General features: G+C 39.3%; 7 protein-coding genes across 9 annotated transcripts in view; 4 read left to right on the top strand and 3 right to left on the bottom strand.

Annotated features, from left to right (window-relative positions):
- The window catches only part of id3 (inhibitor of DNA binding 3), a 2,480-nt gene extending 1,732 nt beyond the window's left edge, over positions 1-748 (top strand). The window contains exon 3 of the mRNA XM_061696174.1: positions 4-748. The gene's annotated coding sequence lies outside the window, so the exon portion shown is untranslated. The remainder of the gene's footprint in view (positions 1-3) is intronic.
- A 6,795-nt stretch (positions 749-7,543) lies between these two features.
- On the top strand, positions 7,544-22,192 carry e2f2 (E2F transcription factor 2). Its single transcript, XM_061696322.1, has 7 exons — positions 7,544-8,160; positions 15,996-16,086; positions 16,155-16,374; positions 17,479-17,640; positions 18,077-18,191; positions 19,651-19,816; positions 20,203-22,192. Exons 1-7 carry the CDS (start codon positions 7,912-7,914, stop codon positions 20,466-20,468), a joined length of 1,269 nt encoding a protein of 422 aa, XP_061552306.1. The 5' UTR covers positions 7,544-7,911; the 3' UTR covers positions 20,469-22,192.
- Positions 22,193-28,605: 6,413 nt separating this feature from the next.
- Positions 28,606-68,863, top strand: asap3 (ArfGAP with SH3 domain, ankyrin repeat and PH domain 3). Of its 2 annotated transcripts, none has more exons than XM_061695438.1 (26): positions 28,606-28,927; positions 37,376-37,448; positions 40,055-40,200; positions 41,456-41,530; positions 42,413-42,462; positions 43,024-43,141; positions 45,674-45,759; positions 45,946-46,021; positions 48,908-48,994; positions 49,564-49,673; positions 50,064-50,133; positions 50,284-50,371; positions 52,190-52,238; positions 53,401-53,567; positions 54,826-54,959; positions 56,544-56,635; positions 56,713-56,893; positions 59,095-59,180; positions 59,468-59,583; positions 59,662-59,729; positions 60,541-60,648; positions 61,833-62,046; positions 62,809-63,082; positions 64,088-64,295; positions 64,944-65,071; positions 65,267-68,863. In XM_061695438.1, the coding sequence occupies exons 1-26, from the start codon at positions 28,802-28,804 to the stop codon at positions 65,277-65,279; spliced, it is 2,943 nt and encodes a 980-aa protein (XP_061551422.1). In that variant the 5' UTR covers positions 28,606-28,801; the 3' UTR covers positions 65,280-68,863. The 2 variants fall into 2 exon arrangements, with proteins under 2 accessions (XP_061551422.1, XP_061551421.1); XM_061695437.1 differs by having other exon boundaries at positions 64,944-65,075; positions 65,267-68,862.
- LOC133412354 (TMF-regulated nuclear protein 1-like) lies at positions 68,001-73,973 on the bottom strand. Its single transcript, XM_061695439.1, has one exon. The coding sequence runs from the start codon at positions 73,926-73,928 to the stop codon at positions 73,341-73,343; it is 588 nt and encodes a 195-aa protein (XP_061551423.1). The 5' UTR covers positions 73,929-73,973; the 3' UTR covers positions 68,001-73,340.
- A 2,571-nt stretch (positions 73,974-76,544) lies between these two features.
- On the top strand, positions 76,545-86,337 carry LOC133412846 (kelch domain-containing protein 1-like). 2 transcript variants are annotated; one of them, XM_061696531.1, is made up of 14 exons: positions 76,545-76,631; positions 76,887-76,980; positions 78,201-78,271; positions 78,636-78,753; positions 79,797-79,909; positions 80,002-80,089; positions 80,941-81,099; positions 81,245-81,303; positions 81,377-81,486; positions 83,567-83,639; positions 83,725-83,809; positions 85,460-85,512; positions 85,969-86,000; positions 86,086-86,337. In XM_061696531.1, exons 2-14 carry the CDS (start codon positions 76,900-76,902, stop codon positions 86,190-86,192), a joined length of 1,149 nt encoding a protein of 382 aa, XP_061552515.1. In that variant the 5' UTR covers positions 76,545-76,631; positions 76,887-76,899; the 3' UTR covers positions 86,193-86,337. The 2 variants fall into 2 exon arrangements, with proteins under 2 accessions (XP_061552515.1, XP_061552514.1); XM_061696530.1 differs by having other exon boundaries at positions 85,969-86,337.
- A 781-nt stretch (positions 86,338-87,118) lies between these two features.
- Positions 87,119-92,130, bottom strand: LOC133412847 (uncharacterized). The gene is made up of 3 exons (XM_061696532.1): positions 91,482-92,130; positions 89,092-89,147; positions 87,119-87,876 (listed from the first exon to the last, which is right to left on the bottom strand). The coding sequence occupies exons 1-3, from the start codon at positions 91,980-91,982 to the stop codon at positions 87,780-87,782; spliced, it is 654 nt and encodes a 217-aa protein (XP_061552516.1). The 5' UTR covers positions 91,983-92,130; the 3' UTR covers positions 87,119-87,779.
- Positions 92,131-112,347: 20,217 nt separating this feature from the next.
- Positions 112,348-119,060, bottom strand: LOC133412913 (protein TUNAR-like). The gene is made up of 2 exons (XM_061696674.1): positions 118,875-119,060; positions 112,348-112,984 (listed from the first exon to the last, which is right to left on the bottom strand). Exons 1-2 carry the CDS (start codon positions 118,902-118,904, stop codon positions 112,799-112,801), a joined length of 216 nt encoding a protein of 71 aa, XP_061552658.1. The 5' UTR covers positions 118,905-119,060; the 3' UTR covers positions 112,348-112,798.
- Positions 119,061-144,179: the final 25,119 nt, after the last annotated feature.

The raw sequence follows: 144,179 nt of genomic DNA, 5'->3' as shown, positions 1-144,179 counted from the left end.
CAGGTGCAGGGAAACTCATGTCTCCACTTCACTGCAGGCAAGAAGAGCACAAGAGTGGGTTGGGGTGGGGAGGGGAGGGGATTGGGGGGGGGGGGGTGCAACAAAGGGTGGGATAGGTATGCAGACGAGATGGAAAGCGCTGACTGTTTTTCTGCTCGTTCCGTCCGGGATGGACACATCAACACACCAAAGCTTCATCAGGCCTCCATTTTGGACCCTTTCCTACACTGCACCTTCAAATATTTGCATTCCAGCCAGCTCCACCCTCTTCACCCCTGTTTGTTTTCTAATCAACGTGCAACCAGTGTACATATCTTAGGTGTGTATGTGAGTAATTGTTTTTTCTTTTGTTTTTATGATTATCACAATCCAGAAACTCTATAATAGAGTTACTTGTAAGCTGTCTGTGGGGATTGTTGTTATTTCCACGGACGAGATTCCACTGAGTTTCATAAACTCGTTATTGTAAAGCTTGTTTGTAAATTCGGTTATGTCATGAAATAAACACAATTTTAAACAAACTAAGCAGGATGGTTTGATGCATGTGGTGTGAAGTTATAGAACATTGTGAACACCACAGGATGTGTATGGGTGGAAAATCAATCGAGGGGGGTTGCAGCTGTGGGTTTCCTGTGCATTTATTAATATTTTCCTATGTGTGCTGTCATTTTTGACTGAAATTGATTGATGTTTTATGCGTTGACTAATCTATTACAGCATATTTGGCATAAAGGTTGGAGCAGCATGATTTTTATTGAATCTTGTAGTTTAATTGGTTGGGTTTATTACACTTTTAATATTCACAGCAGTATATTTGCATAAATTGGCAAGACAAGAAAAACAAATGTAGAATGCACTGTTGTACTGGAGTCCCAATGAATGTAGCTTTCCTAATAAAAAAAAAAGTGAAAATGATAGCCCATGTGAAAGCAAAAGCTTACGGTCCCCGCTGCAATGTGCACAATAATGTGGGCACTGCTGGTAGGAGTCATTACGTCAGCAAAATCACTCATCTGACTAGCATGTTCTGAAGTATGCATTTGACAAACTACTTAGGAGATAAAAACACGTGTAACGTTTTTATGGCATTGTAGGCTTACCCCCCCTCCCTGGCGGCATAACGTGGAATTACTCACTGCCCAACTTGCCTCCTGTTTTAAAGACTGAATAAATTCAAAATGTAAAATTGTGATTTATTATAAATTCTTATCTCCCCGGTCAAAAAAAGCGTTGAAAATGCTAAACAAAATGAGTCCCTGTCTTGGCAGAATAGTTGGGTAATACCGCCATCTAGTGGTACAAAGCAGCTATTTACTCCATTCTTTATACCACAGTGCGACCAATTAGTGTGCTCCACTCTATATGTGTCGTACTACATACATACTCTATCTACTGTGCAGTATTTGCACGAAGGCATCAGTCATGTTAGTTAACCACAATGATGAAACCAAAGTAAGAGTATAAAAAGATATCAAACACAGTATGCCAAATTATACCACAAGATGGCAGTGTTGGAGGAAGAGACTACCACTCAGTCTTGTCACACAGAATTTCACTCACCAAAAAACATCAAACTTTTGGGATTAAAAGGAAGAATAAATGGCACATTAACCCAATCGGCATTAGTAAAAATTATGATGTAATTAATAAACCAAGAGGTGTACAAACAATTTTCACACTTGAGAACTTGCAAACTCACTCACAGCACAAGAGTCGAGATTCAAACCCCAAACCTCAGGACTGTGAGGCTAACGTGCTAACCACTGGTACACTGTGCTGCTGCTGCTAGCCATTCCATCATTCGTATGTATTTTATTTTCTAGCATTAATGTTTACCATGTATAGTGGTTGTATTTTTTTGTATGGAAGTGAATCGTACGAGCTATAGCCAGAAGAAACATGGTAATAAAAAGAAAACTATAAAGAAAATGTGAAAATTATGTGACACAGACTCACTTTTTTTTTAAATTCACTTTTGTACTGTACATTGCTTTAGTACATCTCAGTTGTATTTAACTTTTAAGTACCATACATTTGAATTTAATCTGTGAGAACTGTTTTGAAACGTTTACATAGGTGCCATTTTATTTAACGTTTATGTGCAATGCATTTTAATTGAATCATTATTTAAAGGGTAAGTTAGCAATTTTCAAAAACAAAAAAACTAAGTGATACTTGATAAATATGATCTGTGGAGAGAGAAAAAACAGCCCTCGCTGCGGTCATTTGCATATCAAATTAGAGGCAAGAGATGGGGTCAGAAATTGAAATAGTTGTTTTTTTATGTTGTTGTTAATGGTCAAACCGTGCATAATGTTACAATGGCTTGTCATATTGAAGGTCCCATATTTTGGCTATTTAGACTTCCATTGAGTGACTCTCTAACATGGACGTAGTATAAAAGTGTCAATGTCATTTCCAAAAACACCTTGGTATCGTCACACGAGTGTCCAGAAAAGTACCCTCTGACAGCTACTTCTGTTTGACCGAGTGTTGTATCTGCTTTGTTTATATTTGGCTAAGACCCCCCGCTTTCCTGTGATTGGTTGCCTCCATGTGGAAGACCCACTTGTGAGAGCACACGTATTTGTTATGTTGACACCGCTGACTCGGGAGCGAAGAGGTAGGCGGAAATCTTCGCTAGTGCCGTAGATAAGCTCGAGAAATTGGAATGACCTGATTTCAACCCTGATTTCGGCAGAAAAACGACCAGAACTAAGGAATGCGTGGACGATTTTAATTCATATTTCACATGTTTACTGAGGCACCATAGAGACAATATTACATCCCAAATACTAGCAAAAGTTGGTTTGGTAAACTATGCCACCATTAAAAAAAAGTAAGAATGAGCTTCTACCTTGCTTTTGATGAACACTTTGTCCTGCTATGCTACTGTATTTCAACATTGGTCATTTTGGTGGTACTTGGAGAGCTAAGAGCTGTTTAGTGTCATCCATCTGTCTCAAATATTGTACCCGCTACTTTTTTTAAAAATATATTTTTATTTTTTTGTCCTGTTCGGCTGTTAGGTCAAGCAGAATGGAAAATCTGTATCCTTTTTATGCCGGAACAGTTTTACGGTGTCACGGTGGAGTTTTTAAGCTTCCACTGTGGTATTATAATTGAGGTTTATTGAGAATCAGACTTGATCAGTCGAACAGAACAAAGTTTCTCGAAGGGAGAGAGAAACAAAGACAAAAGACAAAGCACTAATTGTAAATAGGATGAGAGAAGTAAATCATTACATTATTGACAACAATGAAACATTAAATATGAGTGTTGCATGGGGCTGTAGTGCTACACCCTGTGAGGGAAGGACAGGAGAAGAAGCATGCAGGACAAGGGTTGTGAATGCGGCTGTACAACTCAAGTGTGGTGGCATTAATTATGTAAATTATAAAAGTCTGCAGGACGAGAGTATAAGTGAGGGGATACACAAGCGATTTGCATATTCATGAGTTATTTGTTGCAGTAAGTGCAGTGACCCCACACCCAGTGAAAGAGTCCTAGGGGTGTGTACCTGCGGATACATACAAGTAAATTGATACCGTTTTACATGCACAAAGACTGTCAGAAGTGTCCTGTAATTGCTGTGGCCACACCGTGGCGGCTGAGGACCCCACCCAATCAATCGAGGGGCGGGATCAGGCCCAGGGGTCCACCCGAGAGCGGCCCGGCGGACGGGACACGTCCCACACCGAGGGACCCGGGGCGGTCCGCCGGCCCCACCGAGGCACCCCGACAACCGGCCACCCAGTGGGGGCCGCAGGGACCCAATGCCACCCCCCCAGCCAACCACCCCACAACACCCACCGCCCCCCACCCCTCCCCCTCCACCCCCAGGAGATCCAGACGCCCCCACCCGCTAATGACTGGGGCTCATTTACCCGAATGACAAATTCAGACCAAATGGTCAACTTGAGATTTTTTCCTGCATCCTGTTATGATAGACATGTCCACCAATTATTATTATTATTTGTATTTTTTTTGTCGATTGTTGACAGTCGTAGGAGGCAATATTTCTTTACCTTTCCAGGGGGCACTACTAAGTGAGTTTTAGGGGGTTGTGTTGATGAGCCGTAAAATACATACACTAAGATACACTCAGGTGCAAACATTGGGAAGTTTTGGGGATTGTTGTTGCCTCCCAAACAGGTGATTCTTGTTTTCGAAAGAATAATAATTAAAGCGATTCCTAAAGAAATGATGATGTCACGTGATATGTGCTTCTCACCGTGACAATAGACCCTGGAGGGGAGTTGCCAATGGATGGCGGTGGTAGGTGGGGGTCAAGTCATATGGCCTAGTGTGTGTGTATGTGTGAGTGTGTGTGTGTGTGTGTTGGGGGAGGGGGCTGTTTTCTCTCGATATCTCCTCTGAGCCAATAAGCAAGAGTGCTGCGACTTGATGAATCCAATTATCACACACAAACTATCCTCCTGCCAATGGCCACAAAAGCCTTTGTGTGTACATGCTGACCCTTTTTCCCCGAGCCATACATACGCATATGAAGTCTAATGGAGTCTGTGAGGCAATATGCAGTGTTTCCTGCATTTTGGAACATGTTCTCTTTGTGTTTGTTCGGTCATTATTGCTATTGTGCATTGCATTTTAGTGGCTACACACAACTCCAGTGGAGAATATTTAATAAAAGGTATTCAATATTAGCATGACACAGGAGTATAGTCATGTGACTAGTTGGAAATCATCTAATTTACTAAATAAAATATGCAGGATTAGAACTGTCATAGGATGAGAACTGTCATTGAAACCTATGGTTGGTTTGTTATTAACAGTGCGCTTCTTACACATACCGTATAGTTTGCAATTAATTATTTGCATCATACAATTGCATTTTAATTTTGTTTAATATTGTTATTTATCATCATCATTTATTATTTAGTTATTTCAAATTATTTTTATTTTTAGTCTTGAATTATTTCATTTACTTTTATATATTGGTAAAAGGACTCATACGCCTACAAATTATAATTATAATAAATTATTTTTCACTTATTTTTTTTAAACCATAAATCTCTTGGTTTCCATTTATATTTTCTATAGAATGGTTGGCTGGATATACATATTATACATATATTTTGTACTATGTATTTAGTTTTACTCACATATTTTTAATTTTATTTTAATTTAATATCAACATCATTTTCAGCATTTCAAATATCCATCTGCGGTTAAGGAGCATGTTTGGTCAAAATAAATTTAATGATTAACCTGAGTTAATACATGAATGATGCAATATTTTTTGTGATTATTTATGAGTTAACGATTTAACTTTGACAGCCCCTAATATATTTTAAGTTCCAGAAATAGTTGTAAAACTATATTTGTTCATGCTCAACTGTTGTTAGCTGTCTGCGCCCCCCACCCCCACCCTCCAAAATGGGTCTGCGACACACTTTTTTTCTTTTATTTGAATAAAATTACTTCATCAAGGACTGAGGATGTAAACTAACACTTGCGTAACATTTCCTACTTCTGTTATATAATGCACAATTTCCCTACTGTAATGGAAAAAAATATCTGTATGGTAGAATACTATTGTATTGATAACGTCCGTGCGAGCCTGGAAATGTTACTTTTTTTAAACAATGGATGGATACTCCAACCCCAATTCCAATGAAGTTGGGACAACAGAATATATAAAAACAGAATACAATGATTTGAAAATCATGTTCAACCTATATTTAATTGAATAAACTACAAAGACAAGATATTTAATGTTCAAACTGACAAACTTGATTGTTTTTAGCAAATAATCATTAACTTGGAATTTTATGACTGAAACACGTTCCAAAAAAGCTGGGACAGGGTCATGTTTACCACTGTGTTACATCACCTTTTCTTTTAACAACATTCAATAAACATTTGGGAACTGAGGACACTAATTGTTGAAGCTTTAGAGGTGGAATTCTTTCCCATTGTTGCTTGATGTACAGCTTCAGCTGTTCAACAGTCCGGGGTCTCCGTTGTCGTATTTTACGCTTCATAATGCGCCACACATTTTAAATGGGAGACAGGTCTGAACTGCAGGCAGGCCAGTCTAGTACCCGCACTCTTTTACTACAAAGCCACGTAACACGTGCAGAATGTTGTTTGGCATTGTCTTGCTGAAATAAGCAGGGACGTCCATGAAAAAGACGTTGCTTGGATGGCAGCATATGTTTCTCCAACACCTGTATGTACCTTTCAGCGTTAATGGTGCCTTCACAGATCTGTAAGTTACCCATGCCATTGGCACTAACACAGGCCCATGCCATCACAGATGCTGGCTTTTTAACTTTGCGTCCATAACAGTCCAGATAGTTATTTTCCTCTTTTGCCCAGAGGACACGACGTCCACAATTTTCCAAAACAATTTGAAATGTGGACTCGTCGCACCACAAAACACTTTTCCACTTTGCCTCAATCCATCTTAGATGAGTTCGGGCCCAGAGAAGCCGGCGGCGTTTCTGGGTGTTGTTGATAAATGGCTTTTGCTTTGCATAGTAGAGTTTCAAGTTGCACTTACAGATGTAGCACCGAACTGTATTTACTGACATTGGTTTTCTGAAGTCTTCCTGATCCCATGTGGTGATATCCTTTCCACATTGATGTCAGTTTTTGATGCAGTGGCGCCTAAGGGATCAAAGGTCACGAGCATTCAATGTTGGTTTTCGGCCTTGCCGCTTACATGCAGTGATTTCTACAGATTCTCTGAACCTTTTGATTATATTATGGACCGTAGATGATGAAATCCCTAAATTCCTTGCAATTGTACGTTGAGGAACTTTGTCCATAAACTGTTCGACTATTTTCTCACGCACGTGTTCACAAAGAGATGAACCTCACCCCATCTTTGCTTGTGAATGATTGAGCAATTCAGGGAAGCTTCTTTTATACCCAATCATGGCACCCACCTGCAATTAGCCTGTTCACCTGTGGGATGTTCCAAACAAGTGTTTGATGAGCATTCCTCAACTTTTTTTCCACCTGTCCCAGCTTTTTTGCAACGTGTTGCAGCCATAAAATTCTAAGTTAATGATTATTTGCTAAAAACAATAAAGTTTGTCAGTTTGAACATTAAATATCTTGTCTTTGTAGTGTATTCAATTAAATATAAGTTGAACATGATTTTCAAATCATTGTATTCTGTTTTTATTTATGTTTAACACAACGTCCCAACTTCATTGGAATTTGGGTTGTAAATCTATGCTGATCATATTTTTCCTAATAGTATTCAAACTATCACTTTTGTTCCGTTTCCAGCACTACAAGAACAATGTGTCCTCAAAGGAAATAAAAAGGGGCTACTGTCTCTTTAAGCGCAACCGAGCCCCTCCCCCTGCTCTCCGGCCCCACTTTCGTGTCTCCTCAACTGTATTATGCAAATGAGGGCGAGCCGAGCGTGCCGCCGGCCAATCAGCGTCGAGCTCCAACCGCGGGAGATCTAAATTTCGCGCGACGAACTTTGGCGCTAAAACGTTGAATGGAGAAGAAGCGAGGCAGCCTGCCTGCTGACTTTGGGGCGGACTGGGTCACACACACACAAACACACGACGGGGAGAAGAAAAAAAAAAAAAGCAAGCCGGAAGCACAATTTCGCGAACCCTCGGTGGTCTTTCTGTGCGACCTTCTGGACTTTTGAACATACTTTGGTCAGCTTTTTTTTTTTTTTTTTTTTTTTTTTTCTTTCTTTTTTTGTGGCTTGTTGTGAGGCGAATTTGTGTGCACATTTTAACAGGCTTCGTTCACGTTTTAGGTGACGTCACCACTCGGAACCGATGTCTTGTTGTTTCTTGCATGCATACTTTAGACGCCATTTAGACTTATAGAACTCGTATAAAGCCTAAATCGACTTTTTAATTTTTTTAAAAATTATTTTTGTTTTAATCCGGGTCCTCTTCGGATACAATGATGCGCCTGCCCAAAGGCGTCACTCAGGCGTCGGGACTTCCGTGCAGCCAGTCCAAGATGAAGCTCCTGGCCGGCGAATTGTTCAGCAGCGGCCTGTCCAGCCCGCCCCTGAGCACGGTACCGGTGGGCTACTTCAGCCAGATCTGCCCCAACACCGCCGTGGTGGAACAAAGAGCCCACAGCCTCTACTCGACCCCCCACGGACCCGACCAGAAGCCCATCCGATCGTCCACCGGACGGCTGCCGGTAAGGAATCGAACAACGAACCCTCTGTGTGTGGGTGGAATAATGTTGCACTGGTATGCATGTTTGAATTGGTGTTGACGTGCGAAGACACAATAGAGACAAACATTTGAGAGGGCTGCATACTGGCCAAATTATTACAGTATAGTATATGAGAAAATGGGGATCGATACTATGATAACAGTCTTCAGATACAGGACAGATATCAATATCAGAAAAGTTATTGTTATTTATTTATTGGTGTTGGGGGGATCAATAATGAACTATAGAGACCATTATACCAGGACAACAAATCATTATTATTTATAGGAACGTTATTAGTATTGGTGTGCGTTTGATAAATACGACCGATTTCCATGTTTGGATTCTTGAAAAGTTACTAAAAGACAGTGTCTCATCATTATTGGATGGATAGAGATAGACAGTGACGACTATGATACCAACCTTCCCGATATGTGACATAATATGAATATTTTAAGTTTGAATTAAATTATTATTATTTATTTTTTTACTTGTGTGTGTTGCACTGTTATTGAAAAGTTCTAAAAAGAGAAAATGTCTCCATTAGTTTTGATCAGAAAGATATATCAATACTGTCATATAACATATCAATATCTGAAAATTTTAAACTGTTACATGCTGCTCTCTTCATGATACAGCACAAAATATCAATATTTACTGACTAACTAACTACTCGGTGCCACTACCTATAGTTGATAAATAGGTGTTCCTATTTCGTCTGTGTTTTGTATTTTACTGTGTAATGAGCTCAAAACAGCTTCCATTATGAACCCAAACTTTGATCTGTCGCCTTTAGAGTGACATTTTGTTTTGTTTTGTAATACTCTATGGGATTTATTCTGTTATTGCTGTTGCCTTGCCATGACAAGTTGTTACTCTTAAAAACTATTATTCTTGGTTGAAACATGCCATGACATAATGGCATTATCATTACGTCTGTAATTTTAAATATGTATGTATGTATTATGTGGTATCGGTGAGTTTTCAAATGTACTGTAAGTACTTGTACTCTTACTCGGTCTGAAAAAAAGTTGTATCAGTGTATCCTGAGTATTTGATACTGGTATCGGCGATACCAGACTTGGTATCATATCAGCGAGGAAATATCTGGCATCAGCCATCAACTAGTCTCCATTTGTTATTACTTTTCATCCTTTTTTTTTTAGTGATGACACTGGTGTAACAGCTCACACAGGCAGACCTGTCTGCCTGTGTAACCTGTTCACCTCAGGAGGGAAGGGGCAGGTTCCAAAGGTCATAATGGACAACTGGAGTCTCAGACAAGCACAACTCAAGCGGGAAATAAATTCCAATGTGAGCTGTGTTTCCCCCGTACCAGCTGTTGTTTGTCATATTGGCCCAAAGCTAAAAAGGTTAAGGGGGTGACATCGTAGTTAGCTCCAAATCTCATGCTGACCCACCCCTCGCCCTCGGGCTTGTCCTCCCTAGTAGCCGCCCCAAGAGGATTAGTACAGCGAGGGGGCCACCTGCCCTCAGAGACGATGCATTTAGGTCGTCCACGTATGATGCGACCAGCAAATAAATGTTTATTTTTATGGATTATGACTGCATATTTCATTGTTTTTATAATTACATGGTAAACCAAATTATAATTATTATCTGTGGTCCATGGGCGGCAAGTTGCACACCCCGGTAGTAGCGTGCTGATAGTCTTTATTGTACTGTCATCATAAGTGTGCGACCAGCTGCTGATAAGGACGCAATAGACTTGGAGTGTTTTCACACTGATAGTGGTCTTCGCTTCCCTCCCACACGTGTGTCTTTGCGTATATACGGTACGTAGCATGCTATAGTATGTGTCCAATGTCATATTGCTAAGCTGAGAGCGAGCGCAAAATGTTATTAAACCTGATTTTACCAAAAAAAGATGAAATGGTATGAAAATGGCATCACGGTTATTGTGAACAAAGCGGTCATGGATGGTTGTCAATATATTGTGCAAAATGGCTGAATATTTATAAAACAAAGTTTCTCTCTGCCGTGATTACTTTGCTAGTGGTTACGTTGGATTGGTGAAACAGTCACGTGACAGCGCCTGAGCCACAAATGTCTCTGATAAAACAAATAAAAGTAGAAAGCAGAATGCAGCTCGATGTGATAGAGTAAAAGTAATATTTAGAAGCGATAATTAAATTTGATAATTGATTAATCCTTTAGAGATGTTGTTTAACGTAAAATTATCCAACTCCTCAGAATATTGGTCTCTGTGGTAAAGCAAAGAGATGATGGCTGGATTTTTATTTTGTATCTTACAAACATACATTTGTAATATTTTGAGGAAAAATGATGCCTTTTATTATTTTTAGGTTGTAATCATACAAGAAAACTGTTTTAATATTGTGAGAAAAGTATGTTTAGTTTTTTTGAAGGTGTAATCTTGTGCAAATTATAAAAATTGCAAGAGAAAAAAAAATTCAGTTTCAATTTTTCTTTTATGTGACATGAGGCATACAAGTGCACCATTTTCCACTGCTGTAATTGTTGCAACATTGGCCGTTGTTCAATTCCTCTTTGGCTTGATGTCCTCATGTGACACGGCGGCTTGACTACAGTGCTCAGAACTTTGCAGGAGCCATATTTAACTGAACACCAAGTTGGAAAGTAAAATGGGTTTTTCAGCCAAGCTGTATAAAGTAAAAGGATGTTGTAGAGTTTAGTGTGTCAATGAGCTTGTAAAAGAAAAGTAACTAAGAAAGAAAGTGTGACTAAGGCTCCTTTTAATCACTTTCACTGGAGTAAAAGCCAATCAATCAGTGTCCTGTTGATTGTGGTGCCAATGTATATATATATATATATATAAATATATATATATATATATATAAAAAAGTCTTCCTTGCAAATTCCGACACATTCTTTTTCACTTTCACATTTGACACTTTGTGCTCCCTACTTTAAATTGAATGGAACAGACACGTAACAGTCGCTGTTTACCGCATAACAGAAAGGTTACGCTCCGTTTGTGTCGTACGCATAAGCAACCAGCGCATTCAACTGTCAATTCAAAGCGCTTTCGTCTCGGGAGGTCAAAGCATGGTTGTTTGCGGTGCTTGGAACCGCAGTGTGGGACCCCTGTCCAACCCCCAAGACAGGCCGTCGCCTCATGTTTTGACAATGGTCACGACTGTATGTGTTTACACTGAAAAACGCCTTCGAGCAGACCTGGACTGATAGATCTAAAAGGTTTTTCGGGGGCGTTTGCATGTAGTCAAGCCCTGCCAAAGCGAAATACAAGCTCAAAACGGCAGATCCACCCAACTCATTATGAAAGAAAACACATTGACAATGTCTTTGGCAATACAGCTATTGTTGTCCTTAGACTATAACTACAAGGGTGTGGTAGCCAGGTGGGGGTTTGTGTACTAAAGAGTAGTTCTTTTGCGGACGTTCTGTAACTTGCCCTTGGCTCGGATGGAATCTGGGGTAATACACAAGCCTGACAGGAAAGGCTTGGTGCCGGCACTGGCAATTATTTTTTTTTTTTCACACAACGCCAGAGATTCCACGACTACAGTGACAATCAGGCGGACAGATGACTTCAGGTTGTGACGTGATGTTGCTTGGGTGTAACCGCGTGAGCAGGCTGGTTGAGGTCGCGGCAAAACATGAGTGTCACCACACAAACTACATATTGGCTAACTTCCCCTTCTAGTTGTCATTTTAAAAAAAATACTGTAGGACTCAAAATATCTTAAACTATTTTTGATATAATGAGCCCATATCACCCTCTCATAAAGGTAATGTTTAATGAAGGCGAAGTCTTAAATTTAATTGAAGTGGCTTCATTAAACCTGCAGAGACCTTGCATTCAGTATATAAAAAATAGATATCCTGTCTCTTGACTGGCAGCTCCATTCATGTCATCCTTTTAATATACTCACTATCTCTTCTGAACACTCTCTGAACTGTTCCGAGTTCTCACTGCAGATCCGAAAGTCATCTGCCAACATCATGGTCCATGGGGCTTCCAGTCAAATGTCATCTGTCAGCCTGTCCATCACTATTGCAAACAGGACGGGATTCAGAGTTGATCCCTGATGCACTCCCATCTACAGATGAAATTCCTCTGTCACGCCCACAACACACTTCACTGTGGTCGTATAGCACACTTTATGATCGTACAGCTCTCCTACATATCCTGTATTATTCTCACATACTTCTCGGCGGCACGGTGGCCGACTGGTTAGAGCGTCAGCCTCACAGTTCTGAGGACCCAGGTTCAATCCCCGGCCCCGCCTGTGTGGAGTTTGCATGTTCTCCCCGTGCCTGCGTGGGTTTGCTCCGGGCACCCCGGTTTCCTCCCGCATCCCCAAAATATGCATGTTCAGGGGATTCATCCACCGTCCCTGTCGTCTCCTCCGGCATCCCCAGGGTTGGAACGCAATTACGCTGCAACAACCGGCTGCTGATGCACCCGTGCAGACTGATAAAAAGAGTCCTTTGAACTTACTTAATTTGAACTCAGCAATTGTGAGGGCAATAGGCGGCATAAATGATCGCCTTGATCAATTAATAGGTGTCCTCACAAATATCAGTGGTTCATTAAATACACTGGTTAACAAATGAATTCTGAGTCCCTGCTTCAATTACATTGTGGAAATCATCATCGGCGCTAATTGTACATGTCTCTTTATGTGGAGATTTATGAGAACAGTTTCCCAGCATCACCTCTAAGTGTCGCCAAAGCACCAAAACCTGTAGAAACGTGCGTACGCCAGCCATGAAGTTGGCGTGAGGCACTGCACATTTCCACGCTCATGTCACTCTTGATACATCTGACCTTTGCCGTGAAAAAGAACGTACGCCACGTTTTTGTGCGTACGCACTTTTTGTACATGAGGCGCCAGGTGTCTTAGTTTGAACACATGTAAATGGATTATACAGATAAGAGGAATAAGAAATAAGAGATGAAGAAGAACATAGACTCTGGTGTATATATATATAAATTGTATGTCATGGTACCTTTGTGTGTTGATAATGTGAGTAAAAAGAAATACACAACTGCTACTTTAGAATACCACACGTAATCAACTGAAATTGTGACAGGACAACTGAAATTATATTTTATTAAACCATTGCTCTTTACACAACGTTCCTGCCCCGGCTTTGGGACAGGAACGGGGCCGGCCGGAAAGGAGCCGAGAAGGGCGGAGCCGAGCGGGTTACGGGGCTTGAAATTTAGCGCTTGCCGAACGGCTCGCTAGGCAGCTGCCTCCATCGCGGCTTCGTGACTGGAGTGCGGCTGGCTATGTAATAAATGTAATTGTGATGTATAAAATATAAAATTTACAAGGCAAAATATAATGGTTTTATTGCAATCTCGTGGTTTAGTGGGATAATATTTGGTTTCCATGGCTAAATATAGTGAAAGCCTGCTATTCGTGGGCGATAGCGAACAATAGGCCTGTCGCGAATAGCAAAACTATGTAAGTACAGTAATTTACGGAGAAGATGCCAGCAGAAAACGACTGCTTTGACCTGGCCATAAAAACAGCAAATAGGTTTGTTTTTCAGCAAATAACAGAGAATAGGTTTAAAAACAAATCTGCCAGATTTGCAAATGCCGAAATGTGAATATGCAGGGGTTCATTAAATAGCGTTTTCTAGGCAAAAAAAATAGTGTTGTTAAAGCAAAGTAGTGTTCTTTTCATCTAATCAGAACGACACGTACAATTAAGGTGTATCTTTTTAGTTATCGTTAGCTAATTTAGCATTTTTTGTTACATTGTTCACAACTTTAGCAAAGCTTTTACATTTCAGTCTGTACGTTAGTACATAGTGTGAATACTTTAGCCACCTGTGCGTATACTGCACCCTTTTATTTCTTTTTTTGCTCTTAAAGGTCTTTTAAGGCACTATTATGATTAGGTGTTTATCAAAGGAGATGTTAGCAGTCAGCATTTTCTTTTGAATAAACATTTTGTCCTTTATGTGCTTGTGCGTGTTCAATATTTTTTCTACATTAGCCCACACGCTTACTATACATTCCGTACAGCTCCAGATGTCGCCGGCTAACAGGTGGACGTGGCGCACATTAGCGTGCTAGCACAATGGCGGCTTTCACTCTCCAACACGTCTCACCACATTTCGCGTCCCGGAGATTGCCAGCTGTCTAGGATAATTAGCAACAACAAGTAGCTTCTCGGGCATTGGAGAAGAGTGTAGACTTGCCAAGTTTTTACAGAGGAGGAAGATTGAACGCCATAAGGATGGTAAATGTCTTTCGGTGTCTCCGCCTCCAGTCTGTGTGGTGTGGTCCAAGAAGCCCAAATTGACTGTTGCGTGGAATTGTTTGTTGCCCCAGAGCGTCATTTTGGCCTTCTATCAAAGAATGTTCCAAGCACACTTTCAAGGCTAGCGTCAACGTTCAAAGTTTAATGCCAACTCGTAACCTGTCATGCAGGTTTGAAAGCTAAGGCAGTGTTTCCTAACCTTTAACGGGCCAGCTGGCACCCGTTTTATATTTAGAGAAATGTCTCGACACAACATCTAACAAAAATGTCACAAATAATATGAATAATGATGATCTCGCCTCAAGCTATTTACAAATTGATTTACAGTGTGTAGTCTGCCTGCCTTTTTCCTCGCAGGAACTGTCGGATGCACAGATTTATTTTTCCTTCTGCCATCTAACGGAAGAGCATTTAATTGTTAGGGTTTAATTGTGCTGCCGACATAGATGAATAAATACATTATATTTATAATTAATATTCTTTTTTTTTCAGGTGGCAGAAAAACACTTTTTCTATGAGATAAGGGCATATGGCCTGACTAAACAAAGCTCCTCCCTTCACTTTAATATAATCCCTCCCTGGGCACCAATATGCCACAAGGTGGCACCAAAGCACTATTTTGACGTTAGATATGGCTTTAGCCATAGGACAAATATATCAATGAGATTTTTTTTTCTTTTTTTGCAAATAATTGAGGATAGGTTCCCCCCAAAAGCAGCACATACCTGTAGTCAATTTGTGAATGCCTTGTATTCTTTCAAAGCATAACTGTTTTTTCCCCTAACACTGCAAATGTATTCTCGTAACCTTGCAACTTTAATCTAAGAAAAAGCTAATTTTATCTGACAAAATTTCTCAACATATAATGACCTTATTCTGAAATATTTTTTTCCTGTGATGTTATGCCTTTTTTGGGGGGGCAAAAATCAAACTTCTCTCTGAGTCTTACAACCTTTTTATTTTCTAAACGTTCAATTTTTTGTGACAATGTAACTTTATTCTTGAAAAATGTTCTTAATTTAATTTATTTTTTTGTAAGAATATGACTTTTCTCTTAAACATTAAGACTTATTTTGTTGTAATGAGTACAACTTCATTTTTGGGGGAAAAAACTTTTATTCCTGGTAATCTTATGACATTTTTATATCATTACAAATTTATCATCAAAAATCTATAAAGTGCTTTACAGCTGTTCTGTTCAGCTGTTTTTTTTTTTTTTGAGGATTTCTGACTTTATGCAGGCAGTGTGTTGACAGATGATGATTACACCCCCTTCCACCTCCTTGTCCCAGCAGCCCCTCTTGAATTGAATTGCTTGCAAAAGTGTGATTGGATGCTTTTTTCCTGCACTTGAGAGCTGTTGGCACATTTATGACAGGGCTCTTTTGCCTTGCATTGTGGCACACTTTTATGATTTACTTCAGAACTTGCGCTTATTCAACGTCAATGGGTTTTGTTATGCAGGAAGGCTGTTAATAAACAGTGCGCCGCAGGCTTGAAGGGGCCTACTTTTGTCCTTTATATTTTTATGTGTAACTTAAAACGCATCATCTCTTCTTTCTGTAGGCTAAAAGGAAGTTGGATCTTGAAGACCCAGTTTTCCTCCCTGAGTTCCGCACCCCAAAAGGCAAAGGCGGCATTGCGGCAAGTCCAAGAAGTAAGAACACAAAATAAAAAAGGAACATTTTTATTGTAGGGTACTAGAGTTTTTTTAATGCCTTTTAGCCCCGAAGTCGCCGGGTGAGCGGACGAGGTACGACACCTCGCTGGGCCTGCTGACCAAGAAATTTGTGGGCCTCATCGCCGAGTCCCCCGATGGCGTCCTGGACCTGAACTGGGCCACGGAGGTGCTGGAGGTCCAAAAGAGGAGGATCTACGACATCACCAATGTCCTCGAAGGAGTCCAGCTCATCCGGAAAAAGTCAAAGAACAACATCCAGTGGCTGTAAGTACAAGGAAGAAAACCCCTGTCATTTTGATAGTTTGACCCGGAGTGGCTATAGACCAGGGGTCTTAGATGGCGGCAAAACGTTTTTCAATGGATCAAAAGTCCATTTATCGAAGTTGGTCTGGCGACATCAGATATACTGTAATATTCAAAATAGTGTCATAAACACCAAAACAGATATATCAGGATGCGGTGAAGAAATTAATTCTTTTCAAATGTACCAATTTCAAACCATTAAAACTTCCAGATATTCAAAAAAATTCTGCACATTCAAGCCGGTATTTTTCCACATTCCCAAAATTCTCAGTTTTCCCAAAATTCAAAATTTTCCACCAAAAAAAATTATGAAAATAATGTGTAGCTTTTCTTCTCTCTGGGAAATAGTGAAACTCCATTAGAATTACAGGGCGTCGCCGCCCCCTGCTGTTTAGGAGTCTGTTGATCCCGCAATCCGAACCATTCAAAATTAAAGCACGTCATTTTTCTTTGTTTTTTTTCCTCCCGTTACAATCTGGCCACTCACTTAAAAACTTCAAGCTTGTATTTCTCACATTTCAATTTGAAATGGTTTGGCTCATTGAGGACATTTTGGGAACTATTTTTCACATATCTCAGAATACTGAAATTTCCACTATTTGACTTTTTCCACTCCAACATTCCCAAATTAATGTGGACATTTTACATGTCGACCTCCTCCTTCCACATTTCTCAACTGATTCAAGACATTCTAACTTTAATCTGTTCACCTCATTCAGGATATGTAGCGATTTATAGCGTTCCCACATTTTCACAATAAAATTCCCAAAATAAGAGATATTTTTACACCTTTACCTTCTCCTCTCACATTTTTTCGTCTCACATTCTAAATTTGAACAATTCAGTGAATTCCTACAGCATTTCATTCCTGCGCCTCAGCATTCACAAGCAATTTCTACAGAAATTATATTCTTCAGTTAGCGTGTTTTGTTCTGACTGATGATTTCAATGCAGCATGTTTTTTTGTTCCCCCCCCCAATTTCCCATGGTGCAACGGTATTTTGAAGTAGAAACCGTATTTTCTTTGGAAGAGAAAACAAACACTCGGTTGTGTTCTTCTCGCAGGGTTGGAGATGTGTTCGAAGGCGGCGCCAGCGGAGGAGAGAAGGCCCGAGCGTTGCGCAAAGATCTCGGAGACTTGGAGCGAGCCGAGCGATCGCTGGACGAGCTCATCCACTCCATCAGCGCGCAACTCAAACAGCTCACAGAGCACAAAGACAGCCAAAGATATCCTTTATATCACTGATGTCAAACTTAAGGCGTGGGGGCCAGATCCGGCCCGCGAAGTCATTTTATGTGGCCCACGAATGCAAATCATGTGCGTCAACGTCATCTTTCTTGCAAGCTTTATTTTGTTTTTTTGTTTTGGTTTTTTTGGTCAACAAACTACTTTTTAAAATACATTGAACAATAGTTGAAAAAGTTGTTTTCCTTGAGTTTGGATTTCAAAACAAGTTAGCCATCTTTTTTTTTTTTGTGTCAGCTATATGGTTTCACAGTCAAAATGACCCTCGACAGGATGCAATTATTACAGTGTAGCCCGTGACAAAAATGAGGCTTTATTCTTTATGTAATAACGAACACATCCTTCTCTGGGCGCTGTTATGTTTTACATCCATCTTCTTTTTTGGCTACCGTTCCCTCCTTAACCCATCACTTTCACGCTGGGCTATGTGACATACCAGGACATCCGCTCCATCGGCAGCCTCCGAGAGCAGACTGTGATCGCCGTTAACGCCCCCTCTGAGACCAAGCTGGAGGTGCCAGACACGGAGGGGGTGAGGACGCGTCTTTTATTCGACTCTTTTGACTTTGCGCTCTTCTTGTTTCTCACCTCATTCAGCTTCCACGACACTCCATTGTGTCTAAACGCCTGCCGCTCACTGTCTGACCGTGACTTTCCTTTTGGGTCTGTAGTTTATCGAATTTATATCATTTTAAACTCATCTTACAGTATTTCCCTTAAGGTCCCATATTTTAGCTATTTCGTGCTCAATAGATTGTCTCTCTAACATGGATGTAGTTTAAAAGTGTCAAAAAACACCTTGGTTTTGGACGACACGGTGAACGACTGATTACCTCATCTGCCTCACAGTTCTGGGGACCGGAGTGCGAATCCCGGCCCCGCCTGTGTGAAGTTTGCATGTTCTCCCCGTGCCTGCGTGGGTTTTCTCCGCGCACTCCGGTTTCCTCCCACATCCCAAAAACATGCATGGTAGGTTGACTGACGAAATTGCCCGTAGGTGTGAATGTGAGTTCGAATGGTTGTTTTTTTCCTATGTGCCTTGCGATTGGCTGGCGACCGGTTCAGGGTGTACCCCGTCTCCCGCCCAAAGATAGCTGGGATAGGCTCCAGCAGCCTGCGACCCGAGTGTGGATAAGCGGTAAAGAAAATGGATGGATGGATGGTTTTGTCATATGAGTGTTCAGATAAGGCCCCTCTGACAGCTACAGCTTTTTGACCCAGTTTTATATCTATTTTGTCCATATTTGGCTAAGACCGCCCCCTTTCCTCTGATTGGTTGCCTCCGTGTAGCAGATCCACTTTTGAGAGCAAACGTTTGTTCTGTTGACAGTGCTGGCTTGGAAACGGAGAGGTAGGCAGTGATGTTCACGAGTCACGTAGATAAGATCGAGCAATTCGAATGACTTGATTTCAGGCCTCTCAGCAGATAAACGTCTGGAACTCAGGAATGCACGGACGATTTTAATTCATATTTCACATGTTTTACTGAGGCACCATAGACCCAATATCACATCCTAAATACTAGAAAAAGTTGGTCCGGTAAAATATGGCACCTTTAAAACGGATGACGTGATTTTGAGAGAAAAAATGCAGTGGAAGTGCCCGTGTTAATGCACTTGCGTCAAAGACTCTCCGTAACTTCCACTAACCACCCAGGCTAAACTTAGCTCCTCCCCGACATACAAAGATGTTAGCGTATCAGTTGAGATGTATCGCTTCAACATGCAAATCTATGGAAAACTAGGGGCTGCGAAAAATCGAGGTTCCACTGTACTTCCTTGACACCTACTACTACTTTCCCATTACCTCGAGCTTTTGCGACATCTTTTGGCATTCTAGACAGTTACAGAAAATTCTAGACAGTTACAGAAAAAACACAAAACAACGCCAATAGGTTATCTCAGGCTGAACATTCACATTCTTCCATCTCATCAAAATGAATCTTTAAAACAATATCAATCAATGACTAGCAGTGTTTTTCTTATTGTCAGGGCTCGTTGCAGATCTATCTGAAGAGTAAGAATGGTCCCGTAGAAGTGTACCTGTGTCCAGAGGAGGGACTCGAAGACGCCAGTCCGGTTAAAAGCTCAGTCACACCAGAAAGGCCCACTGCAACACCAGCAAGCCTCAGCAGCGTCAAAGAAGAGCTTGTTGAAGGTATGCTTGGACTTTATTCTGGTTTATGGTTTTAAACAAGGGTTCAGGTTTCAAATTAGGATTGGAAGCCAAGGTTAGCGTTTCAAATTAGGGTTGGAAGCCTGGATTGGGGTTTCAAACGAGGGTTATGGTTTCAAAGCTGGTTTAGGTTTTCAAACAACGGTTAGGGTTTCAAATTAAGGTTTTGTAGCGTGGTTGTGGAGTTGATGCATCAATAATAATTCTCTATCTACATTATACCAAATAAATACACACTGGTGCCTTGACATCCGAGTATAAATCCGAGTAACCAATCTCGCAATATTTTAGCTTCCAATATATTATATTGTCACATTTCCCATGAAATATTTAGGAAATGTTTTTCACCCCCCCCCAAACAAATGCAGAGAGCGTGTCCACAGCGGCCGCTCCGACCTCTTCCTCGTCTTCCTCCTCTCTGCTGGATGTGGCGCGTCTGCTGGGTTTGCCCCCCAGCTTGTTGCAGATGACCGAGGACCAACTACCCGGCGCGTCCGACCCCAGCGGAGGCGGCGGTGCCCCCTTCGTCAGTTTCTCCCCCCATCTGGACCACAGTGACTACCTGTGGAGCCTGGAGGACGGCGAGGGCGTGTCTGACTTCTTCGACACGTACGACCTCAACGATCTCTTGTAGAGGTGACGGAACATTTTGAAAATATTACAGTATGAAGCCATGTATGCCCCTGAAGCGGGGGCGGGGAGAACCTAATCCAAACCTGCTCTGTATTTCAAAGGATTCTGTCTTCACCCCTGTTCCACCCTCCCAAAATGTGTTGTGGAGATTACTTGATTAGTTTGTGGTGGAGTCCTGCTAAAAATCAAGCAAACTGCTATGAAAAGAAATGTATGACTCGTACATTACACGCACAGGCCAGAACATTAAGTACACATCTAACAAACTAACATCTGGGAAACCGTTTCAGATTTTCAAATCATCCGTGGCCATAGTACATTTCCATCAAATATTGTTATTGAATATCATGAGCATTTGTGGGTTGTTGGTGCTTTTTATTATAGTTCCTCTGAAGTTTTAAAAACAAAATGAAAATTTAACAATAAAATGAAGAATGGCAGTGAACTCAATTGTTCGTAAAATACATAATAATAAGGTAGCTATACTTATTTCTGATTGTACTTGACATTTTAATTGAGTAATTAATAATTGAATAATTTGGTGCCAAATTATAAGTAAAGCCAAATAAGAGAAATTGTGACTAAAAATGTATTTATTTTTAAAAAAAGAATATATAATTATATTTTTCAATGCGCTGCAGAATTACAAACGAATGCTAATTAATAGAAAAGGGCATGAAATAAATGTTTCTGATTGTATTCCCATTTTATTTTGAATCAATTATTTCACATTTGAATTCATTGATATATTAAACATCTGGTAAAATTGGTTTTATATTTTATTTAATTTTGGCATAGAAATATCTCCTCAAAGTATCCCGATCAGCCATTAGACCTAATTGACAAAACAGAGCAGACAGTTGTTATAGCACATTTAACTCAGGAATTACGTCTCGCTCTTTGCTTTGCCCCAAAAGTCTTGCCAGCCTTTGTCCTGCAGGGGGCAGCATTGTTTTTCGTCAGCTTTAATTGCCCATTGTAAAGCTTTACAGGTTTGAATCACTGGAAAGGAAGTATGCCAAGCCATAATACAGCACTGAACACACACACACACACACACTCACAGAAAAAAAAGCTCATCTTCAGTCATTTGTTTGCAATGTGAAGTATTTTCAACTAGTTTTTGGAGGGTGCTTAAGTCGAAATAATATCAATAATAAGGAGGATTCTTGATTATTTGGAAGCTTTTCCAAATTAGCCTCAATTTTATGTGGACGTAGTAATGCACAATTACTACTGTGTTTCTGAGGATGTCATGTTATGCTCCTTTGTGCTCAAATGTGTGCGGGGGTTTCCTGCACCATTTGTAGATGTAATATTTGAATAGATGGCTATTGTTTGGACTTTTAGAGATAACCTAAGTGTCCTGTCCTAACAAAACTTGAAAGTGTGTCTTTGGGTGTGATTTTTGTTGTTTTGTTTTGTTTTTTGCTTTTTTTGTTTGTTTGTTTTTCCCCAGCATGGGAAATAGGTCTTATACAGTGTGTGCCTGAGTGGTTTTATTTCCATTTCTTTTACTATGTATAGATTCTGAGAATTTGTAGTAATTTCAATCAGCATTTATTTTTTATCTTCCTGGTATTTGTACATATAGATGATTTTTGTATTTATACCTATTTTTGCTGATTTGTTTTCATACAGGCATTTTTTTTTGTATGACATCCAGCACTTAATGTTTTTTGTAATATTGTGTTTGTTTGTTAAAAACGTGGAAATAAATAAATATTGAAGCCATTATGTCTTGCAGTTGAAGTTGCCAAACATGATCTAAGTAAGTGCGAAAAGACTCTTGATCGAATGAGGTGTGACATTTAGAGAAAAGGACCGAGGCTGAACTGTGAACCCACTCGGCTAGACGCACATCGGCCGTGCGTTGTTCTCAGCAACTTTGTAGCTTTGGAAACATGCTGACAAAAGGCGGAGAGTGCCCCAAAAGGTCAGGGGTCACTGGAGGAAGGATTTAGGAGTGTATTTAGTAAGTACAAATGATGAGCAGACAAGAATATCAAGATATTATTAGACTTGTACTGTACCTGCATATTTCAATTGTGTGTTTGTTCGTATTTGAGCAGACTACTTCCTGGTTCTCAAGTAATGACTAAATTTGTGGGTTGATAGCATTTTTGATACAGGCGGCATTAAAAGCCAAGATGTAAAAAAACTGGGGGGGTCTCTAAAAGCCATATTTGTGTTTGTCAGCTAACAGGCTACCTCTGGTCAATGGATGATGACTAAACTGCTGGAATTGGGTAAAAAAGTAAAAACACAAAAAGTGAAAAACGAAGTTTGAAAAGTATTTATGCTTGTTTGTCTGTCAGGCTACTTCCTGTTTCACTGAAAATGACATAGCAATGTGACTAAAACTTGCAAACATCAAATGTCATTGGATAGAGGTTTGCAACACGAATGAAATGGGCTCTAGTTTGTAAGAATCGGAAGAGGATGAAGGATTTTTATGCCACTTTTTATGTTTCAAATTGGCCTAAATTTACTTGTCTAGAAATCACTCTAAGCCATTGGGAAAACTTGTGACCAAAACCTTGACTCTTCGGTAGAGAAATGCCAATATGTTAGTCGAAGAGGCCATTTGCTGATTTTTCAAAGGCAGCGACCGCTCGAGACTTCTTATTCTGGGCCACACCGAGAGCAAGCGAATTGTCAGATATATGTCACACAGGGAGCGCTAAGTATTATTTGAGGTGGGACTTGGTGTAAAAGGCTTAAGTACAGCTGCTCTTATTTGAGGTTTTTAAGGTCACATGTACATGGAATCTCACTTGAACTGTTTAGATATTGATTGTTCTTTGTGAATGAGTTCAACATTCTCCCTGAGTCAGTGACAATAAACGTAAAGTCAGTTTGTCAAAATGTGTTCCTTATATGAAAATGTGTTTCTGGAGTAGTTAAAAGATGAAACATAGAAATACATGCACCATACCATGTGGTAGAAAACATTTATTATAGACAATTTCAAAATACCAGTCACCCTTAGAAACTGCATCAACTGCCAGACAAATTTAAATTAAAGAAAAAACAATTTATAATACTAGCATTCATTTGACACAAGATGGCATCTTGGAAATGGAAACAATTGTTGAGACCGAATAGGACACAGCCAACAGGGGGCGATGGGTGATGACCTGGTGGTATTCAAGTGTCAGCCCAATTCCTCAGGCCATTGCCTTACCCCTTCATCTTGGCCCTCCAAACAGAAGGCTTAGGGGAAAGGGGGTAAACGAAGGGGAAGGGGTAGAATTGAAAGTGGTCTTAATATTACCACAATGCAGTAAATCCTGCATATTCGCAGCTCGGCATTCTCAAAATTTGCTGTTGTTGTGCTCAGGCCAAAGCACTGTCGAATATAAAAATATTGCTTTGGTGCCATCTAATGGCTGTACTAGGTAATGACAGACTGGCCAGTGAAGAAGGACTGACCAGTCAGTCCTTCTTCACATATGACGTTATGATTGACATGCAGACGACCAATGACTTAGAAAGTCTCCACGTATAAGTCCACAGATTGTCATGAAACCCATCACGCTGCATTTGTGGCTCACAAACAGGTTAGACAACTATAAACGGTCTGTTGGGTTGACTTCTTGTCCCCATGCACCACCCAACTCTGCTGTCTGCTGAGTCATGGAATCACAGACTTTTTGAAAACAGTCCAACATAGGTTTTGACAGACCGTTCTTTTATTTTTTTTATTTTTTTTATTTATTTATTTATTTTTTATACAGACTTCATTATCTTGTTTTGGAGCGCTAAATAAAAATTATTCAAACTTGCTCTTTGCCCATTTCCTCCCATTCTCAGTCATGCATGTTGGCCAAAAAAGAGGTGCCGCATTACTGTAAGCCCGGGTCTCCTCCTGCCTTGACGCCGCTCGTAAATTGATAGCAGGACCTGCCGGAGCTGAGTCAACAAGGGGGAATGAGGAGAAGGAAGGGGTGGGGGGGGGACATGGTCGTCCTCTGGGCTGCTGGGAACTCCGCTAATCTTTCAGGAAGATCTCTGCTGGCCTAGACCAGCGGTTCTCAAACTGTTTGCACTAAGTACCACCATGATGACCAACTTAAAAAAACAATAGTGTGGTAGGCTCAAGTGTTCATCAAAAATGAGGCAGATGTTCGTGACACTCCATTACAAATGAATCATGCTACCAATGTAGCAGCCAAGGCTAACGTCGGCTCATTTTTAATGCTAATGCTAGCTTAGTTTTGCTAGCGCTGGCCTTTAGTTCTCTGTGACCATTTATCACGACTTTGCACTTTCATAATCGCATGCCATGATGAATGGCCACATTTGAGAATGTCTCCCGCGACCTTAGTGAGGGGAGACTCAAGGAGGGATCAGGGAAGTGAGGCGATATTCAAATATGGCTAGCTAGCAAACTTACCCTTGAATTCAGTGATTCTTTAGCGTAGCACTAGAGGGAGCCCACATACTACTTGCATATAACACTTTGAGAATCCCCGCCTTTAGCAAATGGCAATCACCGCTTCAAGTGAAAAGGAGATACTGATTGTGTAATTAGTAGCAGGTACTCTAACTAGGGAACTTGACGTTCATCAGGAAAAGGCATGACATGTTTGACCTTTTCCTCCCTTCCACTAATTTATTCAAATCCCGTCTTCTTTCTTTTGCATGTTCACACTGGTGATCTATTCTTGGAATACTGCCTACATATATGTGTTCACTGTTGACACGTGTAGAAACCTCAGCCGATACGGCTTTGGTTCTCAGGACATCTTACAGAAGCAGGTCCCGTGAGTCAGAACTGAACTGGGCAAATAGGCTTTTATATTTTCTACCCTGTCTACCTAGAACGATGCAGAGAAGGACTTGTAATTGACACATCTCATCACTGCGGGGATTGAAAATGATTATAAGAGTCATAAAAATACAATTAGGTTCAATTGGATCTTGTGACTGCACTGTGTAAACATGTACCAGTAATCCCGCTCTTGTTTTTCTGTCGTCCGTGTGATCATATTTTATCTAGGTCTTGTGTGTTTAGTGTAACCATTTTGATTTTGTGAGGCTGTCTTGGCCAGGTCATTCTTGGAAGAAAGCTTTTTTTTTTCTTTTTCTACCTGGTTAAATAAAGCATATTGACACTCGTGAGCTCGCCTGTATTCTGATGCTTGGCCAGAGCAGACCAGTTCGTTGGGTTTCACAAAAGCTTTCAGGCTTTTGAAAGCTGGAAGGGTGCACAAAAGCAGGGCCTCTTTACAAGGGGCCGCAAAGAAATTGAAGGTTTTTTTTTTTCTTTCTTCGGGACATTGCGAGACTTGCATGACGACAACCCCGCACAGGCATGATGTATGCTGTCCGCATAATGCACCCACATTATACAGACAAAAGTATGCAGACAACACTCGTAATGAATTGATTAATCAATCAGTGGTTGGGCTGAAGCCAATCAGAACCTTTCATCTTACCAAGGCATTTTGGACAAATGTATGTTTCCGATTCCGTGGGAACAGTTTGGGGAAAGACACTTGCAAGGTCCATAAAGGAAAGAGTTTGGTGTGGAAGAACTTGACCCCATCAAACACTTTTGGCATCAATGACCTTGAAACTCATGACCATGACATTATTATTTTTTTTAAACCAATGAATGGCTAACGTGGCTGACTAATCACCATACTGCATGTCATGACTGACATGTAGACTGACCAAAGAAAAGTAGAAATACAGAGTACAAAATCCCTGTTTTTGGTTGCAATTCGCAAGGATTCTCTTCCTTGTACAGTAAGTGAGTGTTAATAATAAATAGAGTGTGAGTGTTTTGCACGTCATAATAAAGCACGTGGCCGTCATGAGGCATGTTTGTGTTGGCCCACATATTAGGCGGGTGTGTAAACAAATACAATGGCGCACATGCAGTGGCCTTCATTGCCAAGTGAAGGAAAAGAGGTACAAGAAGGAGTTTGTCCATTCATGTATGAACAGAGCACCAGTGTCATTTTTTCTTCTTCTCTTGTTGGGTCAGGCTAGGAATCCTTGTGTGTGTGTTGAAGGGTTCTCGCAACTAAATGAAACTCCTCCGCTCACTTCAACATGGTTTCTTGGCACCGATGCCACAAGATGGAGATAAAGCACTATTTCTGTCTAATTGAAGCACCTCAACTCACTTCAACGTAGTTCCTCGGCACCAAGATGCCAGAAGATGGTGGCATTGCACTATTTTTGTCGAAAACGAAGCACCTCAATTCACGTCAATGTAGTTCCTCGGCACCAAGATTCTACAAGATGGCGCCAACGTAACAGACAATAGGTGAATTCACGAATGCCGAACCGCGACTGTGTCGTACTACCATTCTAAATTGCACAGCCCATTTCTGGTAGTCATTAAAGTAACAATATATAAGTTTATGGTAGTCGTTGTGTGGTAAAATGACATATTTTGTTTTATGGTAAAAACCCCAAAATGAAGCTGTAAAGTTTGACACCGCCCCCTCAATACAACCACCCATCTGCACAATGTTGAGTGCAATGTCGAGTATCAGTGTCTCCCCCAGGGCAAACGTCCTGTGTTTGAACACCGCGCAGCATGCGGGTGTTATGTTCTCCACACCTCTCCACTACTTTGCTCTTTTAGTTGTTTTTTTTCTTCCTTTCATGGCATCAGACTATCCCTGGAGGAGGTCAAGAAGGAGAAGAAGACAAGAAGAAGAGGCGCCAGGACAAAACATGCAATTTATTTCCGAGTGACTGATTACAGAGGCGGGCCTCGTTCGTCTTCTCCAGCGTTCACGCCTCGCTGGAGGTAAGATTATACAGCACCATAAGGCCATTGAATGAAAGAGCAATGACCTAGGGTGAATACATAAGTAGCACCCTTAAACATAATTATTAGGGTGCGTTATAAACTAAATAAAGCGACACTAAATTACATGTTTGACACAGTTTCACTTAAGGGTTAGTCCCTAAGATAAACACTATTGAAGAATGCAGTCTGTGATTTTGGGTCCTCAACAAGGTTAGTAAAATATTAAATCTGGCTTTCAGTCTCAAGCTGTTCAGTTCTACGACACTGCAAACAACAACTTGGCTTACATTAGAATATTGTGCATTGTGAGCATAATGTGTCGACCAAGGTTATCATAAAACGAGAATTTTGTTTTTTTTAAATGACATTTTACGTTTATAAAACTAACCAAACTATAATTACAGCGAAAATGTCCTTAGTTTTCGTCTTTGTCATTAAATTTTATACATGAGCTTTCGGCGTTAATGTTAAATGTAATTATTTCAGCTACATAATCGATACGGAAGGACGGTCTAACAGTCATTCGGGAATTGTAGTTCACTTACTGTGTCGTCTACAAATGACGCCATCAGGCAGGGGCGTTGTATTGACTGCTCGCCAGACTGACGACTTACTTATTACTAACATTATTATTATTATTATTATTATTATTTTTAGGGAGTTGTACAGGTTATAGGTCACATTAATGGTGTAAAGTGGTTTGGAAGTGATTTAACTCGTCATTTTTTAATATCACAAAAAGCATTTGAACAGGGGTATGTGAACTTTAAAATACTGTCCTTGCTTCTAGTTTTCAAATTTTTTCAGACGTAATGGAGTGTGTCACTGAAACCAACACAACGCTGTTGCTCATATGATCAGAAAAACACATTAGTATTATATTAGTTTTTGTTTGTATAGCTAGGTTTGTTCTTCGCCAGTTAGCATAGCAGATTAGCAGCTAATACAGCTAGCATGCACGCAACATTAGCATTGATTTGCAACCCTGTAACTGCAGAGTAATACTTGAGTTCAATCAGTATTGACATAAATTTCAACTTTATTTAATCGTAAAGGATTTATTCGGCACTATTTTGGAAATAGGTTGTCTACCACATATTTACAAAAGGCAGATTTGTATGGGAGCCTTGCGTCAAATTAGGTTTACTTAATATTTTGTCTGATGCTGAGCGTACAGCCGCGTTACCATGGAAACCACACACGCACGCTAGTATTCGATGGCGTCTGCTTTGTAGATGAGAGGTGAGAAATGGGCTCGTAAACTTGGAGTGCCATAAAAACATTCCCACGTGACGATTGCGTTGGCTCCCTCCCCCGTTCTCCCTCCTCTTCCTCGTCCTTTCAGTCAGTGTGGCGCACAATAGCGTCAGAGTCACACACTCTCCCCTCTCAGCTCGATCGAGGACACTTTTCGTTTCTTTTTTTTTTTGGGGGGGGGGGACACTTTTACTCTCTGGCTTCCAGTGGGAATTAACTGCGTGCGCCCAAGCTTTGCGTCGTTTGCCACAACGCGGTGATTTTATATTTTGCTGAGTTTGAAAACCTTGGAGGCAAACATGCCGGAGAGGATCAGCATTTCGGACTTTGTGGTTCTGACCAATGAGGATCTGTCGTCGCCGGCCACGTCCACCTTTCAGGCCAAAATGAACGACTGCAGGAGCACCGTGTCCGCCGTGGAGGAGGTGAGTGACCTCGGCCCAGGGAGAGCCTGAGAGGAGGTGTTTACCTGCGGCGTGCCTTGTGTTTGACTTCCGTGCAGTATTCACCTTTAGACTGGCCTACTTATTGCTTATCCCCCCAAATGTGCTCTAATACAGTGATTCCCAACCACTGTGCCGTGAGAGCTCAATTATTAAATTTAACTTAATTAGTCAGAATATTATTTATTTACAAAAAATAATGTCTCTTTGTTCACCTATCTACGCCAGTGACATATAAAGACAGACAGAACAAATACATGCTCTTTTATTAGATGGCACTAAGTGTATAATTGACTTGTGTATCCACCTTTAGTGACATTTTTGTTTGTTGGTGTGCCGTGAGATTTTCCAAATGTAAAATATCTGCCTTGGCTCAATAAAGGTTGGGAATCACTGCTCTAATGTGCCACATTGGGCGCATTATTGGGCTCCAAAGTCATTGTTTTGGTAGCTTTTCCAGTGTTAAAAATAGTGGAACAGTAAAAATCCAGTGTCAAATTTACACCCTTAAATGTAATGTATATGACAGTAGATTTACTTTTCAAGAGAAGGCAGGTACAATTTTATTTTTCAACACCCTCACAAAGGGTCTACAATAGCATGTATGATTCAAAAATACATTGTTTACAAAAGTGTATATATTTACTAGTCATTGAGTTCTTGAACTGGATTTCAATTTTTCACCAACAAGAATGTGAGGTTCTATGATGACTAAATTGTCTTCAGTGTTCACAAAACCTGCACCTTAGGTTCATTAAAGGCTGTTGTTTACAAGAAGACATATATTCAAATTCATTGAGGAGTTGAAATGGCTTTCGATTCTTGCAAACAAAAATGTTAAGTTCACTGACGACTACATTGTCTTTGATTTTGAGGCTAAATTATTCACAAAAACATTTATTGTACAGGCATTGAGGACTTAAATTCACTGACATCGTTGCTTGTGAGGTTTACAAACCTGCATGTTGTGTTCATTGAAGATGAAATTGTTTACAAAAAGATATATATTTAAAGTCAGTGAGGACTTCAAATATTTTTTCACCGATGATTAAATTGTATTTGTATACAAAACCTACATTTCAGGTTCTTTCAAGAGTCTAAATAATAATAAAAAAAGATCTAGAGTGATTGAGGACTTGACATGGTCAAGAAATTAACTGACAACTACATTGTATTGGATGTGTAGAAAACCTGCATGCTAGGCTCATTAAATACTTTAAATTGTTTACAAAAAGATGTATTTTAGGGTAACTGATTACTTGAAATGGTCTTCAATGTTTACAAACATCCGTGTTCGGATCATTGAACGACTTAAGCCGATTAAAGTGTTTACAAAAACATTGGTTAGTTTTTTTTAAAGACTCAATTAGCTCCTCCAATGTTTGCAAAACATTAGGTTAGGTTCATTGCAGGCTAAATTGTTTGCCAAATGTATTGAATACTTAGAGCCGTGAAGGACTTGACCAGTGTATACAAACAAGAAGTTAACCGGCAACCAATTGTCTTTGATGTTTACGAAATCTGAAGTTCATTAAATACTATATTGTGTACTAAATGATGTATTTTAGGGTATTTGAGGATTTGAAATATAATGGGCTGCACTGTTTAGAAACATGTACTCTATGCACAGTTCTTTCAAAGATGTTAAATTGATTTAAATATTTACAAAAAGACGCATGTCTTGAAGGATTCTATTGAAGATTCAGTTGATTCTAATGCATAGGTCAAACTCAAGGCCCGGGGGCCAGAGCCGGTCCGCCACATCATTTTATGTGGCCTGCGAAAACAAACCATCCATCCATTTTCTGAGCCGCTTCTCCTCACAAGGGTCGCGGGCGTGCTGGAGCCTATCCCAGCTATCATCGGGCAGGAGGCGGGGTACACCCTGAACTGGTAGCCAGCCAATCGCAGGGCACATAGAAACAAACAACCATTTGCACTCACAGTCATGCCTACGGGCAATTTAGAGTCTCCAATTCATGCATGTTTTTGGGATGTGGGAGGAAACCAGAGCGCCCGGAGAAAACCCATGCAGGCACGGGGAGAACATGCCAACTCCACACAGGCGGGGCCGGGGATTGAACCCGGGTCCTCAGAACTGTGAGGCTGACGCTCTACCGTGCCGCAAAACAAACCATGTCTGTCAAATTCCATGATTCTTGCTAAAATCTGTACCAACATTTCAAATTGTCCTAGGTAAAAAATAATTAGGTTGACATATTTTAAGCATTTTTTTTTATAACCAAAATGCTCTTTACAGTAACAATAGTTGAACAAACTACTATTCTTGACATCTGCTTTCAAAACTTGTTTTCCATCAATTTGTTGTCTGTATGTAGTACTATGATGAGGCAATGAAACATTTATGTGGAAACCGAAACTACAATGTGGCCCGTGACAAAAAGTTTGACACCCCTGTTCTAATGTTTACTTACATAATGTTCATTGAAGACTACGTTTTCTTTGATGTTTATAATAATCTTTGAGTAACTGAGGGCTTTCAATCGTCTTCCATTTTTACTAACATGTTAGGTTCACAGCAGCAGTCTGTACGATCGGTTAGCACATCTGCCTCAAAGGTCCAAGGTTCTGGGTTTGAGTCTCGGCTTCAGCCTCCCTGTGTGGAGGCGGCATGTTCTCCCTGTGGCTTCGAGGGTTTTCTTGGGTACTCTTGAAAACATACATGTCAGGTTTATTGAAGTGTCTAAACTGTCTATAAAATGATGTATTTTACTATAGTCAAGGACTAGAAATGGTCTTGAATGTTTATAAACAATTATGTTTGGTTAATTGAAGACAAAGTCACGTCCGATTGAAAATGCTCCACTTTAATGATGCCCAAAAGATAAATTTTAGGGTATTTGAGGACTCAACCACTTTGAAGAAGCGATACTGTCTTTGGCGTTAGTTTTATTGACGACTCAAAATTGACATGATCACAAAAACATTTGTTAGCATAATCAATTTATCAAGCATTTATCAACAATTATGTTAGATTAATTGAAGACAAGTAAATTCATGGCTGATTGAAAATGTGCCACTGTCTTTGATGGTGCCCTAAAAAATATTTTAGGGTAATTAAGGACTCAAAATCTCCAATAGTCTTAGTATTTACAAAAACCACGCTAAACTGTCTATGTGGTTGCCAAATTACATATTTTAAGTCCATTGAGAAATTAAAATAGTCAATATTTACACAAACGTGATATTCACAGAACACTAAATTGCCTTCGTTTACAAAAACCTGGTAGGTTCATTGAAGTCTGTAAATTCTTTAAAAAAAGATGTTTATTGATGACTAAATGGTTTTTGATGTTACAAAACACGTTACTGTGCGATAATTGAATCCAAATTGCCATTTTTTATAAAGAAACTGGTACAATATGTTAGGCTCATTGATAATCTTCAGTGATTGACAGGTGATCATTCCATATCCCGCCTCTTGCCCGAAGCCGTCGTAGAAATACAATATAGATGGATATGCAGTATTTATCTCGCATTTTAGCTTTAAGGCCTGTTTTTTCCCCTGTGTATGTTAGTCTAAACGCTGTTCTTCCGAAGCTACTCGGGCGACGGAAGAGACACATGAAGGCTGCTGTGAACTTTGCCATAAAGCAAATAATCCACACCAGTTAGTCCTTCCTGTCCTTTTCTTGTGCAAAAACAAGGAATCAACTCTGAAAGTTTCTCGACGTCATTGCAGTGCTGATGTGTCAAGCAAGAACATCACAGCAGATGTTACTGGAGCACACATGAGGGAATATATTTTTTGCAAAGAGTATCAGTGCACAATTTTTATGCCCATAAAAATAGCAGCTCAAGGGTACATACTGTATGTTAAAGGTACCGTCTTCCATATAGTGTGTATATTTAGTTCGGGAGATGTGGATTAACGCTGAGCGGGTAGCATGTGGACATAATTGTGGTTTGCAGGGTTAGGCAACTCCTTCCCGCTTCTCCCTCCCCCATGTGCACTTTGCAGCCTGCTTCCTAACCCTAACCTCCTTACTACATGATGACGGAGGTTATTTGTTCCTATAAATATAACGTACGAAAAGTGCTGCTGTCATTTCAAGCATCTGCTCTTGAAAGGAGATCTTTTGGTAATGTTGAAATAGAATACTGCATAGTAAGTTTTCGCAAGGGCGTCATCGCGCCCGCAACGTGCAGATCACGTTGCGGTTGGTGATGAAATATTACACCCGCTTGTGCACTGGCCCTGACTATAGCCTCTTTCATACAGAGATCCTGCAAAATTATTATGTCTGCAGCAAAGGCGAAATATTGCTGCGTCGACTTTGTCGCACCAATTCTGCCGGCTTTTACATGATGTGTAAAAGAGATTAATATCACCCGACACGAGCTTCAGTAAATGATAAGTTATTTACTACTCAAATGCTGTCATATGTATGCCAGGCCAGTAGTTGGCGATGTCACTTTTTAAGGAACACAGCAACTGCTTGTGCTGCCAGGTTTTATCCCAAAATATCTTTTGAATCCCCTTCAAATGTCAAAAATGACTATCCTTTTTTCAATTCCTTAAGTATGCATTTGTACTTTTAATACCGTGATTACAAAAATATGAAATGAACATTAACGTGGGAGTTTGCGGCATTAAAACTACTAGCAAGATTTGAATGTAACGTCACTAAACTACTGTCAGGTTATACTTACAGTTTTAGCAAATCTGACAAAAGGTGTTTTGTTTTTTTATTTAACTTGCAAACTATCCCTTTAAAAACTGCCATTATTTTGTTTTCATTATGTGCTTGGGCACAGTCCAGTTAGATGAACGCGTCTGAGTGCTCTGATCGAGGCTTTCGCATGGTGCACCTCCCTGCCGATTGTTCCCCCCACCACTTATTATTCATAGCCGCCCTGTTGTATCATAAAAATAACCAGACAAACTCAAATTGCATTGTGTCGTCTGGTGTGACATGCAAAATCCTTGTCAGACAGATTGTCTTTTTAATACCCTTCATCAACTTGTCCGTGGGCTGATATTAATTAATCCCTTATATGTTTTTTCAGTTATATTTTAATTATTTATTAAGAACCAAATATATATATTTTTTATTTCAATAGGCGTAAATACTCGGGCACCCTTTAAGTTCCTGTTGATTGACTAGTGCCGATCCGGGGTCAAGCACAATACACTTCAGTTTAATCCCTTTATAAAGTATTTATTTCATAAAAATAAAAATATATAGTATCAGTATGTGCTTTGGCTCACTTCAAAATGAAGGTACAGTTCTATTGACTAGTTTGAAATTTCCAATCCAGGCGCAAGCACTTTAACTTTTATCCCTTTCAGTCACCTTTTTATTTGTAACAATTTAAAGCAAAAATGTAAAACAAAAAATTAAAAAAAGCCATAGAAAATATAAAAAAAGATTAACATACAATAAATTATTTAGTTTCAGTATGTACTTGAACTCCGTTATAAAAAATAAGGTAGCGTTTCCTTGACTTTTGTGAGCCTTCCGATCTAGAGCGCATTACAGTTCCCTGGCGATCATTCCTCCCACAGGTTACTTCTTACATTGCATCATAGAAATAACCAGACAGGCTTGAATTAATCCACAAGGACAGAAAAATTGCACTAAGTGATGGCACATGCTTGTCCCCACGTATTTTAACCAAACATATAAACACTGTACGGTTTGTTACCTCTGTGTTTTTCCTTTGCCGCCACCAGTCCCGTCTCCACGCTCAGTGTTAATCACTTTCCCATTCACTGAGTCACATCTCACAGCATCCACTCAGCCTTTTAATTAGTGGATCCACGCTTGACGGGTGTGGAGACTAGAGAAGTGGGAGTGAACTTGACCAAAAGTGAGCGAAGGCGTGTAAACGGCACCACCTAACAACACAGAGTCTCTGTTAGGTCTGAAATTTCTGCCTCATTAAAGCTGTTTCTGGTGGTAGGTAGAGGCGGAGCAGAGCCTCGTGTCTGGATCAGCGGAAAAGCGAGTCTGTGTGAGGTCGGGTAAACAAGTTTGGTTGTTTTGTTTACAAGAAACCGAAATCCCTTAAACACAGGCCATATAAGTGTGGCCTGGTAGGGTAGGGGGTGGAGGTTTTGCAGTAAATCCTGAACTTTGCCTGATTCTGAGGTACAATCAGGCATTTGGTGTGACCAAACCCCTTTGTTTTGAAAGGAACTGTCTGATGTCACTATGCTTCAAGTTCTGTCTTAAACGGAGAGGTGAATAAATCTACTGTTACGTCACTGGGGTGCCAGTTTACCATTATTGATACTACTTAATCGTTCTGATTCTTTATCGATTCTCATGTGGTGAGGACTTAATATTTGCTTTAACGCTTAACATAAGATACAGCATACCCAGTATCCACTCATCATCTGTATTGTATTGTGGGGGGGGGGGGGGGGAATTAAGTGACTTTCTTCAAAAACTATGTCAAGTGAGCAAAAAGCTTAATGCAGTTTTTACATATACAATATAACAGAATGCCTTGGCAAAATTGTCTAGTTCCACTCTTAATGATTCAGAGAAGGTGAATATTTTATTTTTTGGCGTATACTTAGTGACTATAATGTGCTCGTATGTGGGAAAGGAGAGCCACAGTTGCAAATGCACTTTTCAGCCGTTTATTGAACGCCAAATCATCAGTAAAATACAAAGAGTAAACTGGGCGCACTCACACAGGGGCTGCTGTCGGTCATAGCTCACGCGCAGACACTAACACACCTACGTGCCGAAGTCCCACGCCAGCCCACCAGGCCCCGCCTCCTCAAGGCACATATGTAACACAGACACTACAATAAGTACGGTATTTTCTATACTTGTAATGCTTGTAAATTTTGTTGAAATTCATTTACAATGTGTTTTAACAAGTGGAAATGTATTGAAAGTGTCTTGAAGTGGTACATTTGTTAAAAAAAAGAATTGTATTGCAGAGTTTCACTTATTCCAGGTGGATGTGGAATGTATCCCCTGCGATTAACTAATTGTACCGCAAAATTTAGGCATTTTACACTGAACACAGCAAGGGTGGGAAATTCTCATGATGTCAACATCTGGTGTGATGCGTAAAATACTTGTCAGACAGTGACAACCAGGTAGAATATATATGTGTCAGTTATTAAACTTCACATTCCTGTCCCGGCACTGCAAATTTCCCTTACACACAAGTAACATCCTGGCTTTGGTACTACCCCCAGAAAAAAAAATGCTCAATCCGGTGTTGTTTCCAAAGAAATGTGACGTATGGGAAAAGCTATAAAAATGCTGGTTTGCACAGGTAGTGTGCGTGTCTCCCCCTGGAGGAGCTGGAGGGACCACCGAGGTTGGACTCTGGATAAACGTCACAAAATGGATGAATGGCTTGTTTGCATTTTGAGTGTCAAGTTTCCATAGAGGGCCTCTCAGAACATGACAAACATGCAAGCTGATACTTTGGGATATACACTATAAGGTAACCTTAGCTGACTCTTGGGTGTGTTTCAATTGTAATTTCTAAAGGAGTTACAATATAAATGTTACCATCCATGTAAAAGAAACTTTAGGCGAGCCAGACAGGTGACAGTATGTACTCCAGCACGCCCGCGACCCGAGTGAGGAGAAGCGGCTCGGAAAATGGATGGATGGATATATATATATATATATATATATATATATATACTGGCTTTCAAATAGTTGCCAGCTGTATTAATTTACTCAACTGCAGATGGGGGAGGGCTTTATTTGATCAAACCGATTGTTGGAATAATATTAAACGGTATTTTGCAAGGAAATAACAATTCAATGTCAAGTGAAAATAGTTTAAACTTGCAGCCTGCAGATGACTATAGATGTGGTTTATTAGCTGGAAAATGCAATCGTGACATGGGCTGAAGCATCACACAGTTCCAATTTGAGAACAATAAATCACATCTCCAGCCATCTGCAGGCTTCTGTTGCATATATTATTTAGCCACTTTGAAAAATGACTATTAACTGTACAAATGATTGTATTATTTTGTGAACCTGATGTTGTGGCTGGCACAGTGAGCGACTGGTTAGAGCATCTGTCTCACAGTTCTGAGTTCAATCCCCGGCCCCGCCTGTGTGGAGTTTGCAGGTATGGGTTTTCTCCAGGCACTCCGGTTTCCTCCCACATCCCCAAAACATGCATGCTAGGTTAATTGAAGTCTCTAAATTGCCCGTAGGTGTGAATGTTAGTGCGAATGGTTGTTTGCTTGTATGTGCCCTGCGATTGGCTGCCAACCAGTTCAGGGTGTACCCCGCCTGCTGCCCGAAGATAGCTGGGATAGGCTCCAGCACTACCGCGACCCTTGTGAGGATAAGCGGCACAGAAAATGGATGGATGGATGTTGTGGCTGGGAAGTCATTTCAATCTGTACTTCCTAAATGGGTCACCTCAAGGATGGAATTCTAATGTCCCATTGTTGTGTTGGTCTTACAGTCACTGGAGATGGATCACCTGACTCTCCAAAAGATGAAGAAGATGATCAAAGCCATCCACAACTCCGGAATCAGTAAGTGTGTTGTGTTCAAAGTTCACCGCCAACGCTTTTAACGTCGTCACTTTCTCACGTGGTGGCCAGACTTTATCCGCCTGTTTTGTAGATGTTGACACTGCACTTATCATTTCTGCTGACTGAGGGCGAATCAGAAAAGTTCATTCTTGACCTCCAGTGGCGCAACTAGCTGTCTGAGGTGATTTAATTTGCAAGAGAGAGGAAATGAAATGTTTGATGACATTTAATTAAAGTGTGGCAGATAGCCAAGGTCGACACTACCTTACAAATTGTTTATTTTTGGTAAATTTTGACCAAACTCTATGCATCACATTAGTTATAGTATTATAAAACTTTTAAAAATTGATTAAATTCATAAAAGGATGAGTAATTCTTGTTTCAGAGAAAAGCCAAAGTATTTTTGTAGGCACTTGTTTTTTCATTTCCATATCTCATGCCTGTATCAAGGCACCCTCTAACTTCGGTATGACTTTACAGTATATTCCTTAGGTGCAGTATGTATGGCCATTCTTATGCTGTTTCACTCGTTCACCATTTCAAGATTTCCCCCATGATCCTTCAAATACCAATGTATGTTTCTATGAGAACCTGAGCAAATGTTGTGGCGACAGACAGTTCTCTGGACTGTTTTAAGCTTTGGCAAGCTGTTGTTGTTGATAAACCATTGATAAATCCTTACGTCAAGGGCATAAAACAAATTTTTGTCGTGGGCCACATTCTAGTTCAGGTTTCCCTCAGAGGGCCATTATGACTGTGAAACCATGTAATTGTTTAATTGTCTCATCATATTACATATGCACAGCAAATTGATGGAGAACTAGTTTGTAAAAAGAGCTTAGGTAACAAAAAAAAAATATCTCAACGTAACTATTTATTACATATGAAAATGTAAAATTTTGGTACAGATTTGAGCAAGAATCATGGAAGTTGGTGCACATGATTTGTATTCGCGAGCCACATAAAATGAGGCGGCAGGCCAGATCTGGCCCCCCGGGCCTTGAGTCTGACACCTGTTGCCTTAGGTGGTAATTAAAGTCATTACTGCATGCATGCGGGTTGTACAGTATGAATGAATGTGTTTGCATGCATTAAGAGGCCAACGTGCAAACAGCATGTGATTCTGTTAGCATTGAGTAATGGTGTTGCAAGTGTGTGTGTGTGTTTCATCGAGAAACGTGTACCAGCTCCGAGGAAATATACGCTTGACGTTCCTCTAAACTTCCCATTCCGAGCCAGAAGTGAGTGAGTCAGAAATCTGCTGCCCAGAATTTAGGCAAGCATACAATAAAAAGTGTAGTCGAAGGAGAGGGTTGATCGTAAGCGTCCGCCTTCTACCATTGTTTTTTCCCTCTTTAATCACTTCCCGAGGAAATCGTACATCAACACTATGAGTCACTTACCCCCCTGAATTAACCCCCTTCTGCACTGATCTTCAAGCCGTTCCTGGCTCACATGCTCAAAAACACACCATATACGCCATCTAATATTCCCTTTCTGTATAGGACTGCCAAGTTGATGTGTGAGTGTGTATCAACAGAAAAAAATTATTCTTTACTTTTAGCCACTATGCAGCCACAACAAAAGCAGCGTGCCTTTAATGGAGACATATTATGTAATTTTACCACAAATTAAAACAGTTCCCAGCTGTATAGAACTTATAAATGTATAATTCGCCAGTTCTTCGATCAAAATGTGCCAAGGATCAAAAATTACAGTACATTTATCACCCTCTCTAACTGGCCCTGTTCAAAGCAGATGGTGCTTGGGCAGGGGGCTGTCCTGTCTCATGCAGTTGAGACACTGCCAACCCCACCTCCGTCTACTGGAGGGATATTACATGATTAGTTATGAACTATGTCGTTTTACTTTTTCTATGTTGGCATGTAGGTAATGTACATTATATATACAGTCCCCTCCAAAAGTATTGGAACAGCAAGGTCAAGTAAAGTAATTTTCCTCATAATTTAAGGTACCATTGTATAAAGAGTTTATTGGATGGAATGAATGTGTTTGGATTTTTGGTGGTGGTCGGAGGGGCCGTAGGCGCAGAATGGCAGCCGCGCTTCCGTCAGACTGCCCCAGGGCAGCTATGGCTACCACTACTTGGGTTCGACAGTGGAGTGAATGAATAATGTGTGCAATTGTAAAGCGTCCAGGTTCCTTGAAAAGCGCTATGTAAGTCGAATGCATTATTGTTATTTATTATTAATAATAATTATGGGAACATCCTCGGAAAGATAGCTATCCATAATAAAAAATGTAGTTTAGTTCATCCAAAGCTGATGACAGTAAGTTGTTAAAAAAAAAATATCAAAAGCTCTAGTTCCCTCCACATTCTTTTATTCTTTATTTTTTTGTTTACATTTTTCCCCTAACAGATTTGTTTCTTTTTGTTTCATGCAGGTTAGAGTTTACTGTACAACATTTGTTGAAAAATAATTCATCATTGTCTCGTCAGAAAAACCTTTCACTTTCTATATCCACTTTCCTTTATTAAATCCAGGCCTTTTTAAGATGGCTTGTTTTTTTTCTTTTTTCTTTTTTTTAACGCAACTAATGGAACCCACATGCTCGTTGGAATGACAGCATATTCATTCTTGCAGCTCACATCGAAGCCAAGGAGCAATACACTGAAGTCCTGGAGAGGCTGGGCAACAGCCACCTGAGCCAGGACAACAACGAGGTCTCCACGGGCTTCCTCAACCTGGCCGTCTTCACCCGAGAAGTCACGGCCCTGCTCAAGAATCTGGTAAGGAAAGAAGAGAAGGAGGGGTGAGGGGTTCTAAATATCACTCCATAAGGTTAGGTTGACACTTTAGAGAAGAAATGAATCACGTAGATAACATGTTGGCAGGAGAGCTGCAGGTTGTAGGACATTACAGCTGTATGACAAACATAGTCATTAGTCGTTTGCTCAAATTAAAGTGGAAGTTTGTCCGCAGAAGTAAGACAGCGTCACATGGAAGCCTCCTACGGATTGTTTCTATGGCGATTTTAATTGAGAGCAGGCCTCCATGAGTGATTCGCACGCGCACACATGGACGAGAGGACTCAATCACACACACACACACGCACGCACGCACGCACACACACTCCCTTGCTCATGTGTGTCAGTCCCGGGCTCAAAGAGAAATGAATGGGTAGGTTTAAACAGGTTTTTGTCTTTTTTATGTCACCTTGCTGGTGGAGAAGTCTGCTGAAGGACTCCCATAGACAGTCCCAATAGCACACTGGGTTATGCAACAGCTTCCAAATTCAAAAGCTTGGCAGTGAATTGCCTCGTTTACTGGCTTACTTGCACTTTTTTGTGTGCCTGAAAAGTGCAATGTCTATAATCATTATTATTTTTAAAATCTACTGTATTATTATTATTTAGAATTTAACAAAGTCCCCCCTCATTATATTGTGCTGGTGTACCTAATGGTTTGGCTGGGGCGTAGGGCTGCAGTTATGGAATATTTTTAGAATCAGTTATTCTATCGATTATTCCATCGATTAAACAAATAGCTTACATAGTAAAAATGTAAAGTTAATACTATCAGGAAAATGTTGTTTTAATACCCGCCTCTTTTCAGACATTAGCCAATTACAGTGGTCATTCGCCCCCCTTGCTCTCACACGCATTGCCTTCTTCATCTTTGGTGTTTGTCCCCTTTCTTCTTCTTTTGGAGTTAATATCGGTCGGCAAACCAGGATCATCATTAACAACTGGGCTGAAGTATGAAGGTTGTCAGCAACAAAAAAATAATTAATTTTAAAAAAAGGCAAATTTACTGGTCGCACATGCAAGAGGAAATCAAAAATGCATTCGTACTGTCTCAAATTTTAGGGGCAAAATGCAACCATTATGGGGCAGTCTGAGGCCCTGTTATGCATTTTCTTCCCCTTAGAGTGTGACCGCTAATGAACCCCATTGTCACACACATACACACGTGCACAAACACACTTACACAAAGTTGAAAACCTAATATATCCTGCCTGTCTTGCGGTCTGACACGTTCCAGGTGCAGAACCTCAACAACATCATGGCCTTCCCTTTGGAAAATGTGCTGAAATCAGAGCTGCGCGACAGCAGATTGGTGAGTGAAAGGTTCACTTGATAGTCTCCCAACAAATGTTTAACCCTCTCCCATTTAAATGAACTCCAACGGAACAAGAACACTTGAGGAGGCTTCAACATGTTTCCTCCAAAATCAATGAGTGATCTTGATAACAAAAAGGACAAATGCCAGCAATCAAACACATACAGTAAGCAAAACATAATACAATTTGATTAAACAGGGTAAATGGCAGTTTTTTATCTTAAATTTTTGTAGCTTATACAATTATTTAAAAATAATACGCCCCCGCCACCCAATTATTTTTTTCTAATCATAATAATTTGAAAATAAATTACGAACAACTAATTACATTTACATTTGAATGGGAACATCTTTGAAAAGATAACTACCCATGATTTAAAAAAATATATATACAGTATAAAAGTAAAACTATAATGAAATATAAAACTATAGACAGGTAATTACACATTAAACACACACCGATGCGAAGATATTCTCTTTATGAAGATAATCGTTCGGTAGAAAGTCTAAATCCAAACCATCAAAATGTAACTATGTCCTCAACAAAGTTTAGTCTGACTGCCTTTCCCCATCGTCACCTAATAATATAAAACTGTTTATACAGACAAATGGAAAAAAACAATGTTCCAAGCAGATATAAACTGCTTATTGTCTGATTGTAAGGGTCGTCGTGGCAACCAACGAGCAAAAGAGTGACCTCATACTTCTGTAAGCGACTGTTCCTGTGTATTATTCCCACAGCAGATTAGCGGTAGCTGGCGGAAGCCGGTTTAGCCAGATAGCAGACGAGTTAAGTGTTAACTGAATTACAGTGACACTGTGTACAGTATTTATTTTAATTTATTATTAACGTGGTACGTTCACTTGTGTTTTCCTTAGGAGCTGAAGAAACAGATGGAGAGGAGTTGGAAAGAGTACGACTTAAAAATGTAACTATTGTCATACACCATATGCCTGCCTCATTTACTTAAGGCGGGTTTTTCAAAGAAATTCCTCACACTTTGTAAAATATATCCTGTATTGTCCTGACATCGACATTTACTGTACATAAACTGATCATAAAACACATAAATTAACAACACGTGAATAAAAAGAAAAACTTAGCCTTTAGGCTAGCTGAGCTTGCTAGCCCCACAGATACAGTAGGCCTGGTTAGTTGATTAGTAGCATAACGTTAGCATTTTGGTTCATGAGCTAAAAACAGGATAGTTTTATTTTATGCATAATATAAGCACATTGCTTTCATTGGAGCAGACTAAGGTGGAGCTGTTAATTTTGAAAAAGCATTCAACTGACATAGGAGTTTTAGCATCGCTTTGTCCATGAAAGAGCTAACAACATCATACAGTAGCATTATTTTCGAGATGATACAAGTACATCGTTTCTATTGAAATGTCCCTTCCATCTTTCTATACTTCTACTCCCTATTGACTTTAAATTTACACTTTATTGATTCCATACCAAATTTTACTGTTACTCATCTACATTAGAGCAAAATTGGAGAAGGAGCGCAGGGAAAAGAGCAGACAGCTCATTCGGACGGAGGGATCGGACGGAGGGGAGGACATGGAGAGGGAGAGGAGGACCTTCCAGCTACAGATGTGCGAGGTGAGTTGCCAGCACCAACAACACTTTGCACATACCTGAAGTGGTCTTTACCCACATCTGCATGGGTGGTCTTCCTTTCTTTTAAAATGCTTCCAAAAGAGGCTTCCAACTTGTTTTATGGGGAAAATATGTGGGGGGCCGGGGGGCGGTGACCTGAGTGGGCAAACATACAGTATCAGGTATGTCAAAATGTTAAGAAAGACCAACAATGGATCCTTAAAAATATGAATTGGAAGATTTAAAAGAAAATATAATCCAAAATGTTTAAACTAAATAAAGCGCAATTATCATACAGTCTAAGTCAATTTGTGCTTCAAAAAAATAGTAAAGCCTTTCTTTGGCCTTCCTATTATAAGCATTACGGTTAAACTTATTTTTAAATGCAAGAGGTTTAAAAATACAATCTTGAGGAAATAAAAGGGAGGTTGGCGATTTATTTGATTGTTTTAAGTTATAAAATTCACAAAAGTTATGAAGTGGTATTAGGCCAATAATCTTGTAAGAATTTGTTGTTGTTTTTTTTTTTATTCCAGTCATATGTAATATTTCGTGAAAAAAAGTAATATAGTCAGAGTAAAATTTAAAACTTTTTTGTTTAAGATTTTGTATGGTTCAAAATAAAGTCACATTTATTTTATATAAAAAGTAGCATTTTTTTAAAGATAAAATACATATTCTTTCAACATAAAAAGGGATGTTTCCAGATAAAAAGTCATGTTTTTTTAGTTGAAAAGGCATATATGTTTTTAGATAAACGGTATATTGAAACTTAAAAGACAAAATATTTGTGACAAAAACTTATAAAACTGCGAGATTACGGTCATATTTTATTGAAAAAAACCAGTGGAAATCTTATGAATTTAAAGTCAAAGTCATATTTTTTCAGTGCTGCCCCGAGTACTCTTTTGCACCAAAGTAACTTCTTAGTCACTTTTATACCAATGAACAATGCCAAAATGTAACGTAAATTGGAAGTTTGACCCCAGAACGGATGAATCGTCATTATCTGTTCCAAGAAAATATACCAAAAAACATACCAAGAAACATGTCACAAAATTAGGTACACCTCCACAATCTAATGTATTGCATATGAAAATATTTGGATCAATATCTTGCCAACAAAATATTGCAGTACTGCAAACTACAACCTCAAGAATAAATATATTGTATATATATATCTAGCTGTCAGTCTGTCTGTCGATAGATTATATAGGCAAAGATACATTTTACGCCATACATGTATGATGTTTTTAATGTAATAAGAGTTGTTTGTGCTCTACTTCTGTTTGTCTATCCTCCACCTTCTACTGCTGATTGACAGCGGTTGTTGACGTGAGGAGGCGGGTCAAGTGGAAAGTGGAATTTCTACTTGTTGCAAGCAGCTCCACCCGACCGCTGCTGCCTATGTGCGCGTGTTGTCTCTCACAAACACAACACAATGAAGTCATTGCTTCAACCCACTGGAAAAAAACATACACACACTTTATCTGCACAAACTCATGAGATCTTTATGATTTGTGTCAGTCTTCCTTTGGATTTAAAGACAATACAATTACTTTCCATAAAGCAGACAAAGGTGTGCCTCATGATTTTTGACAGATTTGACTGACTGTGGCCGGCCGCATAGCTTTATCCATTCACAAGCGAATATAACACAATTTTACAGCTAATACAAGAGTGGTGCCTCGAAATACGAGTTTATTACATTCGTGACAGAACACCCATATCTCAAATCATCTTTCCCCTTTGAAATGAATGGAAATGCCATTACTCTGTTACAGCCTCCCCGCAAAAAAACCCCCAAAAAGCCCAGCAATTTAGGAGCAACAAGAAAAACACTAATGGCATAATTAAATAAAATTTAAAGAATTCAACAATTTTGCCACATTTCAATTCACACTTCAATCCAACATTGTCACGTCATCCGACATTGTGCTACTCCTTCTGGTGTGTGCGTATTGGCCATCTGGGGGCAGTATAACACAGACATGCTCCTCAGTTAGCCTCAGTAATATTTGTCATTCTTCTCAGAGAATAAAGAATATATGTGAGTGAGTATTGTTATATTATGTCTAGATGTGCTAAGACTCTTTTTGGGGGGTGGCAGAAATGTTGACTATCTGCTGAAGTACTGGATGTTATGAAGTGAGTTGATTGTTATTTTATGCACTGCTGCTGTACGTTTAGGTATAGGTGTGTTTATAATTTTTAAGAATTTTTTTTTGTGTGAGCCATTAGCATTTGAGGTTCAGTTGTACCCAGAAACATGGGGGAAAATTGAACAGGGTCGATCTAATTTTTATCATTTCTGTTTTGTTTAATCATTGTGTTATTCTGAAATGCCTGACAGTTCAATTTGAATACCATTAAAATACAAACAAATGTGTTTTGCCTGATCCCTCATGCTTTCTTGAAAGAATTGTGCACAGCGTACAAATTCTGCCATGGTATTTAAACGACTGTAATTAAACATGAAAAAAGTGAAATTATGAGTCAAAATGTAAAAGTTTAACAGTTTTTCTATGTTTCCAGTACCTTTTGAAGATCCAGGAGCTGAAGGTCCGCCAAGGCCCGGATCTCCTCCAGAGCCTCATAAAGTTCTTCCAGGCCCAGCTCAGGTCAGCTTTTTTCTCTGGCTTGTGTACTTTCCATGTATGGAAAGCTGGGTATCACATAAGGCCAATTTTGCCAATTGGAGCCATACCAGTGGTTGGAAGCGGACTGTTTGAGCGTGTGATGTTGTTTGGACTGAAGTGACACCATGACTCAGCCTTTCTTCACCCCCCCACCACTTCTGCTCTCAGTTTCTTTCAGGATGGGCTGAAAGCTGCAGAAAATATTGCTCCCTTTGTGGAGAAACTGGCTTCCTCGGTTCACACGGTAATAAGCAGTCGCTTTTTGCATGTCTTTTCTTTTTACCCCCTGAAATGCTGAAGAACGAAATCGATTGAGGACTGTAACACTGGCTAGCGCAGCACATCACAGCATATCGTAGCACGTGATCAGCAGAGGGATCTTGTTAGCGCTACCTGATTGGATGCAAAGTCCTATTATTTTTCACCATAACATACATGTTATCTTTTTGTGTTAATGTCATACAGTGGTGCCTTGAGATACGAGTGACCCAATTTACGGGCTTTTCAAGATACGAGCAGTTGTGAACTCAAGTCAACACACTTTACAATAAGGAGCAGTTTGGCAAATCGTGAGCAATTCATCAAAAAAGAGGCTTCAAGATGCCACTCAACATAAAACCAAGAGAAATACACCTTGTGTATTGAAAACAGCCAAACAACTATCTAAAGAAAGCCCCTGCTAGCTTAATGCTAATGCTAATTATCATCTATGTTGTGGCGCTTTAACTCTTTATGTAAAGGATTGAAACTAAATGGTTCGGCAACACCTGTAGACAGACAATATAACAATACTCGCAGTCAAATACTCTTTGTCCTTTGCATAGAACAACTAACATTAGTGCCGTACTTGTGAGCTCAGGAATCAGTTGAGACGTTATTGTGACTCCCACAAGCAATTGAGCAAGGACTTCCTAGAGCTCAGTGGGATTCATAATCTTCTTGTTCTTCTTGTTCTTCTTCTTCTTCTTTTCCTTTTGGGTGAGACAGGCATTGTAAGTCTGGGAGAAGCTAAGTTTAGCCTGGGTTGTTAGTGGACATTACGGAGAGTTTAGTTAGCCATTTATTTTTAAGGCTAATGTAAAATGAGTTTGAAATGATGTTAAACTGTTTTTGGATCATAATTGGTTGTATATTTACATGTATATACAGTAACTATTAATTGCTAATTATTTTTAAAAAATAATGAGGGGGGGTGTCAACCACCCACTGTTTTTCACTATGGTAAGAAACTCAGCATTCACCCAATTTGAGCATAAGTATTTGTTTCCCCCACAATGAATCACATTCAGTTTTAAAACCTCAAAATGAACTGTTTCCACTGTTTCTTTTCCGCAACAAGCCAAAACTCTTCCTCTGCAAGCACAAGCAGACAATGTTATTGGAAGACATATTTCCCCTGTTAGGACACCATGAAAACTAAAGCTTCCATCACACATTTCCTCCAAACACTCTCGACTTGTTCCGCTCTGCTCAGACCTGCCCTAGCGCGATGGATGGCACACACAAAAAAAGAAAACGTTATAAGGTTGCATGCTTTCCTGGTTTGGCACAGTCAACAGAACGCGTCTTCGCTCAGACTCGTATTCCAGCTTCCAGAGGACACTGTGTCAGTTGTCTGCATCCGTCTGGGGAAAAGTATTGATGTCTTTAAATCATGTTGCACAGTGAATGACTCACTGTTGTTTGCTTGTCTTTTGGGGGAAGAAAAGCATGACCTGTGAGTACTACACACCCTGGTTCTAAGTCTAGTCTGTGATACTAGGCTTGTGACACAAAGCTCCTAAATCCTGAGCTACCTCCCCACCCTCAAAATCAAGATTTTATACAATCATACTGTCATTACAGTGCAGTAATCTCTCCTTACTGGGTGAAGGACCATGACTTGCTAAAAACTGTGACTTACTGATGCACCCCAAAAAAGTTGATAATTGCCCATAGTAATGGTTTTGATTGTATATAGACCAAAAACTATGAACCCAGAACAGTTCAGAATCAGAATCTCATCTGACAACATTACCCTAAAATAAATGGCTTACAGACTATTTTATCTAAAAAAAAAAAAAAAAATGTATCGAAAGTGCGCATAGACGTACATAAGACGCTCCGTAGCTTCTACTAACAACCCAGGCTAAATGTAGCTCATCCCCAACATACAAAGCTTGTTTCTGTGGCGAGATGAACCAATTCAAAAAAGTTCTTTGACACCATGGTATCCATCCATCCGTCCATTTTTTGTATCGCCGATCCTCACTCGGGTCACGGAAGAACTGAAGCCTATTCCAACTGACTTCAGGCAAAAGACTCGCTACACCCTGGACTGGTTGCCATCCAATCACAGGGCACATATAGACAAACAAGCATTCACACACTCACATTCTCACCTAGGGGCAATTTAGCCCAACCTAACCTAAAAAAGCATGTTGTTGGAATCTGGGAGGAATTGGGATTACATGGAGAAAACCCACGCAAGCACAGAGAGTACATGCGAACTGCACACAGGAAGACAGCAGCCCGGATTCGAACCCAGAGGCCGATGTGTCAGCCACCATGCCGCCGACACAAATGTCCTATTTTATTATTTAGACATGGCTTTGGCGCAATCTTGTGGTACCTTAAGGTTGTTTCAGAAAGAGCACAAAAACGCAAATAGGTGAGTTTTTAGCAAATAGATGAGAATAGGTTCAGCAGAAAAAATGCAAATAGGAGAATTTGTAAATAGTGAACGGAGAATACGTAGAAAAAAAACAACCAAGCAATAAAACTTTTTTGTCTGAGGTAAAATGCTTCTGTATTCATCATAAAACTCACTCACTGTGCGTTCACACAGCCAATGCAGCTTCATACATTCAGATTATTACTGTAGAGACGTCAGCGCCAGTGTCTGGGATGTTGACAGTTGCTTTCAACACACACCTGACATCACTTTTCGTCCCTATTGTGTTGTCTAAAGCAGTCGTCGTTTTCTGAGTATTGATTATTTTATACACGCATCTAATTGTCTAACGTGGCAATATCCCACGTCACTGGATTCTGTGTGATTGTCCCAGACGAATAAATGCTAGCTCAACTGTTACGTTTGTTCATTTGTTTCTCTGGTCATCTGTTTTGTTTTCTTTTGATTTTGTGGTAGGTACGACTAGACCAGGACGAGGAAGTCAAACAACTCACTCAGCTGAGGGATTCTCTTCGCTTGCTCCTGCAAGTGGACGGCAAAGAGGTAAATCTGGAAACTTAATAGCACATTCCTCAGCATAAATCACGAACTGTTTCGAGAAATTTGCGTCAAGATTTTTAGAACACGGGAGTGCGAAGGCCATCTTGAAATTGCTTTGCTTCTTTGCCGTTATTATTGTTCGGCTAAATAAATTGACATTTTAAGTACTTTCCCATACGCAAAAATTCCCAAATTATGTTTGCTTGTTCATTCTTGTGAAAAGTTAAGTTTAGTGATGGTTGCTGCCATAACCTCCTAAAATTGGCTGGGTTAAAAAGAAAGTCAGTTTCCCGTAGAAACATTTATATCATGAGTTGAGCCACAAAAAAGTCTTATAAAGCCATTACTGAAAAGACACAAGAAGTGTGTCATTTTTGTTTGAAGCAGCCATTTTAGGGTCATTTGGGCTATTTTCATTGGTCTTGAACTTTGAAAGTTGAACTTTCATCCTAAATGGAGCCACTAGCTCCACTGTGAGCAATTTGAATTTTCATTTTCATCATTGTGTGTGGATGAAAGCAGTTTTGTGTGTGAAAGAATCTGAATTTTTGTTTTGTTTTTTTTTGTGCCAGGAATATCTAAACAGGAAGAACTCGGGCAACGGCTACAGCATCCACCAGCCGCAGGGCAACAAGCAGTACGGGACTGAGAAGTCGGGTTTCTTGCTCAAAAAGAGTGACGGGTGAGTAAAAGATCATCACCTGGTGTAAATTTTCTCTCATATAGAATAGATGCTAGAGGACAGAGATGAGTGCATGGAACAAGAAGGGGGAGGTTGTGGTGCTTGTGATGATGGGGGAGGATAAGGGGGTCTCATACTTGGTTCCCCCCTCAGCTGGTTTCCATTACCCTGACAAGAAGATTCAAACAGGGGCCCCTCCTCTTACTTTTTGCGGGCTAAGTGGTTTTGTTGAGTGGATCCAGCTTTTGGACACACACACGTGCACACGCACACACACACACACACACCATGCATACGAGGGGTTTCCATGTTTATGGTGCGTTTTTAAGGTTTGAAAAGTTAGGCTCGGAAAGGGCTCGTCACTAATGCTTGTCATTTTTTCACCTACAGGATCAGAAAAGTGTGGCAGAAGAGGAAATGTGGAGTCAAATTTGGCTGCCTTACCATCTCTCACAGCACGGTGAGGACCACCAATACAATAGAGTGCAACAGAATAAGCCTTTATTACACCGTCAGTGGTGAAATTCTGTTTTTACAGCAGCCCACGAGAATAATAATATATATATATATATATATATATATATAAATATATCTGTGTGTTTGTGTTCAGATCAATCGACCACCGGCCAAGCTCAATCTCCTGACCTGTCAGGTGCGACCTAACCCGGAGGACCGCAGAGCCTTTGACCTAGTTACTCGTGAGTTTTATCTTTGACCCTTGACCCTGACTTGCTTGGCATTCTTGAAATTCTTGAAAATAAGTGCATTTTCATGGTTTTTCCTATGAAAAAGTAGTAAGAAGTCTAGTAACGAGAAATTCTGTCTGAATTGTTTGCTCGTTTGGTGGAGAAATAAAACAAAGCATAAACCTGTATGTTAAACTTGCATAATTTGGTGTTGGAGAAGTTATTAAAATGTATTTACCCGGCTTTACACGATCAGGATTTTTGGGGCCGATCACCGATCAGCAAGTTTAAAAAAAACAATAACCGATCACCGATCTGATCACAAGATGGAGCAATGTGTCTATTTACATGACGTGTTCATTTATTGTATGTACTTGTGTACTGTATACTGTATCCATCCATCCATCCATTTTCTGTACACCTTATCCTCACAAGGGTTGCGGGCGACCTGGAGCCCATCCGTCCCAGTTCAAATTATTCTCTAGCATTTTAGACAAAAGTTAAAACACCAATGACCTCTACAGGGCATTCAAGGATTGGCCACTGACATAAGTTTAGGTCCAATCAACATTACAACTGACAGAAATAATGGGTGCTAACTAACTGTAATTAAATTACTTTATTGCAATTAAATTACTTTCATACATACTGTTAATCACATGGTTACTCTAACTTTCTCACTGTCCCGGCTATATGGACAGGTGTTGTCCAGAGTTCGAGTCCGTTTGACAGTTCTTTTTCTTTTTCTTTTTTTTCCCCCCCACGCTGCATTGCTTGAAGGCGGCATGCTCCTCGTGTACATTCTTCAGGTGCTCGATCAAATTTGTTGTCTTGAAGCATTTAGATGACGTTCCCCACGACGTACTTCAGTTATGCACAGACTGCAAATAACTTACGTGTTTGTTTGTCTGAGACACAGCAAAATAGTCCCACACCGACGACGTGTTTTTTTTCACCGACAATTTTGAAAAAACTTTATTGGCTGTCAGATAGCTACAATACTGCGCAACAAGACACATGACAAGGCTAAAAATAAACTAGCTTTTGCATTCCTACGCGACGAAGACACGGAGTGAAATGTCTTGTGCGGAGCCGATCGATGACGTCATTGATCGGATCGGCGATTTATGACATGAAAGCCGATCATCATAAAATGCTAATTATCGGCCAATACCGATAACGCCGATCAGATCGATGTAAAGTCTAGTATTTACTATGTTATTAATGTATACTTATTTTTATAGTGAATGTCTCATTGTCTCATTGATGTATTTTATATTTATTATAGTGTTTAATGTATTTGATAAATAATTTAAGCTTAGCACTATCAATAGCAAAGTCAAATATTAATATCAACAAATATTAATTTGTTGATATTAACATTTATTTACAGTTTACAATCAAATCTGTACATTTATATTAATGTCATTAACTATATCTATTATTTTATCTTCATTCATTTTTCAAATTATTTTACTATTTAGATTGTTTTTCCTATTTTAGCATTACACTATAGTGGGATTATTTTTAGTTTGTTTTATTATTTTTTAATACAATAATTATGTATTTAAAGTTTAGAATAGGATTTTTTTTCACTGAAATTTTTTTTTGTGGGGGGGGGGCATAACACGTTTATGAAGTGATACAATTAAAATGTCCTTCTTTGCCTAGTAAAATGTCCTTCTATGCCAGCCTCATTATACTTTACTCTTAATCTCAAGTGTCTTTCATTTCTCGTCAGGCTTTATCTCATCTTTTTCAGTTCAACTGTCCTACCTTCATTGTCAGAATGAAAGTCTTTTCATTGCCAATGCTCTTTGTTTTCAACAGATAACCGGACATACCATTTCCAGACAGAGGACGAGCAGGAATGTGTGATGTAAGAATTAGATTGTGCATTCACCTTGGTCTCCTTATCTCATCCTGTCTGTGCTGCAGGTCACTGCATGCATGCCCTGTTAATATTCAGCTTATGTGTGTGCTTAAAAGCCGAGGATATGAATAATAAAAACGTTGAACTGAAAGTGACACTTTTAATTTGCCGTTACAATATAATAAATGCAGATTTAAAAAAAATATATTTCTTATTAGATAGCATGGTGTCCCTAATAAAGTGCATCTAGGGTGTCATCAGGTCTGTACAACAATGACGGGAAACTAAAGGACATTGAAAAGGAAAGGAAAGCGCTATTATTAGAGGATCACTTTTGTCCAGATGGTGTTGGGTGGGAATTCCCTCTGCGCTAACCCTGCAAGGAAGCTTTGTGTGTTTTAATGTGGGAATGGGGAAAAATGCTTGATAGATTTTTGGACCTTGTGTAACTTGATAATTAGTTTCATGTTTTATGGCGAGGAATCAAAATGTGATGCCCTGCTCTGCCCACACACGTGGTCTAAAGATCAAATCCCTCACAATCTATTGTTACCCATCTGTTCGGATTTGCCAAAACCGTAAACAACCGTAAACCAAAATGGGAGACTTCCTGTGTCTCTTTGGGCATTGGTTCTTGAGACATTTCTGTGGGCATACTTAAGATGGACATGACTACCAAGTCTCACATTGCTAAGTGAAACTGACTTTGGGGGGTGGATTTGCTCCAACCTTATGGTACTTGGTTATTAGATTTTCGTGTTTTATAGCCAGTCATCGAATTTGGATACCATTCTCCCCCCTCACGCAATGACAAAATCTTTAATTCCTTCCAATTTAGTGGTTGCCTATCTGTCTAGTATATGTAGTTGAAACTTCGTAGGAATCAGACAAAAATCTCTATGACAAGGAATTCTTGAAATGGCCAAAATGACACCAAATTGGGCGCTTCAAACCAAAACGACTGACCTTCTATGTCTTTTTGGGCATGATTTTCAGGCTTTTCTGTGCGTCTACTCGGAAAAGGCCTGCCTAATTTCTAAATTAACCAAATTTCATTATGCTAAGTGACATTGGCTCTGAGGGCTAAATCATCAAAATGTTCCATAGGGCTTTTTTTATGGTGTGCTCTGGCCGTAATAAATAACATATGAATGCGTGTGTTGGTCAGCTGGGTGTCGGTGCTTCAGAACAGCAAGGAGGAGGCCCTGAACACGGCACTGGGAGGAGATCAGCTCCACCTCCAGGACAGCGGCCTGCAGGAACTTTCCAGATCTATTATCAGCGAACTTCGCCACATGCCCGGCAACGAGGCCTGCGCTGACTGCGGCGCACCAGGTCATAAGTCTTATACTTAAATGATTGATTGAACTTTTTATTTCAAACATCCATCCATCCATTTTCTGAGCCGCTTCTCCTCACAAGGGTCGCGGGCGTGCTGGAGCCTATCCCAGCTATCTTCGGGCAGGAGGCGGTGTACGCCCTGAACTGGTTGCCAGCCAATCGCAGGGCACATACAAACAAACAACCATTCGCACTCATATTCACACCTATGGGCAATTTCGAGTCGTCAATTAACCTACCATGCATGTTTTTTGGGATGTGGGAGGAAACCGGAGTGCCTGGAGAAAACCCACGCAGGCACGGGGAGAACATGCAAACTCCACAGAGGCGGGGCGGGGTATTTCCAATATGCGGTAGAAAAAAAAAAAGACAAATCTATAGTATAAATATGTATACTGAAACACCGTGAACTGCCAGTTGGAAAAGTAGCTGGCCGAAGTTAAATTATCCATGAACAGGTGCAATCCAAAATACATACAGTACATGCATATAATAACATAATGTATGCATAATTTCCTCATACCCAAAATACCTATACGCACATACAACAAAGAGCAGTTAAACATACATTGATGCCTTGAGATTTTAATTTAATTTGTTCCGTAACCACTCTCGTAACTCAAAATACTGCATCTCAAATCATCTTTTCTACTTGAAATGAATGGAAATGTCATTAATCTGTTCTAGCTTTCCCCCAAAAAACCATCAGAAATTCTTGTAATGTGTATTTTAATTAAGAAAATGGCACTTAATAATATTGTACTTGATAAAACACTGACAGTACGGACATAATTACATCGAATTAAAATGAATTAAACAGTTTTTGTCACACTGCACACTTTGGCCAACTCGATGCAGTGTAAGAGAGATAGACAGCTATAGTGTTCAGTGAGACGTTTTACTTCCCCTCAGCTCTTCAGTACAGCATAAGTATTTGTCGGATGGTGTAATTCTTTTAGTTTGACAGTAAACTTCAACTGAGAGTGGCAATAAACAGCTTGAAGGCTCTTTTTTTTTAAGCTTGTTCACTATTTGCCAAAGTGCTGCTAATTGTGAAGTGAGTTGGAGTAGAACCAAACAGACCCCCCAAAAATTGGCGAGAGTTTTGAGCAGAACAGTGGTGCCATAGCAGGAGTCTTTCTGGAGGTATTGCAACTTCCCATAGCAGATGTCATGTTAATCTTGTCTGTTTTGACACAATCAGCGAAGGTCTGTGTTTATTTATTTTATTTGACCTTTCATTTCATCATAGATCCAACATGGCTGTCCACAAATCTCGGCATTCTGACCTGCATCGAATGCTCTGGGATCCACAGAGAACTGGGTGTCCACTACTCCAGGATCCAGTCACTGACCCTGGACCTCCTGAGCACCTCTGAGTTACTGGTACTAATGTGATGCACTGTGATTAAAGTGCACTAAGGACATACTCAGAGTATTCAAACCATTCAAACCATGCTTGGGCCCTCTTGACACCTGAAGTACCTTTGGCGTGTGTGAATGTCGTACTCGAGATGGGTATACTTATGTAGACGCATTGGAAGAAGAATGGCATGGCCCAACACGATTTCATACTATTGTCAGTTATTCGCGATAGCCGCCACCGTGAACAGTTGGAATAAACTGAATGGCTAAAAACGATCATCCAAGGCATGCTCGGTCACCCTCTATGGCTCTGATACAATTTCTCCTTTCGGTAATAATTTATGTTCGTCATCACTGTGCACAATAGATATAAACAGAGACTTGAAATAATCCACAGTCAAAAATAGCATGCGAGGTCATGCACAGGTACATGTACTACTATCCCTTAATTAATATGATGTTGCCTTCAGCCAATTTTTCATGATAACCACCACCTTCATGATAGAAATGAACAGAACAAGTAGTAGAAATGATCCAGTGAGAAATGTCCCCATCACACTCAGTGCTGTGCTCGTTCATATGCATGCCAAATATACGTCATATGAATACGCTCGCCCCGCACAATGGAAATAAACAGTACGACTAGGAATAACCCACAGTCAAAATATTTCACATCCTTAGTCACACACGGAGATGTGGGAGTACTATGATTATGCCATCACTCTTCTAGGCAGTAATTACTGACAACAGTGGCCTTGTGCAACAGAAATGAACAATGACTGGTAATGTAGTTAGTATCTTATAATTCAATTGATGGCTCCTCTTGCAACAATACAAATAAACAACAGCTAGAAATAATTCGCAGTCAAAAAAGTCCACGGCATGCTAAGTCATGCATGGACTGATGTATTATCATGATAACTATCACCTTGCACTGTACTCAACACTCTATTCAAATCAATTGTATTTATAGAGCACTTTTAAAAACAACTGCAGCTGAAACAAAGTTCTGGACATGAATAGAAATCAAACATCAATCAGCTTCTTTGCTGGAGTACTAGAGTGGCTCCAACAAATTCCTTGTTTTTATACATACTTGGCCAATAAAGATGTTTCGGATAAGACAATTGAACAGTACAACAATAAACAGTAAAACAATAACAGTAACAAAGTTAAAGACACCTTAATAAGGGCTCAAGTATCGTGCTCTGTTTAACACCAATTAACAAAAATGGGTTTTTAAAAATGGACAGCAAAGGGGCTTGTCTAATGTGCACCAGCAGGGCAGTCCATAATTTGGGACAGCACCAGAAAAGGCCCTATCCCCTATAAGCTTCCATTTAAAGGAGGACTGGCTCACTCCAAAATAAAGTACGTAACAGTAATCCAGTTGAGATGTGATGAAAGCAAGGACTACGGTTTCAAAGTGTTGTTGTGTAAAAAAAAAAGACCACCTTTGTCAGCTGCCTAAAGTAAAAAAAAAAAAAAAAAACTAGACTTTACTACTTCGCCAATTAGAAGTAAAGCATTTATAAAGACAATAACTGGGGGAAAAAATTAACAAAGACGAAACCAAGACGAACATTGTTTTTGTGTGTGTGACAGTTGGCGGTCAGCATTGGTAACACAAGATTCAACGACTTCATGGAAGCAGGTCTTCCAAGTGATACTATCAAACCTTTGCCACAGAGTGACATGTGAGTCTGTTTTACTGCAACTAATATCGGATCTTAAATCTAATTTCTAATCTAATAATTTAAATTTGCTCTTCTAGGAATGCCAGAAAGGAGTACATTGTCGCAAAGTACGCCGAGCGTCGCTACGTCCTGCGCAGGGAGGCGACTGAACCCGGCCAGCTGTACGACGCTGTGAAGAGTCGGGACCTGACCTCTCTGCTGCAGCTCTTCGCCGAGGGAGCAGACCTTACCAGACCGCTCTCGGCGAACGACGGGCAGGTGAGGACCATTGACATCATAGCATAACATGAACAGCGAAAGGGATGACATCAAAGGAATATGATTAAATACTCATGGTACAGTAAATTCAGCAAATCAAGCACATTAATATTATTAAATCAAAATCATTATGGAATATCATGGCAATCCCTATGCACCATGCAAAGAACATGTTAGAAAATTTGTAGGAGAGGCTATCACATCATTGACGCAATTTGGCATTGCCGCACACTGCACAATGCTGTGGAACCCGAAAAGGAGTCTCGACTCCATTCATTTAAATGTATGCAGCAAGGTACCTACCACACGTGTATATTTTCACCACAAGCGTCACTTTTTCATCCACCAAAAATGATGAATATAGTGAAGTATAAAAAATAAACAAAACAAAGAGAAGTACATGTGTATGTAAAACAACCACTACGCTTAGCCTTTAGTCAGCTAGCTTAATGCTAATGCTAAATGCACACGTGTTAAAAGTATAAATGCAATTACGGTGCATACGATACACCTTCTGCTCCGTGTTAACCAAGTGGGTGTTACACTGGTGACGTGTGTGTACTTTGTTTGTACTGTTTGGATGTCGTTTGTTATTTCAGCTTTGAGGCCGGAGCTCACGTCTCTCAAGAGTGAATGAGACAACTTGGTTGAATTACACACATGCATAATAACCTTCTGTGCTGCTTTTTTAATTTTGTAATTTTTTTATTTTGGTCTTTAATCTTCTTGCCGTCTTGTGCATAAATCTGTATGGAGTTTTTAGATGTTTAAAAGGGGTGGGATGTTGCACAAGAAACTCATGATATCAGCTGATGTTTGCACTGGGTTTCCATCTCATGTTGGATGTCCTTCAAAATCAGAAGGGTTCTTGTCAGGGGTGTGCACAGGAGTCACATGACTTGGACTCGAGTCAGACTTGAGTCATGAATCGAGTCAGACTTGAGTCATGAATTGGGTGACTTTTGACTCGACTTGACAATATGTTAAAAGACTTGGACTTGAACAGCAGTGACTCGTGACTTCACTTGAATGACAAAGAGGTCATTCTTTCACACACTAAAGTAATGGTTTTATTAAAAATTTATATTTTCCAAGAACCACTGTTAACATACTCAGAAATGACAAAGACATTTAACGTAACAATGAGGACGCTAATTATTGCAACAACAAAAAAGATTGTTTGAATCGTGCAGCTTGATGTCATGTTTGCTTGTTTCCGTTAGCATTAGCAGCTAGCTATGTGAGCGCTCACGCAAATTGTTACATGGGAGGCCGGCCGTGCGCTGTCTGGGCTACCTATACATTAGTCTGGTTTCGTCAGTGTAGTGTTCTCAAGAATCAGCCTTGTACTGTATTTATTTTTTCCATCCATTTTCTTTACTGCTTATCCTCACTAGGGTTGCGGGTATTTCTTTTTTGATTCACTTTATTTACCAATTGACCAGCACACAGCATCTATTCGACATGAAACTACATTCTTCTTTGTGTCCTTTTCTTCACCTCTTTTTGATATACTAGCTTACATAGTACCCCCTAGTTTAAGTTCAAACTGAAATCTGTTTGATATTTGTGTTTGAAATTGACTCACTAGAAATGTTTGTAGACAAGAAAATGCGGTTTCCTGCTATATGCACAAATTAATTTAAAAAAATACTGTTGACCATCTAAAAGAGGAAACCAATTGGTCGTTCATTATTAAATGAAATGTCTCATTTTCTCTTGTGTATTCATAATTGCTATTTAACCAAACAAAAAGATGTTTTATCCTTATACTTGATTATACTTACTTGATCTGTTTAATTTCATTTAAGAAACAAATTGAGAAAACGTAATTCATAGCATAGCATTTTCATAGAATAACTGACTTTTTTTGAAACGGCAATAAACTAACCCTTTGACGACTGGTTTTGAAGGTGCTAAAATATTGATCAGACCCCTAGTTTTCTTATAAAGGTTCAATATACTTATCAATTTTTTTATAAAAGATATGGATTTTAAAATATATTAAATATATAAATGACGTATATCATGTATACATATTAATTAAATAAATACCCTAAGATGTTTTGACTGGTGGATCACTGCCCCACTTGACCCCAGTGCAAGCGGATTGCATAGCAAACTGGATCTGCGCCAATATTTATTTCATGTGTTTCTTGAAAGTCCTCCTAACATGTCTTCATGTTTTTCTTCTCATGAAGGGTCTGAAAGAAACCTCTCTTCATCTGGCTGTGCGTCTGGAAGAAAGAAGCTCTCTGGCTATCGTGGACTTCTTGTGCCAGAACAGGTCAGGCAGAAACACAGCAGTCAAACACAATGGCGTGCTTCATGTCCGATAGACCGTTTCACATGCACATCCTGGTGGCAATTGCTCTGATAACACAACTAGTAAACAAACCCTTCTACATGATGTAATTTTGAACAAGGCAGAGCGATTGAGATTTTAGCCTTTTTCTCTACCGACGTAGTTTAAAGGAGGTCCAGGCACAGTATTCAGGGGGCACTGCCCCACCCACCCCCCATCATCATTAAAACCCCATAGATTGAATCTTAATAGTGTTTCTGACCCGACAGCAACTGCTTGGAGAAGAGGACAGCGGAAGGCAACACAGCTCTGCACTACAGCGTCCTCCATCACAAGCCCGAGTCACTCAAGTTGCTGCTCAAAGCCAAGGCTACTCTTCACATAGGTACCGCTTACTATCTGTCTTCATACAAGGACATTTGAACATGAAATATGTTAATTATGATTGTTTTGTTTTGTTTAGTGAACTCTGCAGGAGAGACTGCCCTTGATATCGCCAGGAGGCTGCAGCACACACAATGTGTTGAGCTGGTGAGACCTCCCTGCACTCGTCTACATGAGATTACACATTTTAATTGAAAACTCATAAGAATGTGAAATGATTTCAAACCATGACTTAAAACCCTAACTTCAATCCCAAACTAGTGTTTGAAACTTTAAACCTTGTTTGAAATCTTAGCCTGAGCTTGAAACCCTAATTTTGAAACTTGAACCCATGATTGAAACCCCAATTTAAAACTCTAACCCTTGCATGAAACTCTAATTTGAAGCCCAAATACGTGTTTGAAACCATAACCATTGCTTGGAACCCCATTTTGAAACCTTAACCCATTGTTTGAAATACTAACCCTAATTTTTAACCCAAATTTGAAAACGCGACGCGTTTGAAACGCCAACCCAGTCTTAAAACCCTAATTTTAAACCTTAACTCTTATATTAGAAATACTAACCCTAATTAAAACCCTACTTTGAAAACCTAGCCTTTGTTTGAAACCCTTATACTATGTTGAAAACCATAACTCAGTCTTGAAACCTTAACTTAAACCCCTAAATCTAATTTAAAAACCTACTTTGAAACCTTAACTCTTGGTAGAAATACTAACCCTGATTTGAAAACATAACCGAGGCTTAAAACCTTACTGTGAAACCCTTACCCTCTCTTGAAACCCTAATTTGAAACCCTATTCCAGGCTTCAAACCCTATTCCTGTCTTGAAACCCTAACCCTGGCTTCAAAACTGACTTTTAAACCATAACACTTGTGCGAACTCCGAACCCCAGATAGCCAATTAAGACGAACACGAATTTTGAATTGAGTGTTTTTGCTCTGTGTGTGTGTGTAGTTGGAGCTGGCGCACAATGGGAAGTTTAACTCTCAGATTCACGTGGAGTTCATGTGGGACACTCAAGCTCAGGAAATCTACGACAGCGAGGATGACCTGGACGAGAGGGTAAACATCCCACCGCACTTTACATTTACTGAGCCGAGGCACACATTTTACATGAGAAAAACATCTCACGTCACATCACCGGAAATGTCACACGAAGCGGATGCACAGGTTTATTGTACATTCTGCTAACTAGTTGAAGAGCATTTATTTGTTCTGCCTGTCACTACATGTCACTGGCATGGATAAATAACTGAAATTAATAGAACTTAGTTTTCTTCTTCCAGATAGGGGTTGAACCGACTAGTCGACTTCCAACTACTCAGAAGTCGACTAGTCAGAAGTTGATTAGTCGGAAAACGACTAGTCGGCACGTTGACTTTGCTACTCCACAGTGACGGTTATACCTTGAGGTCGACTAATCGCCAATCAAGTGTTTTGGACACGGACGCTTTGCTGAAATCTACAGATAGTTGGTCGGCGCAGCAAACTGTGGCGGTACCTAAAGCGTGTGGAAATATTTTACTAAAAGTGACACTGGTTGCAAGGTCACTAGTAAAATATACAAGTCTACCCACAAACATAACAAAAGCACAAGTTGTACGAACGGCCATCAGAAAAGGCACCTGCTAACACTCGCTGACGAGCAGCCTGAAACCCTCAAACCAGACGTCAGCAAATTCACCAAACGCCCTCCTGTAACAGTAAAATGATAAAGAAATATACTGTAGCTTCTGCTTATTCAATGAAATGGAGACAAGCCATAGCCTATATGTAACTATTATTGTACAATTAAACAGCTAATGTGTCAAAGAAAACATCCAACTGTCGTTTCTCTCTCCCGTCAGACTGGTTCCAGCAGACAAGCACGCAATCACTGACTCACAGATACTTTCAGGGTTTCAAAGACAGAACGGATCTTATAACACTCTTGCAATCCCTGTAGTTGTGTTATGTGTATGGTGTTAGAGTTGCACAAATTGTGACTGTACCTTAAAGGTATCAGAATGTGATTAGATGAGTGAGTGTCTGATAGTGATTGGATGAACAAGTTAGTGGGTGGGGCCTGTGCAACTGAGGACAGCAAAGAGAGTGAGTGAGGAAGCAAGCTTGTGTTTGGAGGCGCGCACAGCGAATCGAGACAGAAAAAATAAATGATGTGAAGTAATCCATTTATCAATGTCGACTCAACTGTCATCACCTTAGCGTTGACTACAAAAAAAAAGTTGTTCAACCCCTACTTTCAGGTGAGCCCAATACCCAAGAACCGCTCTCCGGCCGCCTCAAACGGAGGCGTTGGATCCCGCTGTAGTGTGGTGAGCAGCGCCAGTGGTAACCCAGGCAACAGACCTTGTCAGACCTACGAGAACCTGGAGTTCCTCTACAGAAATCCCCCAGCCAACAGTCCCCCCTCTGGCCTAGCAATGCCACCACCGCTGCCTGCTAAATCCACCCCTAAAGGTAAAAACGTAGTCACAGTGACCATGGAATCTGAGGATTATAACCCTGTCTTGATATCTTGATTAAAGCCCTAATCCAGTTTTAAAACGCTAACCTGAAACCCTCATTTCAAACCCTAACCGTTATTTCAAATCCTCAACTTAGCTTAAAACCTTAATTTGAAGGGCGAATCATTTTTTGAAACCCCCCCAACAATAACTCGAAACCCCACTTTGAAGCCCTAACCCATGCTTAAAACACTAACTTGAAAGTCTAACCTGGAACCCTCATTTGGAACACTAACCGTTGAAACCCTTCACCTTAGCTTGAAACCCTAATTTGAAACACAAATCATGTCTTGAAACCCTAACAATGACTTGAAACTGGGCTTTGAAGCCCTAACTCAGGCTTGAAACGCTAATTTGAAACCCTAACCCTGGCCTGAAACCCTATTTTGAAACATTGCCTTGAAACCCGAACCCTGACTTGAAACGCTACTTTGAAACATTAACCCCGGCTTTAAAATCTACTTTGATGCCCTAATTTAAAGCTCAGACTTGAAATTCTAACTCTGACTTGAAATCCTATTTTGAAACATTACTTTGAAACCCTAACTCTACTTTGAAACCCGATTCTGAAACCCTAACTTGAACTGTAACCTTAACTTGAAATCCTAACGCTGGCACAATTCTTGTCTTCTATCTCACTAGCGTGTGCATGTGTACCTAATGAAGTGTCCAGCGAGCGTACACTCTACATATCATCTTCCATTTATCCGCTCAGGTCGCTCCGACCCTCAGCTCCCGGTCACAGTGCCGGAAGTGAACCTAAATCCTCCAAGACGTGCCTCAAACCCGTCCGCCAACACCTCCGGTTTCCAGACCCAAGCCCGACAGAGCCCCACTTCACCTAGCATAGAGAATCAGGCCCCGGGTGGCAAAACACACAAGGGAAGCGTGCTGAGGACTCATAGACATTCTGGGGAAGTGCAAGCCGGCACTGGTTCTGCCTCTCAAAGCACTTCCACGTCCTCCCAGAACCACATTGGGCCTGTCAGGTAAATTAAAGCGCCCTACTCAACCCAGCTTTGTCATCAATAAATATGACCAACGGTGAGAAATACTGAAGTAGATTTTTCAGGTGTGTGTGCCTTCTTTGAAAATAAATTTTCACGTTTACTCCCTATGTACATTTCGAAAAAAGATATCTGTACTTTTTACCTTGGTCAAAAATAGGCTTAGTGCTCTTCTCAACCTGCGTGCATGAGACACGATGTAAAAAAGATGTAGACAGAGAGAGGTAAAGTCAACCGCAGTTGAGCTCTTGATTGGCTGACAGATTGTAATCTTGGGGATTGACAGTTTGGCTGTGTTAACTATACCAAGTGTAGTTCTTTGTTTTATGTTTAGTCTGACAGTAAGTTTCAACTGGGAGTGGCATTAACAGCTTGCAACCTCTTTTTGAATGAATTCCTCACTTTTTGGCAAACTGTTGCGAATTGTTAAGTGTGTTTAGTTGAGTTCACTGAAACTATACGTTCAGTGTCTGTGCTTGCAAGTCAAAGCAAAAAAAAATCGGTCAAACTGTGCCTCGTATCTGAAAACTCCTAAATCGGGTCACTCATATCTCAAGGCACCACTTAACACGTAAGGTGTATTTTGTCATTCTGTTATCTGTAGCTAATTTTTCATTTATTATCTTGTTTTACCCATTCCAGAACCTGTTGTCAGTTCAGTCCGATTTACGCTGTCAAAAATTGAAGCTGTGTTTAGTGATTTGTTTTTCTTAACACCAGCACTATGCTAGTTAATAAAAGAGGAAAACCATTTTGTGTGCAGAGAAAAAAGGTTTTCCCATGTTGCAAAATTAGCTGAATGGGTATTGTATATAATTGACAGTAAAACAATATTTTTTACTCTTTACGTTTGCACTGAAGTACATTTCAGTCTTTACTTTTTTACTTTTACTTCGATAAATGAGTTCACTCTATACTTCTACCTATGTATAGCGTGTGAGTACTTTTGCAACCTCTGATTGTGACCGACGTCGAACCTCTTTCCAGTTCCGAGAAGACCACATCTTATCGTCGCACGTGCAGCGGAGGAGGCAACCAGGGCAAGTGTGCCACGTTGTCTCCCACCAGCAACCAGGAGGAGCCGTATTGTACTTTGGGGGGAAATTGCGCCGGCTTCAGCCCGGTACCCACCGCGGTTGCCCCGTCTTCTTCGCCGGGTGTCACCTCTGCCCTTCGACCACGCCGGAACGCTATGGTACCGCTGCAAATGGCCCTTTGAGCCTTAAAAGTCCTGACAACATCTTGGACTATTCCCAAAAAGTTAGGGCTATTTGGACTTCAGATGAAATTTCAGGAGGGAAGCTAAAATCCACTATAACCTTTACAGATGACTTTAAAGGGGTGGTTTGTAATTTAAAAAAACAAAAACAAACCTTTTTTTGGTCATATTTTGTTCAAACAGTCTTAATGACTTGTTGTTAGTACATGATAAATATGATTTATGTGGAAAAAAATCCGCTGTCTCTGGCCCCATCTTGTGCCTCTGATTTGATAAACATGAAACCACTGCGCCAGAGGTGGGCAATTTAATTATTATTATTTTTCTTAACAGAGCACATTTATCATCTATGACTGTGAGATGAACAGTGAATTCACAACACGTATTTGAACAAATAACATTTCTAAAGATTTCTACTTATATGCCTTTCTATAACACTTCAAAGTCCCTTCTGGTACTGTTGATCAATTGTCTCATGATTATTTCAGGTTCACTCTGAAATTTCACCCGAAAGCCAAATATCCCTAACTTTTTGTAAATAGTGCAATTTTTTTTTTTTTTTTTTAAAAGTGTCTCATTGTGAAAGATGCATCCTTTTTCCATTATTTCCCATTTAACTGCCAGGTTTCGGGCAACAGGCACCAACAGAAGCGGGTCAAGGCGTTAGTGGACTGCAGACCCGCCAATTCGGAGCAGTTGACCTTTTTCAAAGACGAGACCATTGTGGTCACGGTCTCCGCTGATCCCCACTGGTGGGTAAGTGCAACTATCAGCTCTTTCTTTCCCCCACAAGGTTGTTTGTTGTTGTTGTTGTTGTGTCAAAAGCTGAGAGAATAGTACTTTAAAAAAAAGTATTATTCCCATTTCAGTTTGTTTATGCTATGTTAAAATATGCATATTGCAATAGTTTGAATGTATTTTTATGTATGTTTTTTCTATTTTAACAGGTTGGTTACATAGAAGGGGACTCGTCCAGGAGCGGGACCTTCCCCATCAACTACGTCCAGAAAGTAGCAGATTAAACACGTTTGCGAATGACGAACTGAGCCAGCGTCGGATGCTCGTTGGCATGATTACGTTATAGCGGTCAAGTGGACTTTTATGCTGTTTTCCCATGTGGATTTGCTCAAACCGCAACGTGGTGAGCGAATTCTGGACACTCCCGGGCAGAGACTACACAGTATGATTTGAAATTCTCGACCAGGAATAGAAAACTCTCAAAAATCTTAATGAACACCTCTGTCCTTATATTGAACTTTTTTCAGTTGACTAAAATGTTTGTATTAACAGGTACGGCGGTCGGCATACACAACCATTTTCCCGTAACTTGCCGGGCTAATCTCTTTTTTAAAATGCACTTTAAACTCACACGGAAGAATTCCTCAGAAATGGGTGTTCATATCTCAAAAGGCCAGCTGCTGTCTCAAGAAGTTGCTTGCTGCTGTTATGAGCTTAAATGGGAATAGTGTTTTGTGACTTGAGTCAAAAATATATGTAAATTAACAGGGTTAATTAAGAGACTATTGGGCTGGATTTACACTATCTGGTCCAAGTGCCCAATTAAGACTTAATGCTTATGTCAGATTCATCATTTTGCTATAGTTTTGTTTAACAGGGAGTGTTTGATCATGTTTATTTATGTAGTTTGGACCGATGTATATTTTACTGATCAGTATATTTCAATAATGGGGGCACGTAGCTGATACTTATCAGACTTTTAATCACATTTGGAAGAGGCCGATTCCATTCTGAAGATATACGATTCCATGCATAGTTTTTCCCCTTGTTTTTGCTGCTTTGGCATATTTCCCAATTGTGTCTCTTGAGTACAAAAAGTCGTAATTGTTTCATTTGAACCATGCAGTGTAAAAGCAGCCTCAGGAATACTTATTGATATTAGTGATCAGTGAAGATATTTACTGGAGGTTTGTGTGCAGCACAAACACGCAATTGCACTTATTGTACATATTGTAACTAGCTTATGGTATTTAGGAACTTTTTTATATACTGACATATAACTAAAAAATGTGTAACTCATGTCATGGGGATTACTGTACATGTTAATTGATGTATATACTTGTCTAAAATGCCCACTGATATACGTGTGTTCGTACTTCTCCCCTCGCCCACCACACTATTAGATACACTTGTACATTGTTTATTTTTAAAAGGAATTAATACAGTCTGTTTTGTACTGTGCTCAATATTGCATTTATTGTTGCGCATACACATTAAATGTCTCTACTCAAGCACCATCTAGTCATAATATCCACTCGCTGGACACTTTATTGGGTACACCTGTACACTGTAAGAGGAGTTAATATTCTCAGCGTATTTGGAAAGTAACACAATTCTTAGGAACGCCTCTCGGTATGATACAGTGCACTTCTGTAATATATTGTTAAATTAATACCTCTGATAGTGTCATTTATCTTTGTAATGGTGTCATTTACGAGCGCTGGTGTACCTAGTATTGTGGGCCGCTAGTGTGCAGTGCAAGTTAGTTGTCGTCGTCACGTCCCAGACACAAGTAGAGCAGAAGCACAAAGAGAACAAAGCTGCTAAGTGCTTCTTTTTGCTCGATACAAGCATGAATCAATTCAATTATTTAGTGCGGCCTACACTGGCTGCACGCATTCAAAACGTGCAGCGCTTGTCCTTTCCCTGGGAGTGTTGCGTAACGCTCGGCACGTTTAAATGAAACACTGTTGCCAGTAAGTTACTGTAATTTAAGTTTATAGTATTAAAAACTACATATTACTTTCACAGTAACTGGGTGTTACTGTATTTGTAAATTACAGTAACTAAATGTTACTGTGTAAATAGCACTGTAAACAGTAAATTCACTGTAATTCAATTTACAGTTTTAAAAAAGTCCATTTTAAAAAAATACAGTAACACGCTGTTCTTGGTGTATGACGTTAACAAAATCCCATGATGCAGTGGAAAATACTGTACATTTAATTACTATATAGTCACTTTACAGTATTTTACTGTATGGTAAAAACAATGTAGAATTTACAGAAATGTCGAACAGTGAGTCACAACATAAAGCGCATCCATCCATCTACGCGGAGTCTGCATTACTGCAGATGCTGCACCAACTCTGCATTATTCACCCCAAAGTTCTTGAACTCTGGCAAAACTTGTCCTTCAATATGCAGAGGGCGTGCCATCCTTTTTTGACCATGACCTCAGATTTGGAGGTCCTGATTCCAATACCAAGCATGTCACACTCTGCTGCGATTCAGACATGGAGCTCAATCAAAGATTATAATGCATATTTTTAGATTCTGTAGATGAACGATGTAAAGCTTAGGGTTGGGCATAATACTCGCTAAATATGTTTCTGTCGATTGTGTGGAATTTATTCTTGATTTATCACGTCAGCAGAGGCGCTGTTGATTCAGTCTTAACAAGTTTGCTTTCTTAAGAAGTCAAGATGTTCTGTATGTCTTTTGACTTGACGAGCCCTATTAATAGATCATGATTTGTTTTGGATCAACCAATATTCAACGAACAATGGGAAAGTCCAAGGAACTAACTCTAAGAAGGAGAATTGTAGGTTTAAAGCCTTCTGGAATCATTTCTAAACAACAATAAACAATTTGTTTTGACAGTAACCATTGGCTTGACAAATACTCAGAACAATGGAAAAGAAAGAGAGATGTTGATTTTTTTTCATTTTATTTTATTTTTTGTTTGAGGTGTCAGGGGAGTTGGGGTCTTTTGGAGCCATGTCTAAACAATCATTCCACCCTCAAAAAGGTAGATCATTAAAAGCCTAAAATGAAAGTGATGCCTATATGATCATAACCCTAATGAATGCATGTAAACTTCTGGTCACAACTAGAGTGGGACTATAATTGCACCGTTTGTCAATAAAGGACATTTAGGCCAATGTATTATTGCTCCTTTATTCCAAATAGGATATACAAATTGTCCCCGTTATGTTTATGCAACTTAACAGCTGCTGTCGCATCTTTTAAAAGGCTTCCAAAGAGATTTGTCTGACAGTAGCCATTGGATTAGCCCAAAATGAATATGTCCATGTTTAATATAGTGTATGTAAACTTCTTCCCACAACTCGACGAGGACTCAATATCCTCTTTTGCTAATCAAGGAAATTTAGTCCAATGTGCAATTGCTCCTTTATTCCAAAAAGCATAGACAGATGCTCTCGAATCCAATGTGTTTATGCAATTTGACAGCTGCGCTTGGCTCTTTAATATTACTATCATGCCTCTGTAACCTCCTCTGCAAGCATGGCTGTCTCTTGACAGCTGCAACCCAGTGTCCAGCACAATGACATTCCAACCTGTCACTTATGTAACATAGCCCGTATAATAACAACAATGTTTCTGCTTCATAGCCAATACGCACACTCCCTAAGCCTTGTATGGATTTATAGCGTTAATGTATGCGCAGCACACCGCAGGATGCAGTACTTATCTGTGAAAAACAAGAATGAATAAATCTCTGGATTTATTTAAGTGTGCCTCGAATGTATTATTATTAGCATCTCTGTATAAAAGCCATCTGTGACGTGGAAAGTTAAAATGGGAAAAATTAATTTTCTCTTACATGCACCCTGAGTTGTGTCTTTAATGTTTCCATCAAGTGAGCAACAGCAAAAACATCTTAATGTAACTTCACAAATCCTGCCTTACAATAATGAGTGCTAAGTTGGAATTTGAATGCATTTCCAGTCATTTCCCATTAAAATGCACTGTTAATCTAACTTGGATTTTGAATGCATTCAACCCTAAAGAGCCTCTACGAATGAAGAAAATGATTAAACAACACCCCACGATTGCTAATCAAACGCAAAGTGATGCATTTGAAAAATATATCCATCAAAAGCTGGTAGTAAATCCACAAACAATTAGGAATTCACAGAAAAACAGCTTGAAATCTTATGTAACATTTTTAATCATTAAGCCAGTTTAATCCTAACGATGTATCCTTTTAGTCTTGTACATTGCAGCGCTGAGCTTAAATCGTCAAGAGTATTCAACTTTAAATGTGGAACGAGTCTACAAAAAGTATGCGGAAAATATAACAACATTCATTCTTTGCACTGTGCAGTAGAAAGCTTGTTTTCAAAAGTGATAAAGGTTGATTCCCTTAAGTAAGCGTGGCGTTAAGGCTGTGAATTAAAAAATGAATGCAAACGAGGCCCAGATGAGATAGCAAAACATTCAATCATCTTCAGCAAATTGTGACTTAAAGAAAACGAAATTCTGTGCTTATTATACTACAACTTAAAGGTGTACCAAACATATAGCAGTACAAAATATTAATATAGTACATTCAATATTAATTTAAAAAAAAAAATACATTTGGACCTTTGTATGGCCAAAGTCTGTGTAAGGCCTATATATATTTCCTTATATATTCTAATTTTTACATATTTAATTAAAAAAAAAACATATTTACATATTTAATTTCTTTTAAAATATGTAATGTTTTTTAATATACTTACATTAACCTATTTTATACAATTTGATTTCTTTTGACAAAAATAACAAATCAAGGGTAACTAAGCATTTTATTTTATTAATCCGTTATATCGTGTGATGGACAAGTGAAATAATAATTGTGTGAAAACAGTTGACATAAAATGTCAAAGTAAAGATTTATTTATTTAGTTATGTTGTTTAACTAACCAGAATAAATACCATTTATGTATTATTATTTGCAGGTTTTTTTTGTTTGTCCAATATGATAGCATCTCGCCAGGCAGAGGTCCAAATAAAATATAATTCCAAATCATATATACTGTATTTTCTAAAAAAAAAAACAACAACCACATATTTCTGTAATAATAAACAGTACAGTACATTCATTCTAGAGTTCTTTGGGAAACATAGTCCTAAAACTAGAGGAAACAAACAACATTGTTGTCTTGTGTCCTATTTGGATGTGTGACCCCTTCTCACCTTGTCTCCTTTGTCAGAAGTGTTCTCACTGCCATTGCACAGACATTGCATAAGGCATATGACAAACAAGCGATATAGGCCGTTTGTATAACATTATTTCTACAGACTGTACATACAGGACCATGCATACATATATAAGGCCTAATCTGTGTTAGCTCTTAGCTAATAATATAAATCATCATCGGTGCTTGTTTGGTAGCACATACAGTCAATGGCAAGGAGACGCCCCCTTGGCAGAGTGGAATGCTAATAGAGACTTAGTCAATCGTAAGGTCGTTATGGCTATCATTGATGTGAAAGATGAGAACTGTATGTCTACACTCTGCTTGACCGTGTTCTCGTATCACAATCCTTTGAGCCCTTTGAAGAGTTGATACGGAAAGATGGTCTGTTTCACATAAATGCAAATAATATGAACTAATAAGTTCAACACTCGTAAGGGACGTGACTCAAGCCTTTTTGTGTTTATGTTAAAAGTTGTTTTGAAAGAGGCCAATTGAAACCAATTTGGTTTGTTTCAGAGTGGTCTGAATCAGTTTTGGACTGTTCACATTGGCGCAAAGAATGCTGACTAATAAACTCCCCTTCAGGTCTGATGGGTCGTGAGGTAATATAAAGCCAAGTGAACCTGGACCAATTTGGGTTAGGCAAACTGCTCTGAGGCAAACCAAATTGAAAGTTTGTTCAATTCACTACCAACTTCAAGACATCAAAGGAACCCTTTTTTTGCCTCAATATTCAATATTCAATGTTCACATTGCGTGTATTTGTGAAAGAGGAACCAGTTCTCTTCCAGATTCATTCCAGGTCTGATTGGGCCTGTGACAATACAAAGCAAAATAAACCTGGACCACTTTGCGTTCACCTTGCCCACAGAATTCCACTCTGATGACTTGAAGCAAACTAAGAGCAGTTCACATTGAAAGTTCTTTCAAAATCAGAACCAGTTCTTCTTCTGAACCCGGACCTTTGCGCACGTGTTGAGTGAACTGCACTGTGGAGTTGAAGCAGAACCGGGTTGAGACCTTAGCCGATCTCAAATCGGTTTGCTTCAATCCGATTTGACTGTTCACATATGCGTAGAACTGATCATTCTGCTGAATAGAACCAATTGTGAAAATACCCTCCTAATCAGTCATTGCATCACATTTCACATGCATCGCATTTGCTTTCAGGCCAGAAAACCAATGGCGACACGTTCAACTCTAACATATCTTAGCAGGACGGCAGTGAACTATGCAACTAAAATATTAATGCTGGACTAATAATGTCCAGTTTCCCGCTTGTGCACTCACACAGCCCGCATAGATTTGTCATGAAAGCTGAGCTGAGAGCCTGCTCAGCTTTGACCTTCGAATGCCGACAATAGACGTCCCTGGTGTGCCTGCTGAGTTTCGTGTGCACACTCGCCGGCCACAACATTAGGTACACCTGCACAGTTTTTAACGAGATCCAAACGGAGTGCTCACTGACAATGTAGGGTGTCCACAAAGTGTCTTTACAATTGAAATCAGTATTTAAATCGAGTACAGTCTGGAAGTGCTTTGTGGAACTAATGGTGTCTAATATTCAGGTGTATTAAATTAAACAAATCAATATCTACTCACCATTTTGTAATAATTTCCACAGATTTGTCCATCCATTTGATTGTGTAGTAAATTTGATAATTTGTGAGACTTTATGGACACCATGTGTGTTTATTATTGTATTGCAAATCAAAAATTAATGTCAATATGAGAGGGCCAATGCAGCTTTTGCATTGGATCTCATGAGATAGTGTACCTAATGTCCTGTCTTGTAAGTGTCGATACATTTTTGGTGAAGCATACAACTCGTAAATGTGAGCCCGCAATATAACATAACACACTCTTTTCATATCAACCACTTCCAGTCAACTTTAAACGAAAAATATCCGCATGATATTTTAAAGTTTAACTCCCAAACGATGATGCTATGGAGACGGCTGATGAAAATATTAAGTGGACATTCCATTTTGGTTTTTTTTTGTCTTTTTTTTTTTTTTTTAAGTGTACATTCGAAGCGTTTACAGTAATATTAACTGTGTATGCCCTCTCAAGTGTCGCCTTTGACGTACAGTACATAAGCGTGTTTGTTTTCAATCGAAGCGTCCGTTGCTTGCTGCAGTCTGCTCGGATACATTCTGTGCAGCTTTGTGGCGACGAGCAAGCAAACAGTGGTTGCCGTGGAGACTGGAGGCCGCAGTTGGCGTCGCCGCGCGCTTGTGTCGCTTTTTCCTCCTCCACCTCCTTCAAAGTGATGAATCACAGAGACATCAAAGCACACTGTGTGTTGCCAGGTCCTATTCTAAACACATCTCCAGTTAGCTTTTCCTATACAGTGATCTCCCGCTATCGCTATCGCGGTTCATCTTTCGTGCCCCCCACTATCTCACAGATTTTGAAGCGATCTTGTTGTTGTTGTTTTGTTTTTTGTTAAAGGGTTTTTACAGTATACAGGCAAGTCTGAATTTAGACTGACTTTGGTTCATATATGGTTTGTTGGAACATTTTGGATGCTGAAATTTGAATTGTTTAATGCTCTTGTTTTACGGTAAATGTCAACTGTGGTGGAAAATAGAGCTTGAAGCTTCTTATTTGGAAAACTGCGCAAGCGAGAGAGTCAGAACGTAGTTCCCGTTTTATATTATGAATAATACTGTGTAGAAATACTTAAAAACGTGTAGTTTAAATGTGTTTAAAGTGTGTGGGAGGGTAAAATATTTATTTTAAAAATTTCTTTTTTTACAGTCTATAATTTTTTTCCCCGGCCTGTCACGGGTGGCTCTAGAATATATTATAAACGGGGGTTCACTGCGCGCTCAGCCATTGCGAATGCCATCCTACGTGAGTCATTCATGCAGCACCACGCAGTCTCGTCAATGTTGAAAAAAAGAGAGAAGCAAGGTTTCCACGACAACGAGGCAGAGAGCATCACTTGGATCGACTGGCTCCTGAGCTCCTTTGCGCAGGCACTCCAAAGACCCGAAGGACCAGCCTCAGGATACGAGAGCAAACAAACATACACACAGATGGTGGAGGGCGGTTCACGATCTTCTGTCCTACTTGAGCTTCACGGGCCAAGGCAGGCACGTTCGGAGTCCCAGCATGGAGGAGAACACGATGGTAGGTCGGTGCTTCTTGAACTTGAGTCCCTTCTTCAAGCGCTGGCCGCCCTCGGCCACGTAGATCTCGCTTTGCTGGGCGGCTCCCGACATCCTGGCGAGTCGCTCCCCGTGCAGCACCACCTCCTGCTCGGAGCGCACGAACACCTCTCGGAGCTCCTCCAGTCTCCGCTCCATCTCCCGTACGACTCGCTGGCGCTCCTCCACCTCCAAGAGGCGGCGGCGAGCCGCTTCGAACTCCATGCTGGAGCTCGGCGTCACCAGCTTGGAGGACGGCGCCGTGGCCGAGGCGGACGCCGGCTCGGAGGCGGCGAGCGCGGCGTCCGTCACCCTCCGGAAGTCGCCCATGGAGATGGAGCGACGGGTGGCCGGCGAGGCCAGAGCCAGGAGGGCGGACGTGGAGGCTGGCATGGCCGATAGAGGAGAGTGAGATGACGATGAGGAGGATGGAGGCGAGTGCGGATGGAGCTGTAGGATGGCCTCGGCGGGGTCTTCATCCTGGGGGGTCGTCGGTCGTCTCTTCATGGCTGCTTACGGTTCACCTCCGATAGCGATGCGTCCCGGATGAGGCTCCGTTCATCAGTGACGAAGGATGCGAGCCTCTCTGGTGTGGAGGAGGGTGGGGGCAGAACCTCCTCGCAGCCGATTGGCTCGTGGGCTAGCCTGCTGGCTCCCAATTGGCTGGCTGTGCTACTGATGCTGCACTTACTGCAAAATATCAAATCTAACCAAGAATAAATATCTCAAATCAAGGCAAAATATGCTTGTTCTCTGTCTAACGAGATGTTTTTATTCTTACCAGGCATTTACATTTTTTTTTTAAGAGCATTTCACTTGCTTTTTAAAAGGTTAATAGAAGGTTGTAATTTGTTATTGAGATTTATATTGCTGCTTATAAATAAGTTTAGCTTAAAATAAGAAATACCATAATTCATTAGGTGTATGTAGTCTATATGGTTTTATATATATATATATATATACATATATATATATATATATATATATATGTATATATATATATATATATATTTATTTGTTGATAGAAATCTTGCAGTCACATTTTCTGTACCAACTGCCAGAACATTTTGCTTAAAGTAATATATATATTCCTCATTTCATTACTTTTTTCTTGTTGTTGCTTTTTTATAAGCCTAACCTTTTTCCTTTCGTCACTCTGCCGGTTGCTTCTATAGCAATAACCCTGAGTGAGGGGAGCGCTAGAGGGGAGTGATGCTCCAGTTTATGCCTCTCCCTTTATCACCTTGTCCTTGTGTCTCACAACGACACCGTTGTTGTATAAATAAAATATTCTTCATTTGTGATGTAAAATTGTTAGAGATGAAGTCAAGACAGCTGCAGTTGGTCTCTTTGGTATAATGCCTTATTTATTTATTTTTTTATTTTTTGTTCAAAGATTTGTTTGGTTGCGCAAGATAAACACTCACTCCAAGCTAATCCTACATGGTGTGCAATCATCGCTGGCAAACATCCCACACATTTTAGCACGGCTTCCCTGCAGATGTATGTAATCACAAAAACTTCGATTTGCATTGTACTTCACTGAATGCGATTCACCACTCATATTTTTTTTTTCATCAAAAGCAAAAAGTGGGATTAAAGATGCATGGCTTCCTATCTCCCAAAATGCATCCTCCCTCTGTTTTGGATTACATTAATCTGTGCTATTTGCTTTTAGTGCACGTATCCTCGCATGGAAGGAGGGTGAGAGCACATCTATTTGCTTTAATCAAATCAATGTGCAATATTATATCGAAATACCATTATTAACTAAAACGCTTTGAGAATCACTGGTCTCATGGTTTGCATATATCCACCTAACAGCTATAAGGTTGAGGGTTTCAAACCGGGTTGTGGCCTTCGGGGCTTCCTGTGTGGAGTTTGCATGTTGCCCCCGTGCGTTCGTCCCTTTCTGAGAGACCTTGGCTCCTTCCCGCATTCCAAAATCATGCATGTTGGGTTCATTTAAGAGTAAAATGTCCTTAGGTGTGAATGGTTGTTTTTCTATATGTGCCCCGCAATTGGCTTGCGGCCAGTCCAGGGTGTACCCCGCCTGTCAGCGAGGATAGGCTCCGGCTCCAGTTCACATACGACTCAATTAGGATAAACGGTACACAAAATGGATGAATTGATATTTTGATACAATACAGTGCTATTTTATTTTATTTATTTATTTATTTTTTTATTAAAGACACAACAACAAAAAAACTAGTTTGGGGGATGGAGTGGAATATCGGCATTTCATCCATCCATCCATCCATCCATTTTCTACCGCTTATCCGGGTCGGTCGCGGGGGCAGTAGCTTTAGCAGGGACGCCCAGACTTCCCTCTCCCCAGCCACTTCATCCAGCTCTTCCGGGGGGATTCCGAGGCGTTCCCAGGCCAGCCGAAGGACGTAGTCTCTCCAGCGTGTCCTGGGTCGTCCCCGGGGTCTCCTCCCGGTGGGACGTGCCCGGAACACCTCACCAGGGAGGCGTCCGGGAGGCATCCGAATCAGATGCCCCAGCCACCTCATCAGGCTCCTCTCAATGCGGAGGAGCAGCGGCTCTTCTCTGAGATCCTCCCGGATGACCGAGCTTCTCACCCTATCTCTAAGGGAGAGCCCGGACACCCTGCGGAGGAAACTCATTTCGGCCGCTTGTATCCGGGAGCTTGTTCTTTCGGTCACGACCCACAGCTCATGACCATAGGTGAGGGTAGGAACGAAGATCGACCGGTAAATTGAGAGCTTCGCCTTTCGGCTTAGCTCCTTCTTTACCACAACGGGTCGATACAAAGTCCGCATCACTGCAGACGCCGCACCGATCCGCCTGTCGATCTCCCGTTCCATTCTTCCCTCACTCGTGAACAAGACCCCAAGATACTTGAACTCCTCCACTTGGGGCAGGATCTCATCCCCGACCCGGAGAGGGCATGCCACCCTTTTCCGACTTGCATTTCAATTCATTTTAATGGGGAAAATTTATTTGATAAAGGTGAAATAAGACGACGAACTCCTAAATTAATCACTATATAGTACTGTATTTCGCTGGTGTGATATTTTAAAATTATTTTGAAAGGAAGCACGGCCGATTCTATTAGCCTTATTTTGAAAGACGTTTACCGGATATGACGTACTATTTTGGAGCTGTTTTCACGCAGGTGATGTGTCAGGAGTTGTCATGTTACGACTTCGACACATTCCGTCTTCAATAACATGAGAATCAATGGTAAGACTGAACGTTGCGTTGTTCATCTTTTTATTGTTAAAACCTACTCAAAGTAGCTGCTGTTATTTCGTCGTAAACACCTCTTTTACGACGTTAGCCCCCTTTGGCTTACTGTACACATAAGAAGAACTTGAGTGGCCAAGACAAGATGGAGGCGTACTGTACTTGTTCATTTTGGTGTAACTTTACCCGAAGCAGACGGCGTTTTTTGGGGTGAATCTTTTTGGCTAACTCCCGATCGCTGTTTATGTTTAGCCACCTGGCTGTCATGGAACTGGTGGCCCGAGAACGCAGCGGACACACGGCGGTGGCGGACGGCGACCTGCTATACGTGTGGGGAGGCTACATGGTAATTATACACACATCACTCACCTTTATTGTTGTTTTAATACAGCGCTGCAGGTCCACTTGTACGTTTTAATGCATCACGTACTGCTGTATCAACAAATATTGCCAACAAATATGATGCTCAGTTTTGATTTACTCTGTCAGAGCAGTATGAATGTCACACAACAATAATATCGCGGTGTTGTAGTAGAACTCTTCAGTTCTTGCTGTGGTCAAACATGGAACATAAAGGCAAAATTCTGAGCAGGTGTTTTGACATTTGAATGGACCATTACATCGCCTTTAAAATACTTTTTAAATAGTGTTGCTCTCAATCATGCCGGTCACCTTGAGTACCAAGACGACACTTAACAATCGGTCAACATGTTCTCAGTGGGAAGTGGCCACTGAGCTTACAGTGTCATCGGCAGGTTGTAAGCTGAGAGAGCTACTGGAAGAGTCACAGAAAGGCAGAAAAGTGGACATTGGTCAATTCATGGATCAAACTCCTGTTGTGCAGATCCTTGATAGAGGACAGCAAGTTTTTCAAAAAGCACTAAGCATTGAACACTTGGACAGTTTAGAAAAGTTAAAATGAAATTCACCTGGAAAGGTTATTATACATATTTTAGGTTCATCCTAACATTTCATGTGAAACCCAAATATACCGAACTGTTTTGAGTAGTGTATAACAATTTTTCAATTTATTCAGTTTCATAAGAGGACATTAATACTAAAAACACCTCTGAGTACAGCTGTGTGACATGGCCTTCAAATTAAAACTCAGACTTTAAATGATCCCCTTTCATTAATAATAATAAAAAAAAAAAAAAATTAAAAACACCTGACAAACAACACAAGTTTTGCTTTTTTATTGTATTTTCTTTCTGGAATTTTTCTTTATTTTACCTAATACTAAAGAAAATGACATACCATTCCATTAACTTGGATCAACTTCCACAAAAATAATTTTCATGTAAATATTTAGTTCTTTACAGATAATGTGAAAATAAGCCCTATCAAACAGGATAATTTCAGTGAGACCCCCCCCCCCCCCCAAAAAGTGCAAAGTGTGCTATAATTCTTACATTATACATTAAATAATACATTTCATTTAAATGAAATCCATATAAATACTAAACACTTTCAATCACTCTCGTCACGTAGTTTTGTGCATATTTGTGATTTTATGTGAACTCAAACTTGAATTATGTCACTATTAAATCATGCTGTTCTCTACAGTCTGTTGCTGATGATGAAGTGTTCCTACCCAATGATGAATTGTGGATCTATGACCTTGAACAAGGAGTATGGTAAGAATTTTACATCCGTATAGTGGAACACCATACATCATACATGATCCGTTGACTTCCAAAGTCTGCTTTCAAAATATTTTTCCAAATTGCCACCATCAGACAACCTTTATTAAAGCGAAATAAAGCAAAATTTTTTCAGTAATATTTAACCTTCATAACTGTCATGCAATTGTTAAAATGAAATGAAACTAATGTAAAACTTACAGTATACTGTTGCCGTGAAGGGATTCAGTTCATATTGTGATATGAATTTAAGGTCTTGTGGCCCAGCCCTATGTATGACCTGATATATGTTGTTGTTGTTGTGAATAATGAAGTGAGTGAATCGTTCATTTACGTTGTTTTTTTTTTCTTCTTAAAGGCAGACATTCCACATGACAGGGGAAGTCCCGCCCTCCATGTCAGGGACTTGCGGCTGTTCCCTAAACAGTCACATGTACATATTTGGAGGTTGTGACGACAATGGTCAGACCAATCAGGTAAGATTTATAATACAAAGTAGATGTCATTTACACTTTAGAATGGATATAAAAAAGTCTACACACCCCTGCCAGGTTTTTGTGACTAAAAAAAAATGAGAGCAAGATAAATCATTTCAAAACTTGTTCCCCCCAGTACTGTCACCTGTAACCTGTACAAATCAATTGAAATGTTTTTTTTTTAAATCTTTTTGCGAGGGGAAGTAAAAAACAACAACAACAAAAAACAATGTGATAGCACAAATGTGCACACCCTCATAACTGGGATGTGACTATGTTCAGAATTAAGCAATCACATTCAAACACTCAATTTATACGGGAGTCACCACACACCTGTCTCCATATAAAGTATCTCTAATAAACCTCAAATGAAGTTCAGATGTTCTAGTTGTCTTTTTTCTGACTTTTTTTTGATCTAGCAGAAACCTGAAAGATTTGGGCTTACACTGACTGCTATTTCATCGAACCATACCAAAATCTCTCACAGAAATTCTGTGAGGCAAAAACAAACAAACAAACAAACAAACAAGAACAACCTCTTTGGCCATCATTCCAAAAGTGATGCTTGGCGTAAACAAAACAGAGCTCATCACCAAAAGAACACCACAACTACAATGAAGCTGTTTTTCTTCCGATAGAATTGAGGCCTTAGACAGGGTGGAGCAAATGATCAACTGTTTAAAATAGCAGACGGTGTTTAATCTTTAGTTTTACTCAAAAGCAAAAAAAAAAAAAAAAAAAAAAAAACTGTCAGGAAAAGCATAATAGATACAATAATATCCTAGTAGAACAAATCCTATTTATTTGGGGTTAATCAGAGGTACTTAAAGTGGCGATGATCTCAAATGGCAGGTGTCCCAAAACCTTTGTCCGTTTTATTTTGTATACTCTGGATTACTTGCGATGCTAACAACAGCAGTGATTGTGTCAGAACTGCATTATTCTGTCAGTTTACAAGAAGACCATGGAACAGCTGTGTATCCACCATTAAAATGAGCCGTAAAGATGAAGCTAATAAAGTCATCGTGTGTCTTTGAAACAAGATCTATCGCGTCAAACTGACAGACGGTCAATACGCATGGACCAAAGTCGTGCACCGTGTCGGTTCCGCGCCATCGCCTCGAGACAAATTGTCCTGCTGGGTATACAAAGGGAGGTAAGCACAGTAAAGACACACAAATTCTTCACATTAATATTTCAATATTTGCTTTCATCAAACATAAAAAAAAACAACTTAATGTACTTTAGGATCATCTACTTTGGAGGATATGGTCACAAACTGTTAGCAGAGTTCGACAGAAGAAACAGGAGCTTCATTGTAGATGATTCATCTGAGGTAATTTCAAGACTATAACAATGGTTCATGTGTAACACTAGATCATAGAAATTGCCAAATACCTTGAAAATATGTTGCCAAAAAGATGCGAGGCATTACATATGACAGCGTAATCTGATCGGTTGATGACAACGAGCTATTTTTTTGCTCATGCTCTGACATCATTATATAAGAAAAAAACATTTGAATTAATATTTTACTATATGTTTTTTTTTCTTTAATTACCTTCTTTTCTATGGGTTTAGACGGAAAGAGAATGTTGAGTGCATATACCAATAATCCCATATTATTGTGCATATCGGCACTATCGGTTGGAATCCTGATATCATCCGATTGCTTGCATACACCAATTGTAATGTTATTTATTTTTTCCAAAGATTTTTAGGATCTGCGATTGGCTGGCAACCAGTTCAGGGTGTACCCCGCCTCCTGCCCGATGATAGCTGGGATAGGCTCCAGCACGCCCGCGACCCTAGTGAGGAGAAGCGGCTCAGAAAATGGATGGATGGATGGATGGATTTTTAGGATAATTTGGCTTTAAAATCATTTTTATTCATTTTAACCTCCAAAATATAAAAGAAAAACACTTGAATTCATTTTTTGGGTAGTTTTTAGTGTATGTCTAACTTTTTTCTTTTTTTTTTTAACCCTTTAGCATTATAAGGTAATGTCTGGATCGCACATTCCAATAATTACAATTATTTGTTAGTGACATATTATTGAAGAGGAAAACATAGTTTAAAAAATATATTAGATGTTTTAGGGCCTGACTGATTAAATCAGATGATATTAGCCCTTTTCAGAAGTTTTTGGTAATTAATAAACTGAGTTTGTTTTGTGTCTTGTTTGAGGACGTCATGTGGGGTTGGAACAACGAGGTTCACATATTTGACCCCACGCAATCCAGTTGGGGTCGACCTCAAACACACGGTCGACCTCCAGCCCCCAGAGCGGCCCAGGCCTGCGCCACGCTTGAAAATCGGGGCTACATTTGTGGCGGGAGAGTTAAGGTGAGAGTCGTTTTCCAGCATGAGTGTCACCTTGGAGATAAAACATGATTGTGTTCAACATATTCATTTTATTATTTAAATTTTTTTTTTTTAAATTTGTAATTTAAAAAAATATTTGTTATTTAAATTTGTGTTATTATTGCAGGAAACCAGAACAAATGACATTCACTGCTTGGACCTTGACTCGTGGACATGGTCAGAAATGTGAGTCACTGTGGCGTGTCCCTCTTGAACATCGTCCTTTTAAAGTGACAGCGCTCTAAATGATTGTGTTCAGAGTCCCTGTGTCCAGCGTTCCAGTGGGCAGGTCGTGGCATTCGCTCACAGCGGCGTCTGGCAGCACCTTGTTTCTATTTGGTGGTCTCAGTGTGGACTGCAAACCTATGAGTAAGAACATTGAGTCTGTAGTCACTTAAGTACAATGGAACCTCTGAGGTCAAACAGTTTGTTCAAATTCACAATTTAGTGGTATGTGGGCTCCCACTTGTGGTGCGCAAAAGAATCACTGCTCAAGTACATATGTTGTATTTAACTTTAAATACCTTGTAAAATAAATTTATACATTTGTTTCTGAATAATGATACATCATTGAAGATAAATACTGAAAATGTGGAAAGACTGAGAACTAAGTAGTGGTTTCAGCGCATACAGCGGACAAGCCCACAGTATTCAAGAGCTGAGACAATAGCTTGATTTTGATTTTTTAATTTATTTTTTAAAATTATTATTTTGAAGCCTCATTTTATTCATTCATCTTCCGTTCCGCTTCTCCTCACTAGGGTCGCGGGCGTGCTGGAGCCTATCCCAGCTCTCTTCGGGCGAGAGGCAGGGTACACCCGAACTGGACACCGGGAAATCACACGGCACATATAAACAAACAACCATTCACACTCACATTCACATCTAAGGACAATTTATAATCTATAATCAACCTACCATACATGTTTTTGGGAGGAAACCGGTGTACCCGGAGAAAACCTACACAAGCACGGGGAGAACATGCAAACTCACACAGGCGGGGCCGTGATTTGAACCCCAGTCCTCAGAATTGTGTGGCGGATGTGCCAACCAGTCTTCCACAGTGCCGCGCCTCATTTTATATACTTGGCAATTTCAATCATGGCAAGGGTTGCTTTACTGGGACTTTAACTTCTCTGTATTTGCATTCAATCTTTAGGAACTATTTGTTTTTAATCATTTATTTAGGCACTGTTTTTATTTACCTGTTATATAAAATACTTTTTAATTGAATAATTTGTCAAGTATATTTTTTATTTTCCTATATTTAATCGCAATGTTAATGTTAAAACTGTGCATAATATTACAGTGACTTAGAATTATATTAAATGTACTTTCTAGGAATAAAACTTCTGTATTGTTTTTTGTGAACACTAACTAACCAACTACGGTATTATTTTAATTTTGGTGATGATGGTGGTACTTGGTGGAAATTTTGTTGAGAGTGACTCATATAAGCTTTATTAACTGTACAAACAATGTTTTTTTAAGTAACATTTTATCGTTCTTAATTGTCATAAAAGTTAAAAAAAAAAAAAAAAAAAAAAAAAAAGTTAACCACAGTAATACTGTATGTACTCTTCCTGTTGGTTACCAGTGACGATACTAAAAGCAGCCCGCCAGTCGGCAGGTAGCTTGCTAGCGGCAACCGCTAGCAGTTGAACAAACAGATATTCCCTTTGAAAAGAATTGGGGGGGGGAAATCTCTTCCAGGATTAAACTTTCCATTATGAAACCTTTATTTACTGTACAGGCAATGTTTTAGGTGACACTTTTGCATAACTGTCATAGCAGTGTCAGCGGAAGTTAACTACAGTGAAATGTAAAATCAATAATAAGCCTGTACCCTTTGATAACTAGCTAGCCAGTTGGCAGTCGACTGAACAATTTTGTCTATAGGAAAAAAATGGAAATGGAAATAATATTTTCCATCATAACAGACTTTGCCATTTTTTTACAGTCACTATTTAAAGTAGCACTTTGACCTTATTAACTATCTTACAAGTGTACTTTGCCGTTTTTTTACAGTCACTATTTAAAGTAGCACTTTGACCTTATTAACTATCTTACAAGTGTAAAAAGTAAAATCAAAATCAGTAAAGCTCTCTTGTCTTTTGATGAAAAGTAGCAATTCTTATTCGCTACAGTATATATAGGCAATTTTAACATTTTGAATTGTCACGCAAGTGTGAAACAACAATAATAATAACAACATAACCACTGTTGATATATGTAAAAGCAAAATACACAAATCTCACTTTTTAAAATTCTAACTAGAGTATAAAAGAAGTCAACCAGTGTTAATAGTAACAAGTTAACACCCTTTTTGAAGCTGTTCATTTTTAAATAATTGCAAAAAGGCAAAAAAAAAAAGCATGCAAACTTCATCCCGAAGCAGCATTTCCCACCATTTTGTGATCCCTATTCCTTTGTATTGCTGCATCACCAGGTGATGGCTGGCTGTTCGATGTGGAGACAAAGACATGGAGAGAACTGGCGCATCCCTTTAAGAACAAGCCAAGGTAGCAGCTCGGATGTACCAAGAGTCACGTTACGCATAATTCACAAATGTTATGCCTTAATCTGTAATAACTTCTGTGCCTTAAGGTTATGGCATACGGCTTGTCCAGGAAAGGACTCTGATGTCATTGTGTTTGGAGGCAGCTGTGATTACATCCTCCTTGTTGACACTGTGAGTACCTACAATAAGAAACGATTTGTCAAGTCTGTAATGATCTGTTTATAGACACTATTGTTCCTTGAGAGACATTACCGTTCATAAAGTTTGAGACCATTTGTACTAAGTAGGCATTTGAATTAGCCCAACTGAGGTAACTGTTTGGTTCCTAACCAAAACAGCAGCACCTACCAAAGCACATAATCAGTTTCTTAAATTAATCAAAGTGTGGAGTCAGTCTTATGTTCCCTGCATCGCATTAAATATGAGCTTATGTTATGTGGAGATGACGTCTTTATAACGACAATGGACTCTATGCACGCAGCACTACCGCGTTTGGTGTAAACTGACGCGTTAACTTCCGGTCGGCAGTTAAACGCACAGTGAGAACAAGGACAGAGTCAAACGGGTCAAAGTTCACACCCTTTCTGCTGGAAGTACTTAAAGTTATCGTGAAGGACATATTAGCTTAAGAATTGCCACAGTTATCCAAGTAACGGCAAAGCTATCAAAGGCTCCAGAACAGATTTAATGAGCGATTCTCGGTTTCACTTGTACAGGTCCATGTGTAATAAGACTTGCATGGCTTAATCCTTGAGACACTCAAATATCAACTCAACTTTATACACTTGAAAAAACAACCACAGCTGTGACAAAGTGCTGTATGTCAGGATGGATCACACAATAAAATAGAAAGCCTTTATGATCATTTGATGGCACAGATACAATGAAATTGGGGTTATGCAAACATAAAACGCGCTGAATAATAAAATGAAAACAATCATGACAAGCATCGTCGCTGTCGGGCGGAAACATTGTCTGTCCAAATATAAACAATTTCATAAAAAGGTACTTTTGGTTTGTCCCCACGTCGTTTATTTTTTCACATTATTTACCAATTTAAAGTGTTGAAAATAATCCTCGCTTGAAGATTCAACTGTCTGATTAGTGTTGTAAAACTCCGCTTCTTCCCTCACTTTGTGGCTGAGCTGTGCAGCATTATGTCGCCTCATGATTGAATGTTTGGATGTTTATTAGACAATAATGAGTGTTATTAGTTATCATAGATACATTTGAATAAGCCTGTTTTGTTAAGAATGGATCGCTGTAATGCTTCGGTGTGGAAGGAAGCGCCAGCCATGCAGGTAAGTTTCATTTGAAGATTCATTTACGCTTACAAGACAGCCTATTAAGATTATAGTTTTTTTGTACTGCATCACTCATGGCTCTTAACTTCTGAAATACATTTTTGGAAGATGATGTAATCACATTCGTTTGCTTTTGGGAAGTATTAAAGGCATTATGTCTGGTCGAGGGTCCAATCTGACATGGACGACCGGCATTGTATGATACAATTTTAATCAAAGACAATGTAATAAATTGAACATGATTTTAGTGTCGTGTTCTGTTGTTGTTGATGTACAGTGGTATTTGATGATGTACAGGTATATACAGTAGATATAAGTATATGAACTTGAACGATGCAGTGTTTGGTAACTCAATCAAGATTGCGTATTTGATTTTTTGAAAAGTTGTGATTTTAGTGTGCCTGTATACCACTGGTAGGATCAATGTGCTCACGCCTCACTGCTAGAGAGTTTCTCGAGCCAGCATGTCACCTTCATGGCAAACATGAGCAACACGTTGTTTTGTTACTTTCTGCAGGGCCACTGCAATGACGCCCTCGTCTTCCAGATGGCGCCGTACCCACTTTTCAGGTAAACCTTTTTAATGTTTCACCTTGACTTACAAGTTAGAAGCTGTCACGTGACTGTTTTTTTTTTCCTTTCTTTTTTGTGCTCTGTGTTTGCACAAATATTTCAGTTCATCTCGTTGCAAACCTTTATTTAAATCTCTAAGGATCATTGAGCACAAGCCCTCATTTCCAATGATTAATAGATATTGATATAAAATGGGTTCACTGATGGTGTAGGAGTGCATTTGCCTGACTTCGGTGCAGGCAGCGTGGGTCAAGTATTTAGACAAAAGTAATCCTTTGCCACCACGTTGTGCCATCTTTTGCCAATCCCAAACCTTTTTCGAGGAAGCTTCGATTACTCGCAGATTTTCGCTACTCACGGCAGGGCTCAATCCTTTTATCCCACGAATAACAGGAGTTCATTGTATATTATCTATTGTTCTGTTCCTCCTTTGAACTTTTTTATGCTTTACAGAATTTGTGAGGACTACATCGCAAAGAACGCAAGTGAGTACGACGTGTTCCGAAAGCAGCTTCCTCTACTTCCTCCCAAACTGTGCACAGCAGTGAAGAGGAGAATGTCTTTCTACAGGCCTTCAAAGAAACAACACACGCACGTTCTCTGAATGCCAACAACAATGCATTTTATTAATTTTATTGTCACTTTTATTTCAATATAGTACTGTGATTTATTTGTAACATTGAACCTTAAATGTGGGAAGAAGCACATTTATCTTCTGTTTTAAGTACATGTAAGAAATGATCCATTTTATTGTTGCACAAATGTGAAATCTTGTGCTGTCTGCCTGCTGTCATTATGATGATTAAATGGCAAATGACAAAATATTCGATTCACACTTTACATTTTTATAAGAAACTCAAAATTCACATTCTGGTGGAAACTCACCGTATTGTTAACTAAGGCTGAGGCAAATAATGCGCTCAATGCAAAGAAACGTATAATGAGAACAGTTGTAATTTTGTGAAAATAAAGTGATAGCATTCGGAAAAAGGTGTACTAAAAACTAAACTAAAAATGTCACTTTATAGAATTCTAATTTTACAGCTGTATGTAAAACAAGTATTTGTACTTGAATACAAGAATATGTTTTTAATATTACACGTGTAAACGTAAACCTAACTTCTCAAAAATATGAAAATAAAGTAAAATATGACCACTTAATATAAAACATTTACTGTATTCTCATAATAGCTTTTCCCATGTATTACATTTTCTAAAAATGAGACAAGAAAAATTTGTCTATTCTAGTAATATTGTAGCTTCTAAAAAAAATATGTATAGCAACTTTGTCTTGTAATATTACGACTTTATTCTTAAAAAAAAAAAAAGATTTGATTCTCAGAATATATCAACGTTTCCCACTTAGTATTTCAACTTTTTTTCCTCGTAATTTAACATTTGCAACTTTATTCTTGGGAAAGTTTTCCTTGTAATATCACATGACTTTAAACATGACTAAAGAAAAGTTTTATTTTTATGTATATATATATATATATATATATATAAACCGACATTTTAATGGTAACATTATACAACATATCTTCGTGATATGACTTTTTCTACAAACCTTTCATCGAAATACCCCAACTTTTTCTTGAAAAAAAAAAAAAAACTAATAAAACTTTTTCAACGTATTGTTACCACTTTTTTTTCTTGTCATACAACTTTTTCACCAAATATTACAACTTTATAATAGAAAACTTTTGACTTTTTGATTTACTTTTTCTTGAAATAATAAATATTTTCTCATAATACAACGTTTTTTCTTGTAATATGGGGACTTCATTCTCTTAATATTACAACGTGGTTGAGCCACACTTTAAGCTTGTGTTTCACCACTAGGTGCCAGCAGAGCACAATGGCGGGAACCTGAACAGAGAAGCAATAGCGATAATTAGACACTTTTTCGGCACACATTCTTTTCTTCAAGGAGTGGAGAAGGAATCCTTAAATAAACATGGCAAGCCGCACACGCCTTCCTTTTTGCTGGCTGGCCTCACCAACGACCAAAAACCACTCGCCCTGCACTTCTATACATGCAGCAGCACTTCCATTACCATAGCAACACAAAAAAATTTTCCTCAACCGCTACTAGACAATGATCTGTTTTACTATTAACAGAAAGGTTACGCATTATAGTATTAACTCAGTTGTGAGGAGAACTACTTGTGTGTTCAACTGTGTTGTTGGCCACGAGTGTGCCTGTGCAAAAAAACAACAAAAAGACAACATCAGTGAACATCGTGTTAAGTAGAGGCGAGGGGTCAACTAAAGTCCCTCTCGATGGTGTCCATCAGTTCTTCTTCAGAGCCGTCGTACAGGATTACTGGCGTGGCGAGGGGCGTGCTGTGGCCAAAAGTGCTGATGAGAGGACAAAGAAAAGTCAATCATATGTCACACACTCGGGAGTACACTCCTCACAGATGCAGCCCCAAACCCCAACAAAAAATACAACTTCAAAACAATAACATTTAGTCATATCAATACCGCATTATGAAAAAGGTGCTTTTGTGGGGTCACTAGGTAACAGTTCAGTGCGAGGCCACGGGAGTGTGCCCACGACAGTGAGTGTGCCTGGAAGTGTGTGACAAATAATTGACATTTCATAAGTCACGCCTTCTGTCTCTGATTGGTTGTTTTCCCTCAGGCGCGGTGGTTTCTTGTTTATCAAATCATATATATGTATGTATCAAAAAAGGTAAACGATGGGCTGGGAAATGGTGAATTTTTTTCAAAGATCATAGTCATCATGTAATACTGTCAAGTTGTTATGACTGTTTTGACAAATATCACCCAACAAAAAGTATATATTTTTTTAAACTGCAACGACCCCAAATTAAAATGCTTAATCTATCAAGATAGTTTCCAGCGCTAACCCCCTCCCTTCTTATGCAATGGACAATTCCCTCTTCCTATTGAGCATGGGCAGATTTAGTTCTGTAAGTAGGTAGCAAAACAAAGTTACAAACTCGTTGAGAAGAAGCCGAGAGAATTTTATTTATTTTTTTAATCAAAACTACCAAAGATTTCTACCTTGTTGTAACAATAACAATAATAATAATAATAGCAGTAACCAAGTAGGTTACCATCTAAAACATAACTTTGCTCTTCAACATACAGTAATGCGGTAGGCCAAAGTGTTCATCAAAAAACGAGAGATTTTATTCCTAAAAAGCATCTTTTTTTTTTTATTCCTAAAAAGCATTATTTTAAACCACAGGAACATTGTGCACACTCTGAATATTAACACTGTGCTTAAATAAAGGAAAATTCAAAACAAACTACTTAAATTATTCAATTAAAATGTAGTGCACATAAAAGTGAAAAAAAATACATAAATGTATAAATACAACCTGTTCCTAAAGATTACATGCAAATGTATTAAACGAGAACTGTACCTAGGCAGTGATTCTTTCTTGTACCACTAGGGGGAGCCGGTGCACTCCTATTGGTACTTGAATGACACTGAGAATCACTTTTGCAAGGGGAATCCGATCTGAGTGGATCTTTCCTATACCTGGTGTTTACTCCACTGAATTGGATAAAATACATTTTTGATCAAGGTGGTCTACTTACGTCTGTGTTTGTGATAATGGGACATCTTCCTCTATTGGTCCTGTTGACAAGAAGGCCTGAGGAGAACACCCAGCAAGAGACACAGACAGAACTACATTAAGTGGTTGGAATGTTTTAGATTGTAAGTGCTATGATGTAACAGCTGTGCATCATTTGCTGTCTCGCATTCTATGAACGTCCAATATTTTTTTTTAGCGTTTAAAATACCGCATTTTGGCCTTTTGGTTGATTTGGAATGTGGCGTTCAGCAGCGCTTCCATTAATTGCGATAATAAAATTGACGCTTTTAAAAAAAATGCTGATTTATTACATATTTTTGAGTGTGTTTACTCTTTTTTAATCACAAGAACAGCAAATTCAGCAAACAACTAAAACAAATTGGACTGAAAAAGGAAAACAAGTTTATTTACTATTATATAAGTTGATAGTATTTATGAATATGTACTATTTTACAAGTTTGAGTTAGTACGGTATATACAGTACATTATACTGTGGTAATGATAAAAAATAAATGCTGAATTTATCACTATTGCAAATTTACTGTAATAGGAAACAATTTAATAGAAAAAGACTCAAATTAAAATTAAGTGTTATTTCATAAGTTGGGTTTAAAAATACACTATATTTAATAATATATTTTGTTAATTGTGATATAATCAGTGGGTACGGAAAGTTTTCAGCCCCCCTTAAATGTTTCACTCTTTGTTATACTGCAGCCATTTGTTAAAATCATCAAAATTAAGTAAAACATTTTCCTCATTAATGTACACAGAGCACCCCATATTGACAGAAAAAAAACATAATTGTTGATATTTTTGCCGATTTATTAAAAATAAAAACTGAAATATCAGCCATAAGTATTCAGACCCTTTGCTGTGACACTCATATATTTATTGGACTGATTGGACTTGATGTGAAAAGCCACACCCCTGTCTATATAAGACCTTTCAGCTCACAGTGCATGTCGGAGCAAATGAGAATCATGAGGTCAAAGGAACTGCCTGAAGAGCTCAGAAACAGAATTGTGGCAAGGCACAGATCTGGCCAAGGTTACAAAAACATTTCTGCTGCACTTAAGTTTCCTAACAGCACAGTGGCCTCCATAATCCTGAAATTGAAGATGTTCGCAATTGTGGGAGAAGAGCCTTGGTGAGAGGAGTAAAGAAGAACCCAAAGATCACTGTGGCTGAGCTCCAGAGATGCAGTCGGGAGATGGGAGAAGGTTCTAGAAAGTCAACCATCACTGCAGCCCTCTCCTCAGTGATAGAAATTGTTGGCCTTAATTCTAAGTGGCATGTGTCGCGAAAACCAGGCACTGCTCATCACCTGTCCAATACAGTCCCAACAGTGAAGCCTGGTGGTAGCAGCATCACGGTGTGGGTGTGTTTTTCAGCTGCCGCCAAGTACAGGGATATCCTGGATGAAAACCTTCTCCAGAGTGCTCAGAACCTCAGATTGGGCCAAAGGTTCACTTTCAAGCAAGACAATGACCCTAAGCGCACAGCTAAAATACCGAAGGAGGGGCTTCAGAACAACTCCGTGACTGTTTTTGAATGGCCCAGTCAGAGCCCTGACTTCAACCCAATTGAGCATCTCTGGAAAAACTTGAAAATAGCTGTCCACCAACGTTCACCATCCAACCTGACAGAACTGGAGAGGATCTGCAAGGAGGAATGGCAGAGGATTCCCAAATCCAGGTGTGAAAAACTTGTTGCATCATTCCCAAAAAAACTCAAGGTTGTATTAGCTCAAAAGGGTGCTTCAACTAAATACTGAGCAAAGGGTCTAAACACCTTTGGCTGTGTGATTTTTAATAAATCTGCAAAACTTTCAACAATTCCGTTTTTTTTCTGTCAATGTGGGGTGCTGTGTGTACATTAATGTGGAAAAAATAATACTTAAATGATTTTAGCAAATGGCTGCAATATAAAAAAAGAGTGAAAATGTTAAGGGTGTCTGAATACTTTCCGTACCCACTGTATAAATGTATATATATATATATATAAGCACATTTTTCAAGGTAGATTAGTTTTTAATCATTAGAACAAATCAGCAAAAACGATAAAAGTAAACAAAAATTGAAAAAATACTTAAAAATTAAATAGTTGAAAAAATAGTTTAGTGTTTCAGATGAGTAGATATAATTAAAACAAATTTGATTAATGAAAGTAAAATAAAATACATAAATTATTTAAAATGAAATTATAAGTGACTATAACATTTGATACATTGATTAACAATGCATAATGTTTTATACGTTCATAATAAATTCATCTATCATTATCAATCTCAACCTATTAAATTAATTGCCTGTGATAATAATTCTATGGGTGAAATGACAGTATGTAATATTGACTGCATCACGCATAATGAAATAAAACAGTCCTTACATGGGGAGGTGCGAAGGCATCATGGCCCCTCTTGTTGTTGCCTGGTCCCCGGGAGCCATGTGGTCCCTGCGCCCCACCGAGGCCGGCGGTGGCCGAAGAAGAGGAGGACGACGACGACGACGACGACGACGCCGCCCCCTTCTCCCGCTCATCTTCCTCCCTGCTACTGAAGTGACACAGTCCGTACGTCCTGGACCTCGTGAACGCCCTCTTGGACACCGGGTTCTTCTTCCCCCTCCGCCGACCCGCCGCGACCGCCTCGTCGTAGCCGGCCAGCTCGGCGTCCGCGTCCGCGTCGTCGTCGTCGTCGTCCCCGGAGAACTCCGAGTCGTGGCCGGCGCTGTGGCAGTCCACCGGTGCTCGGCGGCGGGCGTGGATCCTCAAGGCGTCGAAGGCGTCTCGTTTGGACGAAAGTCCCGAAGAAGAGGCTTTCTTAGCCGGCTTCGCCTCGCCGAGTACCGCAGGTGCCACTTTGGTCCCACGGCTCGTTCCGCTGCCCATCTCGAGGTTAAACGCTTCCAGAAAACATCTTAAACTCACTTCGAGAGTTGAGGTATAAGTTAAATATTAAATAAAAGTACCAAGTCCGCCTCTGTTGGACTCTAATGTCACTTTTTTTTTTAAGCGCATGTCGTTCCGACCCAAACGGAACTCCTCATAAGGATGTGAAGCAGCGGCTGGCGTGGTTACTTACATAACACCACTTGGACGCAGCAGCACATGGGGGAAAAAACAACGCACACACTCCGCCTTCTCGTAAAACCACAAACATGCATCCTTGACTAGTCCCACTTTTTCCCCTCTTCTCTTTGTAAGAGGGCCACAATAAGGGAAAAAAATAAATATATATATATGCCATGAGAAAAAGTGATAATTTATGGAATTAAAGTCAGATATAAATTAGTATTTTTTTTTCTACATAAAAACTGTAATATTACAAGAACACAGTTTAATTTGGCGGGATAAATAAAAGCATATCTTTTCAAGAAAAAAGTTGTAATCAGGTGCGAATAAGGTCAGATAATTTTTTTTAAAACATACTTTTCAAGAAAACTGGTATATTTTAAAGCCAAAAGTGGCAATCTTATGACAATTAAGTTTAAAAAAGTCACAGCCTCGCAATATTGTGACTTTTTCCTGAAAAGGTACACTTTTTTTAATCCCCAAAAATCTGACAGTCATAATATTATGACTTTTATCTTGAAAAAAAAATCACCATATTTTGAGAATGACATTGTATTTTTTGGAGATTAAAAGTCACAGACATGTGATATTGTGGCTTTAGAGCTCCCCAAAGATACAACTTAATGCTCATAAAGATTGCAACTTTTTGTTGTAAAGTATAACAGTTATTTCTTGAAAAACATATAAGCAGGATAAGCGGTAGAGAAAATGGATGGATGGATATTAGGGATCATAAAAGTCTTAATATTACAAGAATGCAGTTTTTTTCTTCTGGATGGAAAGTCATTTTTTTCAAGGAAGAAGTAGTAAAGGTGTGTGAATACAGTCATGTTTTTTTTTTCAAGAAAATAAGTTTTTTACTTAACAAAAAGTTGCAATCTTATGAGAATAAATTTGTATTTTTGAGAATAAAAACTTGATATTCCAAGTATAAAGTCATATTTTTAAAGACAAAAAAGGTGTTGTAAAATTGAGATGTAATATTACGGGAAAGAAGATTTGTCGAGCAAGTCATATATATACATATTTGAGATAAAAAATGCTAATATTAAAATTTGAAATATTGTTTTTTTTGTCGATAAAAGAATGAATGTCAGAATGAAGTCAAATTTTTCAAGATGTCTTCTCAGGATTTTGTTTTTGTGAATGTCTGTAAATAAGGTATTTTTTGGGAAAAGAAAAGTGGTATATTTTATGAAAATAATATATTTTCTTCAAGATAGTCACAATATTACAAGAAAAGTCACATTATTTTAGTCATATTTTTTTTTACAATAAAGGTTTGTTTTTGAAAAAAGACAATCATTAGAGATTAAAGTTCTATTTTTCAAGGAAAAAAAAGTTGTCCATACAAAAATATTTTTTTGTCTAATAATAATAGTCATAAATTCATATTCTTGCAAGGAAAAAAGGCAAGAATATTACGTCAAATAATGTAGTAATTGGTGTGGGTTTGTCGCAAAAGGCGTCTGTTGACGACGTCTGATTTACTGTCGATCAGGAAGGGGCCATGACATCATCCTGCACCACTTTAACAGTCAGTGTGATTTGTAAAGCATCACATCATCTGTAAAGAGAAGCCCCTCGCCAGCCTGTGCTCAGCTAATAAGACTTTAGTGAGGTCAACTGTAATCCACTTCTTGATCCATCCACTTTTTTTTTTTTTTTTTTTTTTAATTTAGAGAGAGAAGCAACATTCCCTAGTGACAGCAGATTCATCATGAAGCTTTTTTTTTTTTTTTTTTTAAATGTGTGTGTGTATTCGGTCCACTTGCACATACAAAAGACACAGCAGGGGCATAAGCTGGGCCAAGTCAAGACCCCCCCCCCCCTCCCCTGCCCAATTCCCTTCGAGTCAAAAGATGTTTGCTATGTTTCATTAGCGGGTCCCTGTGTTGTCTTAGTGCGAGCACATGTGTGAGTGGTCTGGACCGTGACCAAGTCAAACACACCTGCACACCTTTCCAAATGTTCCCAAATTGTGACGAGGGACGCATTCAAGGAAAGGAATTCTGGCCCAGAATGTCACTCGAGGGAAAGGTCCTGCACACTTGTTTTGGTTTTAGGGATAATATGCTGTTGGATGCATAAATACTCAACTGTATTACAGTGAATCGGAAATGTGTATGACATGAAGCAGTGGAAGTGTCAAATTCAGTACAAGAGCTGCATTTTTTTTTGGAAGTTTATAAAACTGCTAAATAGTGTTTTTTTAATTTCCAATTTATATGATAAAAATATATCATTTGTAAAACTATGTTAGGTGATTCATAATACACAAATACAGATAATACAATAATACTTAAAAAAACACGACAAAGTGCAGCCACAGCAATATTGAATGATGTTAGGTGATTTTGTGCATTATCTTTTGAAATGCAGATTTTGTGAACAGTACATCTCTTGAATTGGACCTCACTAGATTGTGCAGTGTACATTGAATTTATCATAGGAAAGTACAGTGTAAACTACCCCCTTGCCCACAACAAGGACTTTATTCCAAAGTTTGAGCCAAATCTTGATATTATATCATTTTAGTATCTATTATACATGCACGGTGCTTCCTATGTGGTCGAGCTTGTGTTGTTTCCACCCCCGTTCTAGTGTGGATCATTATAAAGAGGCAATAAGGCACACATCTGGACAAAAAGTCAGCAGCTTCCAGACGAGTGGGGAGGAGCCTCTGGAGCAAGACGGACACCACAATCCAGCATGCTGCATAACTGTGGCTTTTCTTCTTCTGCTCTTTTATGATCACTACAGTCACAAGTAAGAGCTTGCTTCACCATCCAGATTGATTTCTACATGACTACTATTTTTTTTTTTTTTAAGGCCACAAATGACAATGCCCAGTGAGGAACTACATTAGTTTGTTTGTCATGATGGTAGGCTACAGTTGAGGCCCCCAAAATATCATGATTGTCGTGAGAAAGTCAAATAGCAGCAGTAGTTCATTAGGCAAACTGTGTGTATACAACACCATTCATGTGTATTCAACTCTTAAAGGAGTTTGTAAACGGCTCAAAAAGGGGCTAATTGAGTCAGGCTCATGTCGTTTTATTTGTATGGTTTGAGAAGCTTACGTTATCTACCTGACTTTCACTGCTAATTTGAGCAGGCTAAAAGCTTTCTGCATGGTCAAATGTATTCCAGGTTGACGGCTAACAAGCGCTAATTAACTATCTGGCTGACTTCCTTTGGCTTCAGGAACTTTCCTAGCCGAGTAAGATGACCCGAGAGTACTTGGAGGATAGGGCGTGCCTCGATGCAACCGTGAAGCCGTTTTTAGCAAAGGTTACTCCTGAACAACCTTTACAAAAATTTTTTTTTGCTAGGCTAACCAAAGCGGGCTAACGTTAGCAGCTAAATTGATCTGGCTAACCTAATAGCTAACGTAGGAAAACTTTATCCAGTTAAGTTTGTCTGAGTAGGTTCGACTTACTAAACCAAATAAAACTCATCCTGCTAACCTTGATCAAACTAAAATTAATTGACCATCTTTATTGGACTAAAATATTCTAGCTAATATTATTGGACTAACTAAACTAATTGGGCTTAAATTAATTTTCAGCATTCAGAAATTTGCCTTTTTGTGGAATTTTTTTTATTTTTAATTTTTTGGGGGGGGAACCCATCCTCTGTTATTTGCAAAGAAATGTCAAGTATTGGGTGTTTTTGTGCAACATATGGTGGTATCTTGGTGCCAAGGAACTGTTGAAGTGATATGAGGAGTTCATTTAGACGAAAGTAGTTACATGCTGCCGTCTTGTTCCATCTATAGGCAATCGCACCACAGACAGGGGTGTCAATTGCAGATTTTGGGGGGGAGCTTCACCTTTGTTTCAGAATTATTAAAGATAAAGATTTTGAGTTATAGTAAAAACAAGCAGGTTGCTTTAAGTTGCATAATGTACTAATAAAGTAAAACAGGCATTGAGTGCACTAATTTGTGTGAACAAAATGCTCCATTCCTGACAATTTGGCTCCACAAAGGCCAACACTTACAAAGGTAATCGAGCAACTTGCCCGGAAAAGAGATGTTAAGTGGGACACAGTTGCCACATCAACAGTCAGTCAGTTCCAGCTTTATTTATCTGCCAGGCCATCCTTCTAAATTGCCTCCATTACGTCATGTAAATGCAGACTTCTGACGTGGAAAATAACGTCATGAACATGGACTAGTGACCTCCTGTAAGGAATTTTTTTTTTTTTGGAAAGGGTCCCAATTCAGTGTGTTGACGTTGGAAACCAGGAGGTGGCGCCATGGCTCAGTGTAGTTGAATTTAGGGTTAACACAAAGGATTACTTGCTATTTGTTCTACACGATCAATTTCATTTAAAAAAAAATATGGATTCACCATCAATCCATTTTCTGTACCGCTTATCCTCACTAGGGTCGCGGGCATGCTGGAGCTTATCCCAGCTATCTTCGGGGAGAACATGCAAACGCCTCACAGGCGAAGCCAGAATTGAACCCGGGTCCTCAGAACTGTGAGGCGGATGTGCTAACCTGTCGTCCACAGTACCACCTCATGGATTCCTTATATTTACAAAAAATGTGCTATGATAGAGGCAAAAATTACAACAACAAGCCATAATATTAGGTACACTGCAAAATCTATTGAGAACCAATTGAAGGTCCCGGTATTGATTGACATAAGTTCTAATTACTGTATTTCCTCATGATAGTGGCCTGTGGTATTTATTTACATACTGTAACTGCAGAGAGTAACAGGCGTTTATTGCCGAATATGCCCAAAATTATTTTATTATTATTAAAAATTATGTAATTTATATTATGATTTTTTGAAATGTTCCTTATAAAATATATTGCTCCTCATTGTTATCCTAAAAAACACATTTTTGTAACTACTATTTTTACTCTTTTTAATTTTAAGATAGAAGGAACATTCCCCAGTGACAGCAGATTCATCATGAAACTTTTCTTGATGTCCCAAATCCACTTTAGTTCAGTAGTATACAAGTGCACGCTACAGTGATGCCTTGAGATACAAGTTTAATTCGTTATGTGACCACCCTCGTAACTCAAAACACTATTATTCACCATTGAAATGAATGGAAATGCCATTAATATCTTCCAGCCCCCCCTCATCTTTTTAATAAATAGCACTCTATTATATTGAACTTTATAAAAACATACAGTACTACATGATTAAATAGAATGCAAAGAATTAACGTTTTTGATGCAGTTTTTTCGGTCGATTCAATGGACATTGTGCTGCTCCTTCTGGTGTATGTGCCTTGGTTACTTGCAGGCAGTATAATACAGACAGCTACACATGGAAACAGTCACTCTTCTGTAAGCCGCAGTAATATGTTATTCGCAGAGGATAAAGAATATATGCCTGTGGGTATTGTTATAACTGCCTACATTTGTTGCTCCACTGTTTGCGACACCTATGCTATTCATTAGCCCGTCTATGGTGTTTTGCATTGTTTGTTAGCATTAAGCTACCTCAGTCAAAACTATGTGGTTTTAAATACCCAACTTGTAAATTATTTTTGTTTCTTCTTTAGTTTGACAGTAAACTTCTATTGGGAGTGGCCTTAAACAGCTGGAAGCCTCTTTTTGAAGAATTGTTTACTATCTGCCAAGCTGCTTGTTGGGAAATGTGTTGAGTTCATTGCCACCATGCAGCACTCGTATTTGAAGGCACTACTGTATTTCGAATATTTTCACCCTCTCTTGTGGAAACCACACTCTCGCCAGCGTGGTCAAGAGTAGTCCTTTTTCCGTCAAAAAGCCCAAGCAATCAACAGAAAACAATTAGTGCCTCCCTCAGCCTCTGCGAGCTGCTCGATAGCAACATGTGCGCACTTCCTAATTACTTACCAGGCGAGAGGAATCATTGTGAGGGTGGTTTGGGGGGAAAGTGGCCACTAATCAATCCACGTATTATACCTGAGCCTGTTTGTCAGCATTCCAAATGTGTCGGGTCGCTCTCTTTAATTAGCTTCTCCAGCGTGTCTATCAATGTCGTCCAATTACGGTTCTGTAATTACCACACTGTTGTTTTGTCACTCTTGATGGGAGCGTTTTTGAACAAGCAGTGTTCACATTACGTACAGCGTTGGTTTGTCTAGCCAAATGAACTAATTCTCATATAAACCGGATGATGAATTGAGCCTATTGTAGTATGATTGGAATGATAAATTGTTTGTACTCTTTCTTTGTTAATAACATAGAGCGTTAAGTGAACTATTGCAGTGTATCCCAACCTGTATTGAGCCAAGGAACATATTTTACATTAGAACAATATTATGGCATTCCACCCAATTAAAATGTCACAAAAAATGCTCTCATCTCAATTACCTCACAAATTTAAGTTAGCTACTGTATGTACCGTCTGCCTTCTGGTGAAAAGAACATTTACTTGTTCTGCCTGTCACTATACGTCACGAGCATAGCTATATTAACAAAGATACATTATTTGTAGTTGATAAATAATTGTCCAACCAACTAACTGAAATTGGATAATTGGATAATCACAGTACTTATCAGTAAAATAGAAAGGCAATAAGGAGAGTGGAGACCTCCACTGCTTTATTTTGGATCAGCGGTACTAAATAGTATTATCTTCACAGATATCCATCTAATTTGTATTTGTGCCTAATTTATGGGATTAACATTTATGAATTATTCATTGAGAAGCAAAGGGACATGTCAAAAGGTGACCTATCTTCATTTTAGATCACCCCATCAATAAGTAGTTGCACCAAAATGTAATGGGTTCAACTCCAAAGTTTTTAATTTTTAATTTATTTTAAATGCTAGTTTTTTTTTTGTAATGCTGCTAAAGAACAAACCAACAATCATGTACGGTGATGGCAACATTTGCAAAGTTATCGTAGCCAGAGGTATTTATTTACCCAACTGTAAATGATGAAAGTGGAGTTTAGAACAATACGATAGGGAAGTTTTAACTACTAACTTGAGTTGGAACATAAACATGGACACACACAATATTGCGTAATGATGTTCAAATGGGCTGAGTGGTTGTGTGTGAACAATCGTGTCCATGAAGTGAAATAATGAGTCTTTTACTCCCTCTTTTTGTTTCCTGATGGGGTTTATTTGAGTTTTTCTTTTTTTTGTCTTAAGTGGATAACTCACATGGGACACAGCATTGAACCGCCCTCATGCACGGTGTCACTTTCGCATATTTCAGCAGACTTCGGCATTTGTTTTGTCAGACTTGACGCCAAAGTACAAATGGCGTAGAAAAATGGTATGCGCGTCACGGTCCTGGTTGCTCAGTACAATAAGGCAAAAGCAACAATGGACTAATTAACTAAATAATAAAAGAAACATTTTGTTGCAAAGTCAGTGTATATGTGGCTACATTCACCTCCCAGGCATTTCATTCACACAATGTATTCTCAAACGTAATATACAGCGGTTAACTTATTCTTTACATTCTTAGGACAGCGTGCGATGCATGAAGTTGATTCGCCTTCAGAAATCCTATCTCTCCACTTCCTGTGTCCCTAATACGTCAACAAAAGGTGAGTAAATTTTCTATTGTTTTATTATTCAGCAGGTAAGTTTGTTTGATACTTGTATGGCCATTAAAAATGTTGAAATCTTATTTTTTTTAAAAATCACTCATACAGTCAATACATGTAACGGTTAGACCCTTGAAAGGATTACAGTATAGCATTATTTCGTATGGGGAAAGGGAAACGCACGCACACACACACACACACACACACACACACACACACACACACACACACACACACAGACCTGCTGATGGCTGGCATCATTAGTACAACGATGAGTGCCAGTCTGCAAACAGCTCAGGACTCTCAAACAGCATGAGGCGTTTATGTTGGTAGGAAGTTGTTGGTACACATTTGCCCGTGCATTTTATTATTATACTCTTCTGTATATAGAGTATGTATGTTTTTTTAATATCAAAGTGAATTTGAAATCAGAAATCAGGGAATACAGTGACAACCAAATATTTAAGTACACAATGTTGTTGACTTCATGGTAAGAATGGATTTGGTGGGGGGAAAAAACGCTTGTAATGGCTCTAAAATGTGAGGGGGAAAATTGCAATTCGAATCCATTTTGTAAGAAATATGAACTAGATACATTTGCTTTGCTTTATGGGCTCCATAAAATGATATAGCGGGCCGGATCTGGTCCCTGGGACTTGAGTTTGACACCTGCCCTTTAAAGCATCATTCTGAGAGTTGACACTAAATTAATAATGTTTAATTTCAGCGCAGTGTTAACTGCCTAAGTTTACAACTTTCACATTAAAGTTACACCTTTTGCCTATTGTGTGGATTATATTATAAGAACTCTCTCAAAATAATTAAAGTGTTCAAATGCAAAAGCAGTCATTTCTATTTTTTGGTGAATTTAGTTAAAAAAAAAAAATCTGGTTCCAGGTTAAAGCTTTATTTTAAGTTCATGTATTAAGCAATTAAGAGGCTAATTTAGAAAAAATTGCTTTTATTGAAAAGGTTTTTCAAAGAGGCAATTTAGTTGCAAAACTAGACAACTACAAGAAAATAATTCGCGACAAAACGTCAAGTCCAAAATGTTCACATAAATATACAATTACACCGAAATGGTTTGTGCTCATGTATAAAAAAATAATAACAGGTGAGTGTACTAGAATCTTTAACCTTACCCTTAATGTTAACTTAAATTCACTTAAATTAACCCATAATCCTAACCTGACAGCATTGGCGAAGGCTTGCTACAGGTGAGTTTCTGCGAATAGGTGAATTCCTGAATGGCAAACAGCAAATATGTGCTGGTTCAGTGTACATGCGTGGTACAACTAGCGAAAGGCTACACTTTGAATGGAAAAGACCAATTATACCTTGTCACAAACAGTTCAGTGTTTGGAAGATCTCCGAGCGCATGCAGTGAGATCCACCAGACACTACAGAAAGCCTGTGATGTTTATGAATAAATATTTATATCACGAGATTTTTTTGTGAAGGCGTTTTCACTTTCCCCATTATTCAAAAGGTGACGTTAAAGTAATAGGAATGCAGTAAACGGACACTGACATATGGCTGACTATGCAGATCACAGCCCAGTGATGCGTGGGGGGGTTGAGTGGCAGTCATGTGGGCGGGGCTCAAGTTTCATAATAAGGTCACATTATGACATTTATTTCAGCCACGATATGCAAGCAGACTTATAATGTCACTGTGATTGGAACTGCCACATTTTGTGATCTATAAGATCTCAGGTGATTTCATAAGAAGCAACTTAAAGCTACCGTTCACACCCCATTTCATCCTAGTCGTATTTGCCCTACTCGGAAAGCAAACTGCGACACCAATCGAGGCGTCGGCTGTGTGTGCTTATTTGAGTCTTCTATCACAGCTCCCACGCCGTTGTTTGTTTGCTCATCTCATTGGAATTCAGTGGACCGTGTTGAATAATTCAGCGCTCATACTTTGGCCCCAGACCGACTGAGTTTGCAGCAGAAGTTTATAGGTTGCATGGAGACACTGCAATTTTTGTCCATGTGGTGACCAGGACTAACCTCGGATGGAAACTCCTCTGGACTTAAAAGAACTAAAGCCTCGAAAAGGGCAGTACTGTGCATTGATCCCTCTAATGCGAGGTACACACTTACCGATCATCAATATCTTAGACGATACTTTATATGTGAGCAACCCCACACGTGACAAAAAAAAATAAAAAATCAACACTCAAAAATCTTAGGCTATGTTCACACTGCAAGTCAATTCAAAAATGTTTCCACGTGACGTATCAGATTGTTTTCATGTCAATGTGAACAGTACAATTATAGATTTATTTATTATTTTTTTTTTTCATATCCGACCCAGGCCTCTTTCACGTGTGGATATGTAACGGAAGCGAGTGCAGTATGGAAGCTCACGGGGCGCGCATCCAACCTACTTAATAGGTCATCAAAAGGCTACAAACGTCACAATTTTTGGACAAAACAGACACACGACAACAGTGACCAGCAGAAAACAGTCAGTGGCGAAACAAACATGCTTTAGAAGTGCTAAATATAAGAAAACCTAATAAACGCAAAATTACCACAAATGCGTCATGACAAGACCTACGCGAGGGGCCGTATCTACTTCTGTCCTGTTTTACGTCATGGATGCGTTCCGTCCTCAGTAGAAGCCGGCATTTGTTTTTGCAATACGAACGACTGCATAAAAACATCGGATTTAACCCAAAAAAAATCTGAATTGGGCATCATGCCTTGCAGTGTGAATGTAGCCTTAAAGTGTGTGGTGTACTCGGGGTGACCAGCGCAGAACACCACGCACACAACGATATCTCTGCCAACAATCTCCCCAAAACCAGATGTCGGTTGTAGTACTAAAACAGACCTGTCAGCACATGTAAGGATTTGCGATTGTAAATACTGAGATCATTGTTGGCCCTGACCGTTTGCCCACGCAGCTCAGGGAGGGGAAAAAAAATCACCCTTAATAGTCACTCCGGATAATCTGTGTGACCATTATTGGCCCACTTCTACTCTTGGTTATGCATTTATTTTTCAAAATTACAGCCTAAATTCAGCTTCGGAGTCTTAAGAAAAATACAAATTGTATTTACAATGTCTGTTATATATCTGAAACAACAGATGCCTTTCGCAGCAGCTAAAAGTTAATTAAATCTCTCTTCGAATCGGGCAACAATCCAGTCTAGAAAAATTGAATTGGACAACCCAAGTTGAGGAGGGGACAGCAAGGTTAAGAAAATGCAACAAAGGCGTGCAGTGTTTGCATTGAAAATCAATACTGTGCTTCTCATTAATGTCCTGGTGCTGCTGCATTAAAGACACACCCGACACACACAGGAATGTAAGGGCAAACCTAATTTAGTCAATATTCCATGTTCTAAGAATTAAATTTAAAAAAATTATTTTTTAGGAAATCATATGAAAAGTTAAGCACTATATTGCGTTCATAAACTGACAATATATTTATTTAGTATATATATATATATATATATATATATATATTTATTTATTTTTTAAACCACGAACAACACTACAACACATTAAAATACCACCTGTTCTGCATTATATAAATTACAGATAAAAAAAAAATTAGTCTGCTAATTACAGTGCACTTTGTTTTCCTTTTGGTAAAGGTACTACTAAAATTTCTTGTCAACAGGTTCCATATGCTCGTTCTAAGGTCTGTGTTTCATTTTCAGTTATCACATTGATATCACTGCTTAAGATCAACATTCAAATCATATCTCCTACTCTTATTAAATTGTACACATTTGTCATTAGGTCGTCATGGTTTCATGCTTTCCACATGCTTTACATGAACACATTTTTTCTTATGTATTTACATTTCATTGTTTTGCTGTCAGTTTATTTGTGTAAAGAAAAAATATGGGGTTGATTCCAAAAAAATGATCTCTGACTTTTTTTGAGGAAACCTTTTAATTCAGTCCCTTGATGGTATGATCTTTTTAAATATATCAATTGAGCTTGACTCTTGTTTTTATGTTTAGTTTTCCCATAGTGTCATACATTTCAGTGGAAAAAATTCACCACTGTAGTTATCAATTAGGCTGTACAGAAAAAAATCATAGGTGAATTTGTGAACGGTGAAGCGCGAGGAGAGGTATTTCCATCATGAACAACAAAAAATGTGACCTTCCTATGAGGGAAAATTACATCAGCAGTGGTAAACCTCCCTATTTAGAACCGTGTTAATCCGCTGGATCGCTACCTGATACCAGACGCACGAAACGAGCCGTCACATTAAAAATTAACCTCCCAGCTCAATTAAAGCTCGGTAAGAGTAGTTAATTACGTCAGCGGCCAGGTGCGTGTCAGGCGTTGATTTTTGCCGTCGTATTACGGTACGGTGCCTCGGAGCTGATTGAAGAGAAGGTGAACATTTATTAGCAGACGGGAACGGTCCACCTGGGAAAGGCGCGCGCGTGACATTTTAGCAGTGCAGCAGGGCAATTGACTAGCAATGCTCGCTGGCCTTCTGTTGTGGCTCAGCTCGACAGCACTTTGATTTGGATATACTGTACATGGCTTGTGCTGATGCTTGGGAGAAATGTTAGCATATACTCATCAAGGGGATTAATAGTGTATTTTAGGACTTTTAATTACTTAGTTACACTGTTCTTCCTCCAGGGTGTAATGATTATACAACATACAGTTTAATATGTTTAAAAAAAAGAATTGGGTTCCCAAGTTTGAATTCATTTTGGATTTTCTCTAATCCATGCAGGGTGAAAATTATACATACACTTCACTTCAAAAGTACTGGAACATTGAGACAAATTGATTTATTTTTTGCTGCAGACTGAAAAAATGTTAGTGTAACATCAAAAGGTCAATAGAAGACGAGATCAGAGTTTTAGCTTTTATTTCCAGGTATTTACATCGGGATCGGTTACACAATTTACTGTAGAGTACACTATTTGCAACACAATGTTGCATTATTAGGTGGGCAAATGTATTGGAACAAATACTTACAGATTAAAGTGAATAAGACTTAATATTTAGTTGTTGTTTGCATGCCGTAACTGTATCAAACCTGTAACCCATTGACATCCCCAGACCTTCGCATCCAAGTTAATCACCAGACATAAACCCTACAGAGCATGGTTTTTGTTTTAACTCACCATTTTTTTGAGGGTTGGGCTCAGGGTGAACAAAAGTATGGGAACATGTGACTGTCAGGTGGGTTTGGCCTTTCACATTGATTATTTAAATAATAAATAACCCTCAATTTCAGACTTTATCTATCTGTGTGTCTATCTGTCGGCCGGTCCATCTGTCCATTGGTGTATCTCGTATTGCTGAAGGCTTATAGCTGGTATGGTCTTAACTTAATTAGGCCAAGCCCTGTTAACTTTTCGTTCGTGATCTCGATTGATTACAACTGTCAGTTTCTTCTGGCCAGTAAACTGGATATAGGATTTGGAGGATTCTCTGGATCGACCAAAACTTGGAACAAGGAACTGCATTCCAAATGAATGACAATGAATTTCAGACTGGCATGAATACAAAACCCCGTTAATCACAGCACCGTGTTGCCATCAACCCCCCACGCCACCCAACCTCCCTCCCCATCATAACTCTCCCTCTCTGGTAACGCCACCGCAAGAAGGTCACGGCAGCTTTTTAACGTCGCACGCTGCCAAGGACTCTTTGTGGCTGACCTTTTGGTGTCTGTCACTTCCAGCGCCAATCCCGATTTTAGAATGATCGCACGGGGAAGGTAATGCCGTATTGTCTTGATTGTTCCTCCGTCCATTTTCTGTAGCGCTTGTCCTCATTAGGGCAAATTAGGGAACTGACTTCGGGCAAGAGGTGGGGTGCCCCCTGGACTTGTTGTCTGCCAATCACAGAATGTCATGATTGTGTACAACAGTGTTTCCCAACCTTTATTGAGCGAAGACACATAGTGTTTTACATTCGAAAAAACTCAGAGCCAAGCGACGGCTCGTATCTAAAAACAACTTGCAAGTTGGGGCACTCATAAGTCACTAATGCCACCGTATTATATTTTATTTTTACAATAATGTGTGGTTGGGAATCACATGTACAGTATACAGATAATTTTATTTTATTTTTTTTATTTAAAATTTTTGGGCGGCTTTTTTTAAAATAATGGTTTTCCTTCTGTATTTCTAAGCCCGAAAACGCTTATTGATGGTTTATCCCTGCTAATTCAAGAATTTTTGGCCGGTATAAAAAAAATTAATTCTTTCCAATTATAATGGCCGTCAAAAATTTGGTAATTTGCGGTCCCGCCTGGTCCCTATACCCCACGATTGGCAAGGGTCCACTGTATTTGAATTTTATTAAGCGTCATCGAGTCCATCATCACTTCTACGTAGTCCTACAAACACAAAAAAGATGACAGGTTCAGAGAAAAACGGATGTTTTGATGCCGAGGTGGGGGGGGGGGGGGAGTCATGCTGCTAGTGTTGACGGAGCTTTTATGTGAGTGATTTGTTCTTGACAGCGTCTGCTCATTAATATTTTACATCTTCGCCTCTGGTTGTTAGAATCCTATCCGCCTCAGAATCCTTTCAGCCTCTCCTCACTTATTTTGACAGCAACGCTTACTTTCATCTTCAGTACATAAGCTAGGAATGGCAAGGGAAGGGTGGACGGCCATTGTTGTTTTTGTTTCCCCCATTTACTTCTGAGGTCAGTGTTTGGTAAGTAACCCACACCAGGGAAAATTGAATTTTTAAAAAAATAAGGCACTTTTCCGAGTGGTTGATTTTTAGCCATTTGTGTTTTCATGACGGATTTGGACCTGACAAAATGACAACATTTTGTGGGTGGGGGTTGGGTCTGGCCTTGCACCCCTGGTATATGTCGAAGCTTGCCCGATCCTCCTGGCCCCCCAAAAATTTTTTTAAAGATGCTGCTCCAGACATAAGTAGTGTACAGTAATCCACCCACCTATTCACAATTTATATTTACAAATTCACATATTCTCATTTTATGACTTAAACTAGTAATATAGGCAATTATAATAAAAGAAATAAAAATTAAGGGGAGTCTCAATTACTCACGTTTTTTTGGCTATTCCCTGCAGGGCTCAATCCCTATTACTGTGATGTTTATTAGAAGGTCACATTGAGGCGTTCGGTTGGCAACAAATACAGCTGGCTAGTAGATGCGAAGTTGGGATTGTGACAATTTTAGGAAAAGAGCTTCTTTGCAACTCTTCCAACAATGCATTTGAAGAAGGCAACAGGTTGATTGAACATCATCGCTCCATTATTTTCCCAAAAAGCTCATTTGCAACATTGAAGCTGGCGCTGATGCTTTTCCCTCTCTCCAGTGTTCACATTCATATCAGCCTACTCAAGACCCCCCCCACACCTCCTTTTTTTTATGTCAAGAATTATTTCTCTGCATAAGTAAATGTGACAAAAGGCAGCTGAAGATGTGCATCCTTTTGTGACAGGAAATCTATTTAGGGCACATCTGGTGCAATGCTCTTTCATCTTTAATTGAGGGAGGGTTTGGACGACGGATGGCGTGTCTGCAGACGTCACTATATTGATACGCGAGAGTAAGCTCTGACCTGGTTGACTTTCATCTGGCGTCTATCGGACGGGTGACCACTATTTGACGAAATACGATATAACAAGGCGGCACGGTGGACGGCTGGTTAGAGCGTCTGCCTCCCAGTTCTGGCCCCGCCTGTGTGGAGTTTGCGTGTTCTCCCCGTGCCTGCGTGGGTTTTCTCCTGGCACTCCGGTTTCCTCCCACACCCCAAAAACATGCATGGTAGGTTAATTGAAGACTTTAAATTGCCCTTAGGTGTGAATGTGTGTGCCCTGCGATTGGCTGGCAACCAGTTCAGCGTGTGCTCCTGCTCGAAGATAGCTGGGATAGGCTCCAGCACTCCCACAACCCTTGTGAGGATAAGAGGCTCAGAAAATGGATGTATGGATGGACGATATAACAATGATGCACACAACACTGTGGAGAGACCACGTCGGTGTCTACTGGGCCTCATTAAAGACAATCTCCACATAATGTAAAACGTAAGATCATCGTTAATATTGTGGAGTACACTCTTTTACAGAACATCTATGTCTCCGTAGGTGCTGCGGTTTACGTTATTGGTTAATGCTTTAGTGTCTGTGTAAGAACAATAATCTGAGATCATTAGTCTTTTTATCTGTTAGCGGGACACTTCTTTTGCCACTTGAATGACAGTTATAGACTGACAAACATGAGGTGCATGACAACACCTTTTTATTGCTTTTACATCTTAATTTTAACAGTGGTTAACTTTTTACACTTAAGATACTTGTTAATTACCCTCAAAAGTTACAAAAAATTTATATTAATGATGACCGTTAAGTATTAAAAGTGAGCCGTTTTGACGCTAGACAGAGCCACAGATAGCGGAAAAGCATGTAACATAATACGCAGATATGTTTTGATGTCAGGAATGAAAAAGATGGTGTAATCCATCTGAGAAGTGCACGTGGCCATCACATAGAACGCCCCAGATACAGGTTCCTCGCCGCTGTGTTCTTCAGCTTATGGTACAAAGCTGAAGCCATGAAATTGCATCACATGTTTTGATGCCTGTTTTATGCCCACTTGATACCTTAAAGTCGGATTGGAACAAAAGAAATGCGTTTAACGGAATCCGCCCCTCGAAGCACACTGCTCAGATTTAAATTAGAGCAGTGACGGGAACAGATTATACGTTTGACCCTTTTTCACAGTCAAGCCCAATTATTTCCACATCCAGTTTGATCATGCTTGAAGGACTGTGTTTTGTCATAAAATGTTGATAGGATTGTTTTTCTTTTTTAAAAGGCTGCAAATGTGCACGCCCCACTGGGAACAATGTTCATTATTCCGTTTCATATTCAACTTGAGTATGTTTTTGCCGTCACAGCTGGAACTTGGCTTGGATAAGAATAAAGTGCTCACTGCTGCTAGTCGTTAGCGTGTCTTGTTTATTTGGTGCGGCCCATGTGGCGGATGGATTAATCGCCTGCGAAGCTTTTCTTCAACTTATTAGCTCAGCTCGATGGAACGTCTGCATGGACGATCTGCTGGGTCGAAGCCGCCGTCAGCAGTGCAGCGGTATCTCCGTGTACACAGTGTACAGTCGAGCGTTTCTAGACGCGTCACGCGCCTGGCCGACCGAGGAGAACTCTCACGACGAGCCGCTGACTTCCTGGTTCTTTTTTGCTGAGTGACCTGTAGGTGCTTCTTTGTGCAGACACGCGAGGGGGCGGTCCCGTGGTTTTTAATGGGGCGAGGACTCCAATGAGGTTAGATAGAATCTTGCTCGCATTTTGAGTACTTTCATACCCTGCCTCTAAGTGTAATGTTGTAAGATGAGTTTGAAATTATATAACTTTGAAAACTTTTCTTTTAAACTTTATAGCACCTGTACAAAATAATTAACTTTTTAAATATTTTCATTTTTGTGTATTTTGGCTCATTTTAGAAAGTCATCAAATTCAAGGGTGAAATAATGAAAATTGGGATATGTGTAAATTGCTGTCTGATTTCAAAACAGTTCAAATTTGATCCGAACGGTTAAACAAGATCTGAATCTTCATGACAAAATCTGTAAAGTTGTACAATTGGTTGGTGAGCCACATTAGGATTCTGCCCGTTCTAGCTCACAGTGATTTTGAAGTGTGTGCCTGCTGGGTCCAGGTGAAACAGAGTTTAAAGCCAGCTGAAGGGCATGCGTAAATTTAAGCAGCTGAGGTGCCTAGAACACCCCTTTGATGCTAATTTGCGCTGTTTAAAAGAAGAAGACTTTTCTTTCCTCCACCAAAAGGTATTAATTCAGGTGTTACCAGACAGAACTGGGAAATGATTCTGACTTATGTGACCTTAAAGTACAAAAAGAGGAAAAAGTAAAAAAGTGAATTTATTCAGAAAGCTTCGGTGTGTGTTTCAGTGTTGTGTTGCTCCATCCTGCAGACGGATTTGCAGCTCACTGGATGTAATACTTTCAGCTCTGGTTTCCTCCTCCATCTTCTAGTTTCACCAGTTATTAGTGAAATATAAAAACAACAAGGCCTAATGCGAAGGTGGGTCATGTCATAGGAGGCATGGCACTTTAAAGGAGACCATGTATTTTTTCAGCGTTCAGATGTCTTAAATGTAATAAAGAATGCGTTGGTGCTGATCATAGACATACTGTTGTGGTACGTTAGTTTGTTTTGCTTTGCAGTAGACATGTTGCACTTTATCTTCTTGGTGTTAAATGATACCAAACCTTTGCTGACTTTTATGCATTGTTTCCTCCTGGTACCATCACGCAACCTTATTTCAAAAGGGAGTGGCGCACGGATTTGCATTAACATTTGTCAGTGTGGAAAAATTATGACTGTGAAGTTTACCACTTTTTTTTTTCCTTTTAAAAAACACAAAACACAGCCTTAAATTCAATGACAAAGGTGTAATGTAGTCTCCGCTAACAAGTGATGTTCGTTTTCTCTGTTGAGGCCGCATCTCCATTTTTCAACTCTTATGGGATTTAATGCATGATACTGGTCTTTCTTTTATTCAAATTGGATTTTCTATTTTTCTCTAGTATTTTGGCCAAATTGAAATGTTAGCAAGTTTCTGTGAACCGAATCCGAACAAATGAAGAGCCAATTCCATTCTGGTACACAAAAATCACTTTATTCCTTGGATGTTTTCTTTTGCAAAAAGATTGCAGTATGAAAAAAGCTCACAAGTCAAGAAGTGCCATTTGATATCATACACTTAAACAGCAGAATAGTGTGAATACATTTCTGAAGGATAGCTAAACCATAGGGATAATCAACACTGACAATGAATACATTCAGAATACTGTGTGTTGACTGTGTGCTTAATAGGCCTTCCCTTTTCAATAGAAATACTGTATTTATCCACATTAGAGGAGTGCAGTCTTGTGGTGGCTGGATCAGGATGGAGCTTTTCCACCAGAGCTTTTCACTCTTTTATGATTAAGTCCCCATTTGGTCAGATTTGGGCTCCTTCCAAGAGAACGTGCTAGTGAGGTCTCAGGCACTTTTTGAAGTCATGAGGTTGTTGACGATGCAGTCTTGATGACCAACTATTCAACTTCCTGCATGCTATACGTCACTAGTTTTCCTGAACAAACCATTAGGTACACCTGTAAAATACAGTGGAACCTCCAAAGTCGAACGCCAGGTGGCCGGAAACTGGGCTGCCGTGGCCGCCGGAACCATTTATGTAAACTTAGCATTAACTAACTGGATTCCACAAGTGGGTTTTGCTTAAACATGCCATTAGGTTTTATTTTACAGGTTGTGCCTGAAATAATTTGAATAGCTGATTATTTACATGTCCTAGGTCAGTGGTTCTGAAACCTTTTATTCAAAGGAACACATAAAAAAGAATTGACTCTCCTAGTACCACCATCATGGCCAATAGTCAAATACAGTAAGTCAGAAGGCCTAAATGTTGATTTAAAAAATGAGCTTTTATTCCTAAAAAGTATATCTACCATTATTGTAAGCCACTGTAACATGATGCACAATTTGAACATTAACACTATGCTTACTGCAAAAAGATTCTACCAAAATTACACATAAAATGTGAATTAAAGTTGAACCTAAAATTATGTTTTAAAACAAACGGATGGTAAAAATTCTATGCAAATGTAACTGAATTGGATTTATACAGTGATTCTTTCGCATACCAATAGAGGGAGCCACACTTGGAAAATCACTGTACTAGGCAAACGAAATTAAATAGGCTCCGTGTTAAAAAAATTAAAATGTATTTAGCAAACTTCCAACAGGATATTCAAACAGATAAAGATTTTATAACTGATATCACAAAGGCATTGATTGAATTTAGCCTGATTTTTTGCCACATAGAAGAACAGGAGTGGTAGCAAGAGTACTGTGATTTTCTGTTTTTATCCTGGGGGGAAAAAAAAGTAAAAAATATACAAGCTAGTTTTTACACACCTTGTAAAAATAATAATTTTAGCAAGAATGGGCTGTTATGTTGTTAGACTCAACGAAATGATGCCTGTAGAGTGGTGAACCTTTCTTTTTACTGGTACAACAGTTAGGAATGTTAAAATGTTACGTAAAACATTGTCTGTACAGTTAATAAAGGTTTTAAAATTGACCCTGGAAGGATTTTAAATCACCTTTTAAAAATATTTTGAAATTTGAAAGTCAACCAACATCATGAAACGAATTATTTCACTGGCTCCACTGTATATAAATGTAAAAATGTTTTCTGTTCCAATACCAGAAAACATATTACCCTTTATAATGAAATGTCAACAGTTTACTGTATAGCTCTTGGACTTCACAATATAAATTAAATAGCACATTTATAAAAATGACCCTATTGAGTATTAAAAGTGGAACTTGTACATTGTTTACAGTATACAGGAGAAGCAATTTATTGGATAATAATAACTTGATAAATGAACACTTCCTGGGAATTTATTTAAGGCGTAGATGCACAAGCCAGCCTTTTGATATCGGATACAAAAGCAATGTGTTTATATTAAAGATGGGCATAAATTCAGTCAATTATTGATTAATTTGACACACACTTGGTTACTTGACCTCAGCTAGTTTGTGATTTGAAGGAGTAGAAGTTAAATTCAACTTTTGATCATGTCAGCAGTTTAAACTGACATCAATTTCACCTCGGAAACACACTCAGACAAGCCACAGTTGGGTTATTCTGAAGAATAACCTAAGAAACCTAAAAATACATTTAAATTCTTTCCCAAGTCTGTTCACAATGACACAAATTTGTTTTATTAAGAAACTCTCATAGAAAAAGTCTCCGTACAGTCCACATTGTTTATTCCGTAGAAGAAAATCTGAAACACATATTTAAGATGAGAATATTTCGTATTAGAAAATGTTTTTTCCGAAAGTTGTTGCAGTCCTTTTTGAGCATTGGAGCTGTATTTTAAAGCCTTCAAAGTCATTATAAGCCTCACGCGTTATGTACGTACAACCCAGTGTTCTGGATATTTGCACGTTCACTGTATGGTCTTAGATCCCATTTGATCCCGTTCCAGTCTTTCCTCCACCGCCATCCTCCTGTGGATGTCTTCACATTGGTCGTTATTGCTGTTCTTGATGTAGAACCGCTCTACAGCGTAGTGTAGATGTAAACAAAGATGATGACCAGCAAGTTAAGAATGGTCCCAATGATGCCCAACATGGCCAAGATGGTCTCCTCCTTGCTTTCCTTGTCTTGGGTTCCCCTTTCCTCATCACTGTAGACAGTGTTGACCATTTTCCCTGGAAGCATCTGGAGTTTGCGTCTCACACCAGTCTGGAATGAACAGGCAAATTCATGTTACCGTGATACAGTGGTGTGGAAATGGGGTGGCGGAGGGGGCGGCGGCCCAGAGCAAATTTTGCACGTGAGAAACATAACAGGAGGTGGGAAATTTTCCAATTTGTAAAAATCATTACAAACTTTGAAGAGACATGTTAGACAGACACTACATTGTGGCTAATTTAAAAAAGCATTCACTTTCTTCACTTTTCAGATTTAAAAACAAAAAACTGGCAAAATCTGACACTACATAGTTTTTGTTGTTTAGTCACGCTATCATCACAGTTAAATCAAAAAGCAAGTATGTCTAAATTTTTCAATTTTTGTTGAAGTGAAAAAAAAACAAATATCTTCAAGTTTGGATGAAATAAACTCTCTTTTTTGTTGCTGAATATAAATAAATACCCTGGACAGACACACACATACACACGACCATAGACCACAATCTGTACGTAGTAAATTAATAGTTTCGCTGTCATCTTGCCTCTTGCATGTTACTCCGTGTTGCATAGCTGCGTCTGTGCCGCCATGTTTTATTCACGACGGCGAGAAATATTTTCCCATCAAAAATAAATTACGTGGAGGTGTTTTTCTTTAATAGAATATCAGCCATCTGCTCCGTTCTAAGCGTGCAAAAAGAGCACAGTGTTCATGGCGATGAAACCTTCATTGTCAATGTGTGGTATGGGTGAAAGCATGCTGTAGGGAAAGATGCCCTTTTACAAAAGATTTCTGCTCAAAACTGTGTCCTATATATGTTGATTGCAGCCATTATAAATAATGGCAACTAGTTGTATATTGTTTTATGCAGCCTGTGGTGAGGGGTGTATAAAAAGTAACTTTAGTATGTTTATTATTTTTTTGGGGTTGTATATCCCAGAGGCGCAGCAGCTTGTGCAAGTTGGCATCCGAAACCTCTCAGGAGAAACGTGTTTTCTCTTTGCAGGTCAGTGGGTTGCACACGACAACTAGCGACAGCAAAAGCTTGTAGGCGTATAGTGGACTAAAAAGAAAGTCCTTGACAGGAAGTGGAAAGTTTGTAGATGCATGATAAACTACACACTTTTTGGCTATGACCACACAAGCGCAGGTCAACTTTCCTGTGTGTGTTAGCATTTTGTCCACACCGAAACTAGATGCTAAAATCTGCTTTTTGTGTGTGTGTGTGTGTGTGTGTGCTTACAGTGATACTCATCTCCTTAAGAGAACCAATGTCACCTTTTTGTAATGTTTATTATTTGTAAACTTTTTATTCAAAGTATAATATGATATAATTAGCGATAACACCATCAGTCCACTTGAGTTTAGTAATGTTGGCTGCATGCGTCACATTCACGGAACCACACACTCACTGACAAGTGTTGGATTAAAAAAAACAAAAACAACAAACAAGATTAATGCAAAATTTTAAAGTGTCCCGAGCCCTGCCGTAAATAGTGAAAGTCTGTGAGTAAAAACAAAATGGTTTCAAGTGAAGTAAATGTTAAGTATCAATGATCTGTACCGGTTGTAAGTCATGAAGGTCGTAGGTGAGTTTGAGCCAATCCCAGCTGACTTTGGACGAGAGGCGGCATAAACCCTGGACTGGTCGCCCGCCAATCACATATAGGCAACCAACCATTCACACTTACATTCTCACCAAAGTACAGTTCAGGCTTTAATAAACCTAACAGGCATGTTTGTAGAATTTGGGAGGAAACCGGAGTACATCAGAAAAACAACATGCGAACTCCACACAGGCAGACTGAAGCTGAGATTGGAACTTTAGAACTGTGAGGCTGACATGCTAACCACTAGGTCATCGTGATGCGAAACAGCCACTTGTTAAAACAACACAAGAGTTCATCTGGGACGAGAAGTGAACAATAGTAGACTGGCGCAGTCATTCATGAGACAAAAACCCTAAGAGTATGAGTCTTAAAGGGAGTAACCCACCTCGCCCCCCCCCCCCCCCAAAAATGCTGCAGCACAGTAGTGCGCCATGACGGATGGTCAGTTGTACTGCGGGAAATATCCAGTTTCACTTATTTCAAAAATTATTTGCTACAAATGTATGCGCTATCTCTGTATGTATGATGTGTTCATCTAACTATGCCAGCAACATATAGTGACAGGCAGAATTAGTAAATGCTCTTCTACTAGATGACAGAGTGTAAATTGACCAGTGTATCCACCTTTTGCAATTCATACAACAAAATAACTTTGTGTTCAACTAAAGTAAACTAAATTTGAGAATAAATTGAGATGTCATAATTTTTTTTCCATCTATACAGGTCTGGGGGAAAAAAACAGGCCACTCTAAAATGAACACTTTCTCAGAGTTGGCTTTTTTAGGTATATGTTTGAGTAAAACCAACATTTTTGGTTTATTCTGTAAACTACTGACAACATAACTCCCCAATTTCACAAGCAAATATTGTCTTTTAGAGCACTTATTTCCAGAAAATGAAAAATTGTCAAGGTACCATAATAATTTATTATTTTCATTTTTAAAATTTATTTTAAATTGTTTTTTGTTGTTGGTGTGCTGCAAGATTTTTTTAATGTAAAATCTGTGCCTCAGCTCAATAAAGGTTGGTAAACACTAGGCTATGTTATTAAACTACGGAATGATGTCACTTTTGTTGGACACCCTGAGTAATAGTTAGACTTTACACCGATTTTATTGGCCTTATCGGTATTGGCCAATAATTAGCATTTTTTTTCTTTGTCATAAGTCGTTGATCGGCTCCGCTAAAGAAATGTACTCTGCATCGCTGTCGTGCACAGTATATTTGAATCCAAAAGCTAGTTTATCTTTAGCCTTGTCGCATGTCTTTTGGCGTAGTCCTGTAATATCTGACGGCCAATAAAGTTATTAAAAAAAAAAAAAAAAAAAACATGTCGGCGGTGTGAAACAGACAACACCTCTGAGACAGACGACACATAATGCCCGGATCAGACTACAGACAAATTTGTCAGACTACTGCAATAAAATCTTGTATTCCGATACCACCGCATCTCGTTTTTTCCGATCACTGAGCTTTAATCGTCTCAACGCAAACGCGACCGGATACACTCGTTACCATGGCGACGACAACAATGGATCGTGCCGTGTGTTTGTAAGAATAAAATGGGGAAAAACGTGTGTTGGTGGTCACCGGTGCTCAGGAGAGGATGTTCGTTTAAGGCTTGCTTCAGGTATGTTCACGTACTTTTAATACGATACGGCTCGCAAGCAGGCAACAAAAACGTTATGTAGCTTAGCGAACTATTGGTAGCACGAATGGTTGTACGTAAACATGCCGCCGTTCTGTCGAATCATGCTCTAAAGTTTCGGTGTGGGTGAAGTAATTTAATTAATAATAAAGTAATTTAATTACATTAAGTTAGCACGCATTATTTCTGTCATGTTGTAATGTTGGTTTGACCTGACTAATTAGAATACATGACCTGACTAGAGAAGTGATTTCCAACCTTTATGGAGCCAAGGAACATATTTTACAATTGAAAAATCTCACGGCCCACCAACAAACAAAAATGTCACAAAAAGTGGATCCATTAATTACTGCATTTACTTCCTGCCATCTAATAGAAGACCATTCATTTGTTCTGTCTGTCACTATGCCTCACTGGCCTAAATTGAGGAACAATGATACATTTATTGGAAATATAATTTTTTGAGCAATTAAGTCAACAAGTATATACAGTAAATGAACAGGTCATTTAAATATACACATTCCTCCATCTTGTGATCCCGATCGGTTATCTTTTTTTTAAAACTCGCTGATCGGCCCCAAAAATCCCGATCGTGTAAAGCCTAGTAATGATACACATTTGTTTGATTGTGCATATTTCAAATACATTTGGCATGGAAATTGCTTCCCTGCTTATTACTATAGGCAGTGGGAAGATCATTTTCCTCCTCTGATAATCACTATAATTGATTAGTTATTTGACTTTGCATCATCCGGCAGAAGCACAGAGGATTCTCTCACTGTTGAGTGCTCCTGTCACTCAAGAGCTCATCTAAACACTTTTATGCCTGATTAATCCGGGCAGTCGTTGTCAAGGCCGCACAGCATTACAACCTTTTTTATATTTCCCTGATTTATTATCCTTCCGAGACCGGGCTCTCACCTGTGCAGCAACAAGCCCCCAGGCGTTTAAAACAAAGCAAAACACAACAAAATAAATAAAGAGCCGACAGAAGAAGTAATGCCACACCTCAGACAACAAATCCCAACAATCAGGCTCGCTTGCGCCTTATAGAAGCTAACATCTGCAGATCAGTGGAGAGTAAAACCATTTGCCACGTGAATAATCGCGAGCATGTCAAACAAGGGGACCCAGATGCTAATGTGCTCCGACACGGCACGCTCGCTTTTGGCGTCGCGGAATGCGCATGCAGGTGCACTCCCACAACTTACACACTTGAAGATTAGAAAGCATCTCGTACTGTCAACTGGAATGACGATTCGGTCTTTGATGGGTTGACATTGTTCTGTTCACGCCCCCTCCAAAAAAACCAAAAACATTTATAATTGCCTGTACGCTTTGTTTAAACTGTAAGTACTGTATACCCCAAACTATGATCACAAAACAGTCTATCATTTCAAACTCATCCAACAACATTACCCTTAAAAATAAAGGATTTATTTTGGAAAAAATAACGTCAACATGCACGTGCTGCAATAACTTCCACTAACAACCCAGGCTAAACTCATTTCCTCCCCATCATAGAAAGCTTGTCCGTCTGTTGCGATGCAGCACTTCAACTTGACACCTTAACACCAATTTCTATTTAGACTGGGCTTTTCCCGAATCTTGTAGGCGTTTCAAATAGGCTGTTTCAGAAAGAGCACAAACACTGCCAATAGGTGACTTTTTCCAACAAATGGGGAAAGTCTCCACCGTACTCTAATACAGTCACTGAAAGTCACTTTATCAGGTACAGTTAAATTAAAACAAAAAATGCCATTTAGTCGACCACGCCAAGGCCGATCAACAAGGGGTTCAAATCCTGGCCACAGCCTCTCCGTGTGGAGTTTGCATGTTCTCTCGGTACTCTGGCTTCCTCTCACATTCCCAAAAGCATATTACGCTCATTGAAAACTCAAAATTGTCTATCGTTCTGAATTTGAGTGTGAATGTTCATTTGTCTATATGTGACCTTCCATTGGCGAGCGACCAGTCTAGGGCTTACGGTGCCTTGGCTGCAGTCCTAATTAAGACAAGCCTTAGAAAACGGATGCAAAGACTTGTCAGAAAGAGTTTAGTTTACCAGAATTGTCACTGTCCAGGAAAAACATGTATTGTCAAATTTTAGTTTAAAAAAAAAAACCAAAAAAAAACTTTCACATACACACATGTTTTTTTTTGCTTTTCAGCTAACAAGAAAATCACTAAATGTTTGGAAAACATGCTTTTTCTTGGAAGTATAACCAGAATATTAGAAACACCTCTGACCATGATGTAATGTCTGGCTATATTATCAAAACTGTGCAGAGTTCGAAATGAGGTGTACCTAAAGATTTGGCCCATGAGCGCTTACTTGAGAGAAAAGCTTCTAAGGATCAAGCCTGAATAAAAAATGCACGGTGGAATAAACCCGCTCCAAAGAAGCGAACATGCCGCCGAGGGTCAGACGTCAATTAAAGTCATTGTTGCCATTACGTAAGAGGCACTTTAACCTGTTAAGAGCACGCGTGACATGACGGGCATCACCCGCGGGATCGTCTTTTTGGCCACCTCCATGAATGATTCACACAAAGACAACTGAGCCTGGAAAGCCCCCACCCCCCGTGCCCCCAACCCCTTTCGCTTTCTTTTATAAAGTAGACATAGCCTCACATCATACATGAATTCATCCCCGTACAATTGACTGTTAAATTTGCAGACCTACCTTGCAAAATATCAGGAAAAACATGGACATGCTGGAGCAGGACACTTCCCTGGAGTGCACAGACAACTAAAGCGACAGCGGACCCCTCTCATCGTTCAGCGGGGGGTGCTCGCTCGTTGTCCGGGCGGTCCACTTGACTGTTCATCTCTCAACTTGCTCCAGCTTGAAACCGCATGTGTTCTCTGTCGTCTTGTCTGAGTGGAAGGATGGTATCAAGTTGAAGAATGGATGATGGTCTGATGTGGGCGGGAGCGACCGAGTGGAGATAAGTGAACACCCTCTGCCTGTCCTCCTATTTCATCTCACTTCTGCAAACAAACGAACAAACAAAACAAACCCCCCAAAAATGTTCAGTTTGTGTCCCCTGCCTTGTCAAATACTTTTTTTAAATCCAACTTTTTAGTTTGTTATTTTAAACACCTTTTTGTCAGGAGTGATGCGAAGGGCACCGGTCACCTCGCGCTGCTTTCAGACAAGAGGCATCCCTCTACTCTCCCTCGCTTTCTTTCTCCCCCCCGCCGCATGTTAATGCAGCTGTGGTTGCCTGGCAACGCACTCAAGGGAGTCTCACACACACACGCACACACACATACACAAAGCCTGGCGACAAGAAGCGATTGTGACAGAGGCCAGGATGAGGGCTGAGGGTCTGGTCTCTTCTGGTATGTTTGGAGGACTCATGCATGTGTGGGTCTTTGTTTGAGTGTGTGTGTGCACACTTTTAAACCATCACCGGTCCGAGAAGTGTGCACGTGTGTGTGTTTGTATTCTGGCGTCGCATGAAAATGAGTGGACAATGCTCAGCAAATGTATTAGACCACCTGCCACAGAGAGCATCCAACATCATGAAACGCTTTAATGCAGACTCTTGATTCCAGTGAGCTTTCAATGCTATTTTGAATTAAATGAGGAATTTCACACTTAATGCACTTTTTACACCCAATTTTTTTTAAGAAGTCATAAATGAGTCAAGCATGCACTAAAACTAATTTTATGTGCATGAATAGACGTAGCTATAATTCTATCAAATAATAATCATGTCCTTTTACTATTTTTTTCTTTTTTTTTGGTGAAAGCTAATTTGAAAATGAATGGATAACAACACTAACGTAATTGCAGAATTAAAAATATAATTTGGGTTAAAGAACTGTTAAATGCTACTGTATTAACCACTACAGGAACGACAAGGATTTTGGTAGTTACATGTTGTGGCTGAAAACTTAACTTTGGGTGATGAGCTGGTACATTTCGTAAGTACTGTATATCAATATTCGATTTATAGCGAAACTCTTATTCACAGTTCGACATTCGCAAATTTGCCACTTTGTGGATTATATTTAACCTATCCTGTTTTATTTGCTGAAAAACTTGTCTACTTGCTATTTTTATTCTGTGGCCAAAGTGGGATCTTTGTGCTGAAGTGAGTTGCGGAGGTTCATTAACGAAAGGAGTCGTATGCCACCATCTTGAGGCATCTTTGGCATTTACAATACAATATAAAGCTTTTGAAGGGGGGCAAAATTCCGCAAATAGCAGGAATTCAGCGTATATCGTATCTATGGGCATTTTTTTATGTTCTGGAGGTGGATATTCCGGCATAGTTTCAGAAAAGCTCCTGAAGCCGGGAGTAATAGGTCAGCTCAAGGCTGTGGAGGCGTGCCTGCTATGAGTGAGCCCACGAGTGCCTGGCAAATGATTGACACCTTGTCAGTTACACCCTCTGTCACTGTTTGGTTGTTTTTCCTCTTGCGTGTGGTTTCCCAAAAAATCTAATTAGAGGTAGACTGAGCTAGAGAAGGATGTTATTTTTCCACCAGATCATTTTATTCGTGTACTACTGTCAGGTTATAGTGACGGTATATGACAAAAGTGATTTATTTTTTTCCTTCTTAATTGGAAACTCCCCTTTTAATGGTGGATAACATCAATAATGCATTGTAATTGCTCATGGTACAATTTTGAAAAACCAGCATTAGCTACAGTAACAATACTGTCCAGGTCTGACTCTTCCCAATGGCAAGACTCCATATCTAAATGACTCACAGTTTGATTTTTAACGTTTGACTGTCCTGTTCATTTTTGTTTGAAGAGTGAACAGCCACAATACCTTCAAGAATGGAGGAGACTGTCATTACTTTGTCTGACCAAGTCAAACAGTCAGCAACCTTGGATGAAACTATCAATGTAGCAACGTTATCTCTCACGATCCAGTCTCGATACACTGGCATCAGATTACTGTATGTGCAGTCGCGCACTTAATGGTGTTTGACTTAAAATTTGTGGAAGTTGATATTGTAACTCCATTTGTCAACAAATGACCAAGTGCAAAGAGTCACGACAAAAGCAGAGGAATTATCGCCGTTACTCTTGTTTTAATGACCGCAGATTTTTTTGGAATGTGTTGCCGATACAAACATATCGATGATCACGTAACTGGTGTATCATGATATTGTCATTATCGCTGGCAAAATATTTCCATAATAGCGTATCGTGAGTTATTTTCTGTTACTTGTGATTCGCACCTTTTACCTCACCAGCCACCCCATTCCAGTCATGCAACGTATGAGACTGATACCGCCGTCCAACGTGAGTCACCTTTGGGAATGTTACAAGGCAATGAAGCAATTGGACGAATCGTCCGTCCCCTCCTCCTTTGCCTCACTTCACCTCTGCCAGACAAAAGGACACCGGCTTTCAGTGTTTGTCTCCCAAGAAGAAAGAGAAGAAATGACTCACACAGAGGCCAGACTGAACATTTCTCATTTTAAGACACTTTCACGCCTTGAATATTTATTGTTCTTCATCAGCTCACACTGAACCTAATAGTAGCTTCTTTGGGAGGGAGATACACTTCAAGGCCATTTTCTTCCTGCAAAATCAAATAACATCCAATACAAGAGTTGCATCACATTCTGTCTTGACGGATCTTTTTTGTATTTGGAAAGATATGTTTTGGTACAGCTTTTGTATTGAATCTCAGTACGGTAGAGCATGCAGGTGTACCTAATGTGGACTTGCTTTTTGTCCTTCAATAAAAAAAAATTAAAAAAAATTGTAAACAACAAAGCACAAAATCTCAATATCCCAAACTTTTTGTGAGTTTTGAATGTATCTTTGTAATATTGACATGGCCTAAATTTGCTCCAACGAACCTTACACTGAAAATTAAACCAATTTACTTGACACAAGTCTGTCTTGGACTGACCAGAATAAAAATTTGTTTTAAAAAAACACACACACACAAATACATGTAATTTATGACCAAAATATAAACATAAAAAATTAACTATATTCCACCATATATGCCAGTGGATATGTTTGACACACGCTGAGAACAAACAAGGCCGGATGACGCTTTGTGCAACAAACGACCTGCAATGAACAACAATAAAAATGGAAATGTAAAAGGACGATTCCCTCTGTGAAGTGACGCCGCTGGTGTGCATAAATGTGATGCCTCGCAGTGTCTCTTCCTGCAAGGACATTTATAACAATTAATCTGGGTTTCCATCAAATTTTGTAAGCAAATCCGCAGAGTGCTCTGAATACATGCTGATAATCCACTGTGTCACGTCGCTGTTCGTTCTAACAAGCCAATATCAGTGTAGAAACAGGCACTGCCACTTGTAACCTCATCTTTGTTATCCACCTCCTCATGTGTTCCAACTCATGTTTTTCAGTGCAGTTGCTTGCAGAGGTGGGAGACTCGAGTCATATGAGTTGACTCGAGTCAGATGCCAACTTTGTCTTGGCTAAAACATATGAAAGACTCCACTTGACTTTGACTTGAACTAAATGACGTGACAAATCTTGCCTGTTAACATTAGAAAATCAGAATTTTCACGACGGTGTGCCGTTTGGTTTTTGATAAAGTATTTTTTTTGTAGTGTGCTCAAACCTGGCAAACCCACCAGTATGCTATGATCCAGAAGTGCCTTGTGATTGTTTTTGATAGAATCGGGGGAAAAGAGAGTGGCAACATGAAAGGTTAAAATAAAAAATAAGAGACACAGTATCTAACTTGATCCGCCACTATACAACCCGCAAAGTCAGGTAAACCACGTTAACCTCACAGTTTAGCTAAACGATAGTTGGTCCAACATTAACTGAGCTTCATGTCAGTCATGGGTTTATTTTAAAAGACCATGAAGTAATAGACAATAGTAATGTGAAAACTGATTTGAGACATTTAAAAACTGTGATCATGAATGTGTTAGTACAGCCAATGTACAAATATTGAGTGTAAAGTGGCTAATGTGCAAATATACATTGTATGACTTATGATTTGCATAACCCAAGTAATGAATTGACTCCAGTTTTTTCTTTATTTAGTGGAGAGTTGATTTGACTTGGGAGCTGAAAGCATATAAAAGGAGTTGGGTGACAAATGTGCTGCATGTCATGTCATGCGAATACACTGTGTAAAATTCAAACTTCACGGCTTTGAGTGGATGCATAAAAAGATAGATAATGTGCTTCCTTGAAGCATCAGTGGAGATCTACATAGACAAAACTGGTAAAAACAAAAGCTCCAAGTTATACAAAGATGACAGTTTGTTGAAGCAACCACCGAGGAAAGTAGCGAGGAAAATTAGTTGAGGTTTAAAACAAGTAGAGGACTGAACAAAAAGATTTGTCACACTCCCAACAAACGCCTTTAAATCTCATGAAAATATGTCGTTTAGTGCTGGTGATTCTCAAATTAGGGTCCCTGGACTTTGGGAGTCCCTCAGCCATAACAAACGAGCCTGCAAAATAATTATGAAGTGTCATTTTTTAAAAAGTCCACAGCTGCATATGGGGAGCAGTGCAGCAATTAAAATTGCTGATATGATTGTAATGTATCACAAATCTGACATCCCTGCATCCATCTTTATTGGAGCCTGTCTTTATATCACTTTTTTTGACTCGGGGCGGGAGGCTCAACAAGTAGCCACTCCCTAACTCGTCATTGTAACGAAAGCCGCTCCCGTGTTGGCACCTTGGAGTGGGGGATGGGTAGAGGGGGGAGTGGTCATATAAAACAGGACCGCCCCCTCAATCCAGGCTAGGGTGGAAATTATTAGTAGGAATCCTAAAAACATTTTCATGTTACATACAGCCTTATTCCAAAGAGAATTGATTTTCCTTCGAAATTGTACACACACACACACACACACACATTTGTTTTGGCAAATATATTTACATTAAAAAAAGGAAAAAAAGAAAATACATGAACATAGGTACACACAGTACTGAACTAGGTGTTCACAACAAACAATTTTCTTAACCTACCTAACCTGTGTTGAAAAGAAGGTACAGTGTAGTATGCATATTGTGTCAAGGTATTACATTTACAGTCTAACATGATCACTGCATTTTTGGATCACCAAAAAAAATATTTCTTACTAAATTGTTGTAGTGACAGGTTGAGCTCTGTTCCTTTGACAGAGACCCCATTAATAAAACATTGATCTAATATATGAAGGAATTTTGGAGTCCCAGAGACAAAAACACTTTATGTGAAGCTGCCAAAGTGTTTCACAAAACACTGAAGTTTGATTAATTGCAAATGATAAACTTCCCTAATAGACCTTTTGCGAGGTACATGGAGTTGGTAAACATCTTTTGCACAAACTTTAACGGGGATTGTCTCAACAATCCAAATTAATGGCGATGTAATCAGCAAGAAACGCATATCTGCTCTTCTTCATTTTGTCTCTCATCCTTCCTCATTTGTCCTTCAGAGAACTACTGCCGTTAATCAATAATCACCGTCTAGGCTGTGAAGTTTAGACTACTGGTATCAGACTCTGACGGTATGATAACTGAGGATAAATATTGCGTTTTCACTGTATCACAGTATGGCAATTACAGCTCTGAAATCTATTATATTGAAATGTTTGGGTAGCTAACAACTTTTTTCTATAAACAATATCAAAATGTAGTACAACAGTAAAAGTACTTATTTCTGAGAAAACGAGTCGCTTCTTCTCTACTTTGTGACATAATGTCAAAGCGGAAAAAACTTATATTAGCCATGCTAGTTAGCTAGTTAGCTGCCTCGTTAGCAAGACCTGCTAATTCTCGTAGCTGGTTGCAAACATTCATTTCAAAACAGCATCAAAATAATACAGTAATATTACCTTAAATTTGACAAAGACTGATGGTATACTTACAGGCACTCTTTGTAAGGATGTTTTGCATAGCCTTCCTCTACAATGTTGCGGTACCCCACCCCGAAAAAAATACTTTTTTTGACAAGGGGGAAAGTCGTCGAGACAAAAAAAAAAAAAATCACCTCATACGGCTGATAGAAGGGTTTAGCAATTTTGAGACCGTGACTTTTGAAAATTGCAGAAATACAAATACTGTACAAAATACAGTGAACTGGGGGGATACATTCCAGACCTACCTGCAATAGGTGAAAATCTGCACTGTTGTGGGAATGTCTTCATATATAAAGTTTTACCGCTCCCACATGCTTTAAATGCATTCAAAAATATTAAAACACACTTTTTCAAAACACATTGTAAACATAGTTGTACGCACAAAAATTGGAAGCATTACAGTATTTATCAATCTAATTTCCAGTCATGCAAACCAATTTGAAGCTAATTCAAGTTTTCCTCTGTCAGTTACAGTATACCCAAAATATCGATTATTATTGTATCGCGATGCTATTGACATCACCATGAATCGTATTGTGAGTTACTCTGCGATTCCCAACTCGACTAAAGTTGAAGATAAAGTGGGCCCGACGTGGTCCAGTGGCATGACATCATTAATCCTCATTAGCTGAGAACATGACAGCACCATAGAGATGGAGATGATTCACATAAAAATGGAACAATTTTATAGATATTTCTGTGCTGCTGAGAGACGGATGAGCTTCAAGTGTGGACCGGACAGTGTAAAAGCATTCTAGAGGAATGGGATGCTGAGGAATTTTCAAAGATGGGAGCCCAAGGAAAGCTATTAAAGATTGTCTTTTGATTGAGGTGTCCTCAAATCTGATAGAATAAAAAAAAAAAAAAAAAAAAATGGAACTGCTGGACACACTGAAAAGCCAAAATCACTCAGAATGACATGAAGTAATGCTTTTAGGCTTGATTGGCTAATGCTTGCAATGTCCATCCTAGGACCAGACATTTTTTTTGATTCAATTACAATTATTAAATGGGCAGCTTGGTAATCAAATAAGATGCCACATGTGTACTGGAAGTCGAATTTGACCTCAGTTCAGGATTGTAGCAGTCAGCCATATCTGCCTTGAAGTACTGTACATGAATAATTGTTTTATCATTAAATGTATGCATTGATGTATTGGTGAACTGTTTTGACCAGTAAGTGAACCACATTCATTAGTTCATTGTGAGGAGTAAAACAAAAATGGCATGATTTGATTAAATGCAAATTCTGGATCCAAGGTCTTCAGTTTGATTGTCTTCTTCCTGAGACCAGTAAAGCATAGCAACAGCAGAATATTATGGACTGTCTTTAATAAAAGATGCTAATTTCTTTGACGATGTCAAAGTATGACCACCCCTGGTGTAAATCCAGATAGTAGTTTGAAGTTGTGCAAATTTTGGTGTCATCAAAGCAACACATCATGCCCTATAATAAATAAAGATGTTTGTCTTCATGCTGATAGCGATATTTGCCCAACAACTGGTGCACATTTGAAGCCATTTTTTGCCTTTCTTTTCTTTTCGTCACTGTCATGACTTTTATTTAGTCTTTCCATAGTACAATCCCATGATACCAGCAACCCTATTTATACACAGATACTATAGGTGCAAATGTTAGGTCCTGGCTCCTGGGTCTTCCTTTTTTTTTGTTTTGTTTTATTTTGTTTTGTTTTTTTACAGAGCAGCAGCATGTTGTTTCTTATTGCGTTCCGATAAAGCATCTTCTTTTCTTGACAATTGAGCTAACATGACATGACAACTATGGTGCAAATTTGACATCCAGCGTATGTCCTCTTCCAAAGTTCAACCAGGCATCGCAACAAGGAGCATACAGTATCATGCACTGCCTTGATATAAAGCTAATTTTCGGTATGACTATCTATCTACACATTGAGCGATCAGATGGAAAGCAGATTAGCATAATTTTTACCTGCTCCCTCAACTCTCTTTTTGTTCACATATTTGTGCATAATATCTTTGTTTTTCTTCTTCCCAAGTTCAGCGAGATAAGCGGCAAGCTCCATTTCATGCATTGTCTTGACTAAAGAAGCTTCATTAAGGGACAACTATCCCCCATGTCGCAAATCAAGCCCAAATTTGAAAAATTAAGCCCCGCGGCCGACCTGATCCTTTGAGGTACACCTCACGACACTTCAGTGCAAGGACAACAACACGCAGCACATTTAATGTGTAGTGCCTGCCAGGTCCTTTTAAATTCTGTTGTTGTCCAATGAAAATTCTCCCCTGGACCCAAAAGGTTTGAGAAGCCCAGGTTTAAAGCAGGAGTTTATAGCTGCACTGAAACCAGTGACGTCTGTCTGTCAAAGTGGCAGAAAGCAAATGATTCCCCCTTTCCCGAAATGTTCAATTAACCCCGGTAAGAAGCTACTGTCCGTTTGCACCAGCGTGGCGAGAACGGGAGGCGGACACATCACTGATAATGAGGCTCCACGAAACACTTGCAGGTTCTCCGTGTCTCTAAAGCTCTATTGTCTGTAGAGGTGCACGGCAGGCCGGAAAAAGACCCTCTCGCCGGTGGAAAATAATGAGAGCTTTAAGGCATTAAACATGAAAGTCTGCGAGATGATCTGTATCGCTTGTACGGCTTTCTAGATCATAAGAGAAACGTCTCTAAAACAATCCCTCAAGCTCTAATACATTCAAATGCATTCTATTTAGTGAAAAACTCAAATAGAAGGCGAAGAAGGAAGCTTTGATGCTAGACTCGCTCACGATTCAGAAGAAGGTTCTTGGGGATCATCTTTTGTTCACCGGGAGGAACATGTCACTCAAACGTCTTCAGTAGCTTCAGTAAACAACACCTGCAATGTTTGTTCTTCTATGAAACCAGTGGTTCGTTCTATACAGGATGTTCCCATAGCGGTGACGTAACCCAAATTTGTATGCAAGTCATAAATGTGTCTTTCACTAACCTACACTAACGCATTAGTAAAGTTCGAATTAAAGTAAATATTTGTCTGAAAAACACTTCTAGGCCATAAATACAAAACAATCAATCGGAAAACAGTAAGTAAACCCCCATGTATGAAACTATTGTACTGTACCACATAAAGACACACGGATGTTAGCATTAATCGCTGAGCCCAATTGCACTCTGTTGCTACCAAAAACACCAGGACCTACCGAGGAACTAAACCAGGGGTACTCAATAGGCAGCCCGCCCGGCCGCCAAGGCCCTCGAACCGTTAAGACCCTTTCAAAGATCAAACGACATCGGTGTTGTCATAGTAGCCGTGAGCCACATTTCACTTTTCAGCTTTGTACGCAGTTGACCAACCCATTTTTTGTGAATGTGAGGTTGCGGGTGTACCAGATGTGCGCCATAATAAAAAAAATCAAAATAAATACTTCACTACATGTTTTGGTTGGGTCACCACGTGCATATTGGGGCATGCCAACGATACACAGAGCCTGTAGATAAAGTAATTTATTGATGATGAGAATATGTACATCACTATAATTTAGGTGCCTTAAGCATTTACTACTTTTGTGTTTGTATAATTAATAAATAATGGCCCATTCATTGCTGCTTTCAGCTTTATTTATTATTATTACCAATGAATTTTCAAATTGACTGTAAAGAAAAAAAATACATTATTATTTCTTGGTGAAGAGGTCAAATTATAGTTGCATTTTAGTGGTTGAGTGTTAAGCTTTGTGAATCCTAAAAAAACGATCTAATTTGGGTAAAAAATAATGTACTTGTAAATTCTTCACATCAAGAGGTCACTGGTATCGAAAGAGTACGTATTAAAGCACTTCATGGGGGGAATGGTTTCTGTATGATAGGCGGTCTAATAAGTTTCTCGAGAAAAAGTATTTTTTACGTAATGGTAACATTATGAAATCTAAGCAGAATCCTGTTTTCTTGAGCACAATTGACAGAAACAGATGACAATATGTGTTGAAAATAGCCCCGCTGATGAATCAGTGTTGAATAGAAATGAGCTGTCCTCACTTTTTATCGCTCCTCTCTCTCTCCCTCTCTCTTGTGGTCCGGATGGAACAGAAGGTGCTAGCAATAAATCATGTCTGGCATACAAAAACATAACAGCCTCGCAGCTCAAAATGGAGACGTCGGGAACTCCGCTTGCTGCCCCTTTTAAAGTGTTTCGAAATATATCGATTCCCTAATTGAGCTGATTTAATTTTTTCTTCACCTTCCTTCCGTGCCCGTCTGCAAAGTTTTTTTTTTTTCATCCTGACGCAATAAACAGTGTCCTTCCTCTTCGTATCCGACCTCCAGCTAATAAATAAGTCCAATAATCAAGGACACCACAGCATTAGTCCTTCACATCAAATGATTATTACACCCCCCCCCCCCCAACACAACTCAGTGAAAGAAAGATAAGTAGGACACAGTGCGAGTGAGAAATTTTCTGGCTGTAAAAAGAACACATTGAGGGATAATTCCGATATACAAAGGCCTCCACTTCTTTGGGAAATATCCCGCTTCTCTTTCATCCTTCAAATACGTACATTTGATTTCTCTCTAAAAGGCAATACATCCAGTCTTTCCTGTTGCCATCCAAGTGTGCCTGATGAATGAGCCATGTATCGGCAAGGGGAGGGGGATTCAATATATTCATGTGGAACACAGTGGGTGGCGGGGGGGATATTGAACTGAGGGATTTGAGCAACATGCTTCCGATCTAGAGTTATTAAAAATTAAATGAGGAATCTCGACGGTTTCGCCGCATCAATTTTTATTCCCCCCCACCCACTCGGAGAAGCAACACGCCAGACATTGGCAATCGATGCTCGTCAACTTCGAAGAGAGTTGGAACCCGTTCGTGGGATCTCGCTATCAATGCTCCTTTCAAGCTCACTCCCCTGTGTTTGTTAGAGCGTGAGTGTGACAGCGTTACACTTGCAGTTTTTAGAATCATTCAATATATTAATGACTCCTCGTCTTTTGTAAAGAGGCCGATCCTCCGAGATGAAATAATGATCGTTTGTCTGTACTTGGTTATTCATTACACAATGATTATCCAAATAATTCATGAAATGCGGTGGAACCAAATCTGTTCCAGGATTCTGGTTGACCTCTAAGCTTCCCACAGGGAATAATGGAAACTGAAATGATCTGATTCAGGTTTGCCCTCATTCAACCTAAATATTGTAGCCAACAAGTCGCACAACTGTGTGTGTTTTTTTTTTTTTAAACATTCTTAATCGTCATGCAAGTGTAAAGGAAGCCCGAAGCTGAGATTTGAACTCCGGACCCTAATTTAAATTTTTCTTTATTTAAATAGGCCACTAAAACTGTAGTTACTCATATCATGTTGAGCCCCCACCTCTCCCCCCCTAAAAGACAATTCATTTGTCTGAAGAAAAGGAAGAAACACTGTGACTCAAAGAGTGAAGATATAGTAAATAAAATAAATAGTTTTCTGGAAGTCCAATAAACCCACTAGAGGTGTTCTTTGATGGGAAAAAGACAAGATCAAAGCAGATTGCGTCCTCTCTTCCTTTGACCAGAAGCACTGTGAGCTTCATCTGCCCCCCAAATAATATGACCACAGCAGCCAATTAACGGATCAAAGCAATTCTACTGGATTCCAGCCAACCCCTCTGCAAATGTTTTTTTCGCCTATATTTACAGGCTCTCATAAAAAAATAATAATAATAATAATAAAAATAAAAATCCTAATTGGGCGAGTAAAGGTAGACCAAGAGGTGATGTTGTCATTTTAATAAGTCTACTTTTAGCCAGCCACCCAATTAAAACTCCCCGAAGAATCCAACGTGTCTCTGGAGACAGTGCCCGCAAGGAAATGATTCAGTCTCGTGACTGCTGATAAGCTGTCAGTGTGTTCTCGAGGGGCAAAAAAAAAAATGCACGCTTGCAATTTGTTAGCTTCTCATCGACTGATAAGGAATGTGTAATTTTATTAGATTATACTTTTTTTTTTGGTTGTTTTTTTTATTCCACAGCATTGAGGCATCTGCATGGGAGGGGATACCGTGACTATTACAGGGATGTTTTCTGGCAGCCCCTATCGCAATCACATGTCAATCAAAGTAGTACGACTCTATGTTAATCTGCCGATTGTTGGACTGATGCTGACTGGGCAGGAATCAAATGTTAGAAACTATCGTTAGGTCTCATTTCATAATGCAGAGTTGACGTTTTTCTGATGAGGGGGGAAACCTTGTCGCTTTTCTGAGACGTTCTTTATTGTGGCAAATATTTTTCAGTTAAAAACCACAAACTATGATCCCAAAACACTTTTACCCTGGAATAAATATTTTACATATAATGAGTTTATTAAAAAAATATATTATGTCCCCTGCACAACTTGTAGGAATATCAGTTGTCAAGCATTAATAAAACCTCCCTCGTTTTTTAGCTTGAGCTTTTAAAACATGCAAGCGCAGCAAAGACTCTCCAACATCTGATAGCAACCCTGGCTAAACTTAGTACTCCCGTGTGTGTGTGTGTGTGTTCTTTTACCAATTACTACTTTCCTAATGGCCTGGCCTAATAGGACTGAAGGTATTTTAGGGCATAAAAGAAGGAGCATAAAAAACGTGAATAGTTAAGTTTTTCAGAAAACGACCTCATAGGTGTTTGGCTGTACAGGTGTTTCACGGTTCACTTTACGGCAGCAGAACATAGCTACTTGTCAATCGTGGAAATCCTCGTTATATCATAGAAATTCCCGCATTTTTTAAACGCTTGGAGAACAGTAAAACACAGACACAATGAGCACGCACAGAGAGGAGCTGTTGTTAGCCACAGCTCACGCTCAGACAGTCACACACAGACTTGCCATAGCTTGAATTAACCAGCCGACCTCCCTCCAACTCGCAGACTTCACAGGCCAACACAACAGGCCCCGCCTCTTAAAGGCACACATCTAACACACCATATACTACAACCGCAATTCCAATGAAGTTGGGATGTTGTGTTAAACATAAATAAAAACAGAATACAATGATTTGCAAATCATTTTCAACATATATTTAATTGAATACACTACAAAGACAAGATATTTAATGTTCAAACTGATAAACTTTATTGTTTTTAGCAAATAATCATTAACTTGGAATTTTATGGCTGCAACATGTTCCAAAAAAGCTGGGACAGGTGTATTCAATTAAATATAGGTTGAACATGATTTGCAAATCATTGTATTCTGTTTTATTTATGTTTAACACAACATCCCAACTTCATTGGAGTTGGGGTTGTACAATACATACAGTATTTCCTATACATTTAATGCTTGCATATTGTTTTGGGTGTTCAAATACATTTGTGTTTACAAAGTTGTTTTTGGTTTAAGTTTAAATTTGATTTATTTTACTTTTATCTAACCAGGAAAAAGTAATTGAGATTAAAAAACTCCTTTTCAAGAGGGTCCTGGCCAAGACTGGCAGCAGCAAAGTAAAAAAAAATAACGTTATTTATTTAGTTTTTGCTCTCTCGATATTGCTGATTTTCACCTAATGTGGCTGGGTCTGGAATGTTATGAATGGGGGTTCACTGTATATAAATATTCTAGTTAGAATAATTTAATTTGTCAACCAGTAGCGATATGATAGGATGCCCCTCATAAACGCCTCTTTGGATTGATATTGTCACCCTTGGTTAGATGAACAGCTGAGGATCAGCAAATGTACATCTGGCGCAGGCAGGACGTTCAGCCCTGGAGCAAGTCCAAGCAGCTAAGGGAAGCCCACGTCAATAAGAGTCAGCCAATTAAAATCACTCTTCATTTAAGTGCTGATCTCTATTGATCTGCCTTTCACTCCTCATCGCTCAGACTAGTCGTCTGCCTTGAAGGCTTCCAGGGATGCGCCGATGTCTGAGTAGCACTGTAGCAACGGCCTTTCAGCAGAAGCAGGTGGGCGGTTCCGCTCTTTGTTTGATAGAGTGGGAAAGTACTTCATTTGTATAAAGATTATAAATGTAACCATGAACACGTATTGTGGTGATTTTTGCTGCTGGTGTTTGAGATAGCAGGCTGGTATACCTAATTTAACTAATCCAACATTAATCGCTGTGGTCTGGTTTTACTTCCAATGTCATTATTTTGCAGCAAATGCTAAGTCTAAACCTTAAATTCAATGAATAGGACATTCATTTATGAGATCTGGTGTCAATTTCAATCTCATTGTTTTCCATTAAAAAGTGACCCTCAATTCAAACCTAACCCAGCTATTTAATTTAATAAATCCAACATTCATCTTTGAGATCTGGTTTCAATTTAATTTAATTTTCATTGTTTTCTATTTAAAACCCAGGTATTGAATGCAAGTAGCCCATCATTCATCTTTGCGATCTGTTTTCACTTCCAATGTCAGTTTTTTCCATTATAAAGTGACCCTAAAGGCAGCCACATGCCGAGACCGACTGAACAGCACGGAACTGTCGCGCAATGTGCGGTGTTCTGTAACTGGTTAAGCATGAGTGGCCGAACGTCGGCAACTGATTTTGCTGTGCAAAGAAATTTGAATCGCAGGTGAACGGCGTTGTAGCGTCGCAGTTGTAACGGACAATAAAAAAATGCCAGGTTGTGTCACATGATCTTTAACATAAAAAAATGTACGTTTCCGAGTATGATGCGAGACCAAGTATATAAAGTATATGTAATTCAAACATTAATCTCAATAAAGACAAATGAGGTATATGTAAAAGGCGGGTGCTAAGAAAGTGTACAACTTGGTGCTAATCCAAATTATGATTGTTTGGCCTTGGTGGAGGTCCATGCTCTACTCAGTTCTGTTCTATTAGCCATTTCCCATACTTTTTTTGTAGTGTTATGGTTCAAACATGTCCGTCATTATCAATGAGCCTCCTATCAATGACCAGCACCGCGTGAAGGTCAAAAAGGAGAAAGGCATGGGACCATCGGCGCCTTCTTCTTCTTCTCACAATCTTTCTATCGCCCTTTCTCCAAAAGAGAGAGTAGGGGGGTTGGTGATCGTGACTTGACATGAATTGTAAATGAGCGGATGAAAAAAAAAGTGTGGACGTGAGCCTCTATCTACACAACACTGCTGAAAAGCTCCCATTTTTCTCCCCCCTCTTCTGTTTTTGCTTACTTTTATTTAATAGTGACTGGTAAGCATGTCTAAATATGAATAATTCCACCGCTTGCAGATATATTTCTCCAGTCTTGCAGACTGAAAGGCCTTAAACTGACACAGTCTTCCCTAGCGAGCACATGCAGTTAGTACACTGCTTCAACTTTCTGTTTCAGCAGCTTTGATAATAATCTGACCTCGCATGTGCACTTGACTTGCGGAAGTTTCAGCGCGGCATCCTGAAGCCTGTGACCACCACCCTTTTTTTTTTTTTTTTTTCCTTCATTTTATTTAATTACCACAAAGGTTATTTGGTAAAAACAAACCTCCTCTGATGTCTGTGACAGCTTCGTCCTGGAGTGGAGCCATGTTTGGTGTCCCCCCTGTTCCATGTACCCCTCAGTTCACATTAAAAGCTGGCTCCAGATGCCACCTCTGCTCTCATCATCATCCGCTGATAAAGAGCTCCGTAATAAAAGGTCACTTTGACAAGGTGAAAAGCTGCAAACATCAACACAGCTGCAGAAAAAAAAAAGGGATCTAGCTAAGATGGGGGCAAACGGCTACTTTTGCCAAAAATTAAGCTCATCTACTTGCTTCAAAATTGTTTCCTTGGCACCGAGATGATACCAGATGGCACCAAAGTAATACTGTTATTACTTTTACCTGAGTAAAAACAAAAATGCAAAATGCTGTTTCTCAGCAAATCCGAAAGGATAGGTTCCCCCAAAATATCGGTAAATGCCGAACCGCGAATATGTGAGGCTTCACTGTAACTCAATACAATTCACAGACAGGAATAGTGCAATATTACTTTCAACTGACAGTAACTAGTAATCATCATTTTGTAAGTAACTTGCCCACACAGACTGTTAAGTCTTGAACTTATGAGTTTTTTTTTTCTTTTTTTTTTTTTTTTTTTGCATGCGTGTGTGCGTACATGTGTGTGCATGACTGACAAGTGGGTTATCTGTACTCCATTTCTTAATACACCTTGTACCTCAAGGCCACATCCGAAAGCTGTGTTCTCGTAAGGAAGCCTAACTAAGGACTCGTAAGGAAGCCTAACTGCTCTGACACAATGGTTATCATGGCTCCTCCAAACCAGTAAATAAATTTTTTTTTTTCATTCCAAGATGGACTGAAGAATGTCAAACTTACAAAATACTATTTAAAGTAATGGTAAGAAATCAGCAGATATTTTTATCTAGGGCACCACCTACAGCTGTGGAGTAAAATGTACTTTAAAGCCACTGTGGCATTTTCCCCATGTTAGCATGGATAAGTAGCGCTAACACAACTTTGGAGGTGTCCAGGCAGGTCCGCAAAAAACTTCTGCAATATTGAACATTGCAGTTTTTTTTATTCGTGTGCCATAGCCCATAGCTTTCACCGCCCCTGCTTTGGATACTCGCGGGGCTGAAGACTCAGCAGTGAAATATACAGTGACTCAACAATTGGTGCCTAAACTGCTGCCAACAAAAGTGAGTACACCCCTAAGTACAAAAGTGAAGTTCTGGGCCCATGTAATGAAATCTTTACAAACGTGCTGTGTACACTCACTTTTGTGAGCTACTGTAGCTATGTTCCACAAAAAAAATCAGCGATTCAGCTGGGGTGTGAACGATTTAACCACAGCATAGTGGCGGAACACCGTACATTGCAGCATAAACTAAAGGTGCTACTATCTGAGATGTTGCCTCACCATGGCAACAGTTTACCCGTCACCCAGTGGCATGCGCCAAGTGCCGATGTTCCAAACACCACCTTGTTTGGTCAATGATTAATTACCGCGCTGATGAGATGCGAAGGCGGTGAAAATGTCATAGGGGGGCCCACATCATGTCGAGACGCGCGCCCGGGTACAAAGCACCAGCTGCTCGCTGCCTTTTTATGGAGCCAATCTGCCTCCGCAACATGATTTTTGCATGTTGCAACTGGGAACTATCCTCCTTAGCTTAGCTTGCTAGCGCCACGGATAAGGACTGGGCCTCATGTTAGTTTAATAACGTTAGCATTTTGGGTGATGAGCTAACAGCAGCATTATTTTAGGGATAATACCGTGTACATTGCTTACTATGGAGTAGAAAAATATGTACCTGTTGATTTTTTTTGGAGGGATTTGTCTGACTGCATGGCTTTATTCATTAACAAGCTAACAACAGCATAGCAGTGTTTTACCGATAAGTATGTTGCTTGTCTTTGAGCATGTGATGTGCTGCGATTGGCCATTGAGACATTTGGGGTGTGGCTTAGCAAAATTCCTGAAAAAGCATTTTTCCGGATAACTCAACAATCATTATGAAGTCGCAGTGAGTGAGCAGTAAACACCCCATTCTACCAATTATTAGACTAAATGATGTTTTCCTGCTTTACTGTTTCTCTAAAGAACGTGGGACAAAAACAGGAACAAATGTAATGATTCAAATGAGTAAATATGATTTATCTTTTTGGATGTACGCGTTATGCCTTTTATGGGGATATTTTTAGGACGTCTTCTAAATCATTTCATAAAACAGAGATGGAAAACCCAAAAAATATTCAAATGCATGCTATCCAATTTTGAAATTGTTTGAAAAAAACCAAAATATAATTCAATATATTTTTTAATTTGTTATGTTTTAAATCTAAACTGCCAATAACCTTTTAATTCACATTTTTTTATGTAAACATTTTTAAAAAACATTTTACATGATTATAAATATAATATTTATTCTTTTGTATTTAAACTGCTTGAATCTAAATATTAAAATTCAAAAATCGAATGGAATTCAAAACAGTAGATGTAGTCCTGGCAGGTGGCTAACAACACATGGCGACTTAATGAGGCAAACTGGCTAATGCAGTAATATATTTGTATTTTTTAAAACAAGCCTGTGTGTGCTTGTGCTGCCTACCAGTATGTTTTCCAATCGGTCACGCTATGATGCAATTATTTTTGGATGATATCACAGGATTAACAGTTCGGGACGCTCAAAATGACTTTTGAAGGTTTTTCCTTGTGCCATGTTAGGATCATTAGCAGTAGATTGTGCAACATGTTTGCTACAAATCATCACAGATTCATCTCTTATCATGTGACATCTGGTGACTAACCACATTGGCTGTGTGAGCAGATGTTACTGGCTAATAGCAGCGTTCCCACCATTAAGAGATGAGTGTCCTTTTGTTTGTTGTCGAATTAATTTGCCATTAAAAAAAATAAAAAATCATGCACAAAATGCAGAAATACGAGACTCTAGCTCTAGTAAAAGTGATTTCTTTATATTATTAAAAAAACAGTAATTATGCTCTGAAGTTGTGTTTCTCAACACACACGCAAAAAAAAGTGGGCTACATGACTCAGCAAAAATGACACCATCAAGCAAATTTCTTTCACCACGGGTAGTAGATGATAATGGTTTATCAACTGTTTTTCTTGAAAACACACAACCTTTTTTGTTTATGTTCAAGATAAGAGGAAAGAAGCATTCATTAGTTGGCTTTTCACACTTCACAATTCCACTCTGAACAAACCCTTTTATATGGCGCACACGGTCAGAGTTCGCCACGTGTGAGCTAATATACGGCGGGAATTATTCCGATCCAAATGCTAATGCACCGTTTGAGTCCCACATCGGCGGTGACCCCGCGTGATGTCACTTTTCTGATAACGCTCATGTCATTAGCAAGGCCATGCAGGCAGAAACGTTAACAGAGACAATGAGGCTGATTATACAGTATAGGTTTTAAAGGACTCTGCAGAAGAACACAGTCTCAATTTTCGAAGTACAGTATTCTCCCGACCAAATCCTCATATTGCAGTTCATCGTTCATGTGAATATAGAGTTGTGCACCTTAAGTGTAGTACCATGTAGAGCTCAGCACTGAGCTCTACTGGAAGAGATGTACCATAATTACAACAAGTAGAAGAGGCAGAGTGTTTAAGTGTTAAAGTAGCAGTTGTTTGAAGGTTTTCAACAACTGTAACATTAACACTGATTTCCGTTAGCCTTTCCGCACCAAAAAAGCATTTTGGAGGGATAAAACTAACTGTTTCTATATGCTGTCTATACTGCGGCTTTTCACCTGTCTAGTGGGTCTGGAAGGCATCCCCTGCAATAAACGGTGGTTTACTGTATTGCCACTTTTGATGCTGAATAAGATTCCTGAATACACATCAATGCATACTTTTATTTTTTAAATATGGCTGGCAACCAGTTCAGGGTGTACCCCGCCCCCTGCCCGATGATTGCTGGCTCAGAAAATGGATGGATGGATGGATGCAAACATCAGCCCCACACTTGGCTGAACAAAGTAAAGCCGGCTGACCTTTTTTGTGGTTCATGCTCGGTTTAGGGGGTGAAAACACACACGCACACACACATACACAAGATGTAAAGAAGAAGAAACACAATGAGGATTTAGCTGCTCATTGGGGCTGCAGAGGAGCAGGGTTCGCTGCCCCGGTGGCTTGAGCTTGCTTGGGGATCAATGGTCATTAATCTTTGCCGAGAGGCTCCGGCTGTACTTTTTTAGCAACGAGAAGGATTGCTGATCCAAATATATAAGATGTCTCTCTGCGAGGAACAAGCAACTTTGCCCAACAACTTCTCTTCTCGATGGTTGGCCGCGTATTGCAATCTTTAATCTTTACATTTAAATTGTATACTAGTATATTTTTTATTACCGTTTTTAAATATAAGCTTCCCATTTTCAAACTTTTCATTTTTTAATTTAATGCAATTTTACATTAATATAAAATGAAAAATGAAAAAAAAACATTTATAATCCAATTTAAACTGCCCAGAATCAAGTTTCTATTTAATAAAATGTTTAAATCTAATCAACTTACAATCATATTTTTTTATTAAATGAAATCTTAAAAACTAACTGCAGGCGGCACGGTGGCCGACTGGTTAGAGTGTCACCCTCACAGTTCTGAGGACCCGGGTTCAATCTCCGGCCCCGCCTGTGTGGAGTTTTCATGTTCTCCCCGTGCCTGCGTGGGTTTTCTCCAGGCACTCCGGTTTCCTCTCACATCCCAAAAACATGCATTAATTGGAGACTTTAAATTGCCCGTAGGCATGACTGTGAGTGTGAATGGTTGTTTGTTTCTATGTGCCCTGCGATTGGCTGGCAACCAGTTCAGGGTGTACCCCGCCTCCTGCCCGATGACAGCTGGGATAGGCTCCAGCACGCCCGCGACCCTAGTGAGGAGAAGCGGCTCAGAAAATGCATGGATGGATGGAAACTAACTGCAATCAATTCTCTTAAATTCACTTTGTTTATCGATTGTGGTTATAGTTTGCAGTGTTTGGTTCATTGCTGTAGGACATCAATGAACCAAACATGTCTTTCACCAAATATAATAGTTAATTCCCACCCCCCTCCCAAACAATTGGCACAAAACCAACTGAGAAGCAAGGAAAATCCTTCCCAACTGCTGTGAAAACTATTTGAGCCATGTAACATAATGACTTTGTGTGCTTGATTAGTTTAATTTGTAATAATAATAATAATCCTTGTGTGTGACGCCTACACAAACTAATAGAACATTCTAAAATGTTACAGGTAGTATTTTAAATGACACACCACTCACACCAATAGTAGTCAAGTATAACAAAGACAAGTATAATATAGACTCAATATACACCTTATTAGGTGTGTGTGTATTATATTCTATGATGTTAGCATACGACGGCATCTCACCACTATTCTGCTATAATATTGTACACTTCTCTGTCACTGTGCTTCTTTTTCAGGCTTTTGTGTAGCACACAGCTATCACCTACAGTATAATGTGCCGTATTGTATTCCAGTTATGGGACAGAAAAAAAACTAATAATGGAAGGATGCAGCAAAAATATCACAGTGACCAAGTGGGAAATGAAAAAATGTTGATTACAAACAAATCTTGTTTTCATCCCTTGGTCAATATCACGAGGAAAGGCAACAAGCAAATATTTTATACATTGGACTCATTTGTCACCAAGTATAATTAACGCTACACTGGAAATAAGGAAAGTGCTTTTTATGCCTGCAGGCATCCAATTTCTTTTGTACTCAATAACTTTGTTAATTAAGTTTATTTTCAGTGTAGTTCCCAATATGTACAGTATCTATGCAAAACATAACTGCTTATCTTTTGTGAAAACAGAAACAAATGACAAAAAACTGCTGCAGAAATGTTTTCTATAAATGAAAAGTCCTAATAAAAAAATGTTCACAATAAAACACAAATAATATTTCAGAACATAAAAGCTTAACTATTTTCCTTTTAGGATAATGTAACCTTTACCTTACTTTGATCATGAAGAGTTAATCCATCACAAAAATCAGAAATAGCAGAGAGCAACAGCATCTATTTATTTATTTATTTTTATTTTATTTACTGTACCACAACAGGCAAATCAGCAGCCCCAGCCACACTGAAGGGGCCATGCGAGAGCACAATAGGTTCATGTTGGTGCAGGCTTTACTCTACGCACCTAGCTAGCTCGCTAACTTGGGTTCGTTGCCTGTGTGAGGCTAAAATTGATCTAGTCCTTGGATTGCATAGTTCACAAATGATGATCAATAAATGCAAAACTCTCAGACAGCATCTCAACTTTTAAAACTGAAAATAAAAGAATTTCATCCAGACTACCGTAGGTGACAAAGTTACTCCAGCTTGCACCGACAGTGCAAGCTAAAATTATACACTAATCGTAATTTTCTATTGAAAGGTGGATGTTATTTTTTTCCTTTAAGAAAAACAAACAGAATCTACGCTCATGTATGCGCACTAAGCAGTAAATCACAGCGTAATTGCTGTTGTCGTTTTCACACATACAGCAAGAACGCATCTTGTGCGGCTGTGTGTAAACCTACTTAACCTTAACCATATTGTGTTGTTCCATCATAAAAAAAAAAATATACATACACACATCCACATTAAAATCCCTCATTCAGCTCGTTTAAAATAATTTTCGCACAGTGGAGGGATAACAATAATAAAGTGCATATGGATATTCAGTAAGTCATCAGTCTTAAGAGAATTCATTTAAAATAAATTTAAATTTCACTTTTTGTAAGCACAAATAATCATAAAAAGACAGTTCAACCAGATTGGGAATTTTGGTTATTGCATGCACATGACTCTGTGTGTTGCTTTAATAATTCAAACCCAGAATTCATTGTAACCCTCAACCCATGTGGAGTCTACGTTAAGACGTTGCTCACATCTATGAGTGTTTTCAATGTAAGGCAGTTTAAGGTGACCCAGTTCATTGCTATGGATCTCATCAGTGAACACATCAAAGACCTCAGCTGGATGTGACTTGAGCGCAACATGCCAAATACTCTCATTACTTCCATACATAGTCACTCTCCAAAACCGGGAGCGCTACAAATGTACCCAGTAATACTCCACAAATTGCACACATCTCGTCTTTATGCTGCGGCGTATCGTAACAATGAATTTTGATAAATACATAACTTGACCATTACGTGATCCCCCGCACAATATGCATTTGTAATGGTGCATATTCATGAGCGGGAATTAGCATATGTCTTCCTGTATACAATCGAGATGATTTGTTGTCAGCATTTTGTTGCAAGCACATCATTTGCCCCGTCGTTTCAGTCTTTCAGCAGGCCGGGGAATTCCATTAAATAACGTTCGATATCATTTTTGCACTAATGTGGACACGAAAATGTGAGACATGCCCTAAAACTCCTGAAAGTCAGTAATTGGGCTCAGGCTGATTTATTTATTTATTGTTTTTGTGTGTGTGTTTCCCAGCAGGTGTCAAATAGAAATGCTATTCACACAATAAATCTGTGGAGCATGTTCCTAATGTCATCCATTTCCATACAATAATCTTAAATGCTTGCTTTGTGAGACATCTTTAGCACACTTAGAAGTAGTTAAGGGACCTAGCTATGGCTGTGGATCTAATTGCTTTAATTACCAGCACCATATTGTAGTTTCTATTAACTACTGTATTTCCTCAAATAAATGCCTCACTCCAAGTAGACTCGCTTGCCCCTCAAGAAAATAAATGGTTGTACAGTCAACCCCTCCTATCTGCGAGAGATAAGGACCGTGCCTTCCCACGAGCAGCGAAAACACGCGAGTAATTGACACACCCCTAAAAGGATTTGTAATTGCCTACAGATGCTACATTTAAATGAAGCTCTTCAGTTCACTTCAAAGTGTTTAATTGGCACAAAGATGCCATCGGATGGCACCAAATCGTTTTTTTCTATAAGTCAAGGAAATGGCCTGACTAAATGAAGCTCCTGCCCTCACTTCAACAGAGTTCAAGGATGCTGCCAAAGGAATATTTTAAAATTAGACATAGCTTTGGCTTAAGCAAAAAAATCTGCAAATACAGTGGGTACGGAAAGTATTCAGACTCCCTTAAATTTTTCACTCGTTTTATTGCAGCCATTTGCTACAATAATTTAAGTTCATTTTTCCTCATTAATGTACACACAGCACCCCATATTGATAGAAAAAAAACGGAATTTTAAAAGTTTTTGGAGATTTATTAAAAAAGAAAAACTGAAATCGCATAACCATAAGTATTCAGAATACTTTCCGTACCCACTGTGAGTTTTTCTATGAATAGTAGAGGATAGGTTAAAAAAAATTGAAATAAGCGATTTTGCAAATGCTGAACCGCGAATATGGGGGGTGGGGGGGGGTTTCAGTGTTCTTCCCCACACAGACTTAAAATAATTCACTGTGGAGCCCATTTAAACTGTGTTGCTAACCAAAAAAGCAGCATCTACTGAAGCACTAAACAGTCTCTTGGATGGTTTAAAGTGTGGGTTCTTACCACATGTCGTAAACGAGTTCCTTGTGCAGTATTAAAGCTGTCCATCCAATGGATGACATGCCCCAATTAGCTGTCACCCATCATCATCCACTTGATGCAAATACCATTTGGGAAAAAAAATGGTTAGTTGACAGACGTTAAATAATCCATGAACGTTAGAGTTTACTGCTGAGCCTATTCAAACCACGTTGCTAGCTAAAACAGCACCACCTACTAAAGCATATAAACAGTTTTTCAGATGAATTAAAGTGTGCAGTCTCACCGTTTTTTTTCACAACAATTTGTGTTCCGATAGACTCTGATCTGATCACCCCACAATGTTGTATTCATCCATGTTTGTGTTCTGGGGAGCTGTTTAATTTAATTAAGATTTTCCATGCTCGTCCCCCACTTTCACTTGATATAAAAGGTTTAATATTATTCCAAAAATGAATATGTTCAAATGAAAGCCTCTCCCCGAATAGACGTGGAATGACTAAGCCTCTAAAGTCGTAGCACACAACTGCAGCGTTGGAACTGCTTCATGCATTATATGTCCTGCCTCAAAACCATTGTTCAGTGAGTAACAAAGGACAGACTCTGCGTGTGATTTTTATTTGTCTTTTTGCTGAGAATGTACACCATAAGTAATGTGAAGTAAGCAGACAAAAATCAATCATGTTCAATAACAAAATTCAAGCCAATCAAAGTTCCATCCACACATTCAATTTCAGTTTGAACACTATCATTAACCTTTTCCATCCTTTTTTAAAAAGTTGTAGTTTAAACTGCGATTGAGGCCATGGAGAGTCCATCTAAACATTTGCCATCCAAGCAAATCAAGATGAGCTGCACGCATTCATTAGCTCAAGCTTGCCAGCAAACTTCAAGCTCTGTTATTGTTACTGGTGACATTTGACTCGTCGCTCTGAATATTCATAAATCCTTTGTTTTTTTCAAATGATCAGAGGTCATGTTCACACCCACAATCTTTAAATTGAAATGGAGGAATGAGTTTCGGTTTTCGCCAAGAGGGTTTCCCTAGAGACAAACTGTCTGGGAAAACATAGACGATACGTCCATCCATCCATTTTCTGAGCCGCTTCTCCTCACTAGGGTCGCGGGCGTGCTGGAGTCTATCCCAGCTGTCATCGGGCAGGAGGCGGGGTACACCCTGAACTGGTTGCCAGCCAATCGCAGGGCACATAGAAACAACAACCATTCGCACTCGCAGTCAGGCCTATGGGCAATTTAGAGTCTTCAATTAATGCATGTTTTTGGGATGTAGGAGGAAA

This window comes from Phycodurus eques, chromosome 14, assembly GCF_024500275.1.
Source record: "Phycodurus eques isolate BA_2022a chromosome 14, UOR_Pequ_1.1, whole genome shotgun sequence".
In the NCBI taxonomy this organism is placed as follows: Eukaryota; Metazoa; Chordata; class Actinopteri; order Syngnathiformes; family Syngnathidae; genus Phycodurus; species Phycodurus eques.
The sequence above is the reverse complement of the archived record's forward strand: the minus strand, read 5'-3'. Positions and strand labels throughout refer to the sequence as shown.

What these genes read in the sequence shown, in the direction of transcription:
- e2f2 (XM_061696322.1), top strand. Translation starts at nt 7,912, where the DNA reads ATGATGCGCCTGCCCAAAGGCGTCACTCAGGCGTCGGGACTTCCGTGC. An exon ending in CGTCCACCGGACGGCTGCCG is followed by an intron (nt 8,161 to 15,995) that starts GTAAGGAATCGA and finishes TTCTTTCTGTAG; the next exon opens with GCTAAAAGGAAGTTGGATCT. An exon ending in CATTGCGGCAAGTCCAAGAA is followed by an intron (nt 16,087 to 16,154) that starts GTAAGAACACAA and finishes AATGCCTTTTAG; the next exon opens with CCCCGAAGTCGCCGGGTGAG.
- asap3 (XM_061695437.1), top strand. Translation starts at nt 28,802, where the DNA reads ATGCCGGAGAGGATCAGCATTTCGGACTTTGTGGTTCTGACCAATGAG. An exon ending in TTGCTCAAAAAGAGTGACGG is followed by an intron (nt 49,674 to 50,063) that starts GTGAGTAAAAGA and finishes TTTCACCTACAG; the next exon opens with GATCAGAAAAGTGTGGCAGA. An exon ending in CAAGGCTACTCTTCACATAG is followed by an intron (nt 59,584 to 59,661) that starts GTACCGCTTACT and finishes TGTTTTGTTTAG; the next exon opens with TGAACTCTGCAGGAGAGACT.
- LOC133412354 (XM_061695439.1), bottom strand. Translation starts at nt 73,928, where the DNA reads ATGAAGAGACGACCGACGACCCCCCAGGATGAAGACCCCGCCGAGGCC.
- LOC133412846 (XM_061696530.1), top strand. Translation starts at nt 76,900, where the DNA reads ATGGAACTGGTGGCCCGAGAACGCAGCGGACACACGGCGGTGGCGGAC. An exon ending in GACCTTGAACAAGGAGTATG is followed by an intron (nt 78,272 to 78,635) that starts GTAAGAATTTTA and finishes TTCTTCTTAAAG; the next exon opens with GCAGACATTCCACATGACAG. An exon ending in CCCTTTAAGAACAAGCCAAG is followed by an intron (nt 83,640 to 83,724) that starts GTAGCAGCTCGG and finishes CTGTGCCTTAAG; the next exon opens with GTTATGGCATACGGCTTGTC.
- LOC133412847 (XM_061696532.1), bottom strand. Translation starts at nt 91,982, where the DNA reads ATGGGCAGCGGAACGAGCCGTGGGACCAAAGTGGCACCTGCGGTACTC. An exon ending in ATGCCTTCGCACCTCCCCAT is followed by an intron (nt 89,148 to 91,481) that starts GTAAGGACTGTT and finishes TGTTCTCCTCAG; the next exon opens with GCCTTCTTGTCAACAGGACC. An exon ending in CCATTATCACAAACACAGAC is followed by an intron (nt 87,877 to 89,091) that starts GTAAGTAGACCA and finishes TCCTCTCATCAG; the next exon opens with CACTTTTGGCCACAGCACGC.
- LOC133412913 (XM_061696674.1), bottom strand. Translation starts at nt 118,904, where the DNA reads ATGTCCATGTTTTTCCTGATATTTTGCAAG. An exon ending in TTTTCCTGATATTTTGCAAG is followed by an intron (nt 112,985 to 118,874) that starts GTAGGTCTGCAA and finishes TGTTCATTCCAG; the next exon opens with ACTGGTGTGAGACGCAAACT.